This window comes from Lontra canadensis, unplaced genomic scaffold, assembly GCF_010015895.1.
Source record: "Lontra canadensis isolate GAN:19392208 unplaced genomic scaffold, GSC_riverotter_1.0 scaffold28, whole genome shotgun sequence".
NCBI classification, from domain to species: domain Eukaryota; kingdom Metazoa; phylum Chordata; class Mammalia; order Carnivora; family Mustelidae; genus Lontra; species Lontra canadensis.
In genome coordinates this window covers 3,779,411-3,923,589 of record NW_022631022.1, presented here as the reverse complement: position 1 = coordinate 3,923,589, position 144,179 = coordinate 3,779,411, and the positions used below count along the sequence as shown (strand labels likewise).

At 43.3% G+C, this 144,179-nt stretch overlaps 4 protein-coding genes across 6 annotated transcripts in view; all 4 read right to left on the bottom strand.

The window, feature by feature from the left end:
- Nucleotides 1-12,626, bottom strand: part of UBAP1L (ubiquitin associated protein 1 like) — a 13,727-nt gene extending 1,101 nt beyond the window's left edge. Inside the window, exons 1-4 of the mRNA XM_032864705.1 lie at nt 12,327-12,626; nt 6,763-7,404; nt 4,743-4,949; nt 122-223 (exon numbers count right to left, since the gene is read on the bottom strand). Of these exons, the coding sequence (XP_032720596.1) occupies nt 122-223; nt 4,743-4,949; nt 6,763-7,404; nt 12,327-12,446 (1,071 nt within the window). The 5' untranslated portion in view covers nt 12,447-12,626. The remainder of the gene's footprint in view (nt 1-121; nt 224-4,742; nt 4,950-6,762; nt 7,405-12,326) is intronic.
- Nucleotides 12,627-22,679: 10,053 nt separating this feature from the next.
- On the bottom strand, nt 22,680-35,249 carry PDCD7 (programmed cell death 7). Its single transcript, XM_032864704.1, has 5 exons — nt 34,297-35,249; nt 32,015-32,153; nt 25,387-25,623; nt 25,022-25,109; nt 22,680-23,313 (listed from the first exon to the last, which is right to left on the bottom strand). The coding sequence occupies exons 1-5, from the start codon at nt 35,167-35,169 to the stop codon at nt 23,190-23,192; spliced, it is 1,461 nt and encodes a 486-aa protein (XP_032720595.1). The 5' UTR covers nt 35,170-35,249; the 3' UTR covers nt 22,680-23,189.
- A 7,811-nt stretch (nt 35,250-43,060) lies between these two features.
- On the bottom strand, nt 43,061-86,184 carry CLPX (caseinolytic mitochondrial matrix peptidase chaperone subunit X). 3 transcript variants are annotated; one of them, XM_032864701.1, is made up of 14 exons: nt 85,913-86,184; nt 73,722-73,882; nt 72,611-72,728; nt 65,657-65,811; nt 63,947-64,106; nt 62,304-62,345; nt 56,667-56,843; nt 55,690-55,854; nt 54,914-55,002; nt 53,781-53,945; nt 49,580-49,879; nt 47,905-47,997; nt 45,980-46,086; nt 43,061-44,785 (listed from the first exon to the last, which is right to left on the bottom strand). In XM_032864701.1, exons 1-14 carry the CDS (start codon nt 85,989-85,991, stop codon nt 44,695-44,697), a joined length of 1,902 nt encoding a protein of 633 aa, XP_032720592.1. In that variant the 5' UTR covers nt 85,992-86,184; the 3' UTR covers nt 43,061-44,694. The 3 variants fall into 3 exon arrangements, with proteins under 3 accessions (XP_032720592.1, XP_032720594.1, XP_032720593.1); XM_032864703.1 differs by lacking the exon at nt 85,913-86,184 and adding an exon at nt 85,628-85,739; XM_032864702.1 differs by lacking the exon at nt 62,304-62,345.
- A 20,641-nt stretch (nt 86,185-106,825) lies between these two features.
- Nucleotides 106,826-121,940, bottom strand: CILP (cartilage intermediate layer protein). Its single transcript, XM_032864700.1, has 9 exons — nt 121,657-121,940; nt 119,997-120,165; nt 118,130-118,222; nt 117,193-117,462; nt 115,506-115,685; nt 114,796-115,110; nt 113,906-114,014; nt 112,128-112,285; nt 106,826-109,394 (listed from the first exon to the last, which is right to left on the bottom strand). Exons 2-9 carry the CDS (start codon nt 120,082-120,084, stop codon nt 107,026-107,028), a joined length of 3,582 nt encoding a protein of 1,193 aa, XP_032720591.1. The 5' UTR covers nt 120,085-120,165; nt 121,657-121,940; the 3' UTR covers nt 106,826-107,025.
- Nucleotides 121,941-144,179: the final 22,239 nt, after the last annotated feature.

Below are 144,179 nucleotides of genomic sequence, written 5' to 3'. Positions count from 1 at the left end.
TCTCCTGATGGCCCCAAGGCTCTGGCTCTAGCATAAGTGTGTCCCTGAACACTAGGCTTATGTGTGGATCCCTACCCGTCTCCTCCCCCCACCCTGGGCCTGGGCAGGTGGCCCTGCTGACCTGGCTCTCGGAGAACTGGAACATCTCCATGGCCTCCTCCACCAGCCCCTCCTCATAGCCTTGCCGCAGCAGCCGGTCACAGGCACTAAGGTAGCTGAGAAACTGTGGGAGGGGGGCGGGGAGTGGTGCAGTCAGAGCAGTGGCAGGGGCAGAGGATGGGATAGAGAAAGCATACTGGCAACCTCAGGCAGGCCTGAGCTCAGACCAAGCTGACAACACACTCACGAAATGGCCCCAGAGACCCTGTGAGCCAACAGAAGAGGGACAGAGGTCTCCCCTGGAGACCCGGGGGTGGGTGGACAGGAAGTTCTTAACCAATTGTCCCCAACCAGGGGCTCTAATCTAGGAAAAGGGCTGTCAGGGTGAGATAAGCATTCCCAGACCCTAAGTGGGGAGTGGGACTGTCCGGAAGCACGGGCGCCTCACCCACCACCCGTCCCAGTCTGTTCACCCTCCCTAGTGAGCACCCACCTGTGTGAAGCAGCCTCTTCAGCATCCACACCTGGGCAGCCCTACCCCATCCCTAGACACATACATGTCTGCTATCCGGGCCCACATGAACTCTGGTGCCAGAAAGGGGCGGAGGACAGAGGAAATACCACAGGGCTGAGAAACCTGTTCAGGTCCCTCTGTGATTAGTCACCAGGAGCTGCTTTTGCCCTCAGGATGAAGTACTGCCTCTTTCCCAGAGCCCAAAGGCCTGCTCCTCTGCCCCTGTCAGTGGCCTCAGCTCCCCTCTCAGCACCCCCAGGCCTCCGCACATCTCACTCTCTTGGTCAAGGCCAGCCTCAGCCCTCTTCCCTGGGAAGCCTCTGCCCTGGTCTCCACTGGGGGCCTTGCCTGCTGCTCCCATAGCCCTGTGCTTCCCCCGTCACAGCATGTCCAACTCGTTATTCTCCTCTCTCTCTCAGCGAGGGAAGGGTTGTTTCAGTCTTGATCACCACTGTGTCCCCAGCACCCAGCATGGCAGGCAGAAGGACCTCAATAAATGTATGCCATGTTTCTAAGATGAATTAAGAACTACCTTCAAGGAGCTCACTGCTTGGGGGGGCGAGGGAGGTGGGTGAGCCAGATAGAGGAAATCTTGAGTGCCAGGCAAATCAAAGCAACACTTATAGAGAGCCAATGCCAAAGGAAGGTTCCAGGCCATAAGAATTATGGGTATAGGCGGAGAAGAACAGGGAGGTTTCTGCAGACCTTCAGAGGTGGATTATATAGACTAGTGCTTTCCAACTGCTTTAGCTTCTAAGCTGTCCAAGCATCAGGAGACGTCAACAATAATGAGAAGATAGAGCTGCTCTTGGAGAACTGGAGGCAGGAGCAAGGGAGCCAGAAGTCTGGTGCTCCCGCCTCAGGACGCCTGGACCTTGCTCTGAGCATGTTTTGTAAACCATCCAGCCAAGCTCTCCTTGTTCAGTGCAAGAAACAGGCCCAAGCAGGGTGGGCAGGTTGCCCAGGGACCCAGGACTAAGACCTAGATTATCTGACCTCTCAGCTTTGTCCATCAGGGACCCAGTGCTAGAGGAGGTTTTCTGAGCTGCCTTGAAAGTGAACAGGATTTCCAAAGGTGAAAAGAAGAACAAGTCAAGCGTGGATGGTGGCTGCTCCTTGGTCTCTGGGTTCAAACACAGCAACGGTTCTTGGCCTTGGTGCTGACTGCAGCTACCTGGGAGCTCGAACATCACTACCCATAAGCCTCGGATGGTTGTCTCCAGAGGCTCAGATATAATTGGCCTGGGAGGCAGTCTGCTCACTGGGATCTGTAATGGCTCCCCAGGTAATTCTGTGCAGCCATAGCTGAGAACCACTGACTCAAGGGACAGCTGACCTCGACCCATACCAGTAGACCCCGTGCAGGCTGGATATCAGAACCACCTTCAGATCCTTAACACAATAGGCTTTTCGGTGCACTCCATATCTGCTGACTGGGATTCTCCAGAGTAGGTCCTGGGGATCTACAGTTATAGACATTCTGCTGCTTGGTCAGCTTTTGGGCCTATGAGACTGTAGAAGCCACCAGATCTGCCTCAGGCCCCAGGATGTCACCTTCACACCCCAGAATGGGGGCTTCAGCACTCATTGATTATAAATGTGTGTCCTGCCCTCCATTCTGTAAAGAGGGGAAGCACCGTGAAATGCCTGGAGTCCCATACCAAGTCTGGGCCTGGCCTGTGGATGCTCACACATGCCACCCATGTTGTCCTTTAGGCAGCCAGTGGGCACATCAGTCCTTGTGGAAGGAAGGAAGGAACAATGGACAAAGCTTATCTTTTATATCTCCTCCTTTCTCCCTGGCTCTTCTAACTGCTCTGTCTCTGTCACCTGATGCTCGCCTTCCTGGGCCATCTGTCAATAATTTCTGGCCAAAAAGGTTTATTATAGTATATATCCTTTAAGGGGGGAAGGACTCTGAACCTAAGGAGTTGCTCAGTTAGTGGTGGGACTTCACAGAATAGAGGGAAATAATCACTTGGTGGGGGAGGACAGATGGAGTCCATCCAGTGGCCCTTCAGGGCCACACCTTAGGGCTTGGCTCCTGACTGACAACCACGGAAGAAGGCCACCCAGAGATCCGGCTGGCCAGGCAGGTGGTCAGTGCATATCTGGAAACAGAATGTTCCTGATGCAATGGGATTCTTCCAGCCCACCCATGGGGAGGCCAGTGCCTCGTGCTGCTCCAAACTCATCCTCAGACCCCCACAGTGATGGCCTGAGGCCTCAGCCTTGTCACAGGAGCTAAAGGGACTGGGCGGCACGTCAGAGCCCCCACCATGGCCATGGTCCCTCACAGTCCTCCTGGCCAGCTTCTTGGCCCAGGTCCTAGCTTTCGGCAATGGCTGAAGGTGGGGACAATCTTAGATCTACTCTTAAATCTCAGATCAGTCTTGGGTGCTTCCCTGGAAGGTTCTTGCCCAGTAAATGAGAGGAAAGTACCAGGCAACAAAGATTCAGAGTCAAACCAGCCTGGCCTCAACCCCGGCTCTTCCACTGATCGCTTATATGAACCTCCCTGGCCTCAGTTTCCTCATCTGCAAAGTGGGGAGGGACAGTAGTAGCAACCTTGCAGAACTGAGAAGACATAATCAAATATTCTCAGATTGAGGGCCTGGCACAAAGAAGGTGTTGGATGAATGTCAGCAGCCATGTTGGAAGTTTTCCTCTAGGACAAGGCATGGACTGATGAAGCCAGAGAACAGAAGCAGGGGTGGGTCGGAAAGGTGGCCACGTGCATTCACCCACCTCCTCAGCCTGGCAGCACCACGTCCTGCTTCAGCTCCGGTTTGAGAGTCACTCTCCTTCTATCCCTCCCTTATCCAGGAGCAGGCAGCTCTGGACCTCAGGGACCCAACATATGACAGCCGTCAGACATTACGGAGAGAGCATCCAAACCCTCTGATGGTGACGGAGCAGAGATAGAAGAAAGGAAGAAGTGCCAACTGCCCTGGGACCTTTTGATATCTGCAGCTCAGCTTTCCAACCGAAAGAGTTCCCATGTGCAGAAAACAATGGGAAGCAAGCTGTGACTTTCAGGTGGGAGAAGGGGGGATCAGGCAGTGGCGTTCCATGTCACCTCCTGCCCCTACTCATAATCCTTCCATGCCTCCCTTTTGTTAGTGGGTCATTTATAAACTTCTCAGCTCAGCCTTCAAAGCACCCTCAATCTGCCCTCACCACCCTCTTCCCTGTCCTGTCTCTCACCAGCCTGCATCATGCACTCTGTACTCCAGAGAGACCGGCCGGATCAGGGCCTCCAAAACCCTGCCCCGTTGCCTCCACTCCTTTGCTCAAACTGTTCCTTCTGCTTGGAATATCCTCCCTTCTGCTTCCTTCAGATTCAGAGCTTATTCATCCTTAAAGTCCAGCTCAAGATGTGGTACCTCCGTGAGCCTTTGCTGATCACTGGAACCTCCTTGTGCTCGATTAAGGATGGCCATAAATTCTTTGCAGCCCCTTCCACCAAGAGGAGGTTCCCCACCCCCTCATAGCTGCTAGCTCCATCTGAACACCTAGGAGTTGCCCAGTAAACACTGTGGACAAGATGGAGTAGATGGATGGGTAGATCAAAAGAGAAAGAGATGGATATGAATATGGATAAACTGCTCATTGAGGGGAGTGGTTAGAGCTCTGCCATCCCTATGGTAGCCAGCAGCCACTTCTGGCTATTTTAATTTAAATTAATTATAATTAAGTAAAACAAAAAGTTCAGTTTCTTAGTCACACTAGCCATATTTCAAGTAGCCACATAAGGCCAGTGTTTACTGTATTGGACAACCCAGGTATAAAACATCTCTCTCATTGCAGAAAGTTCTACTGGGTATCTCTGGAGAGATTACTGGCTGCCCAAAGCTTCAGCCCCCTGTGCTTGGGGCAGAGACTGGGACAGGAGAAGAATATTAAAAGTCTCCAAATGGGCATGGGGACTCCTGATAAACCCTTATGGAGAAAATGGCATCAGGGTCCAGAAACTTGCTCATAACCCTCAACAATTAATGCCAGGCTAAGGTTCTGCTTCTAAAGAGAAGGAAACAAAACTTTTTGAAGTTAAAGATAAAAACTACTTGACCACACACCTGGCTCCAGACCCACAGCCCCCCCAGCTCAGGGGCTCTCCTTTACCTACCTGGCTCAGGCTCTGCCGCCCTGTCTTCTGCAGAGCCGTGATGGCCCTATGCAGGGGATACCCCAGGGCGACCACGGGCGCGATGAGGTCTTGCTCCTCCTGGCTCAGGGCAGACAGCAGGTCAGCAGAAGCGGGGTGTGATCTGCAGGTGCTGAGATGCTGAGGCACTCCGCCAAGAGGCGGCAGGCAGGTGTAGGGGCTGAGGGACTGAAATAGAGACAGGCTGGGTGTGTCAGCTGCCTCTGGAGATGATACCTGGCACAGCAGGACATTCTCCCATAGGAGAAATATGATAGGTCCGTCCCTATTATCCCATTTCACAGACATTGAAATTGAGGTTCAGAGAAGTTAATGACTGGGGAAGCAACACACATTTGGGAACTGAGCCCTGCTCAGAATCACACTCAGCGTTCTTTACCCCACACCTTAGTGAGGGGGAAGCAGGGCTGGATCTTCTTTCTTCTTCAGGTTGGCTGGGCTGAGGTTTGGCAGGGTGTGAAGCAGGGTAGGGACTGGGCACACTGGCCCTAGAGTAAGGAGGGTGGCTCGAAGGCATTTCAGTGGGTTTGGCCAGCATCACCCTTCACCCATTCCCCATGAAGAAGCACCCACCTGCCCACCCTAACCAGACTGCCCTGTCCCCTTCTCCCCAGGGAAAGCCCAGCTGCTGCCCTGGCTCCTGGGGAAGAGCATATATGTTTGACACGAATTGTCCACCCATCCCTAACTTTTCAGGGATTCTCCTGCCATGAGCTTCCCCTAGGGTCTGCTTTTGACCCTCAAACAGGAAGACATCCAAATCTTAGGATCTGAATCTACTGTTGTGACCTTAAAAATTATTCTTAGCTGTTCTGTGCCTCAGTTTTCTCCTCTGCAGAACAAGGACGTTTGTTGCTAGAGTTACATTTAATCTGGACCAGGAAAGAGCCATCCTGGCCTCAACGTCTGGTCCTTGATATGGCGCCACCTGACCAGTTTACAGAGCCTGCGCTCTGCGTTTGCTCTAAGTAATTGTGTGTGGTAAAGTGGCCCAAGGAGGGCTCAGGGCAGTTCAGTGACTCTCCAGAGGTCACACACCCATGAGTGGGAAAAGTCAGACCTCAAGTCTGTCTTTTGGATTTAAATTTCACCTGGGCCTTATTCTGTTGCATCTCTCGGCCCAACAGTAGGGCAGCTAGGGGACAGAAAGCTGTGTCCCATTGTGCCCTTTGGCTCTCATTCCTGACCCACTCCATCTGTCCAGATCCAGGCTTTATGGAGTTTGGTACTTAACATAATTTGGGCCTCTTAAAAAAGGCACATTGGATATAAAGCCTTGGAAGAGGCCAAGTGAGGGGTTTGAGGCTTAAACTTCACTGGTTTCACTTTAAATTCACTTCTACTCCTGGTTCTTCTGGGAGCACATCCTCTGTCCCAAAGTTGGCAAAAACTGTCCCCTCTCTCTCAGCACCTGATCCCTCCCACTACACGGTGCGGCCTTGTCCCACCTCTCCCTGGCCAACTCTCCATCAGTCACTGTCTCTTCCAATACCTTGCGCAGCAGGAAGTAACTGCTCAGGGAGTATCCTTTGATTTGAGCCTCCAGCTTACCCATCCCACAGGAAGCCTCACTGGGTGGGAAGCCTTAGATTTGAGTCACATTCATTCATTCAATGGACATTCCCGGAGCACCCCCTAGGGGCCAACCTGCTGCTGGGTGCCCTGGAAACAAAAATGAAGGCCCTCCAATCCCTGCCCTTAAAAAATTCATACTGCATGGGAAGAGACAGATACTGGATGATTACAATTATTGTGGCGTGGGTCCCAACAGAAGGAAAACAGACACAGCAGAAAACAGGGAATGGGGGCTTCTGAGCAGGGACTCGTCTAGGCCAAGGGCCATAGGAAGGACAGCATGGTACCGGGCTAGGTGAGAACAGGTAAAGGCAGGAAGGAGAGCAGAGAGGAGGGAACGAGGGCTGCGGACCAGGCTGGGACTCCAGACTACTGGGGGCCTTGCTGCTGAGCTGGGGTTCCTTACCGCGACCGTGGGCTTGTGGCTCCGCAGCGGGGGCATGGCGCCAGCCGTGGAGGGCCGCGGGGGCGGCGCGGGGGCGCTGGGGAGCGTGGGCGCAGGGCCCCCGGGCAGCACGGGGCCCGGACTCAGCGCGGAACTGGGGCAGAGGCTCAGCGCCCGGTGGCGGATGCGGTGCAGGAGGGCGCGGGGGCGAGCGGACAGCCGGCCCTCCGAGAGCCGCCGCCGCGCCCCGGCCAGCTCCGACTTCACGCCGCGCAGCAAGTCCATCGAGCACCGGGGATGGCCCGGGCCAGCGCTCGCAGGGGAGCTGGACAGGGGGCTGCCGGGACCTGGCTCTTCCTCGTTGGCAGAGGCGGCTTCTTCCTCTACGTGGGCCTCCCCCTGGTTCTCTTCCACCTCCTCCTCCTCCTCCTCTTCCTTGACATCCTCCTCTTTCTCCTCCTCCTGATTTAGCTGCAGCTGGGGTGTGGCCTCCGGGCCGGTGTCTGCGGCTGGTGCGGACACTGGCTCAGGTTCTGAGCCGACCAGCAAGAGCCAGGCCGGAGGGGCCGATGCCATTCCCAGGGCGTCGCATTGGACCGGGCAGGGTCCCCGGATGACAGCCTCCACCCAGAAGAGCACCCTCCTCTCCAGGCTGAAGTCATGCTGCAAGAAGAAGGCAATGTGAGGCTCTTGGGCCCAAAGCAGGGCGGAGGGCCCACCCCTACCCTGCTCCCTTTGTTCAGCCAAAAATTTGCCAGGCCTGGGCAGCTTCTGATTCTGAACTCCAGGCGCTATTACCACCCACCCTCAGGCCCAGTTTTAGCAAGCACTGGGTTCGATGGACAGCAGTAACAATTGAATGGGTTAACTCTGCCTGAAGGACATAATGAGGAATTAGGTTAGCACAATGAAACAGTCCCTTTGCCATTATGTAATTGAAACCCCAAATCCCAAGACCCTTTGCCATTCAATAGCAGCTTTAAAAAAGCCTCCAAAACCTTGTTTTTAGCAAAGAAACTTTCACTTGAACCAAGCACCATTTGCCAGTGAGCACTCAGCCCTGGAGGCTCACTCAGCACACAAACCTCTCCTTTCCCTTTGTTGCCATCAGAGGTTACTCTGAGGCCCAAGAAACATAAAAATCACTAATCTCTGTTAAACTCCACTGAGTATGTTATAGTGTTATTTCTCTTTGCTGAATATGAAAATGAGGCTCAGAATCTTCATATTGCTGGAGGTCAGATTGGTGTCGAGCGGTTTGAGCTGGGATTCCTCTGTCCACCTGACAGTAGTGTTTTCTCACTACATATCAGGCCACCTGAATAAGCAGTCTGGAGTTCACATAAATAATCTAACTTGAGAATTTAGAATTGAGTCAAAAATTTATCTGCTGCCTACCTTTAAAAGTAAGAACCAGAAATACAAAATTCTGTTAAAGAATGTAAAATTGTTTAAAAGGCTCTTTCAGTGCTCTGTGATGGTCAATGAAGGAAGAACGAAGCTGGGGGAGGTGGTATTTGTGGGGGGGGAAGGAGAGGCAGAAAGACAGGTACTCAGACACGTAGATCACAGGTACATGTCCCCTTCTCTCCTGACATGACCCCAGGTTGAGGAGAGGAGCCTAACTAGGCTGTTCTAGCATTGCTTCCTGACTGAGGTAAGGGACTGTGTCTTATTTCTCTCTGCATCCCCAGGGCCCAGGCAGGCCTGACACAGGTTAGACGTTTATAAGTATGTGCGGAATAAACAGTTGGATGAAGAGATTGGAGCAAAACAGGCAGGTTGTGAAGGACAGAGGAAGGAAAAAGACCACGTGAAGAGTGATGAGGCAGACATGGAGTGAAAGAGACTAAGGCGGTTTCAAGACAGCTGACGGGACTCGGGACGAAAAGATACCAAGACCCAACCTCAATACCAACACTTGATGATTTATGGACCTAAGCAAGATAATTCTAAAGTTCATATGAAAAACAAACAAGGGAAGTGCCAGAAGACTCTGGGCACAAAATGGTAAATAGGGAGAGGGAACTGGCCCTACTGGCTGTTTAATCATATTATAAAATGTCAATAATTTAAACTATGGTATTGGTACAGATGCAGGTATAGAATAGGAAGTTTAGAAATAGACCTTAATATCTATGGGGCTTTAGTAAATAATAAAGGGGGAATCTCAAACAATGGGAAAAAGAGGGACTAGCCAATAAATTATGTTAGCTGGCTTGAAGAAAATGAAGTTGGATCCATTCTCACATTATACAAAAGAATTAATTCCAAAAGGACCAAAAATTCAAATGTATGTATGAAACTATTAAAGTACTAGGAAAAACAGAAGAGACGTCCTCAAGTGGGGAAAGCCTTTCCTGAAGCCATAAAAGTACAGATACACACATGTGCAAAATCTGCATGCAAATATACCACAAGCAAGGTCAAAGACAAATGGCAAAGTTGGGGAAAAACAGCACTCACATAAGAGACAAAGGGCTAAATTTACTAATATAGGAAGTGTTAGAAATAGATTGGAAAAAGATCAACAGTTCAATGGGAAAGGAGCAAAAGATATGGATAGTCCACAGAAAAGAGACACACAGATGTCTTCTAAACACACGAAGAGTTGCTTAACTTCACTCATGATAAGAGAAAGGCAAATCACAGCTACCCTGAGATACCATCTGCCTACCCCTCAGCAAAGACCCAAAGTGTGAGGACACTCTGTTGGAGAGTGGGGAGCGGGGGGCATGTGGCCTCCTGTAGAGTGCTGGCCGGGATGGAAATCAGTATGACTCCTGTGGAGGGAAATTTGGAAAAATGCTTAAAGAAATTCAAAAGGACACATGCATATCGTCATTCCTGGCCGCACTGTTTATCATGGCAAGAGACTGGGAAGAACCCAAATGTCCATCAAGAGGGCACCCATTCAAGAAAGTAGGATATAGCCACGTAATGCAATGCTACACAGTGAAAAATGAAACTGAAGAAGCTTTTTATGTACTGATACAGAAAGATCTTAAAATATATGCGGTACAAAAGTCAAGAAGAACAGTGTATATAACATGCTACCGTTGGTGTAAAAAGGGAGGAAATAGCTGTACTTGCTTGTCTCTATACACGTAAATATCCCCAGAAGAATACAGAGAAAATGAGGAACAGATATCTCCAGTGAGGGTGTGGAGCTGGGGAACTGGGTCAATGGGAAGGTGTCAGTGGGCAACTGTTTGCTCTCCCAAGGCCTTCAAGCTGCCTGTGGGCCATGCTGCCTACACCCACTGCATTTGTAGGTAAACTGTTATTTGAACACAGCTATACCCACCCACTCCTTTCCAGAACTCTGGCTTTTTCCCTACAGCAGCAGAGTTGAGTAATTGCCAGTTTTTACTACCTGGTCTTTTATAGAAAATGTTTGTTAACCTCCGCTCTATATAATTTTGTAATCTTTTTCTTTTTTTTTCTTTTCATTTTTAAACTATGTGAATGTATTTTTTCACTAAGAATATATATATATATATTTTTGTTAGGGCAATTCACTCTAATTAAAGGGAAAACTGTGAAACAATAAAAACACAGAGTTGCCAAGGCTTTAAGTATGGAAGGAAGGGTGAAGGCAGCAGAGGGGAAGGGGTGGACATGGGCTGACAGACAAGTGCTGGAATCTTGGCTGTGTCACTTGCAAGTACATCAGTTGGGTGGGAGCTTTGGTTTCCTGTGCCATGGGGTAGGAACACATGCCTGCTAAAAGGGTTATCATAAATATGAGAGAGAAGAGTGACTATACACAGAGCACCTAAGCAGGGGCTAACGGTAGCTGTGGTGATTACTTCTTTCCTTTAGACCACTGTAGGTTCACCTGGTAATCTAAGCACTACCTAGAACATCGTTGTTATGGTAAATGTATTCCAGGTTCTAAACACTGGGAATAACAGCCTGATGAACTCAAGGGGACTTAGCAGGAGAGGCTAAACTGTTAGCCCGGAGTTTAGAGACTAAACTCCATGGAGTTTAGAGGAGTTTAGGCTCCGGGGAGTACAGATACCCTCGCTGAGAGTAGGGGGCAGAGCCAGGCTCAGCACCTGGGCAAGGAAACCAGACATGGACTTGGTAGAAAGTTTCCCAGTTCTGCTTCTAAGAGAAGTAACTTTCAGGATAGCCTCTTCTCGGCTTGGTCAGCTCAGCAGGGAGGGGAAAGCTGTGATAATCCACCTTGGCTGGAGCTTCATCAAGCGAATTCCTCTTCCCAACGACACAGGCCCACAGCGCAGGCTGCCTGGGAAAAGTCAGAGCTCCCGCCCCACAAACTATTGGCCCGTGGACACTGGGCTTTCTGGGTTTTACAGAGTGTATTTCCCTTCTGGACACCTTGGTCCTAAGGGTCTGCCGATAAAGCAAAATGGCACCGAGTCTCCTGCTCCTGGGCCCCCGAGCCACTCAAGCCCCTTCCTCTTTCGTGGATGGTACTCTCTGCATCTGACTTCCTACAACCCGGTTTTCTGCCTCAGAACATCACTCGTCCAGTGTCTCATGCTCCGATCCAGCTCTGAGCGAATATACAATGATTTAGAGATAACACCTGGGTGTTAGTCTTGCCATCACCACTAACTTTGGACAAACGACTTCCCTTCTCTGGACTTCCGGTTCCTCATGTGCAAAATGAGAGAGAGCCGCCCTAGAGCCTCAGAGTTTTTTACCAAGTACCCTGCAGACAGTGAAGAAGGCACACAAGGCATACAAGACTCTGAGAGGCCCAACACCAGTTTCACAGTTTTTGGCAATCTCGTTCTCCCGTTTGTAAAAATTCATGTGAATTCTGCGTCCTCTCTCATGATCTGTGTTATAATACAGATGCAATATGTTTCCCCCTAAACATTCAAGTAAATGGGACTCTCCTGGAAGTTAGATCATCATGTTTCTCTTGAGGGTGTGCGATACCACCGCATACACTGGGTGCATATCCCCATGTGTGAGCTGTGGGGCATGGGGGCTTTCCAGGGCACCTCTGGGGGAGAGGTGCTTTGGGTCTATGGAATAGTAACCCCTTCTAATGTGTCCCATGTAACTGTCTGCATTTTAACAGAGGATTCTGGAGATAGTGTCTTAGTTCACAGGAGTGATTCTAAATGGTAGAATTTTGACCATGGCAGCAGGACCATGGGAATTTTGACCATGGGAAAAGAGGAATTGGAGAATCTTTGCAATGACTCTCAGTCACTTCCTATTGGCAGCTTCCTGTTATTCTAAGCTTCAAATAAAACCCAGCAAATAATCCCTGTCATCAGGCCACTAGCTTTCTTCGTGAAACGCCTTTTCCCCTTGGATTTTTCCCAAACTGTCTAGAACATACCAGAGATGGACTTGCTGCCATGTATGTATGTATGTAGGCTCCACACCTAGTGTGAAGCCCAACGAGGGACTTGAACTCACACCCCTGAGATCAAGACCAGAGCTGAGATCAAGAGTTGGAGACTTAACTGACTGAGCCCCCCAGGTTCCCTGGCCTCGCTGTCCTTTAAAATCAAGGAACAAGGCCCATGAGTCTCAGCATCAGATCTAGAGGAGCAGAGACAAGAGATAAAGGGACAGACAGATACACTTACCATAGAACCCAGCAGAAGCTCCCTGCAGGCTGGGATGCTGAGCTCTGGCCCAGGAAGGGACTTTGTGCCTATCACAAAGCCATTGGGCACCTTGAAGGGGACGCCGTCAAGGGCATTCATTCTGTCAGAAGAGTGTGGTGATGGCTGAGCAGGGCTGGGGCAGGCTGCCTGGTGGCAGGGAGAGAGCACAGTCCTGAGGACCAGGCTTGGTCTCAGATGACCTCACCACTCTCTTGAGTGCTGACTTAGCTGAGCCCCACACAGCCGGGAAAGAAAAGGTAAAGTGGCTGGTGCTGCACAGGGAGGAAATAAATAAAAGTGAGAGCATTCAAACTGACAGGAATTGACTATTTCATGCTTAAGTTTTGTTCTAGACCATTGTTTCCCAAAATGTGGCCTACGAAACTGGTTCTAAAGTGTGTCATCAAAAGAGTTCCCAGCCAAACATATAAGGAAAAAAATGTCAAATTACACAAACTCTTCCAGAAAAGAAATATTTCCTGACTCATTTTGATTTCAGCACCACCTTGATACCAAATCTGATAAAATTAAAGGCCAATCTCTCAGGAACATAACTGCAAAAATCTCAACAAAAATAATTATGGATAGGAAAATACAACACTGCCAGCTTGAGGGTTGAGTTTATTTCAGGAATGAGAGACTGGCTTAATATTCTAAAATCAATCAGTGGGAGTAAAGATAAATGTCAATAAAGATGAAAAAATATATGATTATCTTTGTAGAGGCAGAAAAAGCACTTCATAAAACCAATACCTGTTCATGATGTTAAGAAAAAAAAAATCAGCAACTTAGGAAGAGAAAGGACTCTCCTTAACTTAATCAAGAATATTACCAAAATATCTAAAGCAAACATCCCACTTAATGGTGAAATACTGAAAGATATCCCCAAGATTGGAATTGAGACAAGAATGTCCCCACCATCTCTTCTGTTCAACATTGCACTGGAGGTACTAGCCTGTGCAAAAGGAGAAGGAAAAGAAACAAGGACTGGAAAGAAATAAAACTACCATTATCTGTGGATGGCATATGTAGAAAATTCAAAGGAATCTATGAATAAAACTCTTAGAATTAATAAGTGGATTTAGCAAGGTCCTTGGATTACAAGATCAATATATGAGAACCAACTATATATACAAAGTATGTAAATGTCTTTTTAAAAATGTCATTAGAGGGGGCGCCTTGTTGGTTCAGTTGGTTAAGCAACTGCCTTCGACTTGGGTCATGATCCCAAGTCCGGGGATCGGGACCCACATCGGGCTCCCTGTTCAGTGGGGAGCCTGCTTCTCCTTCTCTCTCTGCTGCTCTGCCTGCTTGTGCTCTCTCGCTCTCTGTCAAATAAATAAATTAAAAAAAACCTTATAAAAATGTCATTAGAGAATGAAATTTTAAATAAGATACCATTTCATATTATTAACCACCTAGGACACGACCTAACATAAGATATATAAAACCTCTACACAGAAAACTATAAAATATGATATTTAATGGAGGAACATGCCATGTTCATGGGTTATTATGACTCAATATAACAAAGATAGCAATTCTCCCTGAATTGATTTATAGATTCCATGTATCAAAATTCCATCATGTTTTTTTGGGTTAATTGGCAAACTAACTCTAAAATTTAAATGAAATGCAAAGGACCAAGAAAAGCCAAGACAATCTTGAAGAAGAAGCAACACAATTGGAAGATTTATACTATCATATAGCAACACTTACTTTAAAGTTATAGGGATTAAGTCAGTGTGGTACTAACATGAGGACTTACAAAAAGTCCAGTAAAACAGAAAAGAAAGTCCAGAAACAGATCCATACATATACAGATCCTTAACTTGTGACAAAATTGGTCCTGCAGAACATAAGAAAAATAAATGTCTTTTCAGTAAATGGCACACTGGATATCCACCTAGAAAAAAAAAAAATCATGACCTGTACTTCACATCATGTACACAAATCAGTTCCGGGTAGACTGTAGATCTAAATGTGAAAGGTAAAATAAAGCTTGAAGATAAGACAGGGGAATATATTCATGGCTTTAGAATAGGTAAACATTTCTTAGGCAGGTTGCAGAAAAGACAACCATGAAGCGAAACACTGACAAATTGTGTTACATTAAAGAACTTCCACTCATCAGAAGATGTCAGTAAGAGAGTAAAAAAACAATGACACAAAACAGAAACAAAAACAAAGACACGCAAACAAACAACAAAAGACATAAATCAGAATGGGAAGAGATATTTGCAGCATGTATATCTGACCAAGGATTCATACCTGATATACACAAAGCAATAAAGAAAAAAAAAAGACCTAGTACAAAAATAGGCAAGAGATGTTAAGAGGCACATCATGAAAGAAGACATCCAAATAAACCTTAAAGTCATTAACATCATTAGCCATTGGGGAAATGCAAAACAAAACAATGAGATACCAACACACACACACACACACACACACACACACACACACACGTAAATGATTAAAAAAAAAAAAAAGCCTGACAATATCAAGGGTTGATGAGGAAGTGGACATCTGGAACTCTCCTGCACTGTTGGTGAGAAAGTCAATTAGCATTAGTCAACAGTATCTGCTACTAAAGCTGAAATCTAAGAATTAAAAATTCATTCACACATAGACTCTGGGCCTTTAGTCTAAGATCAAGTATGTGTCTGCTAGTTTAATAATGTCCACAACCACCAGGGATTTGTAATGTATTCTAAACCAGATTAAATAAAGATTCTGACCACAGTCTGGCATTTTGCAAACAATCAGGGTTTATCAGGGAGCCACACCAGGGAGTATCTCTGGCTTAACACAATGTCATCCCTACCAGGATGTTGTAAAACCCTGTTGCAAGGGGTCACTGGGTCATCCCCATGCCCACAGGGGAACATGATGTGAGGAGGCAGAGTAAGTAATCTGAGTGCAGAGAGGTCAAATGAGGCCAGATGGGCAAATACTTTAATTCCCTCATCTCCGCTGTCTGCCCACTCCTGTCTGGGTCTTACCGTATGTTAAGCCTCAAGACGCTTCTCCACCCCATGCCAGGAGACAGTTTCCCAGCACACTGGGAGCGGTTCTTTATGCTACAGGATCAGACAAGTCGCAGAGTGGTTAGTAAGTTATCTGCCCCATCAGCCTGTTCCAACAGGAGACCTCTTAGGATAGGGAGTTGTAGGAGACATAGGAAAGTTAGCAAGTTTTGGCATTCTCAGATTGACAGTCATCTCTGCTAAACAGAAAATGAGAGGTACAGATCATGAAGTGATGATAGTCTTCAAAGGAAAGAAAGTATTCTAGACCTTATCGGGGCTCGGGGGAGCTTCAGCAAGGATGGGACCTTCAGGGTAGGGGAACGGCCTGTGAGCAGGAAAAGGTAGAGTGGAGAGGGTAACTCCAGCTTGAGACAGGGAACAGAGGCAGGGCAGAGTGAGGGGGAGACCACCTGTGTGACTCAAGTAGATAGTTTTGCTGGGAAGCAGCCTGCAGTCACTGAAGACTGGGGTAGAGCTGGGAAGGGCCCTGAATACTGACTCCATTCAGTAGACAGTGGAGAAATCCCTGAAGGATCTAAAGGTGTGGGCTGAGGGTAGGGGAGCAGGGATGCTGGCAAAGCCAGTCTGAGCATGCTTCGGCAGGCTGCATAATCCAGGACCCCTCCGTGGGTCTGTGCTCATTGGGCTGAGTCAGAGTCTAGAGGCGAGAGGCAGGGCAAGTGGAGGTTGTGGTAACTGGTCTACGTGGAGCCCAGGCACTGACATTGGTACTATTTTTTAAAGATCTCCACTGTACTCTCTAAATGACTTCATCCTTGTCCATAGTGTCAATAACCTATGTGCCGATGACTCACATATTAGATTCTCCAGTTGTTCTCCGAGATCGAACTCATAATAACTGCCTACAAGGCATCTCTTCCAAGACTGTCCTCAAGGATGTCTCAGACTCTACATATCCAAAGTGAACTCCTGATTTCTCCCTCCCCCAAACTGTTCCTCCTCCTCCAGGATTCCTTGTCTCAAGGGATGTCGAAGGTATACAAACTGAGAACTCATGTCCGACACTTTCTTCTTCACCACAGCCCATCTCAATTCCCTGTCATGTTTCTCTCTTAAATCTCTGGAATCCAGCCATTTCATGCTATCTCCACTGCTAACAAGGGAGTCCAAGCCCCCATTATCTCTCACTTGGTTAACCGGTGTCCATGTATCCTCTTATGCCCTAATATTATAAGTCTGTTTCATATACTGGGACAAAAGCGATCATTTCAAAACAGAACACTAAGCCAATTTCCTGATTAAAAGTTCCCAGCTGCTCTCAGAATAAAACCCAAACTCCTGATAAGGGCTTCCAAAGCCCTGCAGTGTCTGGCCGCTACTACCTCCCCTCCTTACTCTTGCTATGCTAGTCTTCAATTGTTTTGGTCTCTTGGACCAACACAGGCCTTTTGCATATGCTATTCCAAATTTCTGTCTTCTTCTTGTCTCCTCTGTACTAGTTTATAGCTGTTCATTCTTCATAGTTCAGCTGAAACATCATTTCCTCAAAAGCTTTTCCTGATCCAACCCCCAAAGTTGGATAGGATCTACCCAGTACAGTGGCTTTTAAGATTTGTTTTTTATTGTGACCCATAGTATGAAATACATTTGGCTTTGTGACCCAGCATAGACATATGTAAACTGAGTAACAATTCCTATCGCTACTATATATTTTCTATTTTACCTAAATGCATTACAAAACTCAATTTGAAAAAAACGGTGGGCGGGGGCTACTCTTACAGGACCATACCTTTCCTTCAAAGCACTCAGCACATTTTTTATGATAGTTGGATCAATTAACTGGATATTAATCTATCCCCCTCAAAACCTGTATGGGGTCTTGGTATTTTGCTCACCATTATAGCCCTCGTATTTAGCAAATTAATCTGAGCCTTAACAGCCATTTAATATATATTTGAACAATGGAAAATAGAAATAATGACTAACCACTTTTTCTTTGTAGTACGTATCACAATTATAACTAATCATCTCTATAGCTAAGCTTCTCTACTCCAGATTCTAACTCCAAGAGAGCAGGAATTCTGTCTTTTTGCTCTTTTTTGTCTTCAGCATTTAATGTCGCTCCTGGCAAACGGTAAAAACGGTTTCCCAAATACACAGTTCAAGACCTGGTATCCATATTCTGGCAAGCACTGAGCTGAGAGTAGCCTACTGCTCTGCAGAGTTAATGCATTCTAGCACCAACTGCCTTAGAAAAGGATCCTCGCTTCAGAGACTATGAGAAACTCAGTTTATTCCAACAGGCCAATGTTACCCTACATTGGAAACAGATTCTTCATAGGTAGCCAGATGTGCTAAGTCAGGACCTACTGAATGGGCGTACCCAAAAGTTAATAGTTAGGGGTATCTGCCTGGCTCAGAAGAGCACGTGGCTCTTGTTGGTCCAGGGGCATGAGTTTGAGCCCCAGTTTGAGCCCCAAGGCAGACGCATAACCACTGAGCCACCCAGGTGCCCCATAACTGTTAACTTTTTTTTTTAAAGTTTATTATTTGAGTAATCACTATTCCTTGGGCTTGGGTCATGATCCCAGGGTCCTGAGATCAAGCCCTGCGTCAGGCTCCCTGCTCAGCGGGAAGCCTACTTCTCTCTCTCCCACTCCCCATGCTCGTGTTCCCTCTCTCGCTGTCTCTGTCAAATAAGTATTAAAAAAAAAAAAAGTTAACATTATACAGGAATAGTTTACTGGTTGTTAAGCGTTAAAAGAAAAAAAGATTTAGTTGGAAATGTTTCATGTAATCTCTAGTCCCTAAAATAGATCACTGCTACACTTCGTAGCACTCACATTCCTTCTATATATTCTATGTTATTATTTGAATGGAAGAAGACATACTTTGTACTTACCTTGTGATTCCCAGGATAACTTCCCTGTGGATAAAACATGTAGAAGTGAACTGCTACAACAGAGGATGTAATCCCAGCTAAGCTTCTTGATACACCCTTGCATAAATCACATGGACACAGGAACATGAATGGGTTTAGTGATTACATTCGTTGGCTTGTAGCAAATCCTTTGACGTCATAAACTCAGCCATTAGGGCCGAACACTCTTAGTAATTAACATATAACTAATCTCTTTGTTTTCTAATGTTCCTTGTATTTTTTTTTAAAGATTTTATTTATTTATTTGACAGAGAGAGATCACAAGTAGGCAGAGAGGCAGGCAGAGACAGAGGGGGAAGCAGGCTCCCCGCTGAGCAGAGAGCCCGATGTGGGACTTGATCCCAGAACCCTGAGATCATGACCTGAGCCAAGGCTCAGGTCTAACCCACTGAGCCTCCCAGGCACCCCTAATGTTCCTTCTATTTCTTAAAAACAAATGGTTTTTGTTAAGAGTATCTCACAAATTCGGGGTCTCCTCTACCGGGAAAGAAGACAAAATATTCTTATATATAGGACATGATGAATCAACACATTTCTTGTTAATCTTTGAATGAGTTTATTTCTCTATTTTCATTAATTTATGTTCTATTTCATTAATTTATGTTCAATATAAAAAGAATATAGGTATAAAAAAGAGGCAGGATTTAGAAAAAGTCTGCCAGCCCAACAGGACTGTAATTCCTAGTTCTGACTGATAAGCATAAAAACCAACTAACAAGAATCGGGAAGAATGTGGTGTACAAGTACCTTTTCCACTTAACAGGAACCAGGGGTCACTAGAGAAATGACTACTTCCTGGTTTGGGAAAGGAAATGCACAAGACAGACTGGGAACAGAACACTGGAATTGAGTGGGAATTTAGGAACTGAGTTAAAATGGCTGCCACTGACCAAAGGTGAGGCAATTAATGAAGAAAATAGTAAAAATGGGTTGGAAGACAAATTATGTTTAGATCTGAGTTTATAATACTTAAAATTCATTGGTCACCTTTGAACAATGCTAGGGGACCAGCTTGTTACTTTGAAAATTAGTTTAAAAAAAAAAAAAAAGTACTTATTTGCCTTTCCTATACAGATTGTATCCTAGGGTAACCCAATGGTTGATGAAGGGATGTTTCTTTTTTTTTAGAAGTATTCCAGGGAGTCTGGGTGGCTCAGCCAGTGAAACATCTGCCTTTGGCTCAGGTCATGGTCCTGGGACAGAGCCCCACGTGAGGCTCCTTGCTCAGCTGTAAGCCTGCTTCTCCCTCTGCCTGCAGCTCCTCCTGCTGTGCTGACAAATAAATAAGATCTTTAAAAAAAAGTATTTCAGGGCACCTGGTGGCTCAGTGGGTTAAAGCCTCTGCCTTCAGCTCAGGTCATGATCCCAGGGTCCTGGGATCAAGCCCCACATCAGGCTCTCTGCTCAGCGGGGAGCCTGCTTCCCTTCCTTGCTCTTTGCCTGCCTCTCTGCCTACTTGTGATCTCTGTCAAATAAATAAATAAAATTTTTTTTTAAAAAGGTATTTCATAGGCCCTGGAAAATATTCTTTTCAGAAAATTCCAATCTACATGTGGTCAAGAAATGTGTACACTCTTGAACAGTGCTTTCCAGTACAAATATGTCATCCATGTATGTAACTGTAGATCACAATTCAAGCTCAGTTTCAATTCAAACTCTCAATTTCAAGTGCCCAATAGCCATACATGTCTACCCTATTGGACAGGACATCTCTCACCACTAAATTATAGGAAATATGGAAACAGAGGAACATGCTGTCACAAGAATGCAATTAGGAAAATCTGACTGGAAACTCTTCAGGAAAAAAATGACCCAATTTCTTCAAGTAATTGCAAGGGATGGGGTGTCTGGGTGGATCAGTGAGTTAAAGCCTCTGCTTCAGCTCGGGTCATGATCTCAGGGTCCTGGGATCGAGCCCCGCATCAGGCTCTCTGCTCAGCGGGGAGCCTGCTTCCTGCCCCCCTCTCTCTCTGCCTGCCTCTCTGCCTACTTGTGATCTCTGTCTGTTAAGTAAATAAATAAAATCTTTAAAAAAAAATAAAAATAAATTGCAAGGGAGAGACAGAGAGTCTAAGAATACACAGGAAGAAAGACAGATCTACGGATTATCAGAAACTTAGGAGACATCATCAACCAGTAACAACATATGGATTGCACTTAGATCTTAATTTGAACAAAATGTAAAACACATGAGATAAGGAGATCTGAATACTGACTGGGTATTTGATGATATTAAGGAGTCATTCATTTCTTCTAGTGCAATAATGGCACTATGGTTAAGTTGTAAATGTAAGGGCCTGATTGGCCAGAGGGAGCCATTTTGTTGCAGTGAACTTAGATTGACCCTATGCAGTGAACTTAGATTGACCCTGCCCCTCCCAGAGGAACTTACTTGCAAAGCCTAGATACAAGGGGGAGTCAGGCCAGGTGAAGACATCCAATCAGAGGGGCATGCATATATTTACTGAGGTGAGTTTAAATCCCATTGGCCACCTGTGTGTGGGCGGGGCTCAACCACCCCCTATAAAGGTTAGTCGGCCAAGGCTGAGGCTGGGGAGGAGTAGAAGAGTCCTCGGAAGAGTAGAGAGTCGTCAGAGCCGGGAGAGCTGTCAGAGCTCTTGTAAGAGCTGTCAGAGCCGTCAGAGCCCTTAGATCCGCCAGCGGCCCCACAGCCCCCAGCCTTGGCCTCAGGGAGTGGCCTCGCCAGAGCAGTCCCTGTACGGGGAGCAGCCTCGCGGGAGCAGCCCCTGTCCAGGGAGCGGCCCTGTCTGGGGAGCAGCCTTGCCGGGGTCGTCCTCACCTTTTCTAAGAGACAGCCCTGACCGGTCAGTTTGATTTTTGATGCTTGGCGCGAAATAAAGCTTTGCTTGACCTTCGCTTTATATCAGTCTCATTCCTTTGATCACGGACCCCAAGAGTAAAAATATCTTTTAGAGCTACACATACTAAATACTTATGACTATGTCTGTGATTTGCTTCAAAATAATCCAGAGTGGTGGGGATATAGATAAAACAAGATTGGCTACAAGTTGGAAGGTATTTGAAGCCATATGAGGGGTATAAGAAAAAATACTATTCTCTTTACTACGGAATGTTGGAAATTTTCCACGATAAATTAAAAAACTGTGGTTAAAGATTACCATGACACTGTCCATATTTTCAGAAGTATAATTCGTTAAAGACACTATTATCTTTCTTTCTAAACCCATTTAGAACGAGAGGCTGCAGCCACTGACACCACACAAGGTGATAAGCCAGGAAGAACTTATAAAACAAAACCAACCAAAAGACAGAAATAACGTTTACTTTATTAAAACTTTGAGGAAGCTGAACGAGGAAGGAGGGAATGGTTTTTTCCACCTGGTGTTAAATGCCCCTTGGGTTCTGCTGAATCTCTGCCTCACGCTTGTGCGCCTCTCAATGGAGATGTTTTAGTGACAAGGCTGCCTGGACACTGAACACACCATACAATTCATCTTTTATTTCTACTCTTTCTGCATCTCATCAGAGAGCAAAAGGACACACAGGCCTATGGGGTTATGTGAGGCTAATCGCATTAGATTTTAAGGTTTATGAGCTTAGGCATACACTTGGCTGGCCCTCATATCCTATCCGTTAACTCTGAAATGCAAAATATATAAATTTAACAGTGCAGATTTAACCAAAACAAACAAAGGTGTCAGCATCCTGCACCCCAGAGCTTCCAACTACATGAAATCATTTCCTAAGCTGGTGTCCTTTCCTGCTTACCCTGAGTTGGTTTCCACTAAGTTTGATGCTTGAGGTTCACCTCCTTATAGCAAATGTCTATTTCACAAATTTGCATTTTGGGATGAGAATGTGTTTTGTCAATGCAAAAGTGTGTGCAGTGATTTGGTAGGCAACAAATCTGGGGGCAAAGGCTCAAGCTAAAAAATAAAAATGGTATTTATTCAGCTTTTTGGAAATATAAATAACACATAGGTGACAAAGAGCAAAATGAAATAAAACAAACCCTTGACACGTTATATGATAGATCATTTCCAGGCACAACAGTATTTATTAATGAATATCATAAAATTAATTTGATTTTTATCTGTTTTCCTCCCAGCTTTAACTACATGGGTGCTTCTGGAAGCTCGAGTTTCTAGAAAACTCCACAGCTATACCGGCCCCTATAATGTGACTGAGTGAGGTTATGGTCCCACTCCCATAGGGAAATAAATATCTATCATTGGGGATACCGAACCTCTAGACCTCTGGGAACTTAAAAACCAGGTGTTTTTGTTAGGATCCTTCTAACACAGGAAAATGCAGCCGTTATCCATTAAAACACAATCTGATATGGGTAGAGGTTTTCCAAGTTCTCCGCGGGACCACCAGACGAATCCACCAAGCTTTTCTGGCAGCCTCGCCTGCAGCCTCTCAAGAGTCACAAACCAAAGATAAGGCATTTCTGACCTTTCCTCCTAGAAGTCAGAGAGTTCTCTGGGTAGGGAGGTTACGGAGGTTTTGCATCAAGCCTGCCTTCACACTCAGTACCGGGGAAAAGGCTGCTAGGTCTACCCAGTGCACGCCTGTGTTAAGCATACTTACCCATCACACACAAGGCCGTTGAGAGTAAATGAACAAGTCACTCTGGACCAAGCCCCTTCAAAACAGAGGCAAATTTGGTGAACCAAGGCCACTGCCTGTTGTAATAACCCCAGTTCACCTAGGTCCCTTCCTGAAGAACCAAATTAATCTCCTGATTCAAGAGGCATCTCTGGCCAAGACAGAGCACGCAAGGAAAACGTAACTTCTGGGTAGGGCAATGCCATATGGAGTCTGGAGGTTGTGGTTTAGTCTACAGCACAAGAAGATGGTGGCATCACTTGTTTTTAGAGCTGGAAAGAGCCACAGCTGGACCACAATCCCGGAGCATCTTTACTAATGCAGCTTAATGGCCGTTGCCCAGACGTCATTGCTGGGGAGCGGGGGAAGGACCCATCCTTGGGGAACGGAGTTGCCTTTGGGATGATCAGATGGCACCAGGTACTGATCCCAATCATGCCTTAATAAGAACATTGTAGAACAACAGTTTATTTCTGTTTTATTCCAAGCAACATGTTCAGCAACTAAATACTCTATTTCAGGACTTAGCTTTCAAATGACTGATGTACTAGTCTGCTAAAGAACTTGATTTCTAGGCATTATGCAAAAGATCGTATTTCTTAAATGTACATATAAAGGATAAAAAACTGCAAAGAACTTACAATCTTATGGATAACCAAATAATGAATATACAGTTGATCCTCATTATTTGCAGGTTCCGTATCTGCAAATTTGCCCATTCACAAAAATTCATTTGCAACCACACAATCATTACTCGTGGTCACTTGCCAACATGCACAGAGCAGTGAAAAATCTGAGTCCCTGACAGGCACATTCCCAACTGAAGTTGAATAAGGTGACGCCGTCTTCCTGTTTTCAACCTCACACTGTAAAAAAAGTGTCCTTTCTGCAGTCTCTTTAGTACCACATTTTCCACATATTTGTGTTTTTACTGGTGCCTTTGCTATTTAAGATGGCCCCCAGGTACACTGCTACAGTGCTAGCTAGCGTGAGAACGCTGGGGTATGCCTTAAGGAGAATACGTGTGTGCTAGAGAAGCTATGTTGAGGCAGGAGTTACAATGCTGCTAGCTAGGAGTTCAATGTTAATGAATTGACAATATATATTAAATAACATGTTTTTAAAAAGAAATCCACATAAAATGATGTTATGTATTGATCAGTTGATGGAAAAGGTTGTGGCTTCAGGCTGACAGGAACCTAACCCCGTATTTCCCTGAGGGGTAGCAGTCCAGTATTCTCTAATTCACTACCTGCAGCTTTACAGAACATAACTACCGTGAATAATGAGAATCAACTATACTTATGATCAGAAGCTAAAACTTCTATGTTAGCCAGAAATACGCTTTTCCCAGAACACCAACTTGGTATGCTCCAAAGCATCATTAGAGCTCTGGAAGGAACCTGAGAGATCACTTAGTTCAGTGATTTTCAAACCAGGCTTTCAAGACTTCGAGGCCCCAAGCAGATGTTCTGGGGAATCTAGACAACAACAAAGCGCCTCCAGTCAATAACAGATGTGAACTAAGGAACCCGCTCATTCCAACTTTTTACAAATGGATTTTTCAGAAGACTGTCTCTGTGAAGGGCACTACTGCTCAAGTTTGAAGGCCACATTCTAGTCCACCATTTGCATTTTGTAGGTGAGGAAAGTGAGACCCAAGAGCGCTGAAAACTTGACCCAGCTCATTTGTAACTGCAGATTAAGATGTGACTCCTTGTTCCTAGCTCTCCTGGCTCTGACCTGTGGAACTCATAGGCCGGTATGGCACTTAAACAAGTCTCCACAGGTAAGTAGGCAAGGAAGGTTTCCTACCCTTGGTCTACCTAGCAGCAGAAGAGAATCAGGAAAAGGAAGCCAATGCTTTAATACAACAGTTACAGCATGAGATGATACTTGTTGGGCAAATTACAACCTGAGTTTCAGTTTCTTCACCTGTTAAAACAGAGACATCTACTTCTCAAGGACTGAGGACTAAAGGCATGTGTGGCATCCTTAGAACCTGGAAACTTTACATAAACCCGTAAGGAATTTAAAACAAAAATAGCCAGCGAGCGAGCGATATAGCAACAGACCTCGACAACACAAGCACCTCAAGGGCTACTTGCTACCCAGGGGAAAGGCAACATGGAGAGTGCCCCTCTGACCTTATCTGGATGAGGGCTGGCAGGGAGTGCTCGGCTTGGAGGTAATACTGTCGGAAGGGCTGCAAGAGGTGAGCGAGTGGGAACTCATCTGCAAAATAAAGGCACGTTACCGCATCATCATTCTTCATATTCACAGTCTATTTCTCTATGCAAGCTGACTGAGCCTGTGACTATGACAGTATGACAATGTGGTCGAATATTTCATCTTTATCCGTGATTTTCAGTACACAGTTTAGGATTTCAAATCTTGCAGGTGCCACTTGCTGCCTACAAGTTCTTAGCTTATATTGAGTTCACCCATGAGGAAAGAAAAAAGGTGCCAATCGAGTATTTACCTTTTCTCCTCTGGTTACAGGGGAACTTACCTGGATCCCCAAATAACTTGGACTCAATTTCACGCTTCTGAAGTAAAATCTTCTCTTTTTCTTTCCTCTGTTTCTTTTCTAGTTCTCTTTTCCTCTCTTCCTCTTGTTCTCCTTCCAACATGACTCTGAGGGCTCTCTCTTCAGCTTCATACAATTCAGAGCGTTTTTTAATTAGTTTTCTTAGTCGCTGAAGATGATGCTCAAAAGTCTCATCTGCTGAGGCTGGGGGACAGACACCTAGGCAGAGATCCGAATGGTATTTTAGAGAGGGTTATCTCTAAAATTTATCCCAAAATCGGCATTCTAACGAGCAGACTCAAAGCCCCATTTAGGTTGCCATTTGCAATGATGCTGATGGAACTAGAGGGCATTATGCTAAGCGAAATAAGTCAATCTGAGATAGACAATTATTGTGTGATCTCACGGATACAAGGAATTTGAGAAACAAGACGAGGATCCTAGGGGAAGGGAGGGAAAAATGGAACAAGATGAAACCAGAGAGGGAGACGAACCATAAGAGACTCTTAATCTCAGGAAACAAACTGAGGGTGGCTGGAGTGGAGGGGGTGGCTGGGTGGCAGAAAATTTGGAGGCTATGTGCTATGGTGAGTGCTGTGAATTGTGTAAGAATCATGAACAACAGACCTGTATCCCTGAAACAAATAATACATTATGTGTTAATAATTAAAAAAAAAAAAAAGCTCTACTTACACTATGAATTTGCTCAGAATCTGTAAATTCTAACCAATCTTCAAGGTTCAATTTGATCCTGAGTCTCCAATTAGTCTGACCCCACCCTGGCTGACTTTCCCTAACTCCTCTCTCTGGATCATTACACTTAACCTGATTTTATTTATTTCTAATGGTTTTGATCCTTTGGTTGGGCAATGATCTCACTAAAGAGAGGATCTCTCAGGGCCTGTGTGGCTCAGTCGTTAAGCAGATGCTTTCAGGTCAGGTCATGATCCCAAGGTCTTCGGGCTCCCTGCTCGGTGGGAAACCTGCTTCTCCCTCTCCCATTCCCCCTGCTTGTGTACCCTCTCTCACTGTGTCTGTCAAATAAATAAAATAAATCTTAAAAAAAAAAAAAGAGAGAGAGAGAGAGAGAGGATATATCTTATACTTCTTCATTCTGATATTCCCATAGCACAGGCTCCCAGACCAACCAATAAACAATTCTCCTGTTGACGGAGCCTGAAGTTCTGGGAGAACACACTTGGATAACGAGGAAGAAATACACATAACCAATCACACTGACCTCACAGTCTACTGCTTAGTGTAGGATGACCAAATATTTCAGTTTGTTCAGTTTTAGTATTGAAAGCCCAGCATCCTGGGAAACCTGGGATAGTTAGTCACCCTGATTTAAATGTGAGGTCAGCTAGGACAGTCAACACAGCTAGTGCCACAACTGGGAAAATTTGATTACAGACCAGTTAATAGGTGATATCAAAGGATTATTACTAATTTTGTTATGTGTCATAATTGCATTATAGTTGACTATGGGTATTTTATTTAAGTGTTCTGTTTTTGTGCATGAGTGAAAAAAAATTTTTAAAGATTTTTTATTTATTGAGAGAGAGAGAAAATGAGTGGGGTGAGGGTTAAAGGGAGCAGCAGACTCTCCACTGAGCAGGGAGCCCAATGTGGGGCTCAATCCCAGGACCCTGGGATCGTGACCTGAACCAACGGCAGATCCTTAAATGACTCCTGATTTTGGCTAAGGTCATGAAATCAAGCTCCGGGTCACTCTCCCTGGTTAGTAGAGAGTCTGCTTCTCCCTCTCTTTCTGCTCCTCCCCTGGCTTGTGCTTTCTCTCAAATAAATAAATAAAATCTTCTTTAAAATTTCCTAAGGAAATGTTTTAAAGTTTAATGAACACTCGAGTGGGTCACAGCTGTGCACTCACTACCACCGGCCCTGAGACAGAGAAGTTGCTGGTGATTCATCCTGGAGTGATGTGGGTGTGGGCCATTCCCAAAGATTTTAAAGGCAAATGTATTTATTATGGAAGCATCTTAACAAGGCCAGATTCAAGGAAGATAAAAATTCACACACCACATACATAGTCAACAATTTTTATTTCCCCTGTTGAGCCTGCAGTCATTTTTGCTCATCTGTACATTAGCAACGTCACACAGTTCAACACAGTATGTGCAATTTCTACATCTCCATTTCAATTCTCTACCTTCTTTTCCAGTCTTTATCATTATTGAATGTCTCTATCCTGTTTCATCAAATCAATGTACCATAATTTACTTAACAAGCTCCCTATTCCTGGACACTTAGGCTGTTCCAAATGTCCTATTATCATATACTGTTACAATCAATACTCTGGGACATGTCACTTTTTTCCTTCTACAGATTATTTCTCTAGGATAAATCCTCAAGAGAAGAAATGTTTATGAGTACTTCCAGGATCACCTAAATGTGGTACTAAACTGCTTCCTAAAAGAGCTAACCGATTCAGGCCTTTGAAAGTCTGATTGTTTTCTCCTTTAACCATCACCACTTAGTGGTTGTGGAATTCATTCTCCTATCCTCACCTGAAAGGCTAATAACATTTCTCCAGGTCATTTTCTCCTAACTGCTTTGCTTGAACAGGTTTCCAATCACTCATTACCAACTATAGAAACTCTACATCTCAAATCCATCTTCTATGAAGGGGCAAACTATTTTCCAAATACACACAAAATTCTTACGCACTGAGAAGCTCAAGCTATCACTACTGTTTCATAATAATTTCATGATTGTTTAATTTCTTTACCTAGATCAGGAATTGGTAAACTTTTTCTGTAAAGGGCCAGACAGACAGTACTACAATCTGCCAGTACAGCCAAAATATAGACATTCCCTCAGTCCCCAAGTGCCCCCAGCCCCCATGAGGAATGGTGGCCTGCTCCCATCTCAGGTTGCTGGGTCTGCACCACGAATCCATACCTCCATCAACCTTTCATTAATCACTTCTAATCAGCATGAGACAGATTGAGAAATGGCAATCCTCACCCACTCTTTCTCTTGACCCCATGTACTAACACAGTTTAGGTTCCCTCCATCCCTCCCACTCACTCCTCTGGTTCTTGCAGGACCTACATACCAATGCCTTCTTTTCCCTTCAGTCTCCTACACCTTAGGGCCTAGTCCAGTCTTTGAATCTTGGCATGATGAGAAAAAAGCTGCTACCTCTAAAGTCTTAAGCATGATTCTTCTCTTCTCTGACTAGGTCTTTCTACCCTCTCAGTGCACTTATGTCCTCCTCCCTGGAGACTGTCGGCTTCACTAAAACCTCCAACTGAATGTATCCAAATCTACCTTGCCTTCTACTCATCCTCACCAAAACTTGTGATCAATTTTTTTTTTTTTAAGATTTTATTTATTTACTTGACAGACAGAGATCACAAGTAGGCAGAGAGGCAGGCAGAGAGAGGGGTGGGGGAAGCAGGCTCCCTGCTGAGCAGAGAGCCCGATGCAGGGCTCGATCCCAGGACCCTGGGACCATGACCTGAGCTGAAGGCAGAGGCTTTAACCCACTGAGTCACCCAGGGGCCCCACTTGTGGTCAGTCTTAAAGCAAAACCCTAACAGCCCTGTGCTCACCTGCCAGTCACAGAGCACTCCTGGGAGAAGTCATCTGATTATGTGATCCAGCGCCAGTACTTAACTACATCAGCTGCGCCTGTAGCACCTCCCTACAACCATACTCCCAGCAGTCTCTAGTTGGCTTATACTCATTCTTCACAGCAGTTATTTCAAACCTTTACTGCTCTCCTAAAGCCTTCCTTCTCTACAGTCTCTGAGCAAACCATCTATCCTATCTCAGTGAAAACAGGCTAGTAGAAAGGAAATCTCTGAACTTTCAGTCCCCATTTCACTCATCTGCATGACTACTCATCCTTGTCCCCTTCATTTTCATTCCAATGGAAGATGGATCCTTCTAAGGGCTCCTGGGTGGCTCAGTCAGTTAAGTGTCTGCCTTCAGATCAGGTCATGATCCCAGGGTCCTGGGATGGAGCCCCATGTTGGGCTCCCTGCTCAGCGGAGAACCTGCTTCTCCCTCTGCCTCTGCTGCTCCCCTTACTTTACTTTTCTCTCTCTGTTCGGATAAATGGATAAATAAAATCTTTAAAAAAAGATGGCTCCTTCTACACTTAAGTTAATCCCTCTGCCTGGGATCAGAGTCTCCCTACCTCCTGCAGGACCTTGAGCCATCAACTATCCCTCCTGCTTCTCTCTGACCCCCTCCCTCTATTCGTTCCTTTGCTCGGCAATGAAACGTGTTCAAAATTTCCCCATGACCCTAAGATTACCTCCCCACCCCTCTACGCTGTCAGATACTGATATTCCTCTCTCCTTTCTTCACAGGCAAACTTTTTAATAAGTTAAACTCACTGTTTGCTTTTCTTACCTTCTATTCCCTCTTTAATCTAGTCTAGTCTGGCTTCTACCAATACTGTTCTGCTGAAATGCACCCAGCACAGTTCACTGATCATCTATTGGGTCTTAATATCCATGGATTTTCCTCAATCTTTAGGTACCATCATTACTCCTTCTTACAGATGAGGAAACCAAGGAAAGGAGATGTCTGGGTAACCTGCTCAAGATAACACATTCTCTCTGGGCATTTGCCACTTTTCAGGAGGGAGGCGACCTACCTTCTCCTATCTCTGACCTCTCTTGTGGCCACACCTTTATCCATCTGGATTTTGACATTCCCTAGGATTTTGTCTTTTTGGCCCTCACCTCGCACTGTACAACTTCCTGAAGGTCATGCCTACTTGTGGCTACATGCTGATGACCTCTTCTCCAGGATGTACTACAGGCACCTCAAACTTACCATGTCCCACACTGAACTTGCCAAACCCAAGTCTGTTCCTCCTCCCATGGCTGAGTCCCCCAAGTTATTTACTTACACACTCCCTCTCTCCTTTATTCATATTTCTTAAACCCATTTACTTTTCTCCAACCCACCAACTGACCCTTAGTTCACACTCCCATATTATCCATGGTCAGACTACTGAACAGCCTTCTCAGTCTCTCTCCTCTTCTCCCTCCATCCTAGATGCTCCAAAACTTTCTCTGCTCCACCAGCACTAATCACCACTGTCATTTCATTTTCTGCTTAAAATTTTCAATGGCTCCCCTCAGCTTTCAGCATAGATGAGCAGTCTAGTCTGGTCCCTAAGACACTTTGTAAGGTGGCTCTGTTTACATACCCAGCCTCAATCTCTGAGCCCTTACTTGGAGGTACACACACCTTGAAGGAAAAGTTTTAAGTATATAATGGAACCAGCAGCTAGTTACCAATCATTTACATTCAAGTCCATTAACTCCAGGGAAGCTGCTCTTTTTAAAACAGATCACAATTCCTCCAAAATTCCCTCCCCTTCTTTTGGACCAAAGTGAGGAAGACTAATAGTGAGAAATTACGCTAGGAAATTTACCTGGCAAAAGTTTACTGACCACTCACCTCACAGAGGGCATGGAGCAGGAGAATATTAAATAAAAGCCCTTAGGTTTTCATTCCCCAAGGAAGAGATAAGGGTAGACACCATAGATGCGAACTCCCCTTTGACTCATGAATGTGCTATGGGGTCATCTGCTTCTGAGGCCTGAATCTGAATCAGTTACTCTGAAGGCTGGCATGCAGAAGCTAACCACTTAGCTAGTGAATGTGCTTGGCTGAATCCACAATGGTCATATCCCAATGAAACTTTATTATGGGCCTGACTCACAGGTTCCATTTATATTTTAAAATACACAGGGGAAGTCATCTGCTATCACAGTGCTTGCTAATTTATGTGTTCTCAAATATCCCTGGTGAATATCAATGGCCTACAGCCTACTAAATAAGGTAGCATGTGGTCCAAGCTAGGTGCGAGTGAGGAGGTCACCTCAGCTCAAATCAGGGAAGAATGGAGAATGTTGCATGTGTATTTAGTTCTGAAGGACAGTGAGAGCTTAAAATGGAAAAGATGGAACTGAGGGCCCTCCGCATGAATAGACTGGCAAGAGCAAAGATTTAGACAGGCAAATGTTCAAAGCACAACTAGGGATCTTCTAGAAAACCAGTGCTCCCTCTAGAGGTAAGAGGAGAAGACTGAGGTTTTATGATTCAAAAGCATGTAAGTGGAGGACATCATACAGTCTGCAAGGCACTCCTTGCCCTGTCCAACCATTCACACCTCTTTAAATATCAATGTTTCAGGTTGGAAACATATCTGAAGGAGCATGCCGAGTTTTCAAAACCTCCTGATGAACCTAGTAAAGGTAGGATAGCTTTTGCCTTGGTACATGGGTGAAGTTGACCAGCCATGCCAACCTCACTCAGAAAAGCGTGGCCAGGAATGCCTGGGGTAGGAATGATGAGTCAAAGGAAAGGCAGTGTATGGGTTCCCACACCCGTCTCTCTTTTCAACCTTGGCAACCAAGGGGTAAACAAAGTCTGAGGCTTCCTGCTTCAAAAGTTCTGAGGTACTGCTGACAAGCTTTATTACTCTATTGGGTGAAAATAAAAAATTATCAAATATTTTTCCTTAAAAAATGGCAGGGGGAGGGCGATAGGGTAAAGAATGGGACAGTGCAGGGCAACAGAGGAATAAATACAAGTAGAAATCCAAAACCACGGTTACCCTTTCTTGCTGCTGCCTCTTTCCTGAGTTTCCTCAATTTCTCCAAGGCCCGAAGAATGTCCACCATTCTTTTGGTGTCTGCTTGTTTTTTCCTCACTTCAGATAAGACACCATCAGCAGCAGCTTTAAGTTCCTGCTCCTGGAAAAAGAGTCCATGAGACAGACTTAGTTTTTGGAACAACCCTACAGCAGAGAACAGCTGCCTAGCAGCGAGCTTTTGAAGATCAGACAGTTGCAAGGTTAAGAGTTTCTACTGATCTCCCTCCCAATTTCCTACACTGGACACAATTCCTCTCCTGCACTGTTCCAGTCAAGGGATTATTTTCTCTGCAGTTTCCATGTGGGTTCTGATCTTTGTTTCTTCCTTGGAATTTGTTCAAATGTAGTCCAAGGAACACCTGCACCAACTTTGGGTTGGAAGCTCTCTTATGAAAAATGTGGACTCCTGGGGCGCCTGGGTGGCTCAGTGGGTTAAGCCTCTGCCTAAGGCTAGGGTCATGATCCCAGGGTCCTGGGGTTGAGCCCCACATCGGGCTCTCTGCTCAGTGGGGAGCCTGCTTCCTCCTCTCTCTCTGCCTGCCTCTCTGCCTACTTGTGATCTCTGTCAAATAAATAAATAAAGTATAAAAAAAAAATGTGGACTCCTGAACCCAAAGATTCAGACCAGGTGGGAAGATAAGGAATGGGTTAGAAAGGCCCAGGACTCCACAATTCTGTCAGTGACACACAACATGCATAGCTTGTACTCGTGTTCTTGAGTGCCTAGGATTTTTTGACATGAGAGCCTTTCAAACACTGAAGACCCTATCCTACTCTTCTTAAGTTGGTTCACATGTAGACAAAATGACTGGTTCCTCAAACCACCACTCACAGGACCTGGTCTCCAATCCCCTCAGTGTGGATGGTAAGAAAGATCATTTTGCCTAAAGCTCTCTTACCATCTATCAAATAAATGCCTGTAATTTCACCATTACAACCACACCATACTGTTCCCCTCTTCTGCTTCTATTAACTTCTCTACCTGTAACTGCACCTGTTGCTCTCACTTGGCTTTGACATCTCCTTTAAGACTCAGTTCAGATGTCACAGTATCATCTACAGAGTCTTTCCTTACGCCATCCCCAAAACTGGATATTCCTTCTCTGGGTTCCTACAACACCTACAGGTGAAACCTTAACACATACCATGCTGTACAGACATGGTCCCCATGAGGCTCTAAGCCCCTCAAGGACAAGCACTATATCCTATTCACCCCTATCACCATCACCAGGTCTGGCACATAATGGGGCCTTACTAAACGTCTGTAGAACTGATGCAAACTCCTTTAGATTATGGTGTTGCTTCCATGTATTCTCCTTTAAAACACAGACACTCGTGGAGGTGTGAAGACAAAGCTCGCCATCATATTTCAGGGGGGAGTTATTTCAGATTCTAGGGCAGTAACAGACACAAGGAGGAAGAGGGAGGAAACCCTAGCTGGTTGTAGAGAGTGAAGGGAGTGGGGGAAACACCTAGAGGCACCCACAAGTAAAGAGAATGCCTTAAACAAGTATCTGACCAATTTTCATTTCACCGTGGCCCTTACAGAAGACTAACAGGCTTTGAAAGGAGACAACATGAGCTCAAATCAGGAGTAAAACTGCTAAAAACCAGCTGTGTGATTGTTGGCAAGTTAGTGTGTCTATGCCTCAATTTTCTAATCTGTAAAATGGCGAGAATACGGTTTACCTCTCACGGTTGTTACAGGGATTAAAAATCTGGCATATGCAAGGGCTTTAGCAGAGTTTCCAGTATGCAGTAAGTGCTCAAAAACACCACTGTTAAACCTGGGGATATGTGGTTTAAAATTCCTAAACAAAGGAATCTTGGGAAAGGCATCACTACTGCCCCATTAGCCAATTAGGGTAAGGCACCAAGTGCTCTATATTTGTATTAAAATCAGCAGACCAATATAAGAAACAGGAACCCAGATTTTTGTTCGCCTTGAACATTAGTTAAGTAAAACATTGTAGCAGGAGACAGGACGTCTGTCATCCCTGCAACGCCACGGCGTAATCCCAGACCTTGTTTACAGGACTCTCAGTGCACCTAGAGCATTTGTGTTTTGTACTACATGTCATTTACATGCAATCAACGTGAAGATAGGAGGTCGGAAAGCCTGGCTACCTTTTTAAGGATGAAGAAAAGGAGGCTTAAACATCGGAAACGACAGCGCAAAGCCTCACGGCCCTTCAGGTTCCAAACATCACCACCCCCAGCCACCGCGCAGTTTCGGCTCTTACCCGCTTCTTCTCCTCCACCTCCTGCACGCACTTAACCCTCCAAAGGTCAATCTCCTGTTCGCGCTCCACTGCTCGCGCGGCCTCAGCCTCCCGCTCGGCCTCGCGTTCCCGGGCCCTCTCGCGAAGCCGCAGGCGGCGGCGCCGGACCCTCTCCAACCTCCGCCGCGCCTCACCCACATAGGCGGCCTGGGTCAGCAGCTGTAGTCTTTCGGCGAGTTGGGCGCGCAGCGGCGCGGCCTGGGCATGTAGCAGCACCCAGGCCGCGCCATCGGCCTCGGCCTCGCGCAGGGCCTGGCCCAGGTCGCGCAGCCGCCGCACTAGGTGCAGAGCCCCGCGCAACTGTGCGCGCACTTCGCCCAGGCTGGGCCCGGCGGGCGCGCGCGGAGGAACCCGGCAGCCGGCCCGCCGCGGGGTTCCGAACACCGCCTCTAGCCACTGCCGGTCGCGCAGGCGCTGCAGGGCCGCATCCCCAAGCACGTCGGAAGGCGGCGGCGCCTCAGGCCAGTGCGGGCTCCAGGGCGGCCCCGGGCCTGGCGGCGGCGGCCGCGACCGCTCGCCACCGTCGGTCCCCGGGAAGGGTCGGCACTGGGGCGGCGGCGGAGGTAGCGGCGGTGGCGGCACCGGGTAGAAGACGCCGCCGCCGCTACCGCCACCGCCGCGAGAGGCTTCCCCGGGGGCCCGGGGCTGCAGAGCCAGCGGGGGCTGGAGGAAGGGGGCGGAGGCCCCCAGAAAGGGGCCGGGCCGCTGGGGAAGAGGCGGCGGGAAAGCCGGAGAGGGCAGCGGCGGTGGCGGACAGCCGAAGGGAGCGGGAGGCGGCGGCTGCGGAGGCGGAGGGCCTGCGCGACCTGGGGCGAAGTAGGGCGGCAGAGCCATATTCACCACGGAGGGAGTCTGAGCAGTGACAGGAATTTGAGTGGTTCCCCTAGAAAGAGTGTCTTCCGGGGAGGAAATGACGTAGTACACGCGCGACGCCAGCAGGACGCTCCCGGCCCCGAGAGCCCCAGGCGGGTGTGAGCATTCCTTCAGTTCTTCAATTTCTAAGTACTGATCTTGCGCATTCTCGGTGGGAGCCAGCGGCACTGCAAACATTGTAACTAACAGATACAGTTTCCCGCGTGAAACTACCTGTAAAGAAAACACATTAATTAAGTAGTTGTGCAAACAAATGCAGAAGTGCAGCGGTGAATGAAGTACTACCAAAGAGGAAAACACCGGGCAAGAAGAGCTTATAGATTTTGACTTAGTCAAAGTCAAAGGGGAGACTGCCCTAAGGATTTCAGCCTGACAGGTAGGAGTTGGAGAGAAGCACAGTTCAGATAGGAACAGCATTTGTAAAAACTCTTTAATAGTAGGTCTAGTCGGGGAACTGAAAGAGTGCCAGTATGGAGGTGATGTGATGTTGGGGTCCTGGAACTAATAGTCAAGAAAAAATTCTCGAGACGTCTTGGGTGCACAGAAGATGGTTTTATGAAAGCACGGGGACAGGACCCATGGGCAGGAAGAGCTGCACTGGGATTGGTTATATACTTTTAAGTTGGAGTGGGGGTAGAAACAAAGGAAATTTACAAAAAGATGTTCATATGTTAAAGAATACTTAGAGGATCCTGGAGGTCAGGCTATGGTCAAGCTAAGGTTGCTTTTTTCCTCTAGCAAAATATTAACTTTAAGATAATTGGTAGTCGGGGTGCCCGAGTGGCTCAGTGGTTAAACAACTGCCTTCAGCTCAGGTCACGATCCCGGAGTTCTGAGATCAAGTCCCGCATCGGGCTCCCAGCTCCATGGGGAGTCTGCTTCTCCCTCTGACCTCCTCGCCTCTCATGCTCTCTCTCACATAAATAAATAATTTAAAAAAAGAAAGATAATTGGGAGTTTCTGGAGGAATGTCCTACTCTGCTTGTCAATGGGCAGCAAATTGTAAGGAAATTAATTTGATCTACATTTCCTTTTGCCTTTGTTCTTCATGTCTGATGGAGTCTAGAAAGCCTGGAGGGAGCCTGGGAGGACAGAGGGTATGTTTCCAGGATCTCCGATCTTAAAAACAATGGGAAACCACTGGAGGGTTTTAAGCTGGAGGGGAAGGAAAGGCCATGCTGCAAGAGTAGGTATTTAAAATTAAACTATTCTGAGATAATTGTATATTCGTGTGCAGTTGTAAGAAATAATACAGGGAGATCTTCTATACTCTTCACCCAGTTTCTCCCAATGGAAATATCTTGCCAAAGTGTGGTACAATATTACATCCCTGACACTGCATTGATACAGTCAAGATACAGAACATTTCCATATCATTGCTTCCAGGATCCCTTTTATAGCTACATTTAACTTCTCTTCCTTAACCTTAGGCAACAACTAACCTGTACTCCTTTATGTAACTTAGTCCTTTCAAGAATGTTATATAAATGGAATCATATAGTACATAACCTTTTGGGATTCTGTTTTTACTTAGAATAATTCTCTGAAGATTCATGCAGGTTGTATCAATAGTGTTTCTTTTTATTGCAATAAAAGTGTACAAAAAAGATGTGAATAAAATGAAACCACTTTTTAAAACCATTCACATATTGAAGGATATTCGGGTTGTTTCCACTTTGGGGGTGGAAGAAAGCTGTTATATATAAAGCTGCTATAAATATTTGTATATGGGTTTTTATGTAAATATAAATCTTTGTTTCTTTGGGATAAATGCCCAAGAGTGCAACTGCAGGGTCATGTTGTTGCAGGGTTTTTTTCTCTGTTGGCACCTGTGGTTCTTGGTCGCACCTCTTCAGAGAATGAAGAGGTAGACCAGACAGTGGTGGGCAGCAAAGCAAGGTTTAAATTTTATTTGCACTTCCTTAATGGCTAATTATGTTGGACATATTTTCATTATTGGCCATCTGTATACCTTCTTCACTGAAATGTCTGATCCTATCTTTTGCCTATTTCCTAATTGGATTGTTTTTCTGTTGATATTTTAGAGTTATTCCTGTATTCTAGATACAAATCCATTGATATCTGGCCTACAAATATTTCCTCCCAGTTTATAGCTTGTCAATCCTCTTAACAGGGCAGGGTTTTTTGTTTTTCCTTTTAAATAGAACAAAGTTCTTTTTTTTTTTTTTTAGAAGGTTTTATTTATTTGACAGAGAGATCACAAGTAGACAGAGAGGCAGGCAGAGAGAGAGGGGGAAGCAGGCTCCCTGCTGAGCAGAGAGCCCGATGCGGAGCTCGATTCCAGGACCCCGAGATCATGACCTGAGCCGAAGGCAGAGGCTTAACCCACTGAGCCACCCAGGTGCCCCTAGAACAAAGTTCTTAATTTTAATGAAGTCCAACTTACCAGTGTTTGCTTTTATGGATCATGCTTTCGGACCCAGATCAAGAACTCTTTACTTAGCTCTACATCCTAAAAATTTTCTCTGTGCTTTCTCTAAAGTTTTGTAGGTTTACATTTAACTCTGTGATCCATTCTGAGTTAATTTTTGTGTAAGGTGTGAAACTTAAGGTTTCACTTGAAACCTGAAGTTCTCCCCCCTCCACCGTCCCCACTGTGGATGTCCAATTGCTGAAGCATCACATTAGATCTTTACTTTTGAAAGCAGTAATAGAGGACTCCATGGGTAAGAGTCCTGATACACACTGATGAAGGATCAGAAGGCAAGTCGAGGACAAAGCACAACTGACACCCTACAAACCCCACCCGCCCCCACTCCCAGATGAAATTTGTGTCACATTCCTCAGGTACTCCTGGCTGCCCTAAAACGAAGGGAAGGGAAAAACAAATGGTTAGCTAATAGAGACCATAGTTGCAAGACATGTCTCCATCAGTTTACCAATGTCTTATTGATTTACAAGGAAAAGCATTTTTTTAAGTAGTTTTTTTTGTTTGTTTTTGTTTTTAGATTTTACTTACTTGACAGAGATCACAAGTAGGCAGAGAGGCAGGCAGGGGAGGAATGGGGGGGGAAGAAAGCAGGCTCCCGCTGAGCAGAGAGCCCCATGCGGGGCTCCCAGAACCCTGGGATTATGACCTGAGCAGAAGGCAGAGGCTTTAACCCACTGAACCACCAGGCGCCCCAGGAAAAGCATTCTTATCATTAACCTAGCTTTTGGAAACCCATAGACTCAACTGCCTGGAGCCCTAACATCACCCTTCCCTCCATAATGACGTGAAAACAAAGGTAAAAGGGAATGTAAATAAAATAAAATTTCCTTATAACCTGAAGCCCACTGACAAATACTGAGGCAGGTAGAGTATAACATTCCTCTAGGAAACATCCAACTAACTTTTTAAAAATTAATTTTTAAATTATTTTTAACATATAATGTATTATCTGTCACTCATCAGTCTTACACAATTCACAGCACTCACCATAGCACATACCCTCCCACTGTCCATCACCCAGCCACCCCATCTGCCCCACCCTCCTCCACTCCAGCACCCCTCAGTTTGTTTCCTGAGATTAAGTCTCTTATGGTTTGTCCTCCTCTCTAGTTTCATCTTGTTTCATTTTTACCTCCCTTCCCCTATGATCCTCTGTCTTATTTCTCAAATTCCTCATATCACTGAGATCATATGATAATTGTCTTTCTCTGACTTACTTCACTTAGGATAACAACCCTCTAGTTCCATCCACGTCGTTACAAATGGCAAGATTTCATTTTTTGATGGCTGCAATATATATGTACACCACATATACTATACACACACACACACACACACATACCACATTTTCTCTATCCATTCATCTGTGGATGGACATCTGGGCTCTTTCCATAGTTTGGCTATTGTGGACATTGCTGCTATAAACATTGGGGTGCATATACCCCCTTCGGACCACTACATTTGTATTTTTGAGGTAAATATCCAGTAGTGCAATTGCTGGGTCAAAGGGTAGCTCTATTTTCAACTTTTTGAGGAACCTCCATACTGTTTTCCAGAGTGGCTGCACCAGCTTGTATTCCCACCAACAGTGTAGGAGGGCTCCCCTTTCCCTACATCCTCCCCAACATCTGTCCGGGACACTCCGAACTACCTTAATGTTAATGCTTTGCTAGAGGGAAAAACCACCTTAGCTTTGCAATAGCCAGGCCTCCAGTACCCTGAGAGACTTTTAGCATATCAAAGTCCTTTTGGACACTTCTCTTTCCTTACCTCCCCCAACTCCCAAGTATTTAATTAGCCATTCCTCACAAACCCAGTGCTGGAGCACTTTCTGCCCACGGGTCCTGGCCCTGTACTTCATTAATAAAATCACCTTTTTGCATCAAAGATGTCTCAAGAATTCTCTTGGCCCTTGGCTTCGGAGCTCACCAGCATCCCAAAACTACATCATATACACAAGAGCCGATCAATGCCTGACCCCACAACCCAATTTCTCAGAAATTTTAAGCAACATTTTACTTGTATCATTTTAAATACTGTACATAAAAGCCTTCATTTTTTTATCTTAAATTTATTATGTAAGATAACGTAATTTCTAGATACTCAGTTGTCAATACTGACATGGGAAACAAAGACAAAAGAAAAATGTCCTTACTACCTATAGCCCATTGACAAGTCCTTAACGCAGACAGAGTGACATTCCTCTAAGAACTCAGCTGCCTCCATGCTAATACTTGGCTAAGGACAAAAGGCAATTTCAATTTTAGCCCAACTTCCCAGGATCCTCTAAGTCTACTTGAACATATAAAAATAACTTTGGAGGGGCGCCTGGGTGGCTCAGTGGGTTAAGGCCTCTGCCTTGGGCTCAGGTCGTGATCTCAGGGTCCTGGGATGGAGCCCTGCATCGGGCTTTCTGCTCAAGGGTGAGCCTGCTTCCCTTCCTCTCTCTCTCTCTGCCTGCCTCTTTGCCTACTTATGATCTCTGTCAAATAAATAAAATCTTTAAAACAACAACAACAACAACAACAAAACCTTTGGAAATTTATCTCTATTCCCCAAGATACACGTTGGCAATCATCCTCCAAGCATATGACCTCTATTGGTACACATCTGAAGGGTCTCACGCCTAAGGTTTTATTAGACAGTAATAAGTGAATTTTGCCAACAATAGCTAGCCCCAAGGTCCTGAAAACCTTGCTTCAAACTCTTTATAGAGACGTCCCCTATCCCTAACCCCCCCCACCAACTTTAAAGTATATAATGGGCCACTCCTCATGACCTCAGTGCAGCTTTTTCTGTTCATGGGTCCTGTCCCCATGCTTTAATAAAACTCTTTTTGCACCAAAGTTATCTCAAGAATTCTTTTTTGACCATTGGCTTTGAACCCTAACATCTTTCCTACATCAAATACCATTGATTACTAAATATTCTTTTTCTAATTTGAAGTGTTACCTTTTCCAATACTCAACTCCTATATTTTCATATATTTATTTCTGGTTTTCCTTTTCCATTTATGCACTGGTACACACTTAAGTTTTTAAAGCTTTTATATATCCCCCCCCTTTTAAGATTTACTTGACAGACACACTGAGAGAGGGAACACAAACAGGAGTGGAAGAGGGAGAAGCAGGCTTCCCTCTGAGCAGTAAGCCCAATGTGGGGCTCAATCCCAACCATGACCTGAGTCAAAGGCAGACGCTTAACGAGTGAGACACCCAGGTGCCCCATTATTCATACTTTTAATGAATTTTTTTAAAAATAGAAGCAGTAGCACCCTCATTTTTTAAAAACATTTTTAGAGGAGAGGGAAATAGAGAGCGTGAGCATGGGGTGGGGGCAAAGGGAGAGGAACAAGCAGATTCCTCGCTGAGCAGAGAGCCCAAAGCGGGGCTGGATCCCACGACCCTGAGATCATAAACCAAGATGAAGGCACTTAACTGAGCCACCCAGGAAACCCTCTTCTTTCTTCTTTCAGCATGATTCGGTGGAAAGGTGATGGAACCAGTCTCCTTGAAGTTAAATCCTGGCTGTTGTTTACTAGTTGTGTGCCCTTGGGAAAGCTACTTAAGCACTCTAGGCTTTAGTTTCTTTATCTACAAGAAGGGTTGTAAGAGCACCTGCCTCACAGAGTTGTTACATTAAATGAACACAGTGACACAGAGTAAGCACTGTATGAGTGTCATCATCATTTTGCTTATCATTCTTATTTTTCCATATGTACTTTAGAATCCATTTGCCTACTTTCAATTTAAAAACTTCTTCATATTTTACTGTAATATTCATAAAATAAAGGGTTAATAGACATCTTGGTAATACTGAGTTTCCCCATTGAAGAACATGGGATACCACTTAAGATAATAAAAAACCCCTACCCTTCCACTCTTCTACCGCTATCACCTTAGTCCAATCCATTATCTTTCAAAAAGTAATAAAAAAAATAAATAAAAAGGCCTGAGTGTGTCCAACTCAATCCTTGCTTGCTCCATAGTGTTTGCTTATAGTGCAACCTGAGTGGTCTTTTAAAACTTAAGTCAGATTATGTCATTTCTCTGTGCAAAACCTTCTAATAGCTTCTCACCTGGCCCAGAATCGAAGTCTGGAAGGGAACTAGAAATAGGAAAACCAACTTTTAGTTTACCGTGGAGTGGATGTGAATTGAAAGGAGTTTTGTTGCATGATGAGAACTGATCTGAAAAACAGGAGGAAAATTATGAGGTAAGAGAGGGACCATGAGGCCGCTAGTCATGTTTCCCTCCATTTTCCTCAGAGCCTTCCCTTCCCAACAATCTAAAATACACATCTAATGATGTGCAACTCTCCTGGTTAATACCCTTTTAATAATGCCCCACTATTTTCTTCCTAAAATTACAACTTAATATGGCATATAAGATATTCTATTGTTTTAAAATGTATGGAGCACCCAATATAGGAGACATTATGTATGGTAAGTGCTGATTATAGTTAACAGAATATACAGGGGGTTTTTTGGTTTTGTTTTAATAATTTTTTTTTTAAAGATTTTACTTATTTGACAGACAGAGATTACAACTAGGCAGAGAGGCAGGCGGAGAGAGAGGAGGAAGCAGGCTCCCTGCCAGAGAGCCCGATGTGGCTTGATCCCAGGACCCTGGGATCATGACCTGAGCCAAAGGCAGAGGCTTAACCCACTGAGCCACCCAGGCGCCCCATAATAAATTATTTTTAAAGATTTTTATTTATTCACTTGACACAGAGAGACACACAGAGAGAAGGACCACAAGCAGGGCGAGTGGGAGAGGGAGAAGGCTTCCACCAAGCAGGGAGCCCAATGCAGGACTTGATCCCAGAACCCAGGGACCATGACCCCAGCAGAGAGCAGACATTTAACGTCTGAGCCACCAAGGCGCCCTCAGAATAGTTTTCACCCTACTGGGACTTATGGTATACCCAAAAAGACATGTGAAAAATAAGCTTAGGATTTTCCAACTCCTAAAGCTCCGTAGTTGTTTCACATTTGTCAAGATTTTGATTTAATTTTCGTTATTTCTTTCTGGAAAATTCCTCCTTGATCTTTCAGATCCATCTGGCCCACCACCTTTTGTGTCACCACACCTGGTACCTACCTCATTTCCATAATTATGATGCACAGATGTTTGTGTTTACTTCCCCTAGTAGATTAGTAATCTTCTTGAAAAACTCGGTCTAATCTAGTGTGGGGCCCACGCAGGACATTTAAGTGGAGGTTTTCAATAAATGTTTAACATAAACTTTAATAACAGAACTTTGTGGAATATATAAATAGGAGCATTTATTAGAGAGATATGAAAGTGCCAAGGATTAACCAATCACTAGAATAAAGCAGCTCATGATAACTGTGTCCTTTTAAAAATAGTACTGCTACGGATATACCACCACACGGGCTTTCATTTAGTACTTCTGTTTTATTCAAATGCCAAAACATAAGTTTCAAGATACAAATTGTAGTTATACTCAGTTTGTTTGATTTAAAAACATCAATTATGCTTTGTTAACAACTTCAAAAACCAAATGTAAGCTGTTGTGACTAAAATGTCTCCCAGTCCATTTCTGGAGGATTACCCTTAATATATTTAGTAGCTACTTCCAATTTTCACTCTACAAAAAGGAAAACAATGATGCTATAAAGAGAAAGATAATAAACAGTTATAATATGAAAGACTTCCTGAGAAGAACTTTAACCATTAAGAGAGACTAAGAAGGATATCTGTTTCTGTTCCATTTTATAGCAACCAGGCTTAAACACTCTGCAAAAATGCATTTCTGGTCCTACCAGCCATAGATAGCTCACATCTGTTATTACAACATAGAAAGCCCAATTCTTCATCAATAGGATTTAGAATCTGCGAAAAGCTTAGTTCTTTTCCTAAGAAAAAAGGGGCAAAAGGAAAACTCAAGAATCTATAAACCAAATAATGAAAACAAATATTTAAATGTACTCTGATTTAAACAATTTCAAATGAATTTTAACTGAACACACAGTACGGAAACTTGTATCATCATTAAGCTTAAAAGGTACCCAAATATTTTGGTATTTATAGAATCAAATGAAATAACTTTCATTATTAAGCCCCTCCAAATTTTCCCTGTTTAGTTTTGTTCTATAATGGAGGTTAACTTATATTTTAGTGTGAACACAGTCATTTCTGCTGATAGAGAAGCATAGATTTTCTTTAATGTTCTATCAAACCAAGGAATTAGATACACAACACCAAAAAACAAAACAAAACTAGCTGAGCACTTTACATAAGTGCACAGTATTAGGACAGCACATGGCTGTTATTATGACTGACGATGCATACTACTTTCAGAATTAAATGGTCTTTTCCTGAAGATTTAAGGCAGAGTTCAATTCCATCTGCCAAGCTCATGATACTAAAATGGATCAAAGATGGAAAATAAATCAGACAAGTCAGAAACGGAATGGCCTCTTCTATAGTACCAACTGGGAAACTGGTATCATGCATTAGCAGATAAGACTAAGAACACAGATAAATAAATCAGCAAAATATGGTTTTTCAGAGTACTTTTCCATGAAATTTTTAACTACTTGGAGACTATTTATTGCAATTTTTAAAATGAATAAAATTCCAATATTTTCAGGCAACAGATATGGGTAAAAAAAGGTTAAACTAAAAAATGGTATCCCAATCTTCAATTTTAAAGAATTTATTTTCCCATTTGTAGAGTAACATTATTGTAAAATCCAGTTATTGCAACACCTGCATTGCTTAAAGGAACTCCTAAGAATTTTGTTAAAGCATATTTTTAAAAAACTGAACCAAAATAATGTACATTTTATCTCTGAACACTGTATCATTAAAGTCCACATAATGTCCTCTGTATAAATCAATGTGATGTTACGTAATATACATGATCTGATTTTTACATCCTAAAGGCTTCTGACCATGTATGATATCCAAGATAGATCCAATGCTTTTAATGTCAGACTGTAGAGACATTTACGATCATAAACAAAAGAAGGAAAAGTTTTATATACAAGACAGAAGTCTGACAGTTTAGCTATTTGCTGCATCTGCCTGGCGAGGCCATCCTTCTTCTTCAACTCCAGAGTCATATTCTTCTTCAGAGGATTCTTTCGTTGGAGCCCTATCATAAAAAGCCATTAGGTTTTTTTTTTATTTAAATAAAAATTAGGGGTAAACATGTTTTCTAGACTCAAAATAATAAATTAATCCACCTAGCTAGAAAAAACACACAAAAAAGGAAAATATTAAGAGCACTTTTAACATTCAGATTTCTTAGTAGTGAAATACAGGAAATACTGAGAACTGCAAAACTAAGAGCTGTAATTTTCCCAATATTTTCCTTAACAAATTTATTACGGAAATAAATTGACAAGGCTTCAACTGCAAAGTCTTTAAAAATCCATTTTTCCACGAAAAAGGTTGAACCTATTATTTCAACTCAAATCCTTGACATTTAGCATATATCTGTAGTAAAGAAGTCAACAGCTTCTGAGCAAATCTGGCTTGACTCAAGTTAGCCAAAATTATGATCAGAATAAAATTTTTAATATATTGTCATCAACCAATAGAAGATTATGTCTCTGAATCAACTACCTCCTAAGTTATCTCAAAGGATAAGCAAACAAAATAACACACCTTGTGACTCAGTTAAAACAAATTTAATTTCTGATATGTAACATTAATATCAAGTGGTGTATAATATTCATTGAAAAGATCAGGGGTCAGTAAACGACAGCCTGCAGGCCAAATAAAGCCCATCACTTGGTTTATTAAATAAAGATTTAACGGAGCACTGACATGCTCATTCACTGATAATTATCTGTGGCTGCTATTGTGCCCTGAGGGCAGTGGTGAACTGCTGCAATACAGACTGTGTGGCCCTCAAGTACTCATCTAGCCCTTTACAAGCAACTCTGCTGACCCCTGGGATAAACAGATGAAGCAGTGAAAGATGGGTCAATCTGTCAACCAACATGATAATACCAAGAGAAAATTTCGTGAAAGATCTGAAACCAGTTATTCATAAATGACAGAGTTAGCAGCAAAGTTCATTTAAATCTCATTTGGATGACTTTTCTATCTCTTTTGATACTTCCTCCTTAGGGGAAGGCTAATTTTAGAGAAATTTTCAAAGACTCACAAAATATTATTATTTTATAAACCAAAATTAGAACATCTTTTCCACAGAAAACTTATGAGATTATGGCACCTTTATGAATATAAGGATGCTCATGAAATTTTTGTGACAGACCAATAAACCATAAGGAGCTGATCTTAAGTTTTAGATTTGTTCAAGCTTGACAAAACACTTTACCGGATATATCCTGGTTCCTTTTTCCCTTCTACTACTTCTTTGTTAACTTCCACACATACAATATCAGAATTAGGAACTTCAAACATTGGTTCTAGTAACAGCTTTTCCTAAAGAGGTAAGAAGTAATGAATTATATGGAAAAGTGTTAGATTTTTATTTTATGCTCTATAATACTTATGCTCTATATGCCACCAATCAAATTAATTAATTTAACAAATATTACTGAGTCCCTAATTCTGTATACCAGGAACTGAATGTTGAAAAAAAATCAATATAAAAAGCTTTCATACTCTTCATATTAAAGCAGCTGCTAACTAAATTCAGAGAGAATTCATTCTGTAAGGGAAAGCTATTTATCTATAGCTCTGTCTACTTAGGCCACCATGCACATATAGTAAGACTGTACCTCTGGATTCCGGTGTTGCTCAGAATTCTTGGCATATTTTATTACACAGAGGTCAAATGGTAATCCTTACTTTGAAAATGATTTAATCCTAAACCATCTCTACCAAACTCTTCAATTTTGAACTATGACTTCAAATAAGCGTTTGTTTCACCAGAGCTGCAGATCTTAAAGAAAATACTGGAGTACATAAAAATTTCTTTTAAAATGTTAACTATGGGGCGCCTGGGTGGCTCAGTCATTAAACGTCTGCTTTTGGCTCAGGTCATGATCTCAGGGTACTAGGATTGAGCCCTGCAACAGACTTCCTCCTCAGTGGGAAGCCTGCTTCTCCCTCTCCCACTCCCCCTGCTTGTGTTCCCTCTCTCACTGTCTCTGTGTCAAATAAATAAATAAATCTTGAAAAATAAAAAGGAAATAAATATGTTAACTATATGACCTATTCTTGTAGTTTGCATGCTTTTAAATCTGTCTTTAATCAGTAACACCTGAAGTCCAGGAATTCATTAGAGAGTACAATCTCAAACTGTCTGTGGTAAATGTGTAGCTCCAATCAAAAAGTCCTATTATGATGAGAGAAGTTAATAATTAGCAATGAAATCCTTAAAAGAGAATAGGAACATATGCTTGCTTTGGGCGCACGTAGGAAAATAGTAATTCACTGTACAGCCAGACCTGGAAAGCAGGGGAGAGAACACTATAAATAGAGTAGGTGATGGCTGAAAATAGGCTGGGCCTTTAGAATTTTAACAGAACAAAAAACGGAGTTCACAAGGTGCCTGGGTGGCTCAGTTAAAGTGTCCAACTCTTGATTTCAGCCCAGATCATGATCTTGGTCATGAGATTTGAGTGCTGCATCGGGCTCCACACTGGGGTGTGGGGCCTGCTTAAGATTCTCTCTCCCTCTGCCCCCGCCCCCCGCTCACACTCTTGAAAGAAAGAAAGAAAGGAAGAGAGGAGAAAGAAAGAATAATGAATTCACATCACTGTGAAGAATTTAAGGGCAAAAAAATATCATGGTATCTGCAATTTAATTTCAAACAAACAGATAGGAATGAGAATTTCAATGGGTCTGAGGAAGTGGTCTAGGGAGGTTAGTCAAAAGGCCCGAATAAAATTTTCAAATTCTTCTTCCCAGAACCCTGATTTTCTCTATTTCTTTAATGCTATTATGTCCTTTGTTGCAAATGCTCGCTTATTTATTTCTTGGAGGAGAGAGAGAGGAGGCAGGGAGGGAGAGGGAAAGAGAAAATCTTAAGCAGGCAACCTGAGATCATGACCTGAGCCAAAATCCAGAGTCAGATGCTTAACTGACTGAGCCACCCAAGTTCCCCTGTTGCAAATACTTTACAGATCCTTTTTTGTAATAAAGAAAAATATAATCTATGGGGACAAAATAATAATAATAATGATCACAAGAAACAATTCCAGGCCACTTCCATGGATATATTTCCAAAGTAACATGGAGACTTAATATTTATAAAACCAAGAGCAAGAAAATAATCTAGTAATGCCAACTTACCATTATGGACCGAAGACCTCGTGCACCTGTTTTTCGTTCTAGTGCCAATCTGGCTATAGCTTTCAAAGCATCCTCAGTAACATTAAGTTCACACTACAAATACATAAAAAGAAATGAGAACTTAGATAATACTTATATTTTCCTAATATAACCATATAACATTTGATCTATTAATTGTTATTACCTATCATCATTTCTAGCCTTTGTAGAACAAAAAGGGACTAACGCCCTAACTTTACAGATAAGGAAGTTCAAGCAGATTAAGTATACTGATTCACTAATAATTAGAACCACAGGATCAGAATCTTTACATCTTGATTGACTCTGTCCCCCATTTTTTGACCATTACTTACTTCCTAGAAAACACTCATCACTCATTTTGAAGAGTATTAGTAACCCACTCATCCTAAAGAGCAAAGCTTTAGACAAATCTCTCTAAATGACCACAAATTTCAAAACAAGAGTTCAAATTACTGATACTTTATAAACATACTAAAAAAAAGATTAACATACTTTGGAACACCACACTTCACAAGACCTTGGTATGAAGCAAATTATGGTTACGAATTTCTACTTCCAGAAAGTGTAAAATTTAAGCAAGGTAATTATCTCTCATGGTGCTTTACAGCCTTGCCTTCAAGCACTTGTTTCTGTCAATTAGCCTAAGAGAAGTAATAGTATTTTGAATCACAAGTTTCTCATTAGTCCTTGAAGAGGTTTTCTAGATTAACATGGACTTTCCAAGACTTTATTCAACATTTATTGGGCCCCTACCTGTATACTAGAGATGAAATGAGGAATTACCATCTTTGCCCTCAAGGAACTTAAGTCTACTGGGTAGTGACGAATTAGCAAAATAGCATTTACAGCAGTGTATGCACAGTGGTGCTAAGGGAGCAGCACCAATGTGGGGGCATTAAAAAAAGCAAGGGGACCAATGAAGGATTTAAGGAGAGGAGTAAAATAACTAGCTTTGTGTTTATTCTTTCATTAGATATTTATTAAGAACTTAAAATCTATTTCCTGGGCATTATGTTCAACAATATAAAAATGATCCATTCTGGAAGTAAAATGGAAGATAATGGTATTTTGGTGGTGGTGCTCAGAAACAGACTTGAGACAGGGAGACTTTTTAGGAGCCAAAAGCATGGGTCAAGGTAAAGAATGATAAAGGAGCTTGAGGTAGTGGTAGCAGAATGAAGAGAAGGAAACTAATTATTTAAAGACACAAAGTTCATAAAACCCAAAACATATGCTGTATGATTGGACGTCTGGGCTTGTGGGACTGGATGTCTGGCTGCAGAGAAGTAGATGAGGAAGGTGAGAGAACTTAAGACAGAAGTATATAAAAGTATACACAGTATGCTGCAACAAAAGCATTTAACATTTTAAGGCTGAAAGGAGAATCCTATGTGTCTGACTTAAGGGGTTGAGAGTAGGCTGCTGGCATAATCTCCCTCTCCATATATCCTAATGATGATTTTAATTAGGAAAAAAACAAAACCAACTCTTAAATGTCTAATATAACACAATCTGCTTTCCCTCATTTCTAGATCCATATTTAGTGAGAAATAGGCTGGTATTCCAGATAAGCAGGATTGCTTTTGCTTTTTAATTTATGCAGAGTTCCAATAACAAAACCCCACAAATTGAGTATGAAAAATAAAAATCTAACCTTATCCATGCTGAATAAGGCCTGGTACTGAGGAATAACAGCATTACGTGGCTCAGTTAGTATTTGTACAAGTGTTTTCTCATCGAGACTATGCAAAGGAACTACCACAGGCAACCGTCCCACAAACTCAGGAATCATGCCAAATTCAATGAGATCTCTGGCTTCTACGTGACGTAATAATCGATCTTTTTCTTCGATGTCTTGGTGAGTATTTGATTCTCCACTTCGGTTGGCAAGGTCTGCAGCAGCTGCAGCCCTTCTGCCTTTTCCCAGATTAGAAGGTGTTCCAAATCCAAGATACTACCAAGAAAAGACAGATATTAAAAATAGCAGAAAGAAGTTGCACTGTATTAAGTACTTTGCATATATGCCTCATGTGACCTTTGCACTATATGAAAGTCCTAATATCATTCGTATTTTACAAATGAAGAAAATAAGCTTAGAAAGGTTAAGTACCTTGACCAAGTTCTCTTTTGCTATAAGTGGTAAGGTTAGGATTTGAATTCAGACCTATCTGCCTTTAGAACTGAGAACTAAACCACCATTTAATAACCAATTCTCAAAGAATGAATTCAAGTAAAAATAGGTAAAAACTACGAAGGGCGGTCCCTTAGAACTCAGATGATGATGCTGTAGGGTTTTTCTGAGACCTCTGGACTAGTGTGGTTTCTAAAATGTGTAAGAACTGTTAAAATGGAGACAGTAATTATTTTGTAACCAAAATTAATTTTGTAACACTGTAAATAGTACTAGTGCCTATGGAACAAGCACCCTTATAAGAAAATTATGCTTAAGTGTCTTAAGTCACCGCTAAGCATTCTATTAAAATCATGATTTGAGGTTCCACACACCAACCTATGTTAGAATAATTCTGATTTTATAAAAAAATATAAGAATGACATTTTTAAAAAGAAGGCTAACTTTGCTGCAAACGTCTGGGTATTGGGGATCCTGACTGGGTCAGCTGGTGGAGCATGCAACTTTTGATCTCAGGATTGTGAGATCAAGCCCTACACTGGATGTAAAGACTACTTTAAAACACACACACACACACACACACACAAACAACAACAACAAAACACACCCCAAACCACACACATACCCATTTTTTAAAAAAAAAAAAAAAAAAAAAAAAAGGCTGGGTATCTAAGGTATATGGATCCTACTTTGGTTCATATAAAAGAACTATACTCTAGGCAATTGTCAGAAAGTTTAATTTAATTTAATTTAATTTTTTTTAAAGATTTTTATTTATTTATTGAGAGAGAGGCAGTGAGAGAGAGCATGAGCGAAGAGAAGGTCAGAGGGAGAAGCAGATTCCCCGTGGAGCTGGGAGCCCGATGCGGGACTCGATCCCAGGGCTCCAGGATCATGACCTGAGCCGAAGGCAGTCGTACAACCAACTGAGCCACCCAGGCATCCCAGAAAGTTTAATTTTAATATGTCATACAGCTTTTGTTGAAAAAAGCAGCTCATGATATGTGAGAAAACTGCCTAAGTCAAAAATGCATTCCTTTGATGCTCTAAGCTGGATACATGAATAGTATATCAGAAAGAAAAATACTTTCCATTCAATAATTTAAACATTAGTAAGCTTTTATTATGTATAAGCATATATAATTTAAAAATATATTTATTTTATATAATATAAACATTTACAAAGCCTTATTATAAAACACTGGGAATACAAACCTAAAGACAGCCATTACCCTAATGGGGCTTATTTAGAGTGAGAACCCATGAAGGAATTAAAGTATCACAGGTGCAATGAAGGACAACCATCCAGGAAATTATAGCAGTAGACAAGAGGGAAAGAGGCACATACTGGGGGGGGGGGGCAGGAAGTGATCAAGAAAGCTTCACCAAATTTTAAAAGATGAACACAGATTTGCTAACTGTATTGAAGTAGGGGAGGGCATGAGCAAAGGCAAGAGGAATAAAAGTTAAGAGTGCAAGCAGCCTGGTAGGGTTGGAACATAAGTGCATTATTTAATATTGTACCCCTGGCTTCCAACAAGGGCTGATAAAAACAACAGTCACATGCACGTATTTAATTCCCTATAAAATCACTGTTGAAGACTCTCTTACCTCTGTGTCTTTTCCATAAAGATCTATATGATAAATTCTTTTTAAATCTGTATTTCCTGAAGACCAACCTCATATGCTTCCCCTTTCAGGTAGTAATAACTAGAGCCCATGATTTCTCCCTACTTTTCATTAAGAAGTTCAAATGAGGGGCGCCTGGGTGGCTCGGTGGGTAAAAGCCTCTGCCTTCAGCTCAGGTCATGATCCCACGGTCCTGGGATCGAGCCCCGCATCGGGCTCTCTGCTCAGCGGGGAGCCTGCTTCCACCTCTCTCTCTCTGCCTGCCTCTCTGCCTACTTGTGATCTCTGTCTGTCAAATAAATAAATAAAATCTTTAAAAAAAAAAAAAAAGAAGAAGAAGAAGAAGTTCAAATGACCTAAACCTGCCTTCTACATGTTTCTGATCTCTTTTTTAACATTACTTTTAACTTTTTTTTTTCCTACATGTTCCTAGCTTCAAATTCTTTTTGGAAGCACTAATTTTAATTAGGTATCAGAACATGATCCTTGCCTCCGGTTACAGATTTTTAAGTAAACTCTACACTCAACATGGAGCTCAAACTCTCAATCCCAAGATCGAAAGTTGCATGCTCTCTCAAGGAGGCAGCCAGGCGCCCCCAGAATTTTGAATATGAAGTTATCTCCCTCCCCCGCTCTCTCACATACAAAGAAATAATTTCTTCTTTCTAATTTGTTAGGCTAATTCATGTGAAATTTCAAAAGTAATAATGACATAAATTAACTAATATGAAAAATTAAAATCTAACCTTATCCATGCTGAATAAGGCCTGGTACACTAAGGAACAGCAGCATTTTGTGGCTCAGTCAGTATTTATACAAGAGTGTTTTCTCACCTCGGGTATCCAGAGGAACTACCACAGCAACCATTCCATTAGCAGTATCATTTTTTTATTGCTAATAAACTGCTGTTTAAACAAGTGGGTGCAAAGCCAAGGAGACTTAAAGCAAACAATATAGCAGAGTTGATCTATGACAAATTTATTTAGATAGAATATAGAATATACTTAAAAGAAATCATTTGTGGCTAGCTATTATGTAAAACACAAAACATGGAAAATACTGGTGTGTTTGGGCATCTTGACACTATGTTGACATTATATTTTATTGAAACCAACATAGGTACTGGGCATGTACCTGTAGATATGAAGAATAAGTTCCAGTTAAAATCAAGGCTATTTAAGTTAAAATCAAGAATGTGGTTTTTTGTTTGTTTTTGTAAAATATTTTATTTATTTGACAGACAGAGATCACAAGTAGGCAGAGAGGCAGGCGGGGTGTGGGGGGAAGCAGGCTCTCCACTGAGCAGAGAGCCCAATACAGGGCTCCATCCCAGGACCCTGAGATCATGACCTGAGCCGAAGCCAGAGGCTTAACCCACTGAGCCACTCAGGTGCCCCTTTTGTTTTTTTTTTTAAGATTTTTTTATTTATGCATTTGAGACAGAGACAGAACACAAGCAAGAGGAGGGGCAGATGGAGAGGGAGACACAGGCTCCCCACTGAGCAAGGAGCCCTATGTGGGACTCAATCCCAGGACCCTGGGATCATGATCCAAGCAAAGGCAGACCCTTAACCAAGGTCCCCCAAGGGACACCGAGGTGCCCCCAAATCAAGAATGTTTAAAAACATCTATAAAACTAAGTGGGATCACAACCCTTCCCCTAACACCCAAACTGGCTGCCTCATTTTGTGAATGTCAGAGGTTATCTCTGAGAAAACTCCTGGGTGGAGGAAATGGAGAGAAGCTCTTTATTTGGCTCCAGTGAATTGGGCAAAAGGCCTGAACAGAAATTTTACTGATGTGATGCAGCTACCTCAAATTATAAAAGAACTCCTCAGATAAACTCTAAAACCGAATAATCAAGTTACACTTTAAAGATGACCTTTAAATAGATGATCTTTAGAAATCTTTCAATTCACCATTCTGAAATTTAAAAACAAACAAACAAACCAAAAAAACCACCACCACCAACCTAGGAATATATTTCTGGTATGCTCTAAGAAAACCTAAATTAAAAATCCACAACTGGAAACTGACTATCCATCCTCTATAACTTCAAATGTGTACTACCCTATAACCCTTCAGAAAAACTCACCTTTTCATTTTTCCTCCTGCTGATGATTCTGTCTAAGCCATTGAAAGCACCAGATGCCACAAACAGGATGTTTGTTGTATCAACTTGTACTGTTTCTCCACGTAACTTGCGGGAATTCTTTTCTGGAACGTTAACTATCGTGCCTTCTAGTAGTTTTAATAACCCCTAAATAAAGAACAAATGACTTAGAATCATTGTGTAAGTATATTATTTATTTTACTTTAGAAAATGGGATTCAAAGGGGGAAAATAATACGTGGTTATGGTCAATGAGCATAATTAACAAAAACTCCCACATTTCTACAACTAACATGAAAATCTAATGCACCATCATATTAATAATTTGTAAATTTCTTTGGAATAGTTATAGACTCCTGATGCACTCAAGAAATAGTCAATGTGAAAGGTTGCTTTTGATGGCAAAGACGTAATTATGACCTAAAGACAGAATTGACTAAGTAAGATGGTACGCAACCATGGTGGGTGGGAACATTCAAAATTTTAAAATAGTTGATCTGTCTTCCATATGAATTAAAATTAAACTTTTAGACTACCTATATTTTGAGATGCTTTTATAAAAAAATTACCTAGCACATTTTATGAGTGTGACCTCTCTATGTCTCAGTCAAAATAATGAAAGCCATTCTCCTTATCCTGTATTTTATAACATAATTAGTTACCAATAAAAAGTCAACTTGGCCACTTGATCATTAAGACTTCAGTTATCATTCTACATAGAATGAAACACGATTTTATCTATTTTATCCTATTATCTAAGTGAAAAGAATAAGATACATGTACATACTTCATTTATGTCTAGTTAGAACCACAACTCTCAAGAGTCTTCTAGAAATGTTTAACTGGACCTCTAAAGAATAAAATCAACAAAAGTCAAATTCCATTTTTTCTATCTTTTCAAGTATTTTTACTTTCTAAGAAACGTAATTTGGTACTTAAAATAACCAACAGCTTTCTCTTGGGATCTGAACCACTTTAAAATGGTATGTGGAGTTTGGGGTGGGAGAAATAAACAAAATAGAATCTAATTGAATGTGAAACCAAACGTACAATATTTGGGAGGTTGATGTATTCCCTTCCTTTTAGTGGGCTTGAACAAAATATTCAACTGCTTACTTGCTGAACGCCTTCTCCACCTACATCCCGTAACTGATGAATGCCTGGCACACTGCCAATCTTATCTACTTCATCCAGAAAGACAATTCCTATAATTTAAGGAGGATTCTATTTATAATATGAAAAAGATACACAAAAGATAACCTCAGTTTTAAAAGACTAGGTAGCTATAGAGAAAGGTTATTCAATCCTTCACCCTTAACATATACAAGAGCTTAACTTCATAAAAATACACTGCTCTCCCATTCATAATTTTGTGTAGATGTTTTATAATCCATTATATAGCATATCACTTGGGTATGACAACCAATTCTCTGACGTTAGTTATCCACCCCACTAATGTTTTCAGGTTCTTCATTCTAGGAAGCTGTGATAGAAGTATAGTGGGGAAGCATGAAATGTATACAGTGCTGGTACCAGCAAAAGTTTAGATTCATCCTGCACCCTCTTTCGCTTGTCCTGGCACCGTCTCCCACCCCACCCCAGGATTAGGAGTCTATAGGGGAGTCGGAATAGGAAAAACAATAATAGCATTAAGGATCTAATGGAATAGTAATTTGGCATGTTTTCACCCTGGTAGTCACCTTAACAACAATAAGACAAAGCAAACTTTGTGGCCCTTAGTATGCTAGAAAATGTTTAACATAGCTATCATTATACAATTACAGAATTTTACTCCTTGACTCAAAAAACAAGAATTATAGTATTTCCTCATATTAGACTGCTTCCCCAATAGACTACATCTGGAGATAGACAGGCTATACTGAAAAACATACCTTGTTGTGCTTTTTCTACATTGTAATTGGCATCTTGGAGCAGTTTGGCAATCACCGATTCAATATCTTCACCTACATATCCAGCCTGAGTCAAAGTTGTACAGTCACAGATAGCAAAAGGGACATCAAGGCATTTAGCTAGAGTTTGTGCCAGTAGAGTTTTACCTACAAATAGAAAAGGCAACTAAAAGTTTACTAAAAATATGTTGATACACAATCTGTGTACAAAAATGTAAAATAAACTAAATCTAGTATATAATAAAAAATTACTTGTACATCTTTACTATTATTTAGATTTAATGGTATGTTATTTTTAATAACTCCCATTATTTTATTTAACTTCCATTAAGACATTAGGGATCGGGGTGCCTGGGTGGCTCTGACAAGTTGGGCTTCTGATTCTTGATTTTGGCTGGGGTCATGATCTCAGGGTCCTGAGAGCTGGATCAAGACCATGTCAGGTCCTGCACTCAGTAAGGAGTCTTCCTGAGTACTCTCTTCCTCTCCATCTGACCCTCCCCTGCTCACATGCACATGCGTGCACTCTCCCTAAAATAAATCAATCTTAAAAAAAAAAAAAGTGTTAAGGATTTGCATCAATTCATCAAATTCAGCTTGAAGCCTATGGAGAAATACTGACAATGTATCCTTAAGATTGGCCTTAGATTTTCTTCTCAAGAGCCAGAATCCCCAATCACAAGACAGAGGTTACAGAATCATTTATACTCTATTTTTTTTTTAAAGATTTTATTTATTTATTTATTTCACAGACAGATCACAAGTAGGCAGAGAGGTAGGCAGAGAGAGAGAAGAGAAAGCAGGCTCCCTGGTGAGCAGAGAGCCCGATGTGGGGCTCGATCCCAGGACCCTGGGATCATGACATGAGCCAAAGGCAAAGGCTTTAACCCACTGAGCCACCCAGGCGCCCCAATACTCTATTTTTTTTTAATAAGTAATTTTTTTAGAAAGTTATTTACCTGACCCAGTTGGTCCAAGCAGCAAAATATTACTCTTTTCAAGTTTTATGTCATCATGGGAAGAATCCAACACTTCACCTCCTCGTTTTTCCTGAGGTATTTGTTGATTTACCTGTTGCTGCATTGATGCTCCTAAAGCATTACCATGTGGACTAATTCCGGCGATCTGAAGCAATTCTGAAAGAATGCCAAAGAAATTATTAGAGCTTCATATGATTTTACTTGAAAAAATGTCCAATAGCCCTAAATCTAAGAGTGATCACATATTTAGAAAAACTTAAAATATTTTGACATTCTGTCTCACCTAAAAAGAAAGTAAACCTCAAATTAGTAACAAATGTACAACACACAATGATCTTGCAGGAAACCTCAAGCAAAGTAAACAGATTCTTTTCACCCTCCTTATTTATGTAAATCTGTATGAGGAATGCCCTTTCACTTATGGGAAGGCAGTGTAAGGGAAAAAGAATAGTGCTAGGCGTAACAAAGCTTTAGCTTTGGCCTTTGCATTGTATCTAAATAGCTATATGATCTTGGGCAAGTCATATAAATTTTGTTCTGTTTCCAAACCTATAAAATGTTAATAATACCAATCAATTTCAAGCACATGGTTGGAAAGTAGAATAAAATGCAATTGATCTGGAGGCACCTTAAAAAACAAGCAAATGTATATAGATTTTTTTCAGTACAAATGAAGTAGGACTATAGGGAAACGGAAAAACACTGAACACAGTAGAAGAACCAAGACTAAAATGGAGATATAAGAAATCTGGGTTCTAGTCTTTTTCTGTCACTATGTAGTTGTAGGACCACAGCAATCACTTAACTTTACTGGGACTGCTTCCTTACCTATTAGGTGAAAATATCAAGACATGTGACTTCTAGTCTTCTTCACATCTAAAAATGATTCTGAGTCTACAGAGAAACTAAATATGGTAACACTCGTTGGCTCTATCTGAATTTGTGATTTTATAGGATTGATTGGCTCTCTTTACCCTCTTTATTAGAGACACAATGCTTAGCTAGATGGGAATGATACTGCTGATGAACTACCAGCTTATTAACTGGATACCTAAAAACAAACCAGCTTTGTTATCACTCTCTCAGCTTAAAGGAAAGAATTCCAAAAGTCTTTTCAATTATCCATATTTGTAAATCCATACTACTCCTGGTTCTCAGCATCTGAGGCACCTGTGTTCATATCCCATTTATGTTTTCTGGATTTATTTTTAGTTTGTTTCTAATAAATGGGTTAAGAATATTAGTACTTTCAGGACTCCTGGGCGGCTCAGCCAGTTAAGCATCTGCCTTCTGCTCAGGTCCTGATCCCGAGGTCCTGGGATTGAGTCCTGCATTGGGCTCCCTGCTCAGAGGGGAGCCTGCTTCTCTCCCTGCTCATGCTCTTTCTCTGACAAATAAATTAATAAAATCTTAAAAAAAAAAAAAAAAAAAAAGGAGTATCAGTACTTCCGGGGCACCAGGGTAACTCAGTTAGTTGAGAGGCCAACTCCTGATTTCAGCTCAGTCATCTCAGGGTCCTGGGATCCACCCCCACCTCAGGTTCTGTGCTCAGCAGGGAGTCTGCTTGAGGATTCGCTCTCCCTCTGCCTCCTCCCCACTCACATATAAGCTCACACTCTCTCTAATAAATCTTTAAAAAAAAAAAAGTATCAGTACTTCCTAACGCATCATAATTTAAACAAACCAAAAGACAGATTTTCAGCAGATAAAACTATTATTATGGTCCTATTCCATCCAGCTGGCACTTTCAATGATCTTAGAAAGTAAACAGTTATTCTAACTAGCAAAATAAGAATTGGAGGGGCGCCTGGGTGGCTCATTCAGTAAAGTAGCTTGGTTTTGGTTCAGGTCATGATCTTGCAGTCGTGAGATCCAGCCACACATGGGGCTCTGCACTCACCAGGGTGTCTGTTTCAGATTTTCTCTCTCTCCCTCACATTCTCTCTCAAATAAATAAATCTTTTTTTTTTTTTTAAGACAGAAATTCAATTAACCTTTTAATTAAATTGTGCTACATTTGAGAGTTAATTTTTAGTGAATAATTCACAATGCTGTGCCTCATCCTGATCCACATCAGGAAAACAAATGCTGTCTTCTACATGAATTTAGTTAGTTGTCCCTAGGTAAATGAAAATTTCTTTTTATTTCAGCAAAATCTAGTTAGAAATTGTGAAAATATAGGATAGGGCTTTGGCCTGAGTGTAGGTTGGCCTAATGGGGAAAAATTATTTAGGTGAATAATTGGAACAAAACTGCAAAAAGCATATTAACTAGAGGGAAGTCACAGAATAAATGTATTTAACTTAAGCAATGATTTAAGTCAAAAACTGGTAAAGATTTTATTTATTTGAGAGAGAGCACACGCTTGCACAAGTCGGGTGAGGAGCAGAGGGCAAGAGAGAAACCGATGACCCTCACCCCGCCTCCGCTGAGTGGGTAGCCTGATGTGCAGCTTGACCCCAGAAGGCAGATGCTTAATTGACTGAGCCACCCAGGGACCCCAATTTAATTAAAAAATATATTTTTTAAAGATTTTATTTATTTATTTGACAGACAGAGATCACAAGTAGTCAGAGAGAAAGACAAAGAAAGAGGAGGAAACAGGCTCCCTGCTGAACAGAGAGCCTGATGCGGGGCTCGATCCCAGCACCCTGGGATCATGACCTGAGCCGAAGGCAGAGGCTTAACCCACTGAGCCACCCAGGCGCCCTAATTTAAATTTTTAAAAAAAGAAATAATTTAGGAGTACCTAGGTGGCTCAGAAGGTTAAGTGTCTGCCTTCCACATGGGTCATGATCCTGCGGTCCTAGGATCAAGCCCCCAGTCAGGCTCCCCGCCCAGCAGGGGGCCTGCTTCTCCATCTCCTCTGCCATTACCCCTGCTTATACTCTGTCAAATAAATAAAAATCTTTGAAAAAAGAAAACAAAAAGGAATAATTTAAATAGTACATGTTTGTCATTCCTTTTTTTTTTTTTTTTTTTTTTAGGATTTTATTTATTTATTTGTCAGAAAGAGGGAGAGAGAGAAAGCATGAGCCAGGGGAAGGGCAGAGGGAGAAGCAGGCTCTGTGCTGAGCAGGGAGTCCAATGCAGGGCCTGATCCCAGGACCCTAGGATCATGACCTGAACAGAAGGCAGCCACTTAACCTACTGAGCCACCTAGGAGTCCATCATTCCATTTCATTAAAATATACTCCAGAGTAAACTTGAGCTAACTTTCCTGTCCTTTCAGTTAGTCTGTTTTTCTCTAAACGCAGGAGCAGTTCTCTATAATGAGTAAGCAGGGTATGGTTAGTTTCATGAAGCTCAATGGCAATGTGGCCCTGGACAAATTACTTCAAATTTCTGCATTTTAGTTTTCCTACCTATAAAGTGGGTGTGAAAATAATAGTTTCTGTCTCACAGGTTTTAGGAAGATTAAATCAGTTAAAATATGTAAAATACTTAGAACTGTGCCTGGCAGAGTTTTATAAATGTTATAGAAGAATTTTCTATCAGTATTGCTATTTTCCTAATATTTAAGTATTTGTGTAACATAGCCCAAATGCAAGCCAACTGTTTCATCTGGTGCCTAAATGAAGAAAAACATGTTCCAATGATGGGAGAATCCATCAGTCTTACTGAGAGTAATATGTTGATCTCTGACATGTGATTTCTAAAAGAAACTTTAAAGAATATTTTGATTATGTATCATTTTGCCCTAATGCCCTAACTTTTATAACCTAACTCCCCCCGCCCCCCGGACAAGATGAAACTATACATGAAAATAAATTCTATTTAAGCTTTCAAAATATTACTTTCCCAAGTCATTCAATGTATATAATTACAAAATGCTTTTACCTAAGTTCTTTTGGTACTTGTTACCATTTAAGTTACATTAAATCACTACATATATTTCTTTCAAACTATTCACTAAAGATTTTTCTTTATTCATACTAGTTTCACTAGCTATCTGTCCAAATTTACGAATGTAGTATATATACATATATTTTTTTCTTTTATTTACTTATTTGAAAGACTGAGAAAGAGCACAACCGGGGGAGCTGCAGAGTGAGAGGGAGCCCAATGTGGGGCTTGATCCCAGGATCATGATGTAAGCCTAAGGCAGATGCTTCACTGACTGGGCTACCCAGGACCCCTTGAATATGGTACTGACAAAACAACTGACTGTATTTTTGAATTAGAAAATGTAAATACATGGCCTTAAAGTTTTTTAGATCTTATAATCTTATATATAATCTAATTTTACTGCATTGTATTTAAAGATTTTATTTATTTGAGAGATAGACAGCACGAGAGCAAGGTGAAGGGCAGAGGGAAAAACAGACTCCCCACTGAGCAGGGAGCATGATCATGTGGTGCTCAATCCCAGAACTCCAGGATCATGACCCGAGCTGAAGGCAGACACTTAACCGACTGAGCCACCTAGGTGCTCCTCTACCATGTATGATATAATCATTATTTCCATACAATTCAAGTGTTACTAGAGACAATGCAATTTTATTACATGTAATAGCTCTTATGCCAGAGTTGATTAACTAGTTACATTCTCATATATATACAGTATACTTTAAATAATAGATATATAAAATATCTTTGTTCAGGGGAGGGTAGGTGGCTCAGTCCACTAAGTATCTGACTTGATTTTGGCTCAGGTCATGATCTCAGGGTCAAAAGACTGACCCCCTCATCAGGCTCCGTGCTAGCTGTGGAGCCTGCTTAAGATTCTCTCTCCCTCTCTCTCTGCCCTCTCCCCAGGTCATTTGTGCTCTCTAAATTAATTAATTAATTTTTAAAATAATATATCTTGGTTCAAAAGCAAAAGTACCAAACGTGTAAGTGAAAGGTGTCCACAGGGGTTTATCTATTATTTGTTCATTATTTTAATTACTGAAACAAAGGCTGTGTAAATCTTTTTATGAACCTTTACCATCTGTGCAGCAACTACATAGCCACCTCCAAAGGAATGGGTGCAAGACATCAGAATGGCCATAATCCTTAAGGTCAGGTCCTTCTATACTCTCCATCAGACCATCTGATGCTTAGAGGGGCAATCCAGGGTTGGAAACAGTGAGTTAAGGCTTATTCATAATTTGCAAGGCTATCCAGGTTTCATAAACACACACACAAATAAAAACTGTTTCTGGTAAAGGAAAGCTAAAAGATAACCTGCCTCCCCTAAAATTTCTGGTACATATAAGCAGGCCAATTCTAATTGTATGGGGGAAAAAAGATAAAATAGCAAGTTACAGATTAAAAAAAATACTATTCCTGTTAATATGCATGCAGGTCTATATTTATAGAGAAAAACTGTATGTATTTTATTTCTCTGCACTACGCTTTAAGAAATATCACAACTGAAAAGATGTTTACGTTACAAATATCTGAAGTAACCCAACATACACAAACTACACAAATTAGCTATGAAAAACTGTTACAAGGTTATACATTAAAATATACCATGTATCATAAACATGTTCATATAACATACAATATCTTTCTTGGTAATATATGAGCAAATATAGGTCTACCATTGTTACTGCTGACATACTTCATTGAGTTAAATCTCAAAAGGAAGAATTATTACAGAGGAGGACCTGAGGAGAGGTCACTTACTTGTAAATCTGTACTCATCCTCCCGTCTTCTTATTTCTAACTCTAAGAAACGACAACATGAAAATATGTATTTGTTTAGTTTAGAGGAACAAACAAGGAATATCTCACTTCTTGCCCTCTTTCAAATATAAATAAGAATGTGTTCATTGTTTTTGTAGCTTTTCACAGTATGAAAGAATCTATACGTTACATCCTTTCTATATTAAAAAAATCCAAATGTATTAACAATGGATGTCCAATTGCTAACATTCACACTTGTCAAATACTAAGGTGGTATTTAAAAAAGGGTAGTAATTATTTAAGTCTTCAACAAAAGTTTAAATCCCTCATACCATAAACACACCATTTGCCTTCCCAAACTAGAATGGATTACCATTGATTTGCTGACTGAAGGGACCAGAAAAAATTCATTTTGTTTCATGACTAGACAGTGCTATTTGGATTCCGTAAACATGAAGATTCCAAGTCTTCCATTATTATGGCTTACACTCTCTAAAAATAAAAAACTGATACTACCATATAACTATCTTAGAGCAAGTTCAACAAGTGAACTGTGAGCCAGTAAGTCACCAAAAATAACCAAAAGATATATTTTTATAATATGTAACTATTCAGAATTCCCTCAAATTATAAAATGATGACTTAAAGAATGTAAAATGATAGATTACAGGGGCGCCTGGGTGGCTCAGTCTTTTAAGCATCTGCCTTCAGCTTGGATCGTAATCTCGGGTTCCTAGGATCAAGCCCCACATCTGGCTCCCTGCTCAGTGGGAAGTGTGCTTCTCCCTCTGCCCCTCCCTCCCCCTGCTTGTACTCTCTCTCTCAAATAAATAAAAAAAAATTATTTAAAAATAAATAAATAAAATAAAATGATAGATCATAGGCCTAAGTAAGAAATCAGGGCTCCTCACCAATTAAAAATAAAAACACCTTAAAAAATTGGCATTTTACTCTATTCGTAGTTTTTAAAATTATCATTCTATTAATATAACATATTATTATTTACAGTGAATTGAGATTATAAAATGTACTGGTATATTAGAATCTATTATTAATAAGAATTACGCAAATCTGCCTTATACTCTGCAGCTGGGCCCTAAAAAGCAAAGAATGCGAGATATGTTCTGTGATCTATCTTATTGTCTATCTTCTATATATCTCTATCTTCACATATCTCTATCATCTATCATCTATCTTCATATATCTATCATCTATCTTCATATATCTCTGACCAAGAGACATGATGATTCAGTCATGAGGAATTAGTTGTGGTGAAGTCTACAATTTGAAGATGGTGTCTCAATCTCTACTCTTGTGACTTTCAAACATTTTTCACTGAGAAATACATTTTACTCTGTGACTCAAAACCCATGCACACGTGACTGAAAAGTTTTATGAAAGAATATGTAACTACAAGTTAATGTATTCTGCTATTTTCTATTCACACCTATTAACTTTAAAAAAAAAAAATGCTGTTGGCAATCTACCAGAATAATTTCGTGATCCACTAATGGAAAGAGGCCTGCACTTTAAAAAATGCTGTACTATACTAAAAGCATTTTAGGACAAAAGCAAGGAGTTGCAAATAAGAATTTCCTCTAAGCACAGTAATCGCCATTTTGGTCAGTTATCAAAACACTAACCTCTAGGTGTTAATGACGTCTGCTTCTCAACCTCTGCTTGCTGTCTCAGATTAGCTGGGATATTGTTATATATTCTCTTATAATGATTGTACACAGCGACTGAAAGCACCTTCTTAGCAAATGACTGGCCAACAACATACTTGTCGAGGTAGTTATAAATCTGAAAAATGGTTATGAATTAATTACTATGAGCCATCACAAACACACACACACATTAAGAAGTTATGCACTGAGCACATTTGTTTATAGTTTTAAATTTGTACAAAGACTCATCAAAAACAAAATGCCAAGTTATGGCCATACGTTATGGCCATAGTGCATGGTATCTATGTAACAATGATTCAGAGTCCCCAAACCTAAGCAGACAAAACACAATTCATTTGTTCTTTAGCTTAACAAAGTATCACTGTACTCTTCTAATGTTCTGTCAATTTCTATTCTGTACACAATGCCATTAATCCTAATCCTAATTTTTAAAAAGTTAATTATTAAAGTCACTTAGAATAACTACATATGCCACCATGGGTCTAACGATATCACCATTATTGTGAAATCATTAAAATAAATCCTTTCTATACCTCTCTCAAACATAGGAATAATATTCTTCACAAAAGTAACATATTATAAAACTATCATTTTCAAAAAAGCATTAAAAACTAAAGCCATTACCAGCATGTGTATGTTTGAATATTCACAAATAGTTTTTTCTCAGGCATTAACTTTAAAGCTACTCATTTATCTAAATGACAATCTAAAAAAATTTACTGTTGGAAACTAAAGCTCTGTCTCATACTTGGATATTGCTAACAGCCTGGAACCTGGGGTTTACTAAATAGAAATTAACTGTTAATATTAACTTCCAAAAATAGTTAAATTACCTATTTTTTAACTCTGATGTCCAAAGTCTATACAAATCAGTGGAGGATATAAAGGTTAATAGCTATATTTTTCATTACACTATTTATTTTTACATGACAAATTCTTTAGTTGCTGACCGTATGCATTTTCTTATAGTTTTTTAAAATCCTTATTCCTCACAAATTATATCCACGAATTATTAAATCTGCCACAGCACATTTGGAGGTAGAGATAAATGCACTGGTGTCTTAATACAGCAGAAAAAAAGCTACACTGAGGCAGAGGGTGAAGAAATAATCTAAGCAAGCAAGTAGCCAATGGAGCGGGTGATACACTCTGCCATGTTTCATATGGCCAGATCACAATCTGAGACTCTTGGAAGGAGCCCCCACCACAAAAGCCATAGCACTATACAGGACATCCCTGGCACACAAGTCGTGAAAAAATTACTTGCTTCCACTGTTAGACTGAGGCTGCTTTATCATAAAGTAGACTAATTTACGGGGAGAAATTTCAGGCTGGTATTATTTAGGGGCCCAAACTAAGAAAAATAAATCCACAGCTTCTCCATTTAATGGATATAATTTTAGATTAATTTAGTATTAACGTTATTTTAATAATCATCCAACTATATTTCATTGTTACTGAATGCCATAATCATGACAATGGACTCCATACCTAAATTCAAAGTATCAAAATTCAAGTATCAAAAAGAATTGAGCCAGATATAGTCCATATTAAGAATTTAAGACTGTTTAGGTACTAGTATTAAGATCCAATATAAACTAAGAGAGGAGGACAATGAAATGTTTTCAAGATAAAGTGCTTAAAGGACTAAGCTAAGACTTATACCTTCTTGGGGGGAGGAGGTGGTTTCTGTTGGAATGCCAATTTTACAGCTTCTGCTGCTGATTCAGGTTCTTTAATTATGCTTTTCTTTGAGTCTGCTTCAGATAGTACAACAAAAAAATGGTGACATTTTTCACACTTCACAAAACGGGTGGATGCTGTAAAAGGAAAGAAAGGTCAGCCAAGGAAAAATAATTTAAATAGTGTTTAACCTTACAGACTCATGGTAAATGAAAGCTATGTACTTTACAGAAAGTAATTCACTCCACTAGCCACAATAAACAACTTAGTTTATACCTAAGATAGATGATACAAATAGACGAGTTCAATAAATCATTTTGTTGATTTTCCACTAGGTTCTTTCATTTTGTGATATACTTTATTAAGAGAAAAGATTGGCTAATGTTCTTTCAACTTCCATTCATTAAATTTAATTTAGAAAATAACCACTAGAAAAATATTAATCATTTATTTTACTGAAATACTTGAATGAAAAAAATGTGAAAAGTATCACAAATAAATCTTCTATTTTTCTAAGATTTTCTTATGAAAAATTTCAAATATACACAGAAGTTAGAAGAGAGAAATCAATTTCAATCCCTAAAAATGTGAGAAAAACATATATATATATACACACACACACACACACACACACACACACATATATATATATGTTCTTTAGGTTCTTTTCAAACCTATCAGCATTTTTTAAAAAATATTTTATTTATTTATTTGAGAGAGAGACAGTGAGACAGAGCATGAGCGAGGAGAAGGTCAGAGGGAGAAGCGGACTCCCAGTGAGCCGGGAGCCCGATGTGGGACTCGATCCCGGGACTCCAGGATCATGACCTGAGCTGAAGGCAGTCGCTCAACCAACTGAGCCACCCAGGTACCCCCTATCAGCATTTTTAAAAACGACTTGGTAAATATATAAAACTGTTTCATGCCTTCCTTATTTTCATTTTTTAACAACTCCACCAGTTCCTATTTCTTTGACCTAAAAACCACTAAGAAACTAACAAAATAACATTCTCACTCATATTGACTTAAAGATAATCATACAGCTTTTGAAAACAACATAGGAACAATTTAAAGTGAGGGCAAAAAAATTTTTTTTTTTTTTTAAAGAATTTATTTATTTATTTGACAGATGGAGATCACAGAGAAGCAGGCAGAGAGAGAGGAGGAAGCAGGCTCCCCGCTGAGCAGAGAGCCCGACACGGGGCTCGATCCCAGGACCCTGGGACCATGACCCGAGCCGAAGGCAGAGGCTTTAACCCACTGAGCCACCCAGGCGCCCCGAGGGCAAAAAATTTTGAAAAATTAAAAAATAAAAGTGAGGGTGAAAGGGTTACCTCAGTATCAATGCATCAGCTATAGAATATCCTGTGTTAAGCCAAAGGTCATTTCCTTTTTTCTCTCTCCTTCTAAAACACACCTATGGGATATAGGTATATGGACATATACTCTTATATCTTCTCCAAGCTTAACTCTACCAATGTAACCAGGGATCTTAGAAAGCACAGAAGAGACTCTCACACAGATTACTAACAGATACAGAGCAAATGATACACAGGAATTAGTTATATGTTGGTAGGTCTGTGTAATACATTTTTATGTTACTTTTGTGTAATCTAACTAGATAGCTAAAACTGCAAAGAAAAATAATTTTTGAAAACCATGACAATCTCTGAAGGGGTATGTGCACTCCAATGTTTATAGCAGCAATGTCCACAATAGCCAAAATATGGCAAGAGCCCAGATGTCCACTGACAGATGAATGGATAAAGATGTGGTATGTACACACACACACACACACACACACACAATATTATTCAGCCAACAAAAAGAATGAAATCTTGCTATTTGCAACGATGTGGGACAGAACTAGATGCTAAGCAAAATAAGTCAGTCAGAGAAAGACAAATATCGTATGATTTTACTCGTATGTAGAATTTAAGAAACAAAACAGATGAACATAGGGAAAGGGAAGGAAAAATAAGAGGAAAACAGAGGGAGGAAAACCATAAGAGACTCTTAACTATGAACGACCTGAGAGTTGCTGGAGGAGAGGTATATAGGGGGTATGGGGTAACTGGGTGATGGACATTAAGGAGGGCACTTGATGGAATGAGCACTGGGTGTCGTACGCAATTGATGAATTACTGATTTCACCCTCTGAAACTAATAATACAGTATATGTTAATTAAATGGAATTTAAATTAAAGAATTAAAAAAAATAAAACTATGAGAATCTCTCCCTTGGAAATACTGTAACTACCTACCCATAGATTACCAGAAAAACTATACTGGTAAGCACACCTATATCTTCACGAAATAATCTAACTTAAATAAAAAAGACAATTCTGTATTTCAAAAATAAATCTATTAAGTCAATCAATTTAATATTTATGTATATATTCTTAAACACAAGGTTAATCAAAATTACATTCTGGATAAATTCTAGCAGGAAATTTTATTTTTATTTTATTTTTTTTTTAATTTACTTGAGAGAGAGAAGAAGAGCAGAGAGAGAGAGGGAGAAGCAGACTCCCCACTAAGCAGAGAGCCCGACATGTGGCTCCATCCCAGGACCCTGGCTGGGATCCCGACCTGAGCTGAAGGCAGCCGCTTCACTGACTAGTAACACCCAGGTGCCCCTAGCAGCAAATTTTAAACTAGAAGAGAGATCATCCATGTTTTCTATGTACTGATGACCTACAAATACTAAAGAAAAAGACCAAGCTATTCCAAGTACCTTGGATTCACACAAACCCCAATACATTATCATCATTCTCCACCAATGGGAAAGATAGTCAATGCCTTTACTTTAAAAGGAAGCATCACTTTACAGCTATTACTAATGGTAAACAAGTCAAGGATTAAAGGGCAGAGAAGCCTCTGATCTAGTTCAGGCTGAATGACAGGAATATCTGGCTTGCAAACACAAGAACAAAGTATTTCTCTAAAGAAATTAGGTCAAAGGGAAAGAGACTAAACAGATTGCATCCCTCTTTGCTTACTTTAGAAGGGTTGTTTACATCCTACTCGAATATCACAATATCAATTTTACAATGAAACATGTTCAACATATACCCACATTCAATTTTATTTATCAAAATGCTATTTTGGAAAAAAAATAGTAAGCACTGCAATGTTTATTTTTTACTCCTGAAGACAAGTGGCAAAATCTAATTTTGTTAAATTATCAGGGGATAAATAAACCACTTTCCTTTAAATGATTACTATAAGCATGCTACTATATTCCTTCATACGCAGAGTACTAATCCCAGTAGACACCCTTGTATAGTGTAACAAAAAGACAACCTCAGTAAAAACTTTCTCAGATTTGTTTAAATGAAAGTTCACGACTTTTAACAAGTTTCAGGGTCCAACAGGAAATCTCTAAACCAAACAGAAAAGTTTAATTCCTATTGTATAAGACATGTAAGTACAGTAAGCCTTCATAAAAACAACTAAAGGTTCTACCTTAAATAAAAGTGGGGAAACTATTCATGTCTGACAAGTTACTTAAAAGGCAAAAAACCCTAAAGAACAGTATATATGAGTACTTATAATAAAAAATTCCTTAGATATGGGTATGCCTGGGTAGCTCAGTTGGTTAAGCGTCTGACTCTTGATTTCAGATCTCAGGGTTATGAGATGGAGCCCTGGGTCAGGCTCCATGCTGAGGGTGGAGCCTGCTTAAAAGTCTTGCTTTCTCCCTCTCCCCCCTTGTGCTCTCTCTGCTCTCTCTCTCTCTCTCTCTAACTAGAAAAAATCTTAGATACTATTATTTCAATTTCTGATGATTTTCTATGCATCATAATGCTACCTATAAAAATGGTATTTTATTTCAACAAAGTCAAACAAGAGTAATACCGCAGTAAAAGAACATAAAAAATCACTACAAATATACTTGTGAGGTGGAATATATACAGAAAGGTCCATGAGCTAATAGTTTTTACACTTCGGGAAAAGAAACGAAATTCAAATTTCAGTGTCTATATGCAAAGTTTTAAAGGAACACAGAGAACCTCATTGATTTACATTGTCTCTCACTGCTTCCCACTTTAACAGCACAGGACAATACTTGCAACACAGACTACAGGGCCCACAAAGCCTAAAATATTTACTATTTGGTCTTTCATGTGAAAGTTTGCTGACTCCTGCTATACAGTATTTAAAAGGAAAGAACTACCTACAGAATGAGAAAAAATATTTAAATCAAATCTCTGGATAAAGGTCTAGTACTCAGAATAAGAATTCTTTCTTCTAACTCAACAACAAAAAAAGATAAAAGATCAAAAAGAACATAAGAAGAGGTTTATGAGCCAATAACCAAATAAATGTAGATTCAAACAAAAGGAATAACCTGCACTTCAACAAAACTCTTCAATGTTCAGTGAGTAGACAAAGAAGATCCTCAGCTTTCAAAAGAGACCTATATTATGGGTCAGAAAAATCAAGACAGGGGGCCATATCTCACTGTTGGGGGCCTATCACTCCCGTGCGGTAAAGTTCCAGAGGACAGGACAGTGTCATGTTCATCTGTGTTTAATTTCAGGACCCTAGTAGTGGCTGTCCCAACAGATGTTGGCTTACTAAATTATCTCTAAGTATCTCTACTCTCCTTTTTTTCTTCCCCATTCTCTACTCCCACATTCCACCTCCCCAATTAGAATTCCCAAAGGAAACAACCTCAGCCTTGAGTTGATTAAATAACATTAGAGTTTTTCCCACACTTGGTTTCACTGTTAAACATACATATTCTAGGATACCACTCAACATCTAGAGAATCTCATCTCTAGGGAAAGAGAGAACCTGCATGTTTAACAACCACTCTCAGTGATTAATACAACCTGCCATGTTTTGAAAACACTGTGTAAAAGGAAAATAAATTTAATCTCAATAGCAGCCAGTTTATCCCTAGACAATTCCAGCTGCTAAAAATGTATGAGAGAGGGGCTCCTAGATGGTGCAATCGGTTAAGCGTCCAGACTCTGTTCCGGCTCAGGATGTGATCTCACGGTCATGAGACTGCCCCACATCAGGCTCTGCACTCAGCACAGAATCTGCTTGAGATTCTCTTTCTCCCTCTGCCCCTCCTGCTTGTGTGCTCTCTCTCTCACTCAAATAAATGCATAAATGTTAGGGGGGGGGGGAAGTATGGGATAGGAACTTCTGAATAGCAAATCACTGCTCTGTGACCTTGGATAAGTTAAACTTGCTAAATCTTAGCTTCTTCACTTATAAAAATGAGGATACTCTCATTTTTTTGTCCTGACAGAAATAAGACTGTGAGAATAAAACTGTATATACTGGCATTTATTAAATATTAGTTTCTCCTTTTTTACTCTAAGGAAAGTTTGCTCTAAGGTTTACTGTAAGGAAAGTTTACTCTAAGGAAAGATTTCAATCTACAAAGACTGAAATCTTTCTCTGGAAGAAAAAAAAAGAATGAACTTTTTTTTTAAGATTTTATTTATTTATTTGAGAGAGAGAGCAGAAGCAAGAGGAGTGGCAGAGGGAGAAGGTGAGGGAGGGTACCTGCTAAGCAGGTAGCTGGACATGAGGCTCGATCCCAGGACCCTGAGATGACCTGAGCTGAAGGCAAATGCTTAACTGAGCCACCCAGGCACCCCAAAAAAGATAAAACTCTTGATTAAAATCTGTTAATATGACACTGCCTCTATGAACTGAACAATTCTCAGACCTCTTAAGAGTTCTATTATTTCACACCAAATTTGTCAATAGCAAACGTTATTTGGAAATCATAACATCCTGTTCTTTCATTTTATTTTGCAACCAAATTAGTTTTCATTCAAACTGATTCTTCTCTTTGCTCTCTTGCAAGGCAACACCATGAAGAGAATCTCAAATATTCCACCTACAGAATGGAACTAATTTTTTTTTTAATATTTTATTTGTTTATTTGACAGAGATTACAAGCAGGCAGACAGGCAGGCAGAGAGAGGGGAGGGGGGAGAAGCAGGCTCCCTGCTGAGCAGAGAGCCTGAAGCGGGGCTCGATCCTGGGACCCTGGGATCATGACCTGAGCCGAAGGCAGAGGTTTTAACCCACTGAGCCACCCAGGTGCCCCTAGAATGGAACTACTTTAAAAGTCTTTCCAAAACTGTAAAACTATGCTGCATATAACAGTATTTTTTTTTATATATTGGTCAATTAATATTAATGATAAATGTGAAACTGTAACTGAAGTCTTAATATTTGGGTTAGAATAGAGAGAATTCTCTCCAGCTAATCATGAGAAACTGAAACTTGTGCCAAACCTCACCATTGACCTTTTCACAGTTCGACTATATGGGAAGGCTGACATGCTAGTACAATGTAATTTACTCCTGAATCCTTACCAGTAACTCTGATCATGTAGGAAATGAGTTATCTGATTCATGAAACAAAAGATCTGTAGTAGCATCTTTGTATCCAGAGAGAGGCACTGACACTAACAGCAGAAGTAGGACTGTTGATTTCTTCCTTCTCTTAGTGTCTGAATCATTCATAATTATCATACACTTTCTAGAATTGAGGGCTTGGCTCCTGTGGTTACTCAGAGAAGGAAAATACCTTAATGTCTAAATGACTGACCTATCTGACAATATGAGATACTCAACAGGTTATTTCAAGTATAGAGTAATAAACTAAATAAATAAGTCTTGGTTCTCCTACAGTTTAACATAATAATCACAAATTTCAAAATTTGAAATAAACACACACACACACACACAATAAAGAAGCAAATAGTTTGCTTAAATTATTTCTTATACCACCATGCAAAGTATTACCAGTCCTGGGGATTTTTAGTTATCTGGTGAACATAAGAGAGAATCATGGGAGTTCAGAAAGAACATTACACTGGCTTATATAACTGATATATTTCTATGCAGTCTATGATTTATAGACAAGGTAGAGAAAAAGAACAGAAGCAATACTTACACACAAAGGTCTCTACATGAGTGCACAAGTCTCCACACTTAGGACACCTCAGCTGGTTTCCACCTTTCCCTGAATTCCCAGAGCCTGATTTTTTACTGCTTCCCTCACTTGCTGATTTCTAATGTTAGAAGGGGAGACAAAGAGAGAATGTCAATATTACTTTCAGACAACCATTTTACATGTAAATTAAATATAAGCAAGATAGGTTGTAATTAATCTTATAATTTTCATAATTTCTAGAATGGAATTATTAGTACAGTTTATATCTCTGCTACCATTGGTACCAAAGATCTATTTACCAGAACAATAAAACGAGTCTAGTAAACACATATATTTATCTGTATTTCTTCTTCAAATAGTATGACCCAGCATGTATAAACAGGATTTCTTTCCATGACTCAATAAACACTACGAAAAAAAAGTTCCTACAGGTAAAATACATTTCAGTGAAATTGAATTGGGAGTTATTATCATGATAAGTAGTGACTCCTAACTTCCTTGAATCTAACTTTACTCATCTCTGAAATGGGGATAATTTTACATACTTTAAAGAATCACTGTTAGGATTAAGTGTAGATATGAAAGCACCTAGCATTTTATCTTGCATATAACATTAACTCGAGTGTTAGTGAAATTCTCATAATAAAACTGATAATAATTCACTGACCTAATACAATCACCGACCATCTACTTGCTAACTACAGAGTAATCCAACATTAAGAGATAGATACCAAAAATTTTTAGGTAGAGAATGAAGTGGGGTTTATACTACCATGAATTGTTTAGAGTTGTGTGAAAGCAGGAAATGATGGCTATTCCTAATTCACTCCTACAGAGCGCTGACTGCATAGATTATTTAATGTAGCTTCTTCATTACTCTGGCGTGATAGGAATTTTACCTACTGCTGACTAAGTGCAATGCTTATAAAACTTTTATGGTTGAAACTGAAACACAAAATATAATTACATAACATTCTTCATATCATCTTATATATTTCATATTTCCTACAGATAACATAAAAACTGACAGAACAGAGAATACTATTATTACATTTAATTGCTTGAAGGAAAGAACTCAAATATGTATACAGACATCAACAAAGTTAAATACCTTATTTCCATCTCCAGAGCCATCTTTACTTATCCCATCTTTTGATGCAAAGTATGCTGGTGTTTCTGTAAAGGTTCTAAAGGGAGCTCTTCGTAGAATCTGAGTTTCAAAGGTCCCAAGCCTTCCTAAAACGGGTATATGAATGCGACCACAAGAGATACCTGGAAATACAATGAAATTTATTAGTCTACACATCAAATATTAACATGCCTTCAATAAATTCCCTGAAAACAAATGTTCCTTAAGTATAAAGGAGGTTGAAAAAGCTTTAGTTTTCACAGCAGTAGTAACAAAATGGTAGAGAAAATAGTAACACCATCAAAGGCAAAACCCCCTTAAAAATAGGCCAGACCTGGGCCTACAGATTCCAGGTAAATAAAAGTGTTTCAGTCTGGACCTGTTGCTTGGAAATGAGGAAAGACCACCCAGTTCTAACAATGAGTGGCTCTTTGAAAGTACGTGAGATAAGCAGCTCAACATCTGCCTCACCTGCAAGGGAAAAAGGCCATTTACACCCTATATTCTTATTCTTACAGTATTTCTACCAATGAAAATAAGCAACTGACATAAACTCTTAGCTGTTTCTGACTACTGGGGGTAATATATGCAACAATGAAAAGAAACTTTAAATGTTCTTTAAAAAGTTATGCACTGTTCATTAAACTATTTTAATGAAATGTTTCAATCCTATAAAAAAAAACTCAATTCAGTGAATACTGTACAACCACTATACTTTCAACTTTTTTTTTAAGATTTTGTTTATTTGACAGAGAGAGATCAGAAGTAGGCAGAGAAAGGGGGGAAGCAGGCTCCCCACTAAGCAGAGAGCCCAATATGGGGCTCCGTTCCAGGACCCTGGGACAATGACTTGAGCTGGGACCATGACCTGAGCCCGAGGCAGAGGCTTTAACCTACTGAGCCATCAGGTGCCCCTATTTTCAACTTTTTAACCTTTTACCATATTGGAAGTTAAAATTAATAAAAAGGTAAAGGTTAATCACTGACTTCTATGGCAAACTTTTTATGTAAAGGACCAGGATAATAAATATTTCCAGCTTTCTGGGCCTTGTAGTCTCAGTTCTAACTACTCTGGAACATGAAAACAAACAATATGTAAACAAACGGGTGTTGCCAGTTTTGGTCTATGGAATCAGTTGGCTGACCCCTGGTTTTTCTCATATAAATACAAAATAAACCCCTAAATAAATCAGACAGTGGCAGAAGAGTCACACTGCATACTCTAAGGCAGCATTTCCCAAGCTGATCTTTAAAAGCATGTTCCCCACACAAGAATATCAAATGGTCTTAGGTTAAACAAAATTCCACAGGTTTCAGTACTGAGTACTGTAGGGCTACTCACAACCCTGCATAAGCTAATATACATTAATGAATCTTAATGAATAGCCAAAGAAGAAAGTTTCCCAGCAGTGTATCAGAGCACGGTTAGCGGTTAGCAGGTAGTAACAAAAAGGGGGCAAGGTTTTAAAGTTGATAGTTAAATGAATTTAAAAAAAAACAATTTTATCTCCCTCATTTTACTCCCTGCAAAATTCTCAACTCAGGCTTTAAATTTTTATTTCTATACTTGTTAGGTCTTTTAAGAGATTATGCACAGATGTACACACTGTATCCAAACACAAAAACTGGTTTAAAATTATGTCCTCCAAGGGGCACCTGGGTGGCTCAGTTGGTTGAACATCTGATTCTCTACGTCAGTTCAGGTCATGATCTCAGGGTTGTGAGACTGAGCCCTGCACTGGGCTCTGCGCTGGGCATGGAGTGTAATTTAAGATTTGGTCTCTCTCCCTTCTACCCCTCTCCACTCCCTCTCCCTCTTTTTTAAAAAAAAAAAAAAAACAAAATAAATAGTGTCCTGCAAACTATTCAAAAGCAACTGCTTAGTTATATAACTGACTGACTTTATTAACTCCAGTTTTCCAACACATTTGTGTACACTGTTAGAACTAGGTTGTTTTTTTTTTAAGATTTTATTTATTTGACAGAGAGAGAGAGATCATAAGTAGGCAGTGAGGCAGGCAGAGAGAGAAGGGGAAGCAGGCTTCCCGCTGAGCAGAGAGCCCGATGTGGCGCTCCATCCCAGGACCCTGAGATCATGACCTGGGCCGACGGCAGAGGCTTAACCCACTGAGCCACCCAGGCACCCTAGAACTAGTATTTTTTTTTTTTTTTTTTAGATATTTATTGCCCTAGCATATCTCTAATCCCAAAAAACACAGAAGTAAAAACATCAAACTTATCAGGAAAGATATAAATAAATTTTCTCATCTCTATATAAATTCACAAGCAGCACTAAAAAAGGATTAAGGTTTATGACATACTAGTCCTTAATTCATAGGCTGGAAAATTTTACTTAACACTATTAAACTTGAAATTAATATCAAAAAAATAAACTACATTTGATGTTTTTCTTAAGTGATGTTTTCAAAAAACATTTCAAATTTTCTCAAGTGTAACATTTCCTTTTTTTTTTTTTTGCAGTAAATGATAGCCATTACTCTTATTAGAATGAGATTTAAGGTAGTTCATGAATTTTAAGCTACACATTAATGTTTTTCAAAGGACATAGTATGGTTTAAAGACCATGTCAATCTAAAAAGCAAATCTAGAAACAGTAATGGGGGAAAGAATAGATGAAATCAAGAATGGATACTTAACGGACACTAAGGCTGGGTGATGGGTATTTAGGTGTCCCTTGTTCTATTTTGTGTGTGTTTGAAAACATCCATAAATTATGGGATACTACTCAGCCATCAAAAAAATGAAATCCTGCCATTTGCAACAACATGGGTAGAACTAGAGAGTATTATGCAAATTGAAATAAGTCAATCAGAGAAACACAATTATCACATGATCTCACTCATGTGTGGAATTTAAGAAACAAAAAAGAGGGTCATAGGGGAAGGGAGGAAAAAATAAAACAAGACAAAACCAGAGAGAGAGACAAACTCTAAGAAACTCTTAATCATAGAAAACAAACTGAATGGGGCACCTGGGTGGCTCAGTTCATTAAGCGTCTGCCTTCAGCTCAGGTCATGATCCCAGGAGCCCAGCATCAGGCTCTCTGCTCAGCGGGAAGCCTGCTTTTCCCTCTCCCACTCCCCCTGCTTATATTCCCTCTGTTGATGTCTCTCTGTCAAATAAATAAAATATAAAAAATTTTTAAAAATTAAAAAAAGGAGACAAACTGAAGGTTGCTGGAAGGGAGGGAGGTGGGAAGATGAGGTAACTGGGTGATAAACATTAAGGACACAATGTAATGGGCACTGGGTATTACGTAGGAGTGTTGAATCAATGACCTCTACACCTCTGAAACCAATACATTATATGTTAAAGGAATTCAAATTTTTTAAAAATGGAAAAAAAGAAAATATCCATAAATCAGTACGAATGGCAGAATAATTATAATCTATGTAACAAATGTAACTTTTTATTGAATGTTTACAATGTATTCACAAAGAAAACTACAATTACAACAAGCTTTACATAAGACTATTTGCACTTGGATGTTTTAGAATAAAACTTAACCCTGGTATGCCTGGATGGCTCAGTCCATTAAGCATCTGCCTTTGGCTTCGGTCATGATCCCAGGGGCCCAGGATGGAGACGCAAACCGGGCTCCTTGCTTAGCAGGGAGCCTGCTTCTCCCTCTGCCTGCTGCTCCCCCCTTCTTGTGTGCACGCGCTCTCTCTGACAAATAAATAAAATCTTAAAAAATCAATCAATAAATAAAATTTAATTCTAAAGTATCACAGTGTATTATATCCCATTTACAAAAAATGTATCTTTCAAAACACTGTTTATCAATTTACAATATCTAATGTTATTAGAAAATAAGCTGAAAGGAAATTATCTTCAGGAATTTAAGAGAAATAAAAATTATGAACATGATCCTTTTAAAGTCTACTTATTCTGAATAGAAAAAAAAAAATTAGTGCGCTTTCCCCCTCTCCCTGCTCATGTTCTCTCTCTCACTCACTCTTTCAAATAGACAAAATCTTTAAAAAAAAATTTCTTTGCTAGCCCTGATGCAGTTTTAACATTCTATAATCTATGGGCTGTACCAAGAAGATGCCATAAATACTACACCTGTGCTTCTCAAACTTGAGCATGCACCAGAATTACCTGGAGAGCTTGTTAAAATAAAGCAGACTGCAAAAAAACAAAACAAAACAAACAAAAAAACAGACTGCAAGAAATATTCCCTGGTTCTGACTCAGAATGTCTGAAGTTGGACCAAAGAATTTATTTCTAACAAACTGCCAGGTTATACTAATGATGATGGTCTGGGCACCACTTTTTTTTTTTTTAAGATTTATTTATTTTAGGGTGGCTGGGTGTCTCAGTCATTGGGCATCTGCCTTAAGCCTGGGTTGTGATCCCGGAGTCCTGGGATTGAGCCCCGAATAGGGCTCCCTATTCTACGGGGAGCCTGTTTCTCCCTTCCCTGCTTGTGTTCCCTCTCTGTCTCTCTTTGTCAAATAAATAAATAAAAATCTTAAAAAAAAAAAAAAAAGATTTATTTATTTTAGAAAGAGAAAGCATGGTGAGGGGCAGAGGGAGAGGCAGAGAAAGAATCTCAAGCAGACTCCCCAGTGAGCACGGAACCCCACAAGGGGATCAATCTACAACCCTGAGATCACGACCTGAGCCAAAACACAAGAGTCGGACACTCAACCAACTGAATCACCCAAGCAACCTTGGGAACCACAATCAATCAATCAACCAATCAATCAATCCATCTATCTATCTGACAGAGGGAGAGCACGCACACACAGTGGGGGAGCGGCAGGCAGCGGGAGAAGCAGGGTCCCCGCCAAACAAGAAGCCTGACACTGGGCTTGATCCCAGACTGCAGGATCATGACCTGAGCCAAAGGCAGACACCCAACCGTTTGAGCCACCTAGCTGTCCCAGGGAACTACACTTTTTAAACCACCATACTGAACAGTTTAAATGATTACTCACTAAGGCTATATAATCTTCACAGAAATCACTGTAGTTATTAGGAGTTTGAAACATTTTTTGTGCCATGAACTCCTTTGGGAGTCTGGTAAAGTGTATGGATGGACCCCTTCTCAAAATATATGTTTTTAAATGTACAGAATAAAATACATAACAAAGGAAACCAATTTGAAGTAGTTATCAAAATATTTTTAAAATATGCTTTTTGCCAACATCATACTCAATGGTGAAAAACTAAGAGCTTTTCCCCTAAGGTGATGTCCACTCTTACCACTTTTATTCAACACAGTACTGGAAGTCCTAGCTGTAGCAATTTGACAACATAAAGAAATAAAAGGCATCCAAACTGGTAAGAAAGTAAAACTCTATCTGCAGATGACATGATACTAAATATAGAGAACTCTGAAGACTGCACCAAAAAGCTAGAACTGATAAATGAATTCAGTAAAGTCACAGGATACTAAATCAATGTACAGAAATCTGCTGTAGCCCTCCCTGTATGCTAAAAAATGAAGCAGCAGGGGTGCCTGCGTGGTTCAGTTGGTTAAATGTCTGCCTTCAGTTTGAGTCACGATCCCAGGGTCCTGGCATGGGGCCCTTCACCAGGTTCCCTGCTTATCAAGGAGCCTGCTTCTTCCTCTCCTGCTCCCCTGCCACCATCAAAATAAGTAAATAAAATCTTTGGGGGAAAAAAAAAGCAGCAGAAAGTTTAATTAAAAAAAAAAATCCCATTTACAATTGCACCAAAAACAATGAAATATCTAGGAATAAACTTAACCAAAGAGGTGAAAAGACCTATACTCTGAAAACTATAAAACACTTATGGGTTGGAAGAATACTATTAAAACATCCATACTACCCCAAAGCAATCCACAGATTTAACGCAATCCCTATCAAAATATCAACAGCATTTTTCAAAGAACTAGGACAAACAATCCTAAAATTTATGTGGAACCACAAAAGACCCCAAATACCCAAAGAAATCTTAAAAAAGAAAAAGAAAACTGGAGGTATCACAATTCCAAACTTTAAGTTATACTACAAAGCTGCAGTAATTAAAACAGTATGGAACTGACATAAAAACAAATACTTAGATCAATATGGAAAACCCAGAAATAAACCCAAATTATATGGTCAATTAATCTTCAATAAAGCAGGAATGAACACAAAATGGGAAAAAGACAGTCAACAAATGGTATTGGGAAAACTGGACAGCAACACTTGAGAGAATGAAACTGGGCCACTTTCTTTCACCATACACAAAAGTAAATTCAAAATGGATTAAACACTTAAATGTGAGACCTGAAACCATAAAAATCCTTGAAGAGAGCACAAGCAATAATTTCTCTGACATTCTCTAGATATGTCTCCTGAGGCAAGGGAAATAAAAGCAAAACTAAACTATTGGGACTACATCAAAATAAAAGTTTCTGCACAGTGAAGGAAATAATCAACAAAACTAAAAGGCAACCTGCTGAATGGGAGAAGATTTTCATTCCCAAATCACATACCGATAAAAGGTTAGTACCTAAAATATATAAAGAACAGATACAACTCAAGACTCTAAAAATAAATAATCCAATTTAAAAATGGGCAGAAAAGGGGTGCCTGGGTGGCTCAGTGGGTTAAAGCCTCTGCCTTCGGCTCAGGTCATGATTCCAGGGTCCTGGGATGGAGCCCCACATTGGGCTCTCTGATCAGCGGGGAGCCTGCTTTAGTGGGGAGGCTGCTTCCCCTCTCTCTCTGCCTACTTGTGATCTCTGTCAAATAAATGAATAATTAAAAAATTAAATTAAATTTTTAAAATGGGCAAAACACATGAACAGACATTTCTCCAAAGAAGACATCCAGATGGCCAATACACACACAAAAAGATGCTCCATATAAGTCATCATTAGGGAAAATAAATAAAAACTGCAATGAGATCACTTCACAACTGTCAAATGTCTAAAATCAAAACACAAGAAAACTACAGGCATTAGCAAAGATTTGGAGAAAAGGAACCCTCTTACGCTGCTGGTAGAAATACAAACCGGTACAGCCACTGTGGAAAACAGTATGCAGTTTCCTCAAAAAATTAAAAATAGCACTACCCTATGATCCAGTACCCACTACTACTGGGTGTTTACCCAAAAAATGCAAGGACACTAATTCAAAGGGATATATGCACCCCGAGTTTTATTGTAGCACTATTTACAATAACCAAACTATGAAAGTAGCCCAAGTGTCCAACAATAGATGAATGGATAAAGAGGGTGACCTGAGCCAAAGGCTCATGCATAACAGACTGTGCCTCCCAGATGCCCCCTTAACAGCTTTTTAAATAACTACCATGATCTCAAAGTAGTGTAAAGTATACACAACAGTACCTTGAGATATGCACGACTGTAATGTGGTAAGAAAATATCTGTGATTTTGATTGGTGACAAATTCAGATACTGCAAATACTACTGTGGGTTGTTGCCTCCATTCAAAATTGGAGGAAATGCTACATTCAGTTAGTGATTAGTGAAAATAAAATTAACAACTTCTAAATTCTATCCCTCTGGACACACTGGAGGCCTGTGAACCTCAGGAGAAAAACCCCTATAATAAAAGGGAAGTACTTCTGTAAAGTATATTTCGAAAGAATAGTTGGCAGCAACAAGAGAAGATGGTTAAAAACTAAACCATTTACAAAACTTTTGTCATAAAAATAAAACATTTTCATTCTGAGTTTTAGAGCAGCTGTTTTTATATTTTATTTTATTTTATCTTAAAGATTTTACTTATTTGACAGACAGAGATCACAAGAAGGCAGAGAGGCAGGCAGAGAAAGAGAGAGAGAGAGAGAGAGAGAGAAGCAGGCTCCCTGCTGAGCAGAAAGCCAGATGTGGGGCTTGATCCTAGGACCCTGGGGATCATGACCTGAGCTGAAGGCAGAAGCTTTAACCCACTGAGCCACCCAGGTGCCCCAAGCAGCCATTTTTAAAAAGAAAAACGAGAATAAGGTACATTGATTTTAGGGCTATTAAGAACTAGGAAAGTAATTTATTCAACTTTTAAATATTTGAATTCCTATATTCAACCTTAAACTAAGCATTCTCTAAAAAACAGGGGCGCTGGGGTGGCTCAGTTGGTTAAGCATCTGCCTTTGGCTCAGGTAATGATCCCATGGTACTGGGATAGAGACCCGGTCAGGCTCCCGCTCAGGGATAAATTGGCTTCTCCCTCTGCCTCTGCCTGTTCCCCCTACCCACTCATGCTCTCTTTCTCTCTCTCTCTTAAATAAATAAAAATCTTTAAAATAAAAATTAAAAAATAAAAACATAAAAAAAGATTCAACTTAAAAGATGAACTGACCTTTAAATTTTAGAAATAGAGCTAATGAAAAATTTTAAGTTACCATCTTTTTGAAGTGACAGTATTTAAGTGTATAATAATTGATGAAATGGCAAATCAAGTTAAATGCTTGCTTAACCACCTGGCCTCTAACTTCTAACAAAAATTGAAAAAAAATTCAACAACAAAAAAATAATGCCAGCAACTTACAAGCTTATTGCTTTTATTAATTTCAAATTTTCATTTGATTTTAATTTTTTTAAAGATTTATTTATTTGACAGATCACAAGTAGTCAGAGAGGCAGGCAGAGAGAGAGAGGAGGAAGCAGGCTTCCCACTGCACAGAGAGCTGGACTCGGGGCTGGATCCCGGGACCCTGAGACCATGACCTGAGCCAAAGGCAGAGGCTTTAACCCACTGAGCCACCCAGGCACCCCTCAAATTTTCACTTTATGACCAAGTTATTATTTCCTGAATTCTGAATACTTTTTAAATGATATATGTATTTTTAAAGATTTATCTGCAAGAGAGAATGCACATGTGCTGAGGGTGGGGGAGGGGACTGGGCAGAGGGAGAGAATCTCAAGCAAATTCCAACTTGGGCCTTGATTTCACCATGCTGAGATCATGATCTGAACCAAAACCAAGGGAGAGATGCTCAACCGACTGAGTGACCCAGGCACCCCTGAGGACTTCTGAATGAAGAAAAATAACATCACTCCTGTAATAGCTTTCCTCAAGTTCAAAAATGTTTGATGAGTTTTCACTAAAGCTAGTCTGCTGGTCTGAAAAGGAATATGCCAAGAAAAGAGAAATGTTTAAGAAATAGTTCGCAGGGGTGCATGGGTGGTCATTCAGTTAAGTGGCTCCCTTCAGTTCTGGTCTTAATCTCAGGGTCCTGGGATGGAGCTCTGCTCCATCATGCTCCCTGCTCAGTGGGGAGTCTGCTTCTCCCTTTCCCTTTGCCCTTCCCACCTGCTTGTGCTGGCTCTCCCTCTCTAATAAATAAATAAAGTCTTAAAAAAAAAAGTTTGCAACTGCAGAAATAAAGATGCACTATCATTTATTCACTTTGCCTTATTTAAATTCATACTGTATTTAACAAAAGAGAGAGACTTAAAATCTGGCTAAAAGCTGTCAAGGTAGGCACATTACACAACTATCATGAAAATTATGGACATCAACATGTTTGAGCATCTTCACATCTTCACTTACACCCTCACGAGGTGACACCCTTTCACTGGACATGGACAGAACAGAGCCAAAAATCAAGGGAGTTACATGTGATTCCACACTTCTCACAACCAAATTCAGACCAACTACTATCATTCAGAATTTTGCAAATGGAATCAAGCATTTCTAAATGTACATATTTAGAATGCAAATTTACATATATGAAAAATGCATTAAAATACATACATACTTATACATATGTACAAAAATACATACAGATTGAAAAGTATCAGAAATTTGGGTAGACAAAATATTTAAAGTTTCTACTGTACTATAGGTTTCATATTCAATGAGAACAGTAGGAAAACACATTAAATTGAAGATACACATAGCCAACCAGGAAAAGAAAACATCCTGTATCAAGCATGACAATTTACCAAATAATTTTTCAAACTACCATTTAAAAACTTTAAAGTCTAAGGTGCCTGGGTGGTTCAACTGGTTCAGCAACTGCCTTCAGCTCAGGTCATGATCCCAGAACCCTGGGATCAAGACCCACAACGGGCTCCCTGCTCTGCCTCCACAGGGAGCCTGCTCCACCCTCTGACCCTCTCCCCTTTCATGTTCTTTCTCACTCTGTCAAATAAATTTTTAAAAAACTTAAAAAAATTTTCTTTTTAAGTCTAACAAATGGAAATAGAGAATAGCACTACACTTCAAGAGAGGTCTGAAATCTTATTTTTACTTCATTGTATAATTTCATGGTATAAGACTACTTTGATTAAATTTTTTCTTTACCTATATTATATTGCTAAAATTCTTAACTCTATAAGAATAACAAACTAGCTAAAGTTCAATTCTGATTTTTCTTTCTCTTTTGCCTCTCTTCCTCTTTTCAAGAATCCTAAATAAAAATAACCTTCCTGGAGTTTTTTAACCTTAAAGAAAATTATTTCTATATCGCAGACTAGTTTACACTTTAAGAGTTTCTACTATGGACAATAAACATTTTACGTTAATGAAGCCCTGAAAAACTCTTAAATCAATGTGAAAACCATTTGCTGTTTCACTGTTATATAAAAATATTAAATTCCACAATGATATGAAGTAATGTCCCACATTTTAAGCTTAATTTACAGCAGACACAATGGTTCAATATTTCTGAAAACTTCTGACAAACTTATAATAATAGATGATCATATCTAAAGCCATTAAATTGTGTTGCTTCACCTAATAATACATTAAATTTTTAAATCAGTGGCTGTTCTGAAAATAAAAGAATTACCACACACCCCCTATGATTCAATTTTATGGCACAACTCACTGCAACAGATAAAGAACTCTGTCAAAGAAGTCTTCCCTGTCCAAACGGAACACAAACACACTTTACCCACTTCTAGAAATGATATTATTCTTTGCCTACTTCTGTAGATTTTAAACTTGCAAATGAGGACATGTTAACCACTCTATCTCCAGCACCAAAACAGGGCCCAGTACATAGTAGAGTCCCAAAAAAAGATGTCAAATAAATGAATTTAAATGTCACTTTCAAACGGTTTCAACCCAAATTCCTGGAATAAAGACATCTGGTTGTTCAGGTTTAACAATGTCTTGAAACTAAACACTACTTTTCTGTATTACTTTACAAATGCTTCTGCCCACATTACTTTATTTAATCCCGCTTTGTGAACTAAACTGTCCCAAAATACACCTTTAGTAAATGCTAAGGGCATTTATATTAACCTAAAATACAGGAAAATGGGATTTTTTAATTTATCCAAACATCCTAAATTGACAAGCCAAAATAAAACGAATTTGTCTAAAAGTGATTACATCTAGCCTCTAGTCTGATATTCATAGATCTGGGGAAGAGGAAAATGGTTTCTTTTCCGGAATCTCTTGGCTGGGAAGACACTGTTTAACAGCTCCTGATCAACAGGATGACACTGTTTAACAGCTCCTGATCAACAGAAAGTAAAGGTAAACAAGCGCCACACTTAATAAACTATATCGGTCCGTCAAGTTGGGAAAACCGGCCAAAGACTGCTGAGACATTTAAGTACTTCAAAAACAGTTTCTGCGGAAATTTCCCCAGTCACCCCGGCCGCTTCCTTGCGGGCCGCGAGGTTTCCCCGGCGCCGAGAGGGTTGGTTGTAAGCCCTGCTTATGCCCCGGCGTAAGCGGCCGCACAATGACAGTGACACGGTGGCTCTCGCGCGGCCTGCGCCCAGGACAGCCGGCTCGACGCCCCGCCAGGGGCGCCCCAACAGTAGCAGCCCCTCACCCGAGTCCTTCCCGGAGCACCCGACAGGCCGGAAGGGAACCTGGCCCGACTCCGCAGGAGAAGCCACCGCCGGGCTGGGAGGCAGTAGCCGGCGGACCTCCGAGTAGGGTGTGGGGACACTTTTTAACGAAAGGAGCATTTCGTGCCTCTTCCAGGGTTTCTGCTAAGTGGCCACATTCCGGCCCCAAAGTCAAGAGGCCTGAATGCGCGCGGGCGGGGGAGCACAAGGGATTTACTTCAAATCTGAGAACCAGCTGCCCCAGAGGCTGGCAAAGCCCCATCCCACGAGGAAGGCGGGGGAGCAGGCGAAAAGCCGCGCGTCCCCTCACACCCTCAGGGTGGGGCCAGCCTCCTGCCCTCCCCGGGATCCCCCCCCGCGGGCGGTATACTCGCGGGCCACTACTGGCTCAGGTGAGGGACTACTTCGTTACCTCTTTGCGCGGAGGCCAGCGAAGAGCTGATGAGCCGCGCTGCGGCCGTGCCGCAAGTACAAGCGCCGCAGCCGGACATCTCCGCTGGGCCTAGGCCGGGGCTTTGCCCCCTGTTGCCCTCCGGGTCTCAGTGGCCCGACTCCTTTACGCAGGGCGCACTAACTTGGCTCCGGACCCTCCCGCCGACCCTAGACTCAGTGCAGAGTTCACCCGTCTCGCAGCCAGGCCTTCGCGCTCTTCGTGCCCGACTGCCGTCTACTCAGTAGACACTTAACCCCCCCTCCCTCCCTCCCTTCCCCTCCTCCTTCCCCCCCCACCCCCCGTCCGCCTACCGGGCCCGGGGAGCGTGCGCGCGCCTGCGTCCTAGGCCTAGGGAGGGGGCGTGAGCACGCTCTGCGTGTACATGCGTGATACACCGAAGAGCGGCGAGGGGAAGGGGGCGGTGACGTGGGCGCCAATGAGCTTGTTACGGCTGGCGGCCAGCCCCAATTGGGACAACTACAATTCCCGACATGCAATTCTCCCAGAAAGTCCACTTATCCCAACATCGAAAAATAAGCTAAGGTCGCTCGGAGATGCATGCTGGGAGTTGTAGTCCCAACTGGTCGCGGTCAGTCCCCGCCTTTTTCGGTTGGTAGCGGGGGAAGGTCAAAGTGAGACCGCTGGCTTAGTCAGCCCCAGTACTCTTCAATATCCTTTGGCTGCTGCTAGATGCTTCAGATTCAATAAGTTCCTTCCCCTGGGGATTCCACATCTTACGTACCTTATCTTCTCCTTCTCTTTAGTTTTCTCACTTGTAACATAGAAGCGGTATTTTTACTTATTCCCTCGAAGTACAGCTGTTGGGTGACAGCTCTCTTGTTCTTTCAAGCCAAGTGGTGATAACTCTTTCAGCTGTAGCTAGTCCCTGCGTGCTTTATGATTCTATGTCGGTTCCTTTAAGGGTTCAACCTGACCACACCCTGTTAAATAGTTCTCTTACCCTTTGGACGTCTGTCTGCCGGGCTGATTCCTCTCCAGACAGCTAAAAGCTGGTCGACCAGCTGTACAAGAGGAGGATGGTGATAAATGAATCAGATTCTTTTCCTATCTTGGCATCAGACAGTATTTACTTTGCAAGATTTTGATCAACTCCAAAGCCCAAAGAAATTGCCAGGTGAGCTTGGATGCCTTTAGTTCTGAGCTTAGGTGGGGGGCAAGGAGAGGAGGGAAAATCTAGAGTCTCGCCTAGTCAGACAAGTGATTTTGCCCTCATCAGTCATGGATCAAAGAAATGAGACTTAGTTCCCTGAGTCTGGCCATGAGAAGGAGCATTGGCCTTGGCCTAGGACACAGGTGTTCCGTGTTTTTCTCTCTGAGGGAGCTGACTCCCACTACTTCTTCAGCTGAAAGTGGCAGAGAACAGGAGGGAGCCTAGGTATTCTTTAGCTGCCTCTATTAATAGAATTTTGAGAGAGGAGAGACTCTAAATTTCCTTCAATCCAGTGTTTTCAAACCGTGTTCCTAGAATCCCTCAGAAGCCATAGCTCTGTGGTGGGAGTGAGAAGATTAAAATGGTGGACTTCCCGATTCCTCCTCCACAGCACTCCTAACTCAGAGTGGCTATGCTTTTATCTGTTTTATATTTATTGGGGTTTTGTTGGAAAATAGAATTATTCTGCTTTAAAACAGTCTTCAAAAACCATAGATTTTAGTATAAAGCTCTTTTAGTAATGAGCTAACCAGATCACATGGACACTGTTTAAATTCCTCTCATCCCACCCCACCTTCTATTTCAATTATATGCAGTTTCCTTCTTATTATAGAAAAAAAGAAGTTTCTCCTTTAAACCCATAGATCGCAAGCTGAATAAAAGTACGGTTAAGGTTCACCTGAAGACTACCTTTTCTCTGACTATTCTAGGAATTTGACTTCTCATTCATTTAGTCAACAAATACTGAGGACCAATTACATGCCAGGTGCTGAGGAAATAGCACTGAACTTAAAAAAAGTTTCTCTTGTGGAACTTCTGTTCTAGTGGGGAAAGATAAGACAGACAATAAACAAACAAAACAAAAATATATTCCACTGGTGTGACAACAGGAATATCCTTATATTGTTGTGTAATATATCCTTATATTATTCCCAGGATGATTAAGCATTTAATTTTATTTACAGATTGATGTTTTGTGTTTAGCCTGTATTCCCAATTGTACTTTGAGCTCTTTGAAGGCAAGTATTTCATTATACATTTGGGCTGAATACACAGTAGAAAATCAGTAAGTACATGACTAAATAGTCATTTTCCAACAATGCTTTTGCTTGGTAGAAACCTGGGGTGGTGTCTTTAGAAATTCCTACATATAATCAACAAATTATAATTCACAAAGAGGTGTTAATAGACACAAATTCTATAAATTTATACAATGGTTAATCCAACTGATGAATGTCCCAGAAGGAATTCTGAGGAGATGCCTGATTAGCAAAGTATAGACTTTGCCCTAGAGAGTGCAAAACAAGGAGAGCTGTACACAACTCAGTTTGACTTTTTCTCAAAAATGTGAACAAGGGTCATGTGGCTTTGGCATCAGACGGGTGATGGTTTCATCACATAGGCAACATGAATTTGGTAGTTTCAGTGCATCATCCCAAAGCTATGCTCCATGGGACAGAATATACCTGGATTATTAGGCTCAGTACCCAATAAACATGGATTGGGACAGTAACTTGGTGCTAGGCTCTTTAATAGTGTAAGTCTTATAGTGGTGTTCAAATTGGGGAACTTGTACTGTGGGGATATACGGAGACTTCCTCTTTGGTATTAGAGCACAGAGGGGTGTCAAGTTTAAACACAATAACATCTGTTTGGGAAAGAGTTTAAATGTAAAGGATCATTCTTTTTTTTTTTTAAATATTTTATTTATTTATTTGATAGAGAGAGACACAGCCAAGAGAAGGAACACAAGCACAGGGAGTGAGAGAGGGAGAACAGGCTTCCCGCGGAGCAGGGAGCCTGATGCTGCGGGACTCCATCCCAGGATCCCAGGACCGGGGATCATGACCGGAGCTGAGGCCAGTCGCCCAGCGTCTGAGCCACGCAGCGCCCCATAAAGGATCATTCTTTAGGAACCACTTGGCTGTTTGACAAAGGAGCATGTTCCATTTTAGGAGCGTAGGCTCCCTGACCTGAAATTCACAGGTTAGGACATTGTTCTTGTTCCAAGGTGTGGCCAGATAGCTAAGAGGTGGAGCAGAAGTTGCTGTCAGGCCAAAAAGCTAGGAGGCTCCGGAAGTACACTAAGACATTCTCTCACTTGGCACTGCTTGGATAACCTCTGGTCAGGTTGCTCTCAGACCATTCCTTCAAGTTCTGGGTTTGGAAGCAGAGAGCCATTTGAGACCTTCCCTGTGATAAAATGGATCTTCTATCAGGAGGGTGATATCATCCTATGGTCATAACTTAAACCAACTTTTTGGAACAAAAACTTCCATATCACACCTACTTTCAACTCACTTCTGACAGGTTAATGATACTTTAAAAAAGAAAGTCAAGTGCAATTTTCCAGCTAAAATAGTTTAATTAGAGGAGCTGACTCCTTGTCCTGCGTTATTTACCTTTTATGACCTACATAGCTGAAAGCATATAACTTTCTATGTCTCCATTTTGTGTAAAACTTTTTTTTTTAACCCCTTTTATACTTGATTCTGTCTGCCAGGATTTTGAACACTGTGAGTTACTAAGTGAAAAGTATTTTTATAGGTTAAAGAGTTCAGTGAGTCATCTGATGTAGCAGTGGATTTTTCAGATGAGGAAACAGGCCTTTAAAAAGTCAGATCTGTCACCTGGGTGGCTTGGTTGGGTGGGTGTCTGTCTGCCTTTAGCTCAGGTCCTGATCTCAGGTCCTGGGACCGGCCCAGGTGTGGCTCCCAGCTCAGCAGGGAGGCTGCTTCTCCCTCTGACCTTCCCCCTCTCATACTGTCTCTCAAATAAATAAATAAAATCTTAAAAAAAAAAGTTGGTACTCTACAAAGATCACATAATGAGTCTGAAACAGAGAGAAAAATAGAGCCCAGGTCTCTTGATTTTAAAATTTGTGTTTCTCAGTCATTGCTTTTGTAAACCTCAGGCTCCCTTTGATAAACATCAAAGTCTCACCTTCTTCACCAGACATTCTGGTACATCCTCTTAGAGAGCCATGATTCTCTTGGGAATCGCTGTATCTTCTAAATAAGACCTTACATTTTCATGGCTGGACACCAGTCCTTCAGATTAGCATACATTGATCCTTCCAAGCAGGTAACAGGAACTCAACATTTATATTTTAAAAAAATGAGGACCAAAATGAAAAAGGTGGGGGCTTATGTTTATAGGTAGTGTAAGAATCAAAATTATGCTAAAACATTGTATAGAATTTTACAGAGTGACTTCCCATCCATTTTCTCATCTGATTCTCATAGCAACACAGTGAGGTATTGATATTATTTGCATTTTGGTCTGGGCAGCTGAGAAAATTAAGATATAGAGGGTTTAAGTGACTTGTCCAAGGTCACAGCAAAACCAGGACTCACACCCTAATCTCCACAACTGTTTTCATTACTTGCCTAGCTTATTTGGTAAGATTTTAGGGGTCTGCAGAATCTCCATGCCCTATCCAGAAATATCTCACATCAGAGATTAAAAAGCTGTCATTCCATGAAGGCAGTGATCCCCCTTCCCTCCTCTTAAGAATGACCTACCTAGGTGTTTGTTAAAATTTATGTAGGCCCTTCCCCTAAAGATTTTGATAAAATAGTTTGGAGTAAGGCTCAGAAATGTATTTTTATTGCTAGACTCAGGAGGTGATAAGGCTTATTTGCAGAAATGAAGTGCATGTTCACTGCGGTGGTAGGACCCTGTGCCTTTATTTCTTAAATCTCTTGGTTAGACTCCCTCCGATTGCCACCACTTTCTCACTTAGGAGGTCACTGCCCAGTCTTGGTATAGGAGAGAGACCAAGGGGTCTACAGGTGGGTGTTCACCATCCTCCTGGGCCTGTCCTTGGGGGCTGGTGGTGACCTCAGATAGCACAAGGCCCCCTTTGTCCTTGATTCTAGGACAGTCCTCCAACCTGATGTTTAGGAAGATGGTCAGCAGATGGCACTAACTTACCACTGTTTCCTCTTTGAAGCTATGTGGAGTGGGGGGCAGGTGAGGGGAAACTTTTAAAGCTAATCTATTTGAAAATTCTGGTGTACCAAATCTTGAAGTCATGCTAGGAAATGGTTCGGTATTTTCTGAAGGGCAAAGATGTCAGGTAGAAGGACTCATATATGGATTCCATCCAGCTGGTTTACTTCTGGCAACTAACTTTATAAGCCTGTTTTTCCAACAAAAAATTGAGAGTGTTCTTGACCTTCTAGGGTAAATGTAAGAAGAAATTATTCTTTGACCCATAGCACACAGAAGGTGCTTAATAAATAATAAAGATCCTTTTTACTGTGCAATGTTGTAATTTATCGCTTTCCTTTTATGCCTGTAAAAGAAACCCATTTTTTAGTTGTGTTTCCTAGTCAGCTTGTTGATGTCCTCACCGACTCCATTGTACCTTAGTACTGTAGGGAGTTTGCTTGATTTCTAATGAAAAACTGAAAGACAATTTTTTTTAAAAAAGATTTTTTAAAAATTTATTTGGCAGGCAGAGAGAGAGAGTATGTGTGTATGGGAGGAAGCAGGCTCCCCGCTGAGCAGAGAGCTCCATAAGGACTGGGGGGGGGATTAGGGTCTCCATTCAGGGGCTCAATCCCAGGGGCCAGAGGCAGAGGCTTAACCCACTGACCCACCCAGGCACCCCTGAAAGACAATTTAAATAAAAATTTGGGAGATGGGGCACCTGAGATGGCTCAGTGGGTTAAAGCCTCTGCCTTTGGCTTAGGTCATGATCCCAGGGCCCTGGGATGGAGCCCCATATTGGGCTCTCTGCTCCGCAGGGACACTGCTTCCCTTCCTCTCTCTCTGCCTGCCTCTCTCTGCATACTTGTGATCTCTGTCAAATAAATAAATAAAATCTTTAAAAAACAAAGCAAAACAAAACTTGGGAGAAAAAAAGAGAGAGGATGTGGACCCTTGGTTTATAAGTCCTTTTCAGTTTGCAGTTAACTTGCATTAGCCATAATATTAGATAATAAAAGTGATATTTACTTCAGGAATGATTGTAACCATTTATTCCTTTCAAGCAATATTTATTTATTCACAAGCACCGACTAGGCTTTGTGTGTAAAGTAGTAAATTAGTAATTGATAAATTAATGAATAATGAGGAAATAAGGAGAAAAGACTTTCGAATCACCAAAATAGATGTTGCAAAGCTGGCACATCAAAGTTCATGTACTTTGTTCTTAGCTAGGCCTTCAGAATCTCACTCGGAGTCTGTTTACTCATTTGTATCCCCATCCCACTAGGGAGTACATTGGAAAGGAGAAAGGCACTTGAAACAGGCAAATTAACCACAGCTAAAGGGTATCCAAAGACAAAAAAGGAGGAAAGAGAAAAATGGAACCAGGAACTCAACGAGAGTATATAGTCTGAATTTATTTGGTATTGCTCAGATTTCTTATATATTGTATTTAACCCTGGTTGCCATTTTATTATACTACCATAATAGTTGGTGTTCATAATTGCATTCCCGATACATCTAGAAAAGAAATTGAATTGTGTTATTTCTGTTTTTTAAAAAGATAGACTATATACTTTCTTATGAAGATTTCTACTCAAAATAGATCAAAATGTTAAATTTGGGAGCTTAAGTAAAGGTAATAAAATTGAATTTTCTGGAAACTACTTTTGTAGAACAGCTGACTTTCCTGATACCACAAAAGTGAAGCATCACCTTGTTAAATATTACAAGCTTTTGGTCTTTTCCACTTCCTGAAAATTTATACTGTGTAGTACACAGTAATAACAAACATTTATCTAGTGGTTACTATTTGCCAGTAACTAATATATACTATGTTCATGTGTATGTTTGAATAATCCCCATAACAGCTCCATAAAGTATTTTTCTCAAGTTTATAGTTGAGGAAACTGACATGTACAAAGTTAAATAACTTCCTAATATTGCACTGCTAATAGGTAAAAGAACTAATATTTGAACCCAGATAGTCTGGTTCTAGAGGCATGCATTTAACCACTGCGTCATACCCTATAGGACTCACTATTAGGTCCTCTTGGATGAACACTTTTTTTTAAGAGAGAGGAAAGAATGGGGGGCATGGGTGGCTCAGTTGTTAAGTCTGCCTTGGGCTTGGGTCAGGATGGTTCTGGGATCAAACCCTGAATTGGCTCCCTACTCAGCGGGAGGCCTGCTTCTACCTCTCCCGCTGCCCCTGGGCTTGCATTCCTTCTCTTGCTGTGTCTTTGTCAAATAAATAAGTAAAATCTTTTAAAAAGAGAGAGAGAGGAAACGAATTCAGGGGGAGAGGGAGCAGAGGGAGATGAAGAGAGAGAATCGGGATGTGGAACTTGATCTCATGACCCTGAGATCATTACCTGAGCTGAAATCAAAAGTCGGAGGCTTAACCAGCTGAGCCACCCAGGTGCCCTGAAACACAGTTTTTGTTGCATTGATGGGCTTACAAAAAGTAAGCAAATTCTCTAAGAACATATATGCAAATTCTATGTAACTGCATAGAATGAAAATGTATCATGAGTTTTTTATTTTACAATTTTTATTTAAATTCTAGTTAACATATAGTGTAATACTGATTTCAGGAGTAGAATTTAGTGATTCATCTTACATGAACACCCTGTGCTCATCATAACAAATGCCTTAATACCCATCTCCCATTTATCCCATCCCCCACCCCCTCCCTCCCTCAACCCTCAGTTTATTCTCTATCCTTAAAAATCTCTTATGATTTATTTCCCTCTCTTTTTTCCCCCTTCCCATATGTTCATCTGGGTTTTTTTCCCTTAAATTCCACATATCATGTGAGTATTTTAAAGAATCAGTAATAGACTCAGGAGCTATTATTATTTTTTTTTTTAGAGTGGTGGGCAGCAAAGTCATGTTTACTGAGTGATATATAGCAAAGTCTAGGGGTTTTATGGGCTTGTTGGTGTGCTGTTTTAATCTGATTAACCTGATTAACCCACCTTGAGCCTCTCATCCAATCAGATCTTTGTGTGAGGGACAGGGTGGAGGGCTCCTTCCAAGGTGGTATAAAATCCTTTTAAGGGTGGTTCCCGTTAGGGCTTTAGGAGTTGGTCCCTGCCTGCCTTCAAACTATCCTTCATCGTTTACCAACCCCCCGAAAAGGTAATCCTAACTGCTATTGGGAAGAAGGGCAACGACTGATCAAACTATTTCCTGCTGGCCAGGGGCCAGGGCGTTGGATTGGGCCCTCACGTTCTGATCTATCCAGGGGTCCTCTGTAGATGACAGGTTTGACCTCCATGTGAGGCTTCATCCTAACCACAATTTGGTGTTTGATGACCTTTACTCTGGAAGATACAAAGCAGGTTAGGGGATTTAGGAGGCAAGGCTCAAAACACAATGCAAGACCGAGTATAGTCAGGAGTCCAAGGAGAGATAAAGGCTGTTTTGTTTTTAAAGATTTTACTTACTTGTCAGAGAGGAAACACAAGCAGGGAGAGAGGCAGGCAGAGGGTGAGGAGAAGCAGGCTCCATGCTCCGCCAGGAGCCTGATGCAGACCCTGAGATGATGACCGGAACTGAAGGCAGACACTTAACTGGCTGAGCCAATCAGGTGTCCCAAGAGACACAGGATGTTTTAGTGAACTCCTAGAGGGCGGGCAAAAGGAATACAATAAGGATTATGATTTTGATGGGATATAGGGAAAGTAACATTTAAGAAGACTTACCCATGTCTTGTTTGAGGTCCTCTCTGGGTTCGGAGAGTGATTTCAATTCCTTGTTTTTTTAGGCCCCCTTGGGGACCAGGGTTTGATTCTGGAATGGTGGATCTGGGCTTCAAATTGAGGCACTTTGATTGCTTTTGGAGTGGCTGCATTCACTGTTATGTGGGTCTTCCCAGACAGGCTCTAACTAGCACTTGGTAAATACCCCACTTGCTGTTGCACTGGCCCCCAGCGCCTGGGTTAGGACACCTGAAGCCATTCCCTCTAAAGCTGGGACACTGAGTAAGATCCTCCTGAGATTTTTAAAAGCTTTTTCTGACTCTGGATCCCACATTACTACATAGGTACTGGCTGTCTGGGTGTTCTTGGTAAACTGATAGAAGGGGTGTGCTATTTCTTCATATCCTGGTATCCACGTTCCAACAGTGACAGTGTCCTGTGAAGCCTAAAAAACCTTTCCAACAAGGGAAAGTTGTGGGATCCTTAAGAGGTATGGGAATGGGCCCTGCTCTTAAGGCCCAACCCACTTCAGCCTAAGTTGCTCAGACCTGGGAATTAATATTAGTCTCTATTAAGGGGAGGCAATTGCTAGTCTGCCCAGGGACTAGACATATGAGACTTGGTATCTCTAATTGAGAGGTGTGGGGCTCTCAGGCATTAAGAAAGCATAAGAGAAAATTGGATCTCCCCAGGTGTATTCCAGAAGGCGAGAAAAAAATTTGACTATTGGGTCCCCCCCAGTGATGCCCTTAATGGCAGCACTGCAGTTGGACAGTAGGCCCAAGGTGGAGAGTAGAAGAGAAAAGGTGGCTTCAGTATCAAGAAGGAAATTGACTGGTTTTCCTTCTATTTCCAAAAATCACCTGAGGTGATTCCATAGGGAACCATAGGGTTCCCTATGTTGAGAGGTTCAGAGGAGCCACCATGCAGAACCCCGGGCCCCATCAGTACTGATCAGGGGCGCTGGCCACTTGAGCCCTTGCAGATTGAATTCCCCGAGGGCATTCAGATTTCCGGTGTTCTCCTCCACCAGCAGGACAAGGGTTACTGGGCCTTGCTTTTTGCCGCTGGGGGCATTCTCAAGTCCGGTGTCCTGGGTGGCCACAGAGGCCAGAGCCTCAGAAGGTCAAGCTGGCAACAGCAGGCAAGACAGCAACTAAAGCCTTAGACCTTTTCTTTAGTTTCTATTCCTCACTTGGTTCCAGTTGTAAATGACCTGCTGGCAGCTTGTTAGAGCTCTTCTAGGGTCCCCCAGGGGCCAACAGCCAACTTCTGCAGTTTTTTCCAAGTATCTAGAGCCAATTGGGTCTTTAAGAATGATCTCGGCCTCAGGAGAACCAGGGGAGATAGCTACGTATTTAATGAGAGACTCTCTCAATCTTCCTAAGAAAACGGTTGGTGTTTTCTTCCTGAGTTTGGGTTAGCAGTTTGCATCCTGTTTACCAACAGACCCAAATATCCTCTACCAGAGACTTTGAAAGCCATCTTTAATGATTACCCATGAAGATTTTGAGACAGATTAAGATTACCACGATTTTTTACTAACAGACCCAAACATCCTTTAAAAGCACAACCCAGGGCGCCTGGGTGGCTCAGTGGGTTGGGCCTCTGCCTTAGGGTTGGGTCATGGTCTCGGGGTCCTGGGATCGAGCCCACATCAGGCTCTCTGCTCCGGGGAGCCTGCTTGCCCCTCTCTCTCTGCCTGCCTCTCTGCCTGCTTGTGATCTCTTTCTCTGTGTCAAATAAATAAATAAAATCTTTAAAAAAAAAAAGAAGTACAAACCAATGTCTGGTAATCAATGCCTTGGCACTTTATCCTCTTTGGAGAAGACCTAGATGTAATCCCATTTATCAACTAAGCAAAACTTTCTTAACAATTACCCAAGAAAACTTTGAGATAGACGAGATTAACCGCCTTGTTAACACAAGCCATTTGTCCTTCAGCAAACCTAGATGGAATCACTCTTGGATCTAAACCTCATCAGCTTGGACAGATGAGCAAACACTTTGTTTTTTTCCTACCCAAGTGGAAATGTGCAGTCCATGTCAGATGGTAGAAGACAGGGAATTTCCCCCAAACAAAGGGAGTTTTGGCTGCTGCTTAGGAATATTCCTTGAAGTCTTTGTTCAGAGGTAGGCTGAACAGTTGGCTCCAATTATAGCCATTAACCCGGGATGTGAATGAGGGAGAAGCCCCCCTGTACTGTTCAATCCCTCTATGATGCAGTCTTGCAAGTGATGGTGATAGCAGTTTCCATGGGGATCATTAGGGTCCCAGTTGGGGTCTTGAGGTGATACAGCCTGGGCTCCAGTTGGAAGCCACCCGTGGGCTTATCCATCCCTTGATCCCTGTATGTTTCAGTAGTGGACAGAACCCCACATTTTTTGCTTTGGAGAGGGTCTGATTTAACAGAGGCATTACATCCAAGTTCGGAAAACTCTGAGGTCCCCCTTCATCACAGGTCTTACAACAGCACCTCCTCTTGGTCCCCCTTGGAGCACTAGCTGTACTTGCAGGGGGTAAAGCCTTTGAGCATCAGCAGGGGTTCCAGGATAGGATGGAACAGGTAGGAGACCTGATCTTACCCTAGGAAGGTTGGAGACAGGGGTGGAGATTCCCCTGTGGACTCCATTTGCCTATCTACTTTTGATGTAGATGTGATGTTCCTTTGTTCCTTCCTCCTACCCACACAGGGGTGGGAGTCAGAAGAGAGTAACCAGAAGGCCTGGTTTATCCTGCATAACTGAGATTAGAACAAAAGAAAATGAGTCGCCTTTTTCCCCAGTTAAAACCAGGAAGGCAAAGTCCCTCAGGGGGCCATGTCTCGCCTTCCCAGCTTGTATTGTGGCCATGCCCGAGAACAAAGGAAAATGAGTTGCTTTCGCCCAGTTAAAACCAGGAAGCGGGGGCGCCTGGGTGGCTCAGTCGTTAAGCATCTGGTTTCAGCTCAGGCCATGATCTAACGGTTCTGGGATCAAGTCCACATCGGGCTCCTTGCTCAGCAAGGTGTCTACTTCTCCCTTTCCCTCTACCCGGTATTCCCTCCCACTTGTGCTCTCTCTTGTGTGCATGCTCTCTCTCAAATAAATAAATAAATAAATAAATCTGAAAACACACACACGGGAAGTCGTCCAAGCAAGTGATATTGAGCAATTTATAGATCTGATACCCTTCCTGTAGCCTATAATGCCAGAAAGGGACTCTAAAGGAGTAAGGGCCTTAGTCAGGTTTATAAAAAAAGAGGAAAAGGCACCCCTTACCTTAATTTCTTATAGTTGATCAGGGAGACTTGGGAAGAGAAGAAAAAGCATCCCCCATCACAGTTCCTCCTCATCTTTTCCCTGATGTATGGCTCTAGCTACTCATGTGACTGACAGCCAGAGCCGTTGTCCTCTCTGTGAGGTGCTGGGAGTAATTGTGGTTACCCAGGCTTGGCCCTACCTCGAGAGAGTGATCCTGGTTTCCCCACCCTCAGGATTCCCTTAGAAGTCAATGTATATACTAGATTTCTTTTAGTAGAGTAGTTCTGTCTGACATAGCCACATAATCATCTTTTAGTAGAATTGTTCTGTCTGGCATAGCCACATGGAAGGACAAGACAGGGCACCCAGGGAGGGGAAATCCACGTGGGATAAGCCCCGATGGAACCTAAAAGTTGGGAGGTCCTTTAGATCTTAGTTCTTCTGCCCTGCTTGGTCATTTCTTTACATAGGTAGTGTAGCCAGTCCAAGGGGTGTTCCAGTAATGCCCAGGATAGGAGGAGTCAGAAACAGGAGATTGTTCCTCACCGTAAAACAGGGAACTGTGAGTGAGATCCCTTGGAGGCTACCCGAACCACTCACAAGAGAATGTCTGAGGAACTATCCTGTGCTTTCCCACTCATTCTCCTAGGGAAGGAATCAGCCAAGAAAAGAATAGTAGAGGGGTTTCTCTCTGGATGCCCGGATGTGCAAGTAAGGAACCAGGTCCTTCCAAGAGCCTTTGGGTGTCCACCAAAGGGTAGCCTTGGTCAGGCCCTTCAGTTGCTGCTCAGTTTTCTCTAGGTCCCTCATATCTGGTCTTCTGTCCTAAAGGAGTTCTGAGTCCTCACCAAACTGACATTCCCAACTTCTGCTGGGTCGGGGGGGTGGTTGGTCAGAAAGGAGCCCCGGGAGCCTGTCACCCAAGACTCGAGAATGGCAGTCACACTAATTGCTCTTACAGGTCTGATGGGTGCCCACTGTTTTTCAACAAAATGGGGAGAGAAAGAGAGAGACTTGCTGCTCACTACTCACTACTCACTACTCATGGTTAGTTGTCCTTAGTGATGGTGGAGATCCCAGACAAGCCACCATAAATGCTACAGGATTTTTTTTCTCTGTGCTTATGGTTCTTGGTCAGACTGCTTTGAAGAATGAAGAGGTAGACCAGACAGAGTGGTGGCAGCAAAGCAAGGTTTATTGAGTGATAGCAAACTGATAGTACAAAGCTCCCAAGGAGAGAGGGGACCCAAGAGGGTTGCCTCAGGAGTCGTTTTTTAAGAATGAGCAAGTAATTGGAAGCTATCAGAAGTTACCAAACAGTTTTGAAAACAACAACAAAAAGCATTTGGAGATGAAAAATGTAATTGTTAAAATCATATGGATATATTTAATTAGTATTTATATACTGGCAAAACTATCTTCAAGTATTAGGACAAAGTAAAGATATTTTCAGATAAAAACTTGATAGAACAAAGTTGGAGAACTCATACTTCCTGGTTTCAGAACTTACTACAAAGCTGCAGTAATCAAGATGGATTTGCACTGTCTTAAGAGTAGACATACACAGAAATAGAACAGAATTGAGAATCTAGAAATAAACTGTCATATTTACAGTGAACTGATTTTCAACAAGAGTGCCATCTTTAAAAGGATACAATGGCAAAGAAGAATCTTTTTTACCAAATGGTGCAGAGTCAACCAGATATTTACATACAAAGTTGGAGATTTTATATTATATATATAATCTATATAGGATTTGAGGATATATATAATACTCAAAAGGAATCAGAGACATAAATGTAAGTGCTAAAACTATAAAACTTTTTCTTTAAAGATTTTATTTATTTGTGTGAGAGAGAGAATGAGAGAGAGCACAAGCAGGGGTGAGGAACAGCAGGTAAAGGAAGAAGCAGGCTCCCCACTGAGCAAGGAGCCCAATGTGGGACTTGATTCCAGGACTCTGGAATCATGACCTGAGCCAAAGGCAGATACTTAATCAACTGAGCCACCCAGGTGTCCCAAAACTATAAAACTTCCAAAAGAAAATATAGATGTAAGTTCATGACCTTGGATTAGGCAACAGTTTCTTAGATATGAAACCGAAAGTGTAAACAACCAGAAATAAATAAGTAAATAAGACTTTATCAAGATTAACAACTTTTGTGCTTCAAAGGACCCTTATTAAGACCATGAAAGGAGAACTCTCAGAATAGGAAAAAGTATTTGCAAATCAAATGTTGATAAGGGTCTAGTATTCAGTACTCAATAAAAAAAAGACAACCCAATTTTATTTATTTACCTAATTTTTTTAAAAAAAGATTTTATTTATTTATTTGACAGACAGATCACAAGTAGGCAGAGAGGCAGGCAGAAAGAGAGGAAGGGAAGCAAGCTCCCTGCTGAGCAAAGAGCCCGATGTGGGCTTGATCCCAGGACCCCGGGATCATGACCTGAGCTGAAGGCAGAGGCTTTAACCCACTAAGCCACCCAGGCACCCCGACAACCCAATTTTTAAAAATGGGTGCTACAGACTGAATGTGTCCCCCCAAAATTCATGTCTTGAAACCTAATCTCCGGTGTGATGATACTAGGAGATAGGGGTCTTTGGGAAGTGATTAGGTCATGAGGGTGGGGGCCTCATTTATCAGATTACTGCCCTTATATGAACTTGCTCCTTCCACCATGCATCTATGAACCAGGAAGCAGACTTTCACCAGGTATCAAATCTGCTGACACCTTTATTTTGGACTTCCCAGCCTCTAGAACTATAAGAAATACATCTCTGTTACTTATAAGCCACCCATGTTGTTGGTATTTTTGTTATAGCAGCCTGAACAGATTAAGAAAATGGGCAAAGGATTTGAACAGACATTTCTTCAAAGAAGATATAGAAATGGCCAATAACTATATGAAAAGATGCTCAACATCACTAGCCATTAGGGAAATACAAATCAAAACCAGAATGAGATATTTCATACTCGTTAGATGGCTTTCATTTGAAAGAGCAGAAAACACCAAATATTGTCAGGAATGTGAAGGAATTAGAACCCTCATGCTGGTCAGAATATAAAATGAGGTAGCTGCTATGGACAACAATTTGACAGTTCCTCAAAAGTTAAACATACAGTTAGTACATGACCTAATGATTCCACTCCTGAGTATATACCTAAGAGAACTGAAAAAGATTTTTATACAAAAACTTGTATGTTAATGTTCATACTAGCATTATTTAAAATAGGCAAAAAGTGGATACACTCAAATGTTCATCATCTGACAGATAAATGTGGTATGTCCATACAATAGAGTACTATTCAGCCATAAAAAGTAACAAAATATCAATACATGCCCAGACATGGATGAACCTTGAAAACATGCTAAGTGAAAGAAGCCAGACATAAAAGACCACATACTGTATGGTTGCATTTATGGGAAACGTCCAGAATAGGCTAATCCATAAAGACAAAGTGGTTGCCAGGTGCTTAGTGGAGGAGGGATAGGGAGTGACTGCTAATGTGTATGGGGTTTCTTTCTGGGATGAAATGTTCTAGAATTAGAAAGTAATGGTGGTTTTTACAACTTTGTGAATACACAAAAGCCACTGAATTGTGAATTTTATGGTATGTGGAATTATAATTCAATTTTAAAAATCTAAACATTCTACCAACAGTAGACCTTCACTAAAATTATTTCTAAAAGGTATTCTTCAGGGGTGCCTGTGGGGGCTCAGTTGGTTAAGCATCTGACTCTTGATCTCAGCTCAGGTCTCGATCTCAAGGTTATGAGTTCAAGCTCTGAGTTGGGCTCTGCACTGGATGTGGAGCCTACACACACACAAAAAAGATATTCTTCAGGAAGAAGAAAAATGACCTTAAAAGCAAGGTCTGAGGTGACAAACATAGTAAATAAGTCTAAACAAACATTGTATAAGATAATACGTGTTTATTTTGAGGGGTAAAATAACTAAAATAGTTCAAGGGGTGAAGATACAATTAACTTTGATTTTGTTAAAATCAGTATGTATAATAAAAATTCAAGAGAAAACACTAGAAGAATAGCAAAAGTATAAAACTTCCGAATCAATATAAGGGAAAAAAGTGGAATAAGAAAAATATTACTCAATTCAAAAGCTGACAATAAGAGGAAAAGTGATTTAGAACCCAGAAAGTAAGAAGGTAAAAGCCAATCCAAACATAATTCTAATCACCATATGTATTTACTAAACTCACGAGTTAAAAGATGAATTGTTAGATTTACTAAAATAAACTAAAATCCAGCTATAATGCTGCTTACAAGAAACATCTTTAAAAGGATACAGAAAGTCAAAAGTAAAAAGATACTTTTTTCTAACAAATAACCCAAAGAAAGTTGGGAGCTATATTATTAGACAAAACAGGCTTTAAGACAAAAAAAAAGCATTATAGGAACTAAAAACATAATTACATAATGATAAAAGATTTAGCCCGCAAGAAGTCACTAAAACTCAATACTTAATATGCAACCATTAAAATAGCTTCAAAATAGGGGTGCCTGAGTTGCTCAGTCGGTTAAGGGGATGCCTTCGGCTGGGGTCATAATCTCAGGATCCTGGGATGAGCCGCTCTTGGAACCCCCTGCTTAGTAGCGGGGAGTCTGCTTCTCTTTCTCCCTCTGCTCTTACCCCCACTCATTAACACACTCTCTCTCTCTCTCTCTCTCTCTGAAATCAATAAGTAGAACCATAAAGAAATAAATAGCTTCAAAATATATAAAGCCAAAATTGAATAACGGGGAGAAAATGCGTGCGCCACCTAGTGGAAGATTCCAACACATTCCTTATTTACTCAGTTGAACAATTAACAAGTTTGAGATAATGCACCCAATGATTAGAGAATACACTACCCCCCCCAACCCAAGCTGCACACAGAAACTACAAAAACTGACCAAGGACTAGGTCATGAAGAAAGACTAAACATTTCAAAGAACAGGTACCACACAGATCTTATTTAATGTATTTAAAATCCCCCGATGTTTGGAAATAAAAACCCCTCAACTCCCAGCAAACCCACAGTGATCCATCTTCTCACTATCCCCTTGAAGTATTCACAGCTCATCAGGATCCCCTTTCTCCTAGAACTTCCCCCAACTCCCCAGCAACCGTGATCCGTCAGTAGGACTGCCCTTTATGCCACAAGCCTCACTACGGCCTCAGCTGACGAGAGGTGGAGTCCTGATTCAAACTGGGCCAATCAGTTGCTCTAATCAAGGAATCTGGGTTTAGGGCAGGCTCTTCTTTGACTTGAGATGATCATCCTTCCTATGAACCTCGCGGGAGCGCAGAAAACGGATGTGCAAAGAGAAACTAGGGGGTCCTGAAGAGAGTCGAGACCACACAGTGAGAATGAGAGAGACAGAGACAGAGAGAGATTGAGAAACTGACCAGAGAGAGGGACCTGGAAAGTAGAGAGAGAAACAAACAGTCTGAGAAAAAGAACATGTAGGGCAGGAGTTGAGTTAGAGATTGAGAGAAAGCAAAAATTCCTGAGAGAGAATAAGAGTGCAGAGCCGAGTGATGGCCTGGATTCGGATGGCTTTGCAGTTCTGGTTTCCATCCTTCCAGAGGTCTGCTGGCATGACAGCCTCTGGTACTTGTAACCAAAAGCCTTCAGTGCACACTTCCACCTCTGCTCCTTAGCTCTAGCTGTCCCTTTGCCTGAAACTCCACCTGTCCCTGTACAGTCTTCAACTTGGCTTAAGTCCCCTCAGTCTTTCAAAACTGTTCTTGTCCTGACATCTTGGTGACATTTTCCTCTATCAGCTCAGCTGCTAAAGCTCTCCAGACTCTAGAGAGCATTCTGCCTGGAAAACATCCATGCTTGGAAACAGAAGCGGCCGGATGGGCCCCTCTGTCTGCCTGTGCCCTTTCTCCATGCCATCTGGTGTCCATCCTTGTACACTTCACTCTCAGTAACTGGCTGATCAGCCAGTGTACAGCAGGCTGAGACTGAAACCCCAGGGCTTTTCTAAAATGAATGTTCTGTCCACCTAGTGTGAGAGTCTCCACAAAGGAAGGGAACACCCAATGAATCATCAGCAGTTTGGTAAAGCAAAGTCATCCTGGGAACTGTGTTCTTAGCCTCACCAAAAATCATGGAAAAAACATTAGAGATGGTTTAGATTCTAATCAAGACTAACTCCTTCATTTTAAAAAAATATTTATTCATTCATTTGTTTTTAAGATAGAATGGGCATATAACATCATTTTAGTTTTAAGTATACAACCAACTCTTTCATTTGTAGATGAGGAAAATGAGGTCATGGAGAAACCGACTTGACCAAAATCACACTGCTAGCAGGGAACACCTCTGTCTTTGGAAGCAAGATGCTTAGAGATTAAGGAACATGAGTTCAACTTGATAGTGTTTCCTCATCTGAGAGAGACATATCTTCCACCCCTGCCAGACTCTACCCCTGGTTTTGAACAAGCTGTTTCTGCTTGTGCCCTTGTGCCTGATAGCAGGCACAACTGAAGGCACAACTTCAGCAAACCAGCTCCTAGCTGTGATTCAAATTAGATGTTGTCTCCTCCAGGAAACCTTCTCTGACCACCATCCCTTCCAAATCTGGTGCCACTGTGTGTACTATATTTTATATACGCATAAAGGCCACTCTACTTGCACGCTTGCCTTGGCAGAGAGTATTAGGCACTCCATAAATATTTGGTGAGTGAAGAAAAACATCAGGTACCAGATGAGGCCTGCTGGAGTCCACTGATTCAGTCCCTTGGTGGAGAACAGAAAGGGAAGAGGCACAGGGTGAGAGAACCAATTAGCCCACTTTTCCAGCACCCTCTCTTTGCGAGTTTGAAGGGAACTGGGTGGTCAGGTTGAATCACCACAAACTGGCTCCTGAAGTAGGGAGGCATCCGTGCTGCAGAGAGCCGAACACTTGACCCCTCGGCAGGAGCATCAGGCTCCCCAAATAGTCTGTAATGGCCGCTTCCCAGAAAGTGTTGTTGGAAGTGGGTCAAGGAGCAATCCCAGGGCCACTAGGCCCTAGGCTTGACTTCACTCAGTTTCTCAGAGGTCATGAGGATAGGGTGCTCAGCCAGAAAAATTTATAATGGATTACGAACCAAATCCCTGGGAGCTGGGCAGATGCTGACCCAAGAGCATAAAATCTAGTCCAGGCCAGAGGTGGCCAAAAGGAGCTGCAACTGGGCCAGCCAGGAGATCAAGGAAAGCTTTCTGTCCTGATTATGAACAATGTCCTCTCCTCCCTGAGTCTCCTTAACTTCTTTTCTGAGAGATTCTGGAGGGGTTGGGAGAAGGCAGTCTGCATCTCACCCAACATTACACTCCAACACCCTGACTCTAAATGCCTCCAAGATTACTCTGGCCTCAACCACTGGCCTCTGATTTACTATTTTATTTATTATTATTTTTTAAAGATTTAATTTATTTGACAGAGAGAGACACGAGAGAGGGAACATAAGCAGGGGGAGTGGGAGAGGGAGAACTAGGCTTCCCACTGAGCAGGGAGTCTGATATGGGGCTTGATGTGGGACTCAATCCCAGGACCCTGGCATCATAACCCGAGCCGAAGGCAGACGCCTAATGACTGAACCACCCAGGCACCCCTGATTTACTATTTTAAACTGAATACTTTTTCCAAAAACAAAGCCCTGTCCATTTGGACCAGTTGTTTTACTCAAGGGACAGGGGCTATTATACACAGCAGAGATCTGGTATCTGGAAAAGCTGGGTGTCTTTAGAAGAGCTTGGAATAAAATTAAAAAGAAAAAAAGCCCATCATTTCTGAGTGAGGTCAGCCAGCACAGCTGGAGAAAGCAGCAGGCAGTGGGGGGTTGCTGAAGGAGCACTTGGCCAGCTTACCTGATCCTGGGCCAAGCCATTGTATAAGCTCCCCAGTATTGGAAAGAAAGAGAGAAAGAAAGAAAGAAAGAAAGAAAGAAAGAAAGAAAGAAAGAAAGAAAGGAAGGAAGGAAGGAAGGAAGGAAGGAAGAAAGAAAGAAAGGAAGGAAGGAAGAAAGAAAGAAAGAAGAAAGATGGGACATGTTTTTAGCTTTGCTCAGGAGCCCAGAACATACTCACAACTCCAGGAATCTCTGCTCTTCTCTGCAAGTGGAAAATATGATCCATGAGAACAAACTTGATCACTGACTGGAGTGTTGCCTAGTTACTCAACCCTGTAACTGGCTGGGGGCGGGGTGGGGGGGTGGAGGGGGTTGGTGGTGTGGAACTGTGCCTCATGCCACCTTGGGACCACTGTCCAGAATCTCTGTCCCTCTGAGCACCTGGCTCTCTTTATTGGTTAAGAGACAGGCCAGGGGCCTCAGAAACGAGTATAAAATGCGTATTTATTGACATCTGCTCTGGAATACACTGGGCTTCTAGGAAGAACAAAAGTAAATGTAAAGGGAAATGCACTAATATAATTAACAACCTATTGCAGTTGTAGGTGTGAAATGTTCTTTCCAGACTTGGCAGAGGAACTACGATTACCCTATATTCAACAGCTTAACACGGAATGTATACTAGAGTTCCAAACTCAGCAAAGAAATAAATAAGTTATTTACATTTCAAGTAAAAAATTGTAGTTTATTCCTTTATTTCACCACGATTTATATGTGTGAACTGTGATAGAGGCCTTGCTGACATCTTGTAGACCAAGGCCAAGAAATATGCCTTATATTGGTTATTTGGTCTTTATCATCAGATTATCATTATCATAGAGGTGAGCGAAACCCTGCAAAAAGGGAAGGAAATACATTTTCGTTGTTGGCCACAGACTTTACCAATGGCCAATTTCTTGTGTTTCTTTTAAAGAACAGGACAAAAAGACTTTATTTTGACATTGGATGGGGGCGCTAGGTGCCAATCAGTATAATGGGATAAAGACAGTAAATAAAGGCATGAAGAAACAAACAAGCAAACTTCCCCGGAACAGGTGTGCTTAAATTAACCAAGTGACAGTTTGTGTGCATCAGTCTCACAATGGCTGTCGCATGAGGTGGGGGAAGAAAAGTACCACGAGACTTAGTTGTTCCGAGGCTGCGAAGCGAGCCCCAGAAACCTCGGAGAGGCCACTGCCTCGCGCCTGCGCTGGCCACGCCTACTAGCCCGCTGCTGTCTCCGCGAGGGCACTCTTCCTCTGCCACTGTTTGTGGCAGGGGGCCGGGCAGAGGGGCTTTGGAGATACTGGAAGGCACTCTGGCGGCCCACCTGCCTCTCTACGCAGTTAAAGGTCAGGGCCACTCCCACGTTGCTCTTCATGACTCTGGAGGAGCCATCAGATGTGCCATCAAAGCAACGGCCAAGAGCAATCTCCTTGGCCACGCGAGGGTCCTGGTCAGTGACGGTATAGATGCCATAGTTGTGGCCCAGTGGATCCAGGGGTGCCAGCATGGTGTACTCGCTGGTGTCATTATTGACTGCTAGTGGTAGGTGGTTGACCAGGTACTCATGAAGCATGGAGTTAACACTGGCTCGATGGCAGCTGCCCTGAGGGATGACCTTCACCAGTGTGCGGTCCACACGGTCCTGGTCATAGAGCATCCCACTGCACTTGAACTCTAAACAGGCAGATGAGACATTGGGCTGGTCCCTGTCCCGTGTGCTCTTCACATCCCGGATTCCATACAACTTCCCCACTGTCCGCCGGTGGGTGCCCCCCATGTTGCGGGATCGTACATTCACCTCCACTGGCCCCACAATCTTCACCTTGATGTAGCAGGCCCTGAACTCCATTGGCTTGGGCCACCAAGCCAGGTAGTCTTCAGTCCAGCTCATAGGATCATCCTCATTGAAGGGTACAGTATTGTAGTCATACCGATCCCCCTCAATCTGGTAGAACCGGAAGTGGGCTGCACTGGGTGGAGCCTCCTCACATGCCCGGAGGTTCTCAAAGGCATAGATGGGCCCATTGCTCTCCTCGGGTGAATTGGGCCGTGGCTTGGCCATACTAATCTGGAAAGCTGTCTTCTTCACCCGTGGGTCCTCATGATCTGTCCGACGGTATTTGAGCTTATTGAGATAGGGCTGTGGGACACCAATTGCATTTGGGTTGAACTTAGGAAAAGACTGTACTGCTTCCAGTTCTTCCCCAGCTAGGCTTGCCAAAACATAGGCAGAATAGGCATCAGGGGACTCGTCATCGCAGAAGGCAGGGACACAAGCCCCATTGGGGCCCGTGATGACACTGTCAAAGCGGCCCCAGGCCCTGGGGTTGGATGAGAAACCAGTCCTGGGCTCCAGGTTGATCACAGAGACCACAACGCCTTGGATCTGCTCACTGGGCAAGAACCTCTCACTCCGGTAGGCCCTAACCTTGATAAAGCACCTCCTGCTTTCTGGGACATCCAAATTAAAGAGCCTCCTTTCACGGATCTCCATGTTGCCCACCAGGAAGGTTCTCTCTTCCCTTTTGCCCCGCCTTTGGCTTTCAAATTTGAAGTCACCTTCCTCTTCCCACAACCCTGTGTCTGGGTTGAGTGACCAGAGTTTCATTGTGGGCACATGCTCTGGCATCTTGACCTGGGTCGAGTCAAGGTGGACCTTCACCTTGCCAACATTAAGTGACTCTGAGGTGGCCTCGTCTGTGAAGTCCACGGAGAACATGCCATATGTCCGAAGGGGGAAGGTGTCTCCTTCATCATTGATGAAGTTCAGGTCACTCTGGGCAGCTGTGGCTGTGGAAATATTCCGGGGATCCAGGAAGGTCACACTGGCCTTTACTTTTCCTGTGTAGGGCTCCCCATTCTGCCTGTAGAAGCTCTTGGATGGGATCTCCAGCTCAGCCATAGGGTCTTCTCCAGCCACCTCCCCAAGGGGGATAATGTTGGTGTCCATGGCCTCCAACATGATGGGCTCTTTCTTCCGAAGCATCTTGATCTCATGGAACACCGCACTCCCCTTCTTGTTGAAGGGCAGCACTTTAGTGGTATTGACGAACTTCTGCAACCTGTCCACAAATGTGAGCACCAGCCTCTCTGTGTCCTGGGGAACATGGAGGGTGAAAGTGCCTTTGTAGCCAGTCATGCTCACACGGTTGCTCCCCAGGTACACATGGCCAAAGCGCATGGGTTCCCCATTGTCAGCAGCACTGACGCGGCCACGCACAATACTCCGGGTCTCTGTACACCGTTGGCAGCTGCACTCCATGGCCACCTTGGTGGGCAGCGTGTACCCACTGCACTGGATCTCCCTTTCCTCTGTTTTGGAGATGCCACAGCAGTGCTCCACGGCATCCCGGCACCTGATCCCGTTATCCTGCTGCCCTGCACAGGTCTTGACAGGGCAATGGCCCACGTCATAGTAAAAAGAGTTGGTGGCATTCTGGAAGCAATCATGGGGCAGCCGGATAAGGTAGCTCTCAGGGGTTGGATTGCAAGGAGTCTCATCAGTGGCTGTGGAGGGAATGGTATGCATATTAAAAGAAAATTCATGTCCTACGCTAAGTGTACCCTTACCTCACCTCTCTGTGGGGCTTTATGGTTTTCAAAGTACTTGCATCTCCATGATCCTGATTCTCACAGAACTCTTCTGAGGGAGATGGAATAACCATTATTTTTTTTTATCATTTCTTTAAAAAGATTTTATTTATTTATTTGTCAGAGAGAGAGAGAGTACAATTGGGGAGAAGCAGGCAGAGGGAGAAGCAGGCTTCCCGCTGAGCAAATAGCCTGACTCGGGACTCGAACCCAGGACTCTGGGATCATGACCTGAGCTGAAGGCAGATGTTTAACTGACTGAGCCACCCAGGTGTCCCTAGAATTGAATAGCCATTATTAATCCATATATGGATTAATAACGTATGTATATATATTAATATACATTATATATATTAATAATGTATGTGTATATATATGTGTGTATATATATATATATATATATACACATACATATATGGAAACAGAGTTGGTTACTGAGACCATTACAGTCATGGTTCTTGATAGAGGGGTCCGGAAAATTTGTGAGAGTGTTTTGAGTTATCACTAAAATTGAGAGTGCTACTGGCATGTAGTGGGCAGGGTGGGGGATGGGCATTGCCACTCTGTGTCTTGCAATGGCCTAGCACTGCTCAGCATGAAGAATTTGTCTGCATGAAGTTCACGTATCCCAGCAGACATTCATGTACGTGGAAAACCTGTTTAAAATGATCATAGCTTACTATTTTTTCTGTGGCTTTAACCATTGAATTTTTAAAGAACACAACTGCCTTATAAATCAAGCTAAGATTGTACTTGGTTTAGCTTGGAACTATACCCAGAATTGTTCCCTTATCTCAGGAAAACTGCATACCTGCCCCAACATTAACCAAGGAATGTGAACCACCAAAATGATACCCCTATATTCATCAGGATTTGTAGCTGTTGCGTTCGTGGTGACTGGATTTAAGTACAAGTGTCTGACCTCTTTGGTTAGCCTTCTCATGTTACTATGCCAAAAAACATTTATACATCGGAATATATACACTGTTTTGAATTAGAGTCATTTTCTTTTTCCTTTATGTTATAGTTCAGGCCACATGCACATGTATTTAGAAATTATATGTACTTATTATCTACCAGTATGACTTCAGAATGATAAGGTGGTGTTAAAGATAACTGTTACAGGTGGGAGCAGTGGTTTTATGGATTGGGAACCACTGTCAAGGGAGCTTAACATCTCTGCAGTGGTCCTAGTGCCTTGTGTCCTGTCTGCCCTGAGGTTTGGTGTTCGGCATTCTCGGAGTCTGAAATATTCCAGAATGCTTCCAATACATTTTCTCTCTCCTGCCTTTTGTTTAGTTTTGTTTAGACCAATTATTATTATTTATTATTATTATTATTATTATTTTATTTGAGAGAGAACGCGAACGAGCAGGGAGCCAGAAGTGGGGTCTCCATCTCAGGACCCAAGGATCATGACCTGAGTGGAAGGCAGATGCCCAACCGACTGAACCATCCAGGTGCCCCTAGGCCAATTATTAAGATCTCCTCCTCCCTGCCCTTCCACCCCACACATTGCAAGTATGTGTTCCTGATTGGTCTTGGCTTCCAGTCTCTCCCCTTCCAGATCACTTCTTTTTTTTTATTTTTTAAAGATTTTATTTATTTATTTGACAGACAGAGATCACAAGTAGGCAGAGAGGCAGGCAGAGAAAGAGGAGGAAGCAGGCTCCCCGCCAAGCAGAGAGCCCGATGTGGGGCTCGATCCCAGGACTCTGGGATCATGACCTGAGCTGAAGGCAGAGGCTTTAACCCACTGAGCCACCCAGGTGCCCCTCCAGATCACTTCTTAAAGCCAGCTCTAATCAGGTCCCCCTTTCCTGCAAACCTTACTTAGCTCATGCGGACCCTCAATCTAGAATGCCCCCACCTCCATACACACAGTCCTTGGCCATTATTCAAGACCAGAGGTTCACAACATTGGCTGCAAATTAGAATCACCAGGAGGAGATTTTAATCTGTGCATGCCTAGACCATGTCCCAAACCCATGACATCATATTCTGGAGGTAAGACCCAGTCATCAGTATTTTTAAAAATTCAGCAGGTGATCCCAATGAGTAGCCAAGGCTGTGACCCACTATTTAAACTCCAGCTAAGGGACGCCTGGGTGGCTCAGTTGGTTAGGCGGCTGCCTTCAGCTCAGGTCATGATCCCAGCCTCCTGGGATTAAGCCCCACATCAGGCTTCTTGCTTGGCAGGGAACCTGCTTCTCCCTCTGCCTCTGCCTGCCATTCTGTCTGCCTGTGGTTGCGCTCTCTCTCTCTCTCTCTCTTTGTATGACAAATAAATAAATAAATAAAATCTTTGGAAAAACAAACAAACAAACAAACTCCAGCTGAAAAGCTGACCCCTCAAGCAGTCCTCCATGGTTGCTCACACTGAAAGGTCTTTGTTTCTCTTCTTATCTCCTGTTTCAGTGCATTTTTCTATCTTTACTTATTTGTCTCTTATTTCTATTTCTTCACCTCTCCCTGGACTGGCAGCTCTGTGAGGGTAGGATTTAGGACTGTGAGATCTTTGTGTCCTAGAGGGTACAGCACTGTGTACAGCACAGAAAAGCCCGAGCTATTACTGCCCAGATATGGCCACTGGGGTGCTTCCCCCACCCTGTGGCCCTGTGGCAGACTTGGGGATGCTGACAGGCTTACCTATGACAGTCAACTGGGCCACCCGCGACTTCACAGCCCCCGAGTCACTCTGGGCCTTGCAGAAGTACTCTCCAGCCTGGTCCTGTCGCAGGTTCCTCAGCACTAGCTTGCTCTCATGCTTGTAGAGGGAGGGGTCCAGCAGTGTGTCATTGTGGTACCTGCAAGGAATGGAGGGACAGAGGCTGAGGGGATGAAGGGAGGGCAGGTACCCCTGGGGAGAAGGCAGGAGCAAGCCGCTGGAGAGGCAGATGATGCCTGGGGCCCTGCAGATGCCAATACCACTTGTGACTCAGCTCATCCAAGAGCTCTGCTGACCAAGGAGTCAAGGGATTTCATTCTGAGTCCTTGCCTCACTACTACCCAGCTATTGGTCCTTAGACAAATCCTCTCACCTCCCTGAGCTTTAGCTTCCTGGTCTGTGTTTCCCTAGCTGACTTCACAGAATTATTGGGAGCATCAGACAAGATAATGGCTGTAAATTATCTGTGAAGGATAAAAAAGGATTCACAGTCCTGGGGGACTCTGACCTTGTGTGTGTTTTGCTGGGGAAGCTTGTTCTGTGTCCCAAGAATATCCAAGTCAGGACCCTGAGACCAGACCTGCTCTGTGGGGTCCCTAGCTTCAAGAGGTTAATGACAGGGCTTGTTGTCTGGGTGGCCTTGACCCCACTGGCGCCCACTTGTAAATGCCAACTCATGAGTTCTGTGCCAGAGCCTTACTAATAACTTATCCTGTTGGTTATTGTTATGATTAATATTAAGTCCAGAGCCCTGTACAGAACTTATCAAACTCAACACCTAAAGAACAAATAATCCAATCAAGAAACGGGCAGAAGACATGAACAGACATTTCTGCAAAGAAGACATCCAAATGGCCGACAGACACATGAAAAAGTGCTCCACATCACTCGGCATCAGGGAAATACAAATTAAAATCACAGTGAGATACCACCTCACACCAGTCAGGATGGCTAAAATTAACAAGTCAGGAAATGACAGATGTTGGCGAGGATGCGGAGAAAGGGGGACCCTCCTATGCTGTTGGTGGGAATGCAAGCTGGTGCAACCACTCTGGAAAACAGCGTGGAGATTCCTCAAAAGGTTGAAAATAGAGATACCCTATGACACAGCACTTGCACTACTGGGTATTTACCCCAAAGATACAAATGTAGTAATCCAAAGGGGCACGTACACCCCAATGTTTATAGCAGCAATGTCCACAATAGCCAAACTATGGAAAGAGCCTAGATGTCCATCAACAGATGAATGGATAAAGATGTGGTATAAATATACAATGGAATATTACGTCGCCATCAAAAAAAACCCCTGATAACTTGCATTTGCAACAATGGAACTAGAGGGCATTATGCTGAGTGAAATAAGCCAATCAGAGAAAGACAACTATCATATGATCTCACCAATATGAGGAATTTGAGAAACAAGACAGAGGATGCTAGGGGAAGGGAGGGAAAAATGAAACAAGTTGAAACCAGTGAAGGAGACAATCTGTAAGAGACTCTTAATCTCAGGAAACAAACTGAGGGTTGCTGGAGTAGAGGTGGGTTAGAGGGCTGGGGTGACTGGGTGATAGACATTGGAGAGGGTATGTGTTGTGGTAAGTGCTGTGAATTGTGTAAGACTCATGAATCACAAACCTATACCCCTGAAACAAATAATACATTATATGATAATAAAATAGAATAATAATAAGTCCAGACTCATTGAAAGAAAGGTCCGGTTTCTAAGAAGACTTGGCAAGGAAACTGGCAGAACACTCACCAGAAATACTTGTCTGGACTGGGCTTCCCTGTGGCCTTACAGCATAGGGACACACTCTGCCCAGCTCTCCGTGCTTTTGTCTCTGGGTTCATCATGATGTATGGAGTCTCTGGGACAGGAGACAAGAAACGGTGATTTGGTTTTTTTCTTTGTGGCAGATTGTCTAGAGCCTTGCTCCCTCAAGTTCTTTGTCATGCGTTAAAATTGTATGACCTTACATGTACTCCCACCCCTAGCTCCTCCTCTAAGGGAAGTGGTCCAGAATGGAGTCCACCCACTCCACACCCTCCGCCTAGGATCAGCTTCGGTGGCCTCTCAAGCAGCCTTTGGGTGGGGCAGTAGAGAACCAAGGGGACCTTGTGCAAGCCAAGATTCCTGAGCACTGCCATTGGGACAGAGCTGGCTGTTTTGAATAGAGCAATACTCACATTCTGCTGCTTCCAGCAGAATATGCCGGCCATTCTGCACCATTTCTGGTTTCCCCCAGCCTCTTTCTCTCTATAATCTCTATAATTGACTATTTTAGATAAGGTGGCCAGAGAAAAATTCATACATTTGAGAGAACAAGTCGTGTCAATAATCTGTAGGAAGAACACTCCAAGCAGAGCATATGGCAAGTGCAAAGGCCTGAGGCAGAAGTGTGTCTGCATGTTTGAGGAACAGCTAGGAGGCTATTCTGACTGGAATAGAGTGACTCTGTGGGGTGGAAGGGAGAGTAATGGAAGAGGAGAACAGAGAAGTAATGGGCAAGCCAGATGATGTAGAGCTTTGTGGGTCGTAGTAAAGATCTGGGAATTTACTCTGTAAAGTGGGAAGCCAGCTCTTAGCACTATAATCCCTTTATTTAAAAGTCCAGCTTTCCTGTCCAGCCCTACCCCAGAGAAAAGTACCTGCCCTCACGAACTCCGCATTGACAGTGGCTGCCTTTAGTCTAGTCTTGGGCATCGTGAGCATGATGGGGGCAAACTTGGCCTTTGTGATCTTCAGAATGCTTTTGCCATCAGGGCACAAGCCAGGGACCCGGAACCTCCCACTGCTGTCTGTCTTGGTCAGTGGCTTAGGCTTCTTGGTCAGCAGGTAGATGGTGGCTCCTGAGGCTGGGGCACCCCCAGGGAGGGAGATAGCTCCGTGTAGCATGAAGTCCTGGCACATGCATGCATCGCAGTCAGCATTCACCTGGCCCATGGGGCAGGTCAGGTCACAGGCTGTGGAAGAAAGGGCAATATCAGGAGGGCTTATATGGATTCTGGCTCTCCTTCAGGCATATCTCAGCCTGTGGACTTACTTATGCTTCCCCTCCCCCTTAGGTCTGTGTTACCTTTCCTTATCAGCCTGCTTGACTAATTCCTCTTCATTCTTCTAGATAGCCCAGGACACTTCTTCCAGGAAGCCACCCTTGTTTCTCCTAAGTTATTATTGACCCTGCTCTGTGCTCCCACACTATCCTCTACATTCCCCATCAGAGCACATAACAGATGCTCATTTAATACTTGGTGAATGAAAGAATGAGTGAATCAGTCTGTCTGACCCTCTGTTCTATTCCTCTAGGCTGCTTCAACTCAGTCACATGCCTTCCCAGTACCAGGATCAAGAGAAGCACCTGTACAGGCTTGGTCCATGCAGAGGCGGCCCTCCTCAGAGGCCTCATTGCACAGTGACACCGTCTCTGCCAAGCAGGTACGTGTTCGGGTCTGGACTCCAGTGTGACCACAAGCAGCAGAACACTTGCTCCAGGGAGACCATGGGCTCCAGATGCGCTCTGTGTCTCGGCGCAGGGACCCTGCAAAGAGGATCAGCAGATGGCCTGACTTGCCTCCAGAGGGGACTCTGTCAGGAAATCTGCCCCTGAGGCTGTTTTATGTCAGAAAGACAGGGTTTCTGTTCACATCATAGACGGCACTGGTATTTATATTTACTGCAATGACTTTTCCAACGGAGGGAAGTCAAGAGTCCTGAGGAAGTGGTGTCTCTAATTTGCACAAAGGTACCATATGGGCCAGGGGTGGCTCTGAGAGGGACTTGTTGGTGAAGCACTGGGACCTGGATATGCTGTCTTAAGATGTGCAGGGATAGCGCCATTTTTCCTCCCATCATTGTGGAAATAGTCATACATTCCTGTGAAAGGGCTCCCTCCTGGTCAGGGTCTGGGACTCCAGTGACTCAGACCTTACGCTCTCCCCCTCACCTCTGCTCTGAGGCCTGTGTGCGGGAATGGAGACCTCGGACATTGCCTAGCCTGAGCTCTGGGTGGCCGCCACTGCCACTGGAGCCTGCGGGGCCAGGCTGTGCACACTGGCAGAGTCACAGGAAGGGAGGATGTCCATCTGAGAAGTGGGCAGCCTTGCAGCTGACTCTGTATTATCCTATGTGGAGAGGGAGGGCATCATGCGTGAACTCTTGGACTCTGTAGACACAGATGTGAGTTCAAATCCCAGCTCCCCACTTAACAGCTACAGAATTGTAAGAAATCACCTAACCTCTCCAGACCTGGAGTAACTTATCAAAATGGAGATTAAAGAGTAATGAATATAATGAATGAATGAATAGTGACTATAACAAGCCCAGTGTCTGGCACATAGGAGCAATAATAGAAACTATCACTTAGTGAAAGTTTACTTGGGTTAAACCCTCTACATTCCTTATCGCATTTAATCCTCATAAAAACCTACATCAAGATGTACTAATATTTACCAATATTACTAATACTTCCCCTGTTCTATTGGTGAGAAACCTGAGGCTCAGAGAGCTTCAGAAAATTCACCTAAGGGGCGCCTGGGTGGCTCAGTCCGTTGAGTGTCTGCCTTTGGCTCACATTGTGATCTCTGGGTCCTGAATTGAGTCCCACTCAGCAGGGAGTCTGCTTCTTCCTCTCCCTCTCCTTCTGCCCTTCCTCACCGTTCATTCTCTCTCTCTCAAATAAATAAATAAAATCTTCTAAAAAAATAATGAAATCACATTTTTTAAAAAAAGAAATAAAGAGAATTTGCTTAAGGAACACAGTTCAGATGGTAGACCCAGGATTCAAATGCAAGTAGCCCAACTCCAGAGCCTGTAGTCTTCACCTCCTTGCCGCCCACACTCAATAAGTGGGTTAAACAGAAAGTCCCCATTGACAGAGAACACTCTTGGGAAGATTATGGCTCTCATCACAGTAATGTGTTACTCTGAGGGAGTCAAAGTCTGTGTATGTGTGTGACATCCTGAGTTTCAGTGGCCAGATGCCCATCGTGGCCTCTCCCTGTGCCAAGGCTGTGGGAGGTAGGGGGTCTGGGTCTGTCCGGGCTTACCTGGTGGGCAGAGGAAGCGCACCGTATAATTGGAGCAGTTCTGACCAGGCCGCTGCTCCCTGTTGAGGCACCAGAAGCCCTCATGGGGACTGCCATGGACCACCTGGCCAGTGCTGCCTGCAGGCATCCAGTCGGTGGTCCGAGCCTCTAGCTGCAGGGGCCGAGCACACACCCGGTCCCCATAGTAGAAGTGAATGGCGTCCAGCCGCTCATAGTCACCCTGCCCGCCTGGGTGATCGATGTTGAACCAGGTTGTCCACTCCCCAGGACCTGAGAGGTAGAGGCAGGTCAGAGAAAGACAGGCCCCAGAGCCTCAGGGGTGCTCCCTCCTTCCTCCCTGCTTAACTCCTGGGACTCACTCCCGATACCTCTCACCCACCAGCATTGGTCTCTGACGCTGTGGCATCTATCTCTCCAGCATCCCTCCAGCCTTTTAACCTTCTTCTGTTCCTGCCACTCCATTAAAGCTCTCAGCAGCCTGCCTGTACCATGTCAGTAACTCCCTGCCTGGTCTTTCTACTTCCAAGTTCCCGTTCTCTCCACCTCCCACCCCTCACTGACCCAGCAGTCAGGGTGAGCTTTCTCCGGGTGGCTTGGACCCCACCACTCCCCAGCTTTAAATCCCTTAGCCAGGCATTCAGTGTAAGCTGGCCCCTGCTCTCTCTCCATCCTCATCTCCCTCCCACCCCCCATCTCCCATCAGCCTGTGCTCTGGTTCCAGCAAGCTCTATAGCATTCCCGAATATGTCAGGCAGCTTCACATTCTAAGCTGTCCTATTTCCTAGGTCCGTCCGCCTGGACGGAGATGTAGGTTAAATGCTTTGTAAAAGTGGGTTTCCATGGAAACCATGACACTGTGCCCTGGCTTCCAAGATTCTCGCAGTAAGCTCAGTAAAGACCCCCTCTCTTGACCCTCCCTGCTCCAACCACTACTCACTTTCCAGAGAGTCAACAGGTTTGGCAAAGATGCTGGAGGTCCTCCTCCCAGGCTGGACTCTTCTTACCGACTGGGTGAGCATCATCTGCCTCCCTGAGGGCAAGGAGGAGAAGTGAGAGCCCAGGACTGGTAGTTATAAGGGCTCATCCGCATCCTCCTACCCCAGCCTTTCAAGATGCAGGGAAGCATCTTGGGGGTGGGTGGAGCAAGAGCATTGGACAAGTGTTCAAACTCTGCTCTGCCATTATCTAGCTGTGCAACCTCACGAAGCTTTATTCTTCTAATTGCGTTTCCCAAAACACAGGGCTGCATTAACCATTGCTACATCATAGGGTTCTGGTGCCTTTTCAGAGTGATGGTCAATGTAAAGAGACCCTGCACAGAGTGCAGGCTCTGTCAATGGTAGTTGTCTTACTGCTCTTGTTCTAGAAATGGATCATGAGATGCTGCTGAGCGGCCAGTGGGCTGGGGCTCCTGTGATGGGATCTGGGCATGTCCTTCTTGGCAGAACGGAGCCCTATTTTCCCCATCTGTAAAATGGAGATACTAGTTCCCATCTCAGAGGGTGGCAGTCCAGTAGCCATGTGAATTTCTTGAGGTGACCCAAGTAAACATCTCTGAAGTATATAGAGATTGAAAGTGTGAGCTCCAGAGGCTCTGCCACGTCCTAACTCTTTGACCTTGAGCCAGATACTTGACTCATTTGACCCCTGTTCCCTCATCATAAAATGAGGACAATAATAGTTCTTGCCTCAAAGGATTTTGGAGATTAAATAAACTCATTCACAAAATCCACTCAGAGTAATGCCTAGCATGGTGCTTGCTGAATAAGTGTTAGCAACTCTGGAAGAGGGGTACAGGGTCCTTAGTCCACAAGCAACTTCCAGCCCCACCCCATCTGAGGCGGGATTGGGGGCTCCCAAGGGGGAAGGAGAAGGAGAGCTGAGAACAGACAAGCTCTGAAAGGCAATTAACTCTCGTGCAAGGAACCAAATCAGAATTTTCTATGCTGCTTAATTGGGGTGATAGGAACTCTTTTAATCAAACTAATCTGATTTCCCCTCAGATGGCTGAATGTTAATCATCTTTACAAACAGCAGCTGTCAGGGTGGAAAGAGCAAGGTGGGAGGTGGGTGCGCGCAGGGTTTGGCAAGATGGTGAGACAGCCTTTGTTCCTGCGTGAGTACTCACAAAGGCTCAAGTGCAGGCAGCTTTACAAGGGGGCTTTGAGTGTTTTTTTGCCCTACTTGAGGAGGCAGTTAAAAATCAGGAGAGGCAGAAGAGATGGGAGAGAGCATACAGGGCAGGGCTGGGAGCGCTGATGCTCAGATGCACGAGGCTATGCCCATGCCCCCTACCTGTTCCTTCAGGAACTCAGTGTCACCAGAGGATAGGGTCAGAGGACAAGGGGACCAGAAGAGGGTCTGGTGTCTGTGAAATTCAGCTGCACGGTCTAAATGAAATTGAGCTTTAAGCTAGAAGAATTTTTTATGACACTAAAACCAGAGCACACCGCAACCTGCTCCTGAGAACCCGATGATCCCTTGTGATTCCCTTTTGCTTTGACTCCCAGGAATCCCATAGCTAAATTTAGCACCTAGAGGTGATAACCCTTTTATCCTTTTTCCTCCCTTTGAGTGACAGCTAATTCCCCTCCTCATTTAAAAGATTCTGTCCTGTGAGTTTTAATATTTGGAAACTATCTCAAATTCTCCTGGGAAACAAGCAGGATATACATTATTAATAAGTCTATAAACCAGCCTGAAGTCTTAAGGCCATTGCTGAGGCCCATAGTTGGGTCGCAGACCAGATATGACTTTGCTATGACACACAGAGGCTTGGGAGGGGCCAGATACTTAGCCCATACCCGACACAGAGGTGACTTCCAGGACCAGGAAGAAGAACACCCAGGCCTTGGTCCCCGCCATCTTTCCCCCAGGCCCTATGGGAAACATGGCAGGAGATGGGTGAGGGTACTTCAGATTTGGGTCCTCCCCGGAACGTAGTATCCTGGGAAGTCTCTCAGATCCAGTGACCTGCAAAGAATCAAAGCTGATCAGGTCCCACATTTCTGCATCATTTCTTATGGCTCAAGCAGAACTATTTCTTGACCTATCAAGGGTGGAAGGGTAGAGAGAATAAAGTCTCATGGGAGGTAACACCTGCCCAAGTTGTGAATCTGGGCAGCTTAGGAGGTGCAGAGGCTCAGGAGTTCAAATAAGGCAAAGCTGGATTCAGATCCAGGCTCTAGGACCCCACATCCTGATGAGGCATAAGGGAGAGCAGGGGTGAGGAGGTACCTTGCCAATGAGGAGGGGCTTGGGCTTACACCCAGCAGCCTTTTGAGTGACTCATGTATCACTTCCAAGACCTGGGCTTCGGGGCATGTTTTGGTGGGGCTCACACTCTTGCACCAAGGGGCTATCCATGAACACCGTGCCGCCCAGCCCTGACTGCCATGGCCCCTCGCAGGACAGGCAACCTGGAGGGGGCAGATGCTTCAGATGCATGATATCCATGAACACATTCCCAGATGTGCACAGCCTGCAGCTGGAACACATTTCTAACCTGTTTGTTGGGGCCTGGCTTGGAGTTACACAGCTGGGAGCTCCCTGAAGGAGAGCAGAGGGGATACACTGTGTGAAGCCAGGGGTCCCCAGTAACTGGTAAGCATGGGTTAGGGGCTGTAAGAGCCAAGAGAAGAAAGTGGGCTTGACAATAAAGGCAAAGATCCATGGGGTGTAGCCCAGGCTCTTGTTCATTTCTATCTCTCCCCAGAGCTCTGGCCAACCCAGAATCTGACCAGTTCCTGGAGATTCAAAAGTGGCTCCTTTCAACGTCCAAGGTCCAGGGTGTGGTGGGAAAGAGGAGATTCCTCCTTTCCAGCGGGGGAAAAGATATAAAAGCACTTGGCTGTCTCAGAAGAACAAACCAATCCCACATTGCAGATCTTCTAGCTCTAAGCCCATTAACCTTCCCCCCAGGCCCCCGCTCCATCACCTTCTTTTTCTCAGTCAAGGGAACAGAGGCATAGGGGTCCTCAAGGTCCCCATTGCATGTCTTACCCCCAAGCTCCTGGGCTTGGAGCAGGGAGCTGAGTGCTGCACAGCATTCAGTCTGAGACCACTCTAAGACTGTCTGAGAGGCCAAGGTGGCCTGAGGCACCTTGTGGAAAAACCATTTCCCATCTGGCAGCCCACGGAAGTTTCCTCAGCATATGCTCTGTTAGTTAGGCTCCCCATCCCACGCTCCGCAGAACTCTCGAACAAAGCAGACTGGCTGACCGCAAGAAAGAAAGCAGACGCCCAGAGGTACAGACCCTGACTGGGACCATTTGAGAGTCCCTGACCTCAGGTGAAGGAGGGGGAGGGCTTTGGACCAGTAGGGGGGAAAAGAGAGAACTTCAAAGCGAAAGGGGGGGGGGCTCTTCTCTGGGGGAGATGCAGGGTGATCTGGGAAGGGCAGGAGTAGCTAAGTGGGGCAGAGAAATGCAGGCATGGGGTGAGGAAAATGGGAGTGGAGCTCACCGTGTCCTGAGCGGGACTCCTCAGCTGGGGGTTTCAAGTCTTCGCCTCTCCTGTCCAGCCGCCAGGCCTTATATAGCGCAGCTGGTGGCTCAGCCCGTGGCAGTGCGCCAGGGGAAGCGCGGCGAAACCAGATCTGAGCATGGGGAAGCTCAGCCTCCCCATCCCCTCCCCACATCCCCTGGAGCTCCCAGAGGCCCGGATTTCGCTTCCAGATCCTTAGAGTGAGAGGCTGCAGGACCTGGGGAGAGGCCAGGTGGGCAGGGGCCTGAGGCTCCACAGTCTGGAGCAGAGAGATACACGGAGGGTCAGGGTGGGTCTTGGGAGCAACCCTGGGCAGGGGCCAAGGGCTAATTTACATCTGGGCAGCATTTCATGGCTTGGGGGTGGGGGTTGTGTGCTCTTGCTTAAGCTTTGCTTGCTGATCCCCCACATTCCCCTGACCCGCCCCTGCAGAGAAAGAACTTTGCTGGTGTTAGCACATACTTCAAACTCTCTTAGGCACACCAGTCACCTGGTCTCCTAACTGGGGGTGCCTGGTCTGAGCTGGGCAACTATTCAGCTTCTCTGGACCCCGAGGGAGCACTGAGAGAAATTTAGAAGGGAAAGGGACAAAGGAATTAGAGGACACAGGATGTCACCTGGTAAGAATAGTTCCTCCTTGCCTGTACCTACTTCCATCGGGGGCCTGTCTATGTTCCCTGGAGCCCAGAGGCCCTGCATATAGGCTTTCTGAGACCTTGCCAGACTGTCAGAGATGTATGCCGGTGTATCTGACTTCAGGTATGGGGCCTGCCGCACATGCACAGCCTTACCCGTAGGTGGCGCAAGCAGCTGTCTCTGCTTCTGAACCCGAGTAGCGGCCCCGCCCGCAGCCAGCAGCAGTCAGCCTGTGGTCCCAGGCCGCAGCAGTTCAATAAATTTAGCACGCCTTAGAATCCCCTGGAGGGCTGACTGCTGGACCCCACACCGAGTTCCGGATTCAGTATGTCTGAGGTGAGGCCCGAGACTGTATTACTAACAACTCCCAGGTGTTATTGATTGTTCATGGACCACATTAGAGGGCCAGCTGAAAGCAGAAGATGGGGAGGGGTGTACTAGGAACCACAGCAAGAGCTGCTAGAACCCTTCCCCCAGTTCATGTGCCAGGCTCATCGGCCTGGGCTGGGCTTCCTGCCTCATGCCAGGACTTGGAGATGGAGGCCCGGTCGTAATGGCCTCCCATACCAAGTGTCGGCTTGCTCGTTCCATACACCCTCATTAAGCTCCTATTCATGGAAGGCTATAGGTTGGGCACTGGAAGGCCACAGGGGAGGAGACATGTTCTTGCATTCAGAGGAATGAGCCTCACATGGTAATGATCTCACAGTGAGCAGTGCAGACCCAGAGAGCTGTGTATATGTGCTGGTGTGGAGCTGTGTCTTTGTTCCTGAGTGTGTGTGGGTTAGCCTGGGTTTAGGAACATTGTTTCTCTGAGCATCACCCTAGACATGGACTGCTGGGAGAGAGGGTGGGTATGGAAGAAGGATGTTAAACAGCGGTGGCTGGCGAGCTGACCTAAAGCACAGATCTGGTTTGCTTTGTGTCCTGGAGCCTGGTCTCCCTTGCAGTCCCTAGCCCTTGGCCCATAAATTCTGTTGCCAGCTCCAGTCTCATCCAGTTTGTTGTTGGAGCCAAACTGTGAAGTAGCTACAACCGTAGCTTTGAAGGCGAAGTCTGAACCGAATGAAGTACGTAAGAGCTCAACTAGTCTGGGGCACCTGCGTGGCACAGTTGGTTAAGCCTCCAACTCTTGGTTCGGCTCATTTTGTAATCACAGTGTGATTACAAGAGTTGGGCTAGAGTTGGGCTCTAGGCTGCTTAAGACTCTCTCTCCTTCTGTCCCTCCCTGCCCCCTCTATCTCAAATAAATAAATAAATCTTTTTTTTTTTTTAAAGATAGATTTATTTATTTATTTATTTATTTATTTGAGAGAAAGAGATTGAGAGAGAGTGCACATGAGAAGGGAGAGGGTCAGGGTGAGAAGCAGACTCCCTGCTGAGCAGGGAGCCCGATGGGGGACTCAATCCAGGGACTCCAGGATCATGACCTGAACCGAAGGCAGTTGCTCAATCAACTGAGCCACCCAGGTGCCCTCAAATAAATAAATAAATCTTAAAAAAAAAAAAAAAAGCTCTACTTGTCTAAGGACAAAGACTGAACTGCAATAGGCAGATCAAAGGGCAAGTCAAAAGGCTCTGTTGCTGATTCTGATGTATGACCTTGGAAAAGCAAAGACCCAAGTGATCCTAGACCTCATTGTCCCCACCCGTGCAACAAAAATTTGGACTGAGCAAGCTCCAAGGCCCCCACCCATGCTGGCAAGATTGATAAGATGCTAACAACAAACATAGTAGGGAGGAGAGAGAGGAAGGCATGAGAGCTGCAAGAAGTCTGGCTGGGGATCAGGAGAGGCCAGAGAAGCAATGTGACTGCTGATGCTGGATAAGGAGAACAAGGTATACAGGAGAGGGAGGTGGGGGAAAGTAAACCAGAGGCTCAGAGGTCAAGTTCAGGGTAATCAGTTGTTTTTCAAGGCCTCCACTCTGTGGAACCCAAAGGTATTGAAAGAGGCACCCCCAACCTCCTAACTGCACCCTGTCTTCTCTGTAGGTAGTGGGAGGCAGAATACCCTGTAGGGTGAGGGTTTGGCAAAATGGAGCCCTTTAGGCCACAAATCCTGCCTGGGTCTCCTTGCTTGGCCCAGAACTCATACTGAGGACCCCGCTTCCCTAGCCCCAAATGGTCAGCATCATGGCTGGCACAAGGCTGAGGGACAGTGTGCTAGAGTCCCTGGGTTGCAATTCCAACCCTGCCATTTGTGTTCCTCCAGCTCATCTACTCCCTCCCTCCCTCCCTCTTCCCTTCCACCACCTCCTATCCCACCATTAAAGCATCCTTTCCTGTCCCAAGTGGAATGGAGCTGTGAGACGTGCAAGGTTAGACTGGAGGGAATCTGAGTCTACCCCCACTGCCCTTCCCAGGAGTCCTTTGAGGAAGAAGAGGCCTGCTGACCTCAGTCGGGGTCCTAGGATAGACAGGTCTTGGGAGGTAGCCACAGATCTGGACTGTCAGGGCCTGGTCTGGATAGATCAGCCCCAACCACGGTGGCCATCTGGGGCTTCTGCAGGCCAGGCTAGTCTGCAGCAGCTCCAAGACCCTGCCTGGAACACAATGGAAACCTATCAATCACTCCCAGCAATCAAGGGGCTTGGAGCCTAGTTTAGCCAGGCCACCTGCGTCCTAAGCCTATGACAGTAGTCCCCCTCCCCCACTTCCTCCAACTGAGGGAAAAGTAGCTTGGGAACACTGTGGGATAGGGGGTGGGGGTTGGAGGGTCTGATGCAATCCTAGTGGCTCCAAAAGAAGATGCTCTCTGCCTCTAGCCTGCTCTCTGAACCCTCTGCCATAGTCCCATTATCGCCCCCGCTGTGGCCTCAGGAGGTTTTGCAGGCCTGGGTAGAGACAGGCGGCTGTAATTCCTGGGAACTGGAGGACTTGACTGTAGCTCTGAGTGACCATCAGGGGCTGCTGAGCCAGTACTGTGTAAGGGCCTATTTAAGCCAGAGCGGCTCCACCTTGGTTGAACAGCCATTTTGTTGTTTATGCAGTAAAACTTAAACTGACCCTGCCCCCCCAGAGGAGCTTACTTAAAAGCAAGTCCGGGAAACCAGTCCCAGGTAACAAAGTCCAAATACAAGGGTAGGTCAGGTCAGGTGGCGACATCTAATCAGTGGGGAGGATGGGGGGCACATACTGTCTCCCTAGTTACCAAGGAATATGGGCCCTGCCCTTTGGGCACCTTTTGGGTGCCAATTCTGACCAAGGTGATAGGCTGTTTCAAATGTCTACTAGGGTAAATTGTAATTCAATTGGTCACTTATGTGTGACCTAACATGACTGTGCAGCTTTCTCTGTGTGTTACAATTTCATTGGTCACCTGTGCGTGGCCAGGCCCAACCACATGGCCTTTGCCCTTAAAAGCTAGTCTGTGAAGTAGAGAGAGGTTGCCCTCTTTGTAAGAGGCACGGCCCCGAACGTTCGGTTTGATTCTTGATGCTTGGCGCAGAATAAAGCTTTGCTTGACCTTTGCTTTGTATCAGTCTCACTCCTTTAATCACGGACCCATTATTGGGGGACCCAACATTGGGGACCCAACACTTTGGAGCCCAGAAACCCAGACAGAGTCCAGGGCAGTGGGAAAGCTCACTCTGGGACCTTGTTCTCCTTGTCCTGTGTACAATCTATCACTGTTTCACCTCTGTACTTTTACAGTTTTATTTCTCACTTTCTGTATCTTGAAATACAGCCCTTCCTCTCCTTAGCGTGAATGTCCCCATCTTTCAAAGCCCTATCTCAGTCTCCTCCTTCCTCCCCTCTCTGACCACCCAGACCCACCCCGGTTATTCCTTCTAAGATAATGTTCAGTCATAGGCGGTTGGCACTCTAGTTTACAAAGTTCACAGTCATCCTCTTCAGCCTCACAGCAAATCCGTCAGGCAGGAATGATCACTCCCATTTTACAGAGGAAAATCTGAGGCTCAAATAGGTGAAGTCCCTCAGACATAGGGGGTCTTAATTCAAAGTTGCCCCCTAGAAACCAGTGATCTAGTATAGACCTTGTCATGGGCCCTCAGCTCAGAGAAGCCACCATGGAAATCACATTCCAACTATATGCTCCTCAGTGAGAACATGCTAGAATATTCTGACTCTGCCTGCCTGGCGCACATACCCTGCTTCCTATACATCTAAAGATATTCCCGTCAAACACAATTCAGCAATCATACCGTGGCCACAAATTCTCTGCAACTCTCCCAGTATGACGTGGAGTCTACTGACTCACTCCTTGGACCTGGGCTGGCTTTGTCACTTGCTTTGAGCCAAGGAATATGACAGAAGTGATGTTGTACAAGTTCTAGAGTTTAGGCCCCAAAAGACCTTGCTACCTCGCTCTCTTGGAACACTGTCCTGAGACCACCCTGTACGAAAGTCAGTCTATCCTACTGGAGACTGAGAGACCACATGGAGGAGAGCTGAGGCCCCCAGCCAACAGCCAGACAGGTGAATGAGGCCATCTTGAACTTTCCACCACAGTAGTTGCATGAATGAGCCTAAATAAGACCAGCAGAGGAATGGTCCAGCCAACCCACAGAATCATGAGAAATAATAAATTTTTCTTAATGAACCACTGAGTTTTGGGGTGGTCTGTTATACAGCAATAGATAAGTGGAACACCAGGAGTAAAAGCTTTTTCCATTGCAGTCAAAAAGGCACAACCCAGATTGGTTTATGCAGGAAAGAAATCTGATGGCTCTCCTAACTATCATCCTGGGGAAAACTGGATCCAGGTACTCAAGACACCATCAGGGCTGTTCTCTTCTCAGATCTCAACAGCTTCCTCTGAGATGGCTTTATTCTCAAGGATGGTGTAGCAGTCTGTATTTTCTGAAGAGGGATACAACAATGGCTTCCACCACACATGTTCCTGCTCAATGTTACGGTGCTATTCTGCCATTGAGAGAGAGTCACATTTCCCTTCCCTTGAATCTGCACTGGCCGATGACTGGCTTGCAACCAAGAATGAGGTGGACTTCTAAGGCTGGACACAAAAGGTCACACAGCTTTCTCTTGGATTTCATTGGACATTTACTCTGGGAAAGGCCAGCTGCCATATGGGAAGTCTAACTATCCTGAGTCCGCCATCCTGGGGAGCCCTAGTGTAGTGTTCTGGTCAGTAGTCCCAGCTGAGCCCAGACTTCCAGCCCTCCCCACCAAGGCACCAAATATGTGAGTGTAGCCATCTTGGATAGACCAGCCCAGCCCATCTACCAGAGGAGTGCCAATGAGGGGCCTCAACAATGTCATAAAAAGAAGAATTACCCACTCAAGTCCTACATGAAATCCTGACCTGTAGGTCATTTAAGCCACAAAGATTTGGGTAGTTTGCTACACAGCAGTAGTAACTAGAGTAGAAGCTGTTTCCATGTAGTATCTTCCAGAAACTTCAGGCTCCCTCTTAGCCCATCTCAAATCTCCAATGGAATGAAAGTGTCTCTTCCCCTAATTGTTCCAGCAGAAGTTCTGGGAGAGGTCCTACTTGACCCATTTCTGATCCAATCCCTTTACCATGGGATAAAAAGCTCTGATAAGCCCATTTCTGGAGCCAGAGATAGATCAGCCCCACTGGAATCACATGGACTGATTTTTCTCGAAGGAATATTGTGATGCAAGAGTGGATGTTGAGAGGAAAAAAATGACACATACCTACTAAAGGCACAACCACAATCACAAGCATCCTTATCCTAGGATGCGTTGACCTGAAAGGTCTAACTACTAACTTTCATATCAGGAGTGGAGTCTTGATATCAAGAGACCACTTTCACAGCTATAAATCTGGAGAGTTTACCTTCCATGTGTTCTGATACAAACCTATGCATGTGTGACTCCTCTTCACCTTGTAACCACATCAACACACCCCAGAAGAGCTGGACAAAACTGAAACACTGTAATTCCAGCTTAGGAAATGGAAGAAAAAGGAAGAAACCTGTCAGCACCTTGTCTTATTTTGTGCAGGTCTTAGGTAGGAGCAGATTCCCACAGAATGGGCTATGGGTCCAGCAGATACCCCAAAGCATGTCCAGTAGAGCACTCTACCTTGCACAATATGCTTACTGTAGCCACCACAGAATGCTCTTCCAGCTTAAAACAGGTTTACCCTACTGTCGCCATGGTGTATTCCCCACAGCCACAGCCTTACAGTAACACGTCCATCTCTGGAGCTCATGATGTTTACCACAGTATTCATGCCCTGTTGTTTCCACCACTGACTATGGGATTCCCACGATGTCCCCACAATGTTCATCAAGCTTTCTGTGGTGTGCTCACATTCACCACAGTGTCTTCAGCACACTTAGAGTTTGCTCACACCCAGTGACATTTTAGTGTTTACTACGTGAACCAGTGAGTTCATATTCTATACGTGGACATCGTAGTGTCCCCACAGTGCCTCCAGTATTTCTCAGAAACGTCTACAGTCACCATTTTATGTAGGATTAGGGGTGCACGCTTGCTATAGTGTTCTCTCAAGAGTGTTCACATACCCCTCTCCTGACTTGTCGCGTTTACCATGACATGTTTATGCTGGTTGTTCATGAAATTCAACCTGAGCATCTACCAGACACAGCTGCTTGTTTCCTGTGACCCGAGGCCTCTTTTCATGACTCCTTCAAGAGGGCCCAGGTGGCTCTGTGTGTGGTATGGCCTCAGCTCTGACCAAGATGCTGGCAGTCCAAAGAGCCTGAGGCAGTAATGGGGGCGGCCTTGCTCAGGGATGAGGTGAGGTGAATGCTGGGTAGAAGTCCTCTCTGGCAGTAAGTTTCTGTGACTCGCAACTGTTTTATGGGCTAGAGCTATGGAAAGTTAGTGTGAGGAGCCTCCCTCTTTCCAAGCAGACTCTTTTGCCCACACAACACCTGGACCATAAGGATTTGGGACTCCCAGGGTGAGCAAGAGGGAGGAAGGGGAAATGGATGTTAGATAGAAAGGCCTTGGTGAGCAGCCTTAGCCAGATGGGGTGGGACAGAGAGAGAGATACAGACATGTGGGCTCCTGACTCCAATCTTAGTGGACTGACCTTTTGTTTCCAGAAGCCAGGCAGCATTCAGGGAGGCTGAATTGGGGCATTTCCCCACCAGGAGAACAAGAGCTTTGAGGATAGGATATTGGTCAGTGACAAGGAAGGCAAAGAAAGGGTAGAAGACGTTTGAATCCCACTGTGCATTTTTAAAAATTGAAACACAATTTTCATACTGTAAAATCCACCATTTTGAATGCACAATTCTGTGAGTTTTGATGAATGCAAGCAATCAGGTAACCACCATCACACCAAGACAGAAAATATTTCCAGCAACTTTGTAGTCAATCCCTCCCTCCATGTTCAGCTGCTGACAAGCACTGGTTTTCTTTCCCTGTAGTTTTGCTTTTTCAAGAATGTCATATAAATGGAATCCTTTGGTATGAGCTTTTTAAGTTTGCCTTCTTCTGCTTATTATAATCATTCATGTTGTTGAATGTGCCAATAGCTCAATTCCTTTTTATTGCCAAGTAGTGTTCAGTTGTATGACCATATACGGTTTATCTATCCATTCAGCACTTGAAGAATGAGTGGGTTGTTGCCACTTGTTAGCAGTTACATTTTAGCTGTAAATATTTGTGCACAGATTTTTGCATAAATATGTTTCTCATTTCTTTGGGGGTAAATACCTAGGAGTGGGATTGTGGGTGATACGTTAAGTGTATGTTTAATCTCATAAAAAACTGCCAAACTGTTTTCCATAGTGATTGAACTATTTACATTCCTACCAGCAATATATGAGAGTCCCAGGTGCTCAGCATTCTCACCCACACTTGATACTGTCAGTTTCAGGTTTGTTTTTAGCCCTTCAAACAGGATTCCTAGTGTGATTTCATTGTGGTTTTAATTTGCATTTCTCTGGTGACCAGTGATGTTGAGCTTCTTTTTGTACTTTTATTTGTCGTACATAGATCTTCTTGGGTGAAGAATCTCTTTAAATATTTTCCTACTTTGTAATTGAGTTGTCTTATTATAGGTATACTTGGCTTCTCGAAAGTTCACCTTACTCCAGTTAACTTTTACAAAAGGGCATACATTAGTACCTGTTTTCGCTAGCTGAATGAAAACCAAAGATGCTATTCAGTTTCACAAAAAGTGACAAAATAATGTTCAGCGTCTGTTTTGTAGTGAGCCGTTATAGAGGTAGCGGGACCAGAGCAGCGAGAGTGGCGCCACCTAGCCCCTCCCCGGGGAACTGCACTCAGCGTCTCCCCAGCAAGCCGCCATTGTTTTGAACGGTGCCTGTGAGCATCTGTGCTTTATCTTGATTTATTTTGTGCTTCTGTAAGCAAGATGTGTCCTAAGGTTTCAGAAAATCCTAAAAGATGTTACTTTTTGGTTTGGGAAGGCTGAAACTTTTTTCCATAAAAGTTAATGGTGATTACTTCATCTTAACACCATTTTGTCTTAAGAAAGTTTTTACCGGAACCGTCTGCTTTTGGAGAGTGAGGGAAACCTGTATTGAGTATGTATATTCTGGGTATAAATCCTTTATCAGATATGTATTTTGAAATTTCTTTTCCCAATCTGTAGCTTGCTTTTTGTTTTCTTTTCTTTTCTTTTTTTTTTTTTTTAAGAATTTATTTACCTATTTGACAGAGAGAGATCACCAGTAGGCAGAGAGGTAGTCATAGAGAGAGGGGGAAGCACGCTAAGCAGAGAGCCAGATGTGGGGCTCAATCCCAGGACCCTGAGATCATGACCCAAGCCAAAGGCAGAGGCTTAACCCCCTGAGCTGTGGAGGCCAAGAAAAATCAAGGCCATCCCACCTCAGGTTTAGCTTTAGCATAGGTACAGCCATCTTAGCTCCGGCAGCCATCTCAGACCCCTGTGCCTAAGGGCTGAACTTTCCCCCACCCTGCTTTGGTTCCAGGAAGCCCCACCCCGCTTTAGTAATAGGAACCCATAAATACCCCTGCCTTAACTAAGTTCGGGGTCCAAGTCTACTCCGCTGCATCAGGTATACTTGGGCCCAAGCTTAAGCTTGTTAAATAAACCCTTGTGTGATTGCATCGGTGTTGGCTCCTTGGTGGTCTCTCCGACGCGGAAAACTCGGGTACAACATGAGCCACCCAGGTGCCCCTGCTTTTCATTTTCTTAACAGACACTTAACAGTGTCTTTTGATGAGCAAAGTTCTTAATTTTGATTAAGTCCAATTCACCAACTTTTTAATTTTGTGGAGCTGTGTTGGAGCTAAGAAATCTTTGCCTAATCCACAGTCACAAAGATTTCCTTCTGTTTTCTTCAGGAGTTTTTTAGTTTTGGATTTTACCTATGGTTCATTTTTAACTAATTTTTGCATGTAGTACAAAGTGTAGGTCAAGGTTCATTTTTTTGCATGTGAATGTCCAATTATTCCAGCACTGTTTGTTGAAAAGACTCTTCTTTTTTCTTGAACCACATTTTTTTTTAATTTAAAGATTTTATTTATTTATTTATTTGACAGAGAGAGAGAGATCACAAGTAGGCAGAGAGGCAGGCAGAGAGAGAGGAGGAAGCAGGCTCCCTGCTGAGCAGAGAGCCCGATGTGGGGCTCAACCCCAGGACCCTGGGATCATGACCTGAGCCGAAGGCAGAGGCTTTAACCCACTGAGCCACCCAGGTGCCTCTTGAACCACCTTTATATATGTTTTTTAACATTATGGCTCTTTGAGGCATTGACACCAACACCCTTGAGCTTTCTTACACAAAAGTCAGTAGCATTGCAGGAATGAACCCGTCTCTTACCTGATCCCAAAACAGGACAGCCTATGCCTGAATAAGACACAGGCTTTTCAATGGAACAGCTCTTTTAGCTTTTACTTAAAGCCCCTCTGCTCTCCCAGGACTGAGTGAGACACAAGTCTGATGACTGTTAAGCACAATCTAGGTCCAGAACTGCCTCATTTCTCCAATGACTCTCATCTATCCCAGGAGGCTCCTCGGTCAAAGAGGTTTTGAATCCTCTACTCCCAACTAATCAGCCTCCATTAAACAGAGAGAGAATGCCCTGAGAAAGCATCAGTCACCTTTGCCTTTTGGGCTGCTTTCTCCTGTGATTTTCATTTTAGCCTGATCATAATCAGTGAAGGAGAAAGTATACTGTGCAAGATATATGACTTCTGCTGGGGCACCTGGTTGGCTTACTTGGTGGAGCATATAACTCTTGATCTTAGGGTCGTGAGTTTGAGCTCCATGTTGGGCATAAATATTACTTAAAAAAAAAAAAAAAAAAAAAGAACTTCTGCCAAGACCTGGATCTTAGGGAAGCTTAGGAACTTGAACCCCAGCTGGGTCTCCTAATTCCCAGTTCTCTGATCTTTCCATTTTCCCACAATGGCCTCTCATACAAGATGGAGGCATGAGGTAATTGCCTTCCCGGATGGCAGGGGTATGAGAGGGCTCTTCAACTGGCTGTGCACTTCTGGGAGCAGACCATTCTGAGGAAGGAAGAAAGGAAGGAAGGAAGGAAGGAAGGAAGGAAGGAAGGAAGGGAGGAAGGGAGGAAGGGAGGGAAAGAAAAGAAGAATAAAGAAGAGAAAAGAAAAGAAAAGAAAAGAAAAGAAAAGAAAAGAAAAGAAAAGAAAAGAAAAGAAAAGAAAAGAAAAGAGAAAGTCAGTTTATAAAAAGAGCCAAAGTCAGGAGCTGGGGCTGGGCTCCTCTGGGGCAAGTCCCTCCTCACAGGCTGTCTGGTGTTCCTCCCATAGTGTGTCTGGTTCTCTCTTTGTGGCAGCTCCACTTCCCTCCTACTCCTGATGGGTTCATCTCCTGCATTTTCTTAGTTCAAGTTCCAGCAGAACCATTCTGATGGATTCAGCTAGTTCCCAACCTCACCCCTATCGTGTGGAGCCTTTGTCATGAAGCACTTTGCCAGTCACCAGCTGGCCTATGTTCGGGCTGGATTTAGGTCAGATGCTCAGCCTGAGCCTATCAGTGGTCACTCCTAGCCAAACCCCATGGTGGTACTGCTTCCTCAGGTAGGGGACTGGGGATGGGCAGTTACAGCTAAGAGGGGATTTGAGGTATGGTGGCACCATGAGTGTTACCAGTGCAATATGAGGGTTTATCCTCATTCCTGAAACATGCACACACAGTGCCCTGAGCACTCTCTCCTCCCTCTGAGCCTCCCAAGCCCCAAGCTCCTGTTTCCCACTTGGCTCCACCCTGAGTTGAAGAGCTCTTTGCTCTACCTGGGAAAGCTGTGTCTTCCCTAACTGGAGCTCCTAAAGGTACGGACTGTGTCTTACATATCTGTGTGTCCCCCGTATCTGGCTCATCACATAAATTCATAGATCTCAATGTGGGGAAAGGGCTTCCCTCTGGCCTTTCATGGAGTCAGGGGCAGAACTAGGTGAAACCCAGATCTCCTGTTCCAAATCTAGGCCCCTCTCTGCATTCAGTAGGGGTCCTGGCATCTCCCAAGGATGTGAAACTAGGGGAATGCTGTCCCATGTCTGGTTTGGGTGAGGCCTCTGGCTCTGTCCTGAGACACTGAGACATCCTCCCTTGAGGAGGCAGGCCCAGCCGTGACCCCTGTTGCCTGGGCAGCTCTGAGTCAGTTCTGGGGTGAACCTCCTGTCTGCTCCATGAACCCACCAGGGAACACTCAGATCAGACCCATAAACAGCATGACCCCACGTTCCCGAATGTTCTACTTCCCTTGATGGGCTTCGTGATGCATGAGGGCTGGAGTGGGTGGGGAAAATGGGCTGGCAGGCCGGACCCAAGTGCTCCAGCTTACTGACGGATCAGAGCAGCCTGAAATGTAAATGAAAACTGCAACCCAGGGGACAGTGCCTGTGTCTGTGGAATGGCTGTGTGTGTAACTCTGTGCCTGTAGTGCAGGTGGACATGTGAGAGCAGGCAAACCTGATGGGGTGTGTAGTGACATGTATACACCCACACTCAGCTCTGATCCCCAAGTGCAGTGCAATATAACTTCTGGCATTTCACTTTCCCTCTCTAGACCTCAGAGAGGATTTGATGGACTCTAAAGCTCCCTCCTCTTCCTCTCCCATTGCTGCCCCTTACACCTCCCTCCAGACTCTTCTTGTGTTCAGCAGAGCAGCTTTCCCAGCCTCTGAAGCTCCATCCCTGCAGACATCCCAGACACTAGGGGCCTCATCTTCTTCCCCAGGTTCCTACTGAAGCCTTTATTTTACTGGAACAACTCTCTCACTGAGAAGAATTCTGAAACATTCTCCCATTTCCTTGTGCATGTGTGTGTGTTTATGTGTAACTCTGACTACAAGTGTGTTTGGGATGGGCTATGGAAAGGGAGAGAAGGCAGGGGCACCCGGGGGGGGGAGAATGAGTTCATTTGCTTGTGTCTCAGCAGGTATATCTTTTTCCAGACCTCCAGAGACAGGCTCATAGGAGCATGTATCCACTCACCAGCTTCGTGCACATTCTCACAGTATCTATTAACAGCAAAACTCAGCCAGGTACCAGCTTGTCCAGGAACCCCTCCTCAAAGCCCCACACTGGGCTAACTGCCCCTCTGTTTTCTTCTATAAGACCTGTCCCCTGAGCACGTTTCCAGAAGAAAGTTTATCACATCCTACTGACACTGTCTGCTTTCTTGGCTGCCCCATCTGTTTGGTGATGTCTCTACAGGACAGGGACCATGTCTTGCTCCCTTGGCATCCCAGCATCTAGAATGTTCAGAACCTGTGTGTGAACTGAGTTGGCCTTGCCGTGCCTGGTGTGCTCCCAGTAAGACATTCCATCCTCAATGGCCCTAATGACCCCTATGCCTACCACCCCCCTCTGGAGTGTGAGGTAAACCAAACCTAATACACCAATGGTGTAGACTTTCCCTGGGGTCACCACCCCAGGACCTTCCTCTGGCCCAGGCAAGCCTTGCTCTAACCCTGAAAATGGAGACAACCTAGGATATAGGGTGTGGGTGCTTGGTGGATCCTAAGCCAGTCTTAGGGCCCTCACCACAGGGAGCCTTCCTCCTCTTTTCTGGACTTTCTGGCTCTGAGATGAACCTTGTTGGCGCCAGTGGGCTTTTAATATTTTCCACTCCTGGCTGCCATACAACATTTCACCTCAAAAATGCATCCTTCCCCTCACAAAGGGCACGCCTTTCCAGTGAAAGGAACCCAGGGCTGGTGAGTCGAGGTGACCCACTGCATTCTGTGCTTGGAGGAGCCCCAACTCAGTGCGTGGAGAAAGGTGGCAGAAATGTCTTCCCAGCCAAGCTGGGAGCCAAGCTCCCCGGCTAGCCGGAGGCCTCACGGTCCCACAGGAAGCCTGGATCCACGGCAAGCTGGGGGCACCTGCTCGGTCCCGTCTGGGACTCCAGGCCCCTTCCACTTGGCTTTACCCCTCTGAGCGCTAGGGACCCGGTCTGCACGGTGGGGATAAGGCCACCGCCCGTCTTTCAGGGTGCTTGCTAGCCTCGAATGCTGCTCTTTCGGGTCACCCGGGAGCTTTAAAACACACCCCACCCGTGCTCATCCTCAGAGGCACGGATTTCACGGGTATGGGGTGCAGCCTGGACGTGGGCATGTTTAAAAGCTCTCAGTGATTCGCTCTCTTGCTCTGTTGGGAACGCGCTGCCTGTGGGGACTCGTTCCAGTGACACCTGCTGCTTTGATGCGCCAGGGCGCTACACCGCCCGTTTTCCCGGAAACACAATCCCATGGGTGCCTGAAATCCACGGACGGGGTGGCGGGAAAGCACTTGGAAAAGGCAGGTGAAGGGTCCTGCGGGTTTGCTCCGGGCCTTGCCAAGCCTGCCCGGCCACAGACAGACGCGTCTGGGCCACCAGCCCCCGGGCCCGAACCCAGCAGGCCTGCCCGGGAGACCCCTCTGCTGGGCTGGCCAGGCCCTCCCCAGACGGACCCCACCTCGCGGCGGCTCCACAGCCTCCCCTCCCAGACCCAGGCCTCGAACCCGAGCGTGGGAGTGTGAGGCGCAGGGCGCCCCGCTCGGTCACCCCCTCACTGCACGTCAGGGTCCCGACGGTCACGCGGGATTAGGCCTGGAGGGAGCCCGTGCGCTGTGAGGGAGGAGAGGGGGTCTGTAGGTCTGGCGGGGAGGGGGCGGAGAGTGACATCTGCTTTCCTCAGCCGGAGGCGAGAGCATCCGCGGAAGGTTCCACAGCCCCGGGAAAGGCCCCAGCCGGAGAGCCCGGCACCTGGGGGAAAGCGAGAGGAGAGCCGGCGTCTTTTCCCAGAGCCCGCCCCCGGGCCGCCCCCGGCGCCATATCCCGGCGTCCGCGTGGGCTCCACGGTTCTCTCCGGGGGGCGGCACGGCCGCTGCCTGAGGAGCTTCGTCCGAGGTCCGGACCCGCGGCAGAGGCCTGAGCCCTCAGCCTCCCCAGGTCCGCCGGTCTTCACCAGGTCAGTGAACAGGCCTGGGCGCGGGAGACTTCGCCAGCTGAGGTGGCTGGCTCTCCTCAGGAGCTCGCCTCGCGGGAGAAGCGGTTCTTCCGAGGTTTACCCGCGGCCCTGCGTCCCTGGCCAGGGTAGGAAAGGGAGGGAGGGGAAGGGAGTATGGTGGGCACAGCACAGCAGGCCGAAAGGAGGAGGGGACGGCACGGCTGCCAGACTGGGCCCCACAAGCCCGGAGTCCAGGAATAGCAGCGGCCACAACCACCTCCTCAGGGAGCGCCGTCCTGCTCACTTGTGTTTTGCCGCTGAGGCCGCAGTAAGTGTGGGCAGAGGCAGGTGGGCCGCGCTTCGGCCTCCAGAGAAGCATCTACAGCCTCAGCCAGGTCAGAGGAAGAGGGAACTACGGAGCTGGGAAAAACTCAGTCTCAACAAGTCTGCCCCCACCCCCTGGTATCTAAGGTGGAAAATACACAGGCTTTGAAGCCAGAAAAACTAGATCAAACCCCGCCTCCATCACTGTATTCATGCATTCATCCTACAAATATTTTTTTTAAAGACTTTATTTTATTTATTTGACAGACATCACAAATAGGCAGAGAGGCAGGCAGAGAGAGAAAAGAAGGGAAGCAGGCTCCCCGCAGAGCGGGGCTTGATCCCAGAATCCTGGGATCATGACCTGAGCCGAAGGCAGAGGTTTTAACCCAGTGAGCCACCCAGGCGCCCCTCGTCCTATGAATATTTTTAGCTTCTACCATGTAGCAGACCCGGTGTGCTGGGGTCACTAGAAAGAATGAAGCACAGCCCCCACCTTTGAGGAACTTATCCGTAGAGGGAGAGATAGAGCCATAAAGAGATCTCAGGGAAGGCTCCCTGGAGGAGGTGTTGTCAGAGTAGATTTTAAATATAAATAGCAGCTGGGTGAAAAGGCAGAGGAAGGGTACTTGGGGCAGAGAAGACAGAATGAGCAAAACCAGTGTGTCAGGAGCTGCTGGAAGGTGAAGCATGTGGCCGTGTTGCTGGCAAGATTCTTAGTCCAGAGCAATAGAAACCAATGGAAGCTACTTTAAACGGTAAAGGAATTTACTGAAAGGATACTGGCTACCACACTCCTGGAAGTCCCAGTTTATTTACTGAAGTTTATTTATTTACTTAACTAATATTTACACCTAACATGGGGCTCGAATTTACAACCCTGAGATCAAGAGCTCCATGCTCTTCTGATGAAGCCAACCAGGCACCCCGGGACCCCAATCTAGATACTCCAAGATAAACTCCTCAAACCCAGGGCAGGAAACATGGCAGAGTCAGCTCTGGAGGGACCCCAGAGATTATTTTGTCTATAGTTCTTCATCTTGAGTCCCTGGGAACAAAAAGGTATAATACAACATTTCAAATGTGTGTAAATGTATTTTTCGGGGGATAGGGTGCATGCCTTTTGTCAGATTCTCAAAGGAATCTTTTTTTTTTTTTAAGATTTTATTTATTTATTTGACAGACAGAGATCACAAGTAGGCAGAGAGGCAGGCAGAGAGAGAGAGAGGGAAGCAGGCTCCCTGCTGAGCAGAGAGCCTGATGCGGGACTCGATCCCAGGACCCTGAGATCATGACCTGAGCCGAAGGCAGCGGCTTAACCCACTGAGCCACCCAGGCGCCCTCTCAAAGGAATCTTAAGTCAGGTTCTTCCAGAAGGAAAATCCTGAAAAATGAAAAATCCTAAAATGAAGATTCATGTGTAAGTGATTTAGTGAGGAAATGTTCCCAGAAGAAGCCAGTAAGGGAGAGGGGGAAGGAGGATAGTAGGGGAAAGGGAGGAAGACAGGGAAGAGGGTAATTTTATGTGAAACCGTATACTCAGCCTGATCCTTGGGGCACTCAGGAGCATTAATGACACCTCCAAGTTTTTCCCTACTCAAGACAAAGTAGCTAGACTTTTGTACTCTCGTGGTAGTTGGTCACTGGCCACGGGCCAGGTGCCCCACAGCTGTGTGTGGGTCATAAACTACCAGGCACTTGAAACAATCCTAAGGGAGAAGCAGCCTCCACTTACCAAGGGCAATCCTTGAACAAAACTCAGTGAAAGTTTGGTTGCACAAAGCTGGTAAAGAGAATCAGAGATTTGGGCATGTCTAGTGCTTGTTCCCAAAAAGTCAGGAATCACTGATCTAGTACAACCACATCATTCTATAGACTAGGAACCTGGGAACAGTAGTATCAGAAGGGAACACCTTCTGATACTACAGTGGCCTGGGTACCCTAACTAACCCTCCCTCTGAAAACAAAATTCTAGATAAAAGGAAAAAAGTCTTCTTAAATACACTTATGAGCTGGCAGTGAAATAAGGAACACTTAGGCCAGAAAGAGACAAAAGCTGGAATTCAGAGGGCAATGAATTCAAAACAATGAAAGAAATTGAACTTCATGAACTTGAACTTCAGTTTTTCAACCTCATGGAAATGGGACAATATTTAATAAGAAGTCCATGCTTGAAGCAATCACTAACAGCAGGGCACTGGAACTGCTTTGATGAAACTGATGGTGACCCTCCTTATGGGGCCAGCCCCCAAACTACTTTCCCTAAAGTAGTTCTCAGAAGAGAGTGGAGACCTGAACAAGGTGAGGGGCTGTTAGGAAGGTACAAGGGGAAATGGCCATTGGGGAGCCAAGCGGCTGAGCCTACTTCACTGAGGAAAGAACTCCAGTATTATGAACTTGACCAGGGGAAAACACCTTAGAGCTCAGGGGAGGCAGGAGAGTAGGAGGATGAAGAATCTGAGTTCACTTTTGAGTCTGCATTCTTATCTGAGTCCTGTGGAAGGGGAAAGAATAATGGAAAAAAATTTTTAAATAGTAAAATAAAAATGTTTTCGTTCTCTGTATTAGTGGCAAAGATGTAGGTGTGGTATCTGGGATGTGGCAGGTACTCAATGATTAGAAGGATGAAGAAAAGTACGTCACAGCTCCTCTATGGACCTAAATTTCCTAAGCCTTGCTCATTGTTGACTTGATGTGTCAGTTACAGAGAGAGGTTAACATCTCCCACTGTACTGTGAACTTGTCCATTTTTATTTTGCTTTCCTTGCTTTTTTCTTTTGCTTTATCTATTTTGAAGTTATTACATACATATAAATTTTTATAAGTTTATTTGAGGAATCACTACACCCAACAGGGGGCTCAAACTCACAACCTCAAGATCAAGAGTCACATGTTCTTCCAACTGAGCCAGCCAGGTGTCTCTAGATGTACATAAATTTAAGAGTATTCTTTTTGATGAATTAAACCTTTTATCATTATGAAGTGACCCTTCTGTTTCTCATAATGCTTTTTGTCTTGAAGAAAGTCCACTTTGACTAAAATTAGTATAGATGTATAACTTCTTTGGTTAATATTTGGCAAATTTCTTTCCATCCTTTTACTTTTTTTTTTTTTTAAGATTTTTATTTATTTATTTGACAGAGAGAGAAATCTCAAGTAGGCACATGTAGGCAGAGAAGTAGGCAGAGAGAGAGGGAGAAGCAGGCTCCCCGCTGAGCAGAGAGCCCGTTGTGGGGCTCGATCCCAGGACCCTGGGATCATGACCCAAGCTGAAGACAGAGGCTTAACCCACTGAGCCACCCAGGCACCCCTCCATCATTTTACTTTCAAACTTTCTGTGCTCTTATGTTTAAACATGCCTCTTATGAATAACATAGCTAGATTCACTACCTTCTCTAGTTTGGCAATATTTTTCTTTTAACTGAAACTGAAAGTCCATTTATATTTACTAAAACACTGATACTTACACACACCTACTCCCTTATGTATTTATTTGTAGGTATGCATGTATATATTTGTAACCTATTATTTTTTATTTTCTAGGTTTCTTTTTCTAGTCTTTCTTGTTTTCTTATTTTTCCTTATTCCACTTTTCACTAGTTCGCTAATTAATTTATAATTAGCAAACACTAGAAATTTTAACATGCATTTTACACTAGAAATTTTAACATGCATATTTTATTTGTCTAAGTTTAAAGTTAGTCAGCATCTTCAATTTGTTCTTAAATAAAACAAGGACAGGTATGCCTGGGTGGTTCAGTGAGTTAAGCATCTGACTCTTGCTTTCAACTCAGGTCATGATCTCAGGGTTGTGGGATCAAGCCTGCGTTGGGCTCTGTGCTCAGTGGGGAGTCCGCTTGAGATTCTCTCCCTCTGCCCACCCCCCACACTCTCTCTTTTTAAAAATTAATTAATTAATTAAAAAAATAAAAAGATTTTTTTCCCCTCATACAGAATTGTTTTCAGAAGGAAGCTCATTTAGAGGACCTATTCCATCTTATTACTGCAAAATGAAGTGTCCTTAGTTTCTTAGCCTAAAAATTGAGATAATTGAAATAGATCAGTAGTTCTTAACACTCTGGGGACACACACCTCTTAAGAAGCTGGTAAAAATTAGAGCCTGCAAACTCTCACCCCAGGAAAATATATATACACACAGAGAAATTGCATGTATGTATATGCTCCCCTGAAACCATGCAGGGGCCCAAGATTAAGAACCCCCAACGAAATGACCACCATCTGAGTTCCTGCCAGAACTAACTTTTTTTTAAAGATTTTATTTATTTATTTGACAGGGAGATAGAGCACTCAAGGAGGCAGAGTTGCAAGCAGAGGGAGAGGGAGAACCAGGCTTTCCACTGAGCAGGGAGCCTGATGTGGGGCTCCAGACCAACACCCTGGGATCAGAACCTGCGCTAAAGGCAGCCGCTTAACCAACTGAGCCACCCAGGCACCCCCAGAGCTAACTTGTAATGTCACGCCATGTTCTCTACCCTGAGCAGAGAGTTTCCACCAGTCTCCCGTGGGTGGGTATGAAGAGTGCAGACCTTTGAGGTTTTTGGGTTTTTTTGTTTTTTTTTGTTTTTTTTTATGGAAGATTTTTTTTTTTTATTTGACAGAGATTACAAGTCAGCAGAGAGGCAGGCAGAGAGAGAGAGGAGGAAGCAGGCTCCCCACTGAGCAGAGAGCCCGATGCGGGGCTCAATCCCAGGACTCTGGGATCATGACCCGAGCTGAAGGCAGAGGCTTTAACCCACTGAGCCACCCAGGCGCCCCCAGACCTTTGAGGTTTTGAACTGGGGCTTCCAGGATCTCCAGAGCCTCTTGGGGAAGGAGAAACTGAGAGCTGCCAGCCAAAACTTGCTCAGAGCTAAAGCACAGGTGAGATTCTACAACCAGACCTCTCCACAATTATTCATTCAGTAAATATTTATTGGACTCCATTCCAACTATCTACTGCTACATAACAAATCATACCAAAACTTAGTGGCTTCTGTAATAATAACAATCATTTATTTTTCTCTATCATGGTTCTAGGAATAACTGGGCTCACTAAGTAACTCTTGCTCAGGGTCCCTCATATGCTTGTCATCTGATGGCAGCTAAAGTTGGAATCGTCTCAAAGCCTCCTTAGTACATGTCTCACAGTTCATGCTGGCTATAGGCTAGGTTTGCTGTGGGGTTTTGGCTGAAACACCCACATGTGGCCTCTCTAGGTGGCCTGGGAATCTTCACAACATGGAAGCTGGGTTCTAAAAGGGAGCATCTGAAGAGAGCAGACCAGGAGGAAGCCATATTACTTGCTATGGCCTAGCCTTAGATGTCACAAAACATGGTTTCTACCACATTCTATTAATTACATGCAAGTCATTAGACAAGCTCTAATTTAAAGGAAGGTCAATTAGGTTCTATCTCGTGGTGGGAAGTGTGTCAAAAAGTTTGCAGACATATTTTAAAACCATTATATATCCATTCTGTGAGCCAAGCACTGGAGAAGGGCACTTGGGATAGTGGTCAATCACAAACCCTGCCCTTACGGTATTTACAGTCTATTGGCAGAGATACATACCACTAAAATAGTATTCCAAATATATATACAATTGTAGACTTTGATAGTGCTATGGAAGATGAATACAGGGAACCATGAGCAATTATATCACACGTTTGCATGACCTGGACCAGGGACCTAAGGAAGACTTCCCCAAAGCAAAGACATCTGGGTTGAGGTCTGATGCATTAGTGGATGCTAACTCTGTGAAGCGGGCTGAAGAAGGGCCTCCCAGGCAGAGAGAACAATAACCACTGGCCTTAGGGCAGGAGGACAGGTGTCCTGAGAGGCAGCTGATGTGTCTGGAGGCAAAGAGCAGAGGAGAGAGGTATGAGACAAGGCTGCTGAAATGGACTGAGGCCAGGCCTCTGGACTTTATAGGCTAGGCAAGGATATTGGTCTTTGGCCTTAAAGCTGCAGGAAACTGTTGGGGGTCACTCACTGGAGAGTGATGTGAACACATCTGCACCCTAAAGATCACTTTGGCAGCTGTGTGGATGGCCCCTGCCGGATGCTGAGTCAGTACTGGGAGGACTGGGAGACTCCTGTCTGCAATCCTTCCCCTCTCCATGAGACAATCCCACGCATGTACTCAAGCCAGCAGTGGCCCAGGTCCTATTCCTCTGGGTTGGGCGTCTACACCCTCTTCCTTGACCTCCTCAGTCCTTCTTCTCAGGCACAGGAAGTTTTGCCATTTTGCATTCTTAATTAGTCATTCCTTTAGTCTGTCAGTTAGGAGATTGAATAGTGGCCCCCAAAAGATATGTCCACATCCTAATCCCTAGGACCTGTGAATTATTACCTTACTTGGGAAAAAATATCTTTATGAATGTAATTAAATCCAGGATCTTGAGATTAGGAGATGATTCTTGATTATCTGGGTGGACCATAAGTCCTACGACAAATGTCCTTATAAGAGTGAGGAAGAGGGATATTTGAAATGGACAGAAGAGGAGAAAGAAATGTAACCATGGAGACAGAGATTGGAGTGGCATGGATACAAGCCAAAGAATGCCAGTAGCTGCCAGAAGCTGTAAACGTCAGGGAACGGATTGTCCTCTGAAGCCTTCAAGAAGGAGTGTGGCCCTCATGGCACCTTGATTTCAGCTGAGTGATCTGGTTTTTGAACTTCTGACTTCCAACACTGTGGAAGAATAAATTTCTGCCTATTTTAAGCCACACTTTGTGGTAACTTGTTACAACAGCCATAGGAAATGAATACAGTTGGGTACTTCTCTAGTTGTTCTTCCTGACAGGTTTTACTGGCTCCTTCAGGGATTTCCAAATGTTGAAATGCCCCAGGCTCAGTCCTCAGAGCTTTCTTTGTCTACTCTCTCTCCCTTTGTGATCTCATCCATTCACTTGGCATCAAAATACCCCTTATTTGCTAAGACCCTCCAAATTTGATCTCTACCCATACCCTTCTTATGGAACCCAGTCATCTTCACAGGTAGATGAAAAGAGAACTCTTTGTTCTCTACCCTCTCCACTTTCCCACCCGCAAATCTTGCTAGCCAGGTGTCCTCAGCCACTGAGTGCTCAAGATAGAAATGTCTAGCCATCCTAGATTTCTCCATTTCCCTCATGCCTTACATACAACTGCTAGCAAGTTAGTAAGTCTTGTTGTTTAGGTCTCAAAATGCTTCTTAAATCTGTCCACTCTCCTC

Coding starts and splice junctions, on each gene's coding strand:
- PDCD7 (XM_032864704.1), bottom strand. CDS start 35,169: ATGGCTCTGCCGCCCTACTTCGCCCCAGGTCGCGCAGGCCCTCCGCCT. Junction 25,624..32,014: donor AGAGGCAGCAGCAAGAAAGG/GTAACCGTGGTT, acceptor ATCTCTGCCTAG/GTGTCTGTCCCCCAGCCTCA. Junction 25,110..25,386: donor CAAGTTATTTGGGGATCCAG/GTAAGTTCCCCT, acceptor TTTATTTTGCAG/ATGAGTTCCCACTCGCTCAC.
- CLPX (XM_032864701.1), bottom strand. CDS start 85,991: ATGTCCGGCTGCGGCGCTTGTACTTGCGGCACGGCCGCAGCGCGGCTC. Junction 72,729..73,721: donor GCTCTGGAGATGGAAATAAG/GTATTTAACTTT, acceptor TTCTAACATTAG/AAATCAGCAAGTGAGGGAAG. Junction 62,346..63,946: donor GACGTCATTAACACCTAGAG/GTTAGTGTTTTG, acceptor GTCGTTTCTTAG/AGTTAGAAATAAGAAGACGG.
- CILP (XM_032864700.1), bottom strand. CDS start 120,084: ATGTTTCCCATAGGGCCTGGGGGAAAGATGGCGGGGACCAAGGCCTGG. Junction 114,015..114,795: donor TGCGGAGTTCGTGAGGGCAG/GTACTTTTCTCT, acceptor CTCCTGTCCCAG/AGACTCCATACATCATGATG. Junction 112,286..113,905: donor AGTCCAGACAAGTATTTCTG/GTGAGTGTTCTG, acceptor CATTCCTTGCAG/GTACCACAATGACACACTGC.